The 131,508-nt window shown below is 43.9% G+C and overlaps 2 protein-coding genes and 2 pseudogenes across 2 annotated transcripts; 2 read left to right on the top strand and 2 right to left on the bottom strand.

The window, feature by feature from the left end:
- Positions 1 to 17,393: 17,393 nt before the first annotated feature.
- On the top strand, positions 17,394 to 56,006 carry LOC129528459 (immunoglobulin superfamily member 3-like). Its single transcript, XM_055368856.1, is given in 10 exon segments — positions 17,394 to 17,799; positions 19,678 to 20,088; positions 25,530 to 25,643; positions 25,646 to 25,918; positions 32,852 to 33,253; positions 36,531 to 36,935; positions 47,732 to 48,142; positions 53,528 to 53,597; positions 55,538 to 55,609; positions 55,934 to 56,006. Coding segments are annotated over 10 exon segments (2,637 nt in total).
- Positions 27,000 to 29,720, bottom strand: LOC129528208 (N-lysine methyltransferase KMT5A-like; annotated as a pseudogene).
- A 239-nt stretch (positions 56,007 to 56,245) lies between the features above and the next one.
- On the top strand, positions 56,246 to 74,212 carry LOC129528209 (glutathione hydrolase 1 proenzyme-like; annotated as a pseudogene).
- A 16,227-nt stretch (positions 74,213 to 90,439) lies between these two features.
- On the bottom strand, positions 90,440 to 92,427 carry LOC129528458 (putative uncharacterized protein ENSP00000383309). Its single transcript, XM_055368855.1, has 5 exons — positions 92,045 to 92,427; positions 91,390 to 91,966; positions 90,962 to 91,306; positions 90,665 to 90,928; positions 90,440 to 90,577 (listed from the first exon to the last, which is right to left on the bottom strand). Exons 1-5 carry the CDS (start codon positions 92,425 to 92,427, stop codon positions 90,440 to 90,442), a joined length of 1,707 nt encoding a protein of 568 aa, XP_055224830.1.
- Positions 92,428 to 131,508: the final 39,081 nt, after the last annotated feature.

Raw genomic sequence — 131,508 nt, 5'->3', positions numbered from 1 at the left:
AAGTCTCTTTTGAAACTTCTCACTTGTCTAAGATGCTATTGTTCCTGCTCATCTTTTTTTTTTTTTTTTTAATAGCATAGTCTCTCTCCCTCGTTGCCATGCTGAAAAGGCTTCTGACTTGCTGTTCTTGCCAGGAAACATTTCTGCAGGGCGTATTGGAGTGGAACTACTTACAGAGTGTCAGGGCAAGTCCTTACATTTGTTTATGCTTAGGACACAACACAGAAGATAATTTTCTAAGTTAAAGATTGTATGATTTTATCTTGACTTCAGAAACTGGTCATACTTTTTTACTTTAGTTTCTAAGAACCTCAGAGCTGAACTTGAAACAACTTTAATAATTCCAATGAGACATTTGTTATTTATCCTTTTTAAAAAAGACTTTTCTAATTTAAATCATTTTATTATTGCTCTAAATTTGCCAGGTTCATTTTAGAATTTTATAAACTGTTTTAAAACTAATTTACATTAAGTTGGAATAAAGTTAACCAAATTAATACAAACATATTTTATTGCACTTCTCTTTATTGTGCTTCACAGATAGGAACATTTTTTCTTTTATTTACAAATGAGATGTTTGTGACAATCCTGGTGAAGCAAGTCTATTGGTGCCATTTAACAAACAGCCTGTGCTCACTTTGTGTCTTGGTTTCACACTTTGGTAATCTTCACAATTTTTAAAATATTTCCTTATTATTATATTCATTACAGTGATCTGTGATCAGTGATCATTAATGTTATGGGAGGCGGAGTTTGCAGTGAGCAGAGATCATGCCAGTGCACTCCAACCTGGGCAACAGAGTGAGACTCTATCCCAAAAAAAAAAAAAAAGGAGTTTTTATATGTAGGGTACAAAATACTATCTGACCTTAAGGTGTGTGCAAATTTTTCTGAATTAATTAAGACTTAAATATCAACAGGAGTGATTGTTTTTGTTACAATCACCAGGTGGGTGATCTGACACTTTCCCCTGAAAAATGCATATACAAAATTTTCACATAATTTAAAAACATCCACAGATACATAGCTATGGATTCAGTTTATGGATCAATAATTCAACTCCTCAGAAGTAAAAGATTACATGAGAAAGTATCTGATATTGAGGTGACAAGGAATAATGTTGAAATGTATCTCATTAAAAAGTGCAGACAGTTGTGGCTAAGACATTGGGTATTACAGAGGTGCATCCATGTGTCCAGTGAGAAGACTTTAAGAATCTGTTTGGGAATAATGAGAACATGAGCATTCCCCTCCCTACCTCTAGCACTCCCCTCCTGCTATTTGGATATTGTGAATTTACCAAACACAGTGATTTAGGTCACTTTTATTATTTCAGAAATTCCAGATACCTTACTACTTATATAAAATAGCCCTTGAAAGGATGCTTACCATTAAATAATGTCTAATACAAAGAAAAGACAAATGTATGTGATCTGTAGTGCATAGTTATAATACAATCTGAATACTACATTTAAATTTTTTACTCCACTTTCCAAGAAATAAAGCATTGATTCTAAATATATTCTCTATTTGTCAAAACAAATAGAAACTATCTAGTGTTTCATTTATAAAAGAAATTAATTAATGGTGTCTCTAAGTTAATTTTTTACTTCTTTTCCCCATATCATTTTTATATTATATAAGAGAGCATAGTCTTCTACTCTACCCTGGGATTAATAAACAAAAAATAAGGTATGATATTTAACCCAGGGCTACCAGATTTTTTTCAGTGTATTTAGTAGGTTCTCCTAAATCTGGAAAATAAAACTTCAAATATAAACATAACCAAATTAAAATAACACCTTTTTTCTTCTATTTACTTTATTTCTTGAACTCAGTGATGTAATATGTCTTCATCTGCCTCTGAGAATACACTTAAAACTACAGAAGCAAATTAACATTTTCCCAATTCACATGTAGTGCAATATTTAATATTTCATCTAATTGAACACGTGTTGGATCAAATTTATAATACTAAAAGCACTCTTCTACATACTGCAATGTCTAGATGGAAGACAAGCTAGTCAGGTGGCAGAGTGAACATCATTCTGGTAGGCTTTTTCAAGCTGTCACTTGCAAGATGTTTGGACTGCTGAGAATGTTAGCCATAATTAATTGCAGAGATAGGAGGCTGCAAATGGGTGAGGTAATGTTCAAATGCATGGAATGATGACTAGTCATAGTAAAAGATAATAGATGTGGCCACATTGCTTTGAGAAAATTTAGAGAATATTTTGGGTCACAATGATACATTTCTGCGTTATTTGTGGAATGTTTTCAATGTAATTACATCACACAGGTAGACTTCCAGATCCTGTGTCTAACTTACTTTCCTTGGCTCTGTGGAAGAAAACATATTCTAATGAAGTTCATTTTAAGGCAAATATTTCTTGAAAATACAAAACTGATAGATATATGTATGTAGGTTTCCTTCTTATACGTCTTTTATAAACAATGAAGTTGTATTTCTCCTTTAGTGTTTAATGTGTTTCATCAGATAATGTCCTAGAAGTTTTATCAAATTTTTCTGTCCACCATTTGAAGGTGTATGAGAGGGAAAAAATGCAGTCTGCCTGCTTCACTAACAAAAGTAGGACAAAGGCCATCACAACTGAAATATGTGAAACACTTGGTTTTATGAATTTCAAGCATTTTATATCTCTACATTTGGACTCGAGTAAAGACATTTCATAGAAAAACAGAAATATTTTTATTTGTTTATTTTTTAATCTTGATAACCTGCAATAGTTTACAGCCAGAATGGCAGCTTTTATATATGTACACTCATTTAAATACAGTTTCATACCGTAAATAGCCATGGGGCAAAATATCTGCCTCTAGGCACAAAAAAAAATCTTTGCCGCTAAATAAACACCTTTAAGTGATACTGCAAAGAATAGATGTGAGGTAATTTTTTACCTAAATGACTCTGGCCTGTATTAAGACATATTCACTGTAACAATTCAAGTTTTAAAATCCTTGTTTTGTAACTCAAAAATATATCTTTTTTACAAAACACATCTTTACATTTATTGCTATTGTACATTTATTTGGCGGGAAACAGGGATGTTTGATGTCTTGCAATGATAAAGCAATCGTATTCAATAGAAAATTGTCTCACATTCTGCATGACTTTTGAACATTCTATAAGACAATTACATAAGTGAAAAACAAATTTGTAGATATTTGAGTACAACCATTTAATATATGAATAAAAGCAGTTCAGAACATTTTAATGTACACTGCATTTTCTGATAGTAAGATTTTAGGTTAAAATAAGATTACACTTCAAAAAGCGTACCATTTTGAAAAAAAATCATATCACTGCTGCCAATGCCGTTTTCATACTAGTCCAACATATTGCTTATCCATCTGTGTTTGTTTGATTTTACTGTTATTACATTCATGGTAATGCTAAAGTACATACATACACACACACACACACACACACACACCCCTAAGGTGTGCAGGCTTTCATCCAAGCTTACTGGTATTAATTAAAAATCAACCAGAGGTAGGGAAAAATAAAACTTATTCAAAAATACTATTGCAATAGGGAGAATATTCCAAACTCAATCTACAGGTGTCTCAGGATCAAACAGGAAAAGGCTTTCCTTTTCTAGGGAAGGACAAGCAGGGCTGGCAGAAGCCTCCTTGGAGAGAAGGACAGGCAGTGGGGTGAGCAGGTGGCAAAACCAGGATGCTCCAATAAAAATAGTTTCTCTGGGAGTCCCGCTCATTTTTGGAGTGAGCTGTTAGCGGGCTGGTCTGTCCTTTAGTGCTTGTTCAGTCTTAGGTGGTGAGCGAAGGTCCAGGGGCCTGAGGAGAGGAGACAAGACTGTCTGAAGTTTGATAAAATCAAGTCAATGGGTAGTTATGAGTAATTGTGAGCAATCGGTCAGCTTTGGGCTCAGCACACACCCCACCTTATGTTGTTTACCACAAACAAAACTTGTCCCTAAAAATTTTTAGGAATGGCATCAGACATAGCGAAGGTTTGCAAACTGATTTTCAGGGTTGGGCTGGTCTTCATGTGTTTGTTAACCTTGAGGACTACGTATATCATTTGTTAAGTGTGTTATTGGACTGACAGCTGCTCTCTATGAAAAGTAGATAATCATTGAATATAATAAAAAGAATAATTATTGAAGGTTGGATAAAGAGGTCCGCGATGGGCGAGTACGCGGGTGCCACACGCTCCTCGCCTTCTGCTGCCTGCAACTGGTGGCAGCGCTGGAGCAGCAGATCTTTGACTTCCAGGGCCACCTACCAGTGAGCTCCCACCCTAGCCAATTTCCTGCGCCTCGTGGCGCTCACCCTGGGCATCGTGGGCACCGCAGTGTGGCTGACGCTCCGGGCTGGCCTGACTGCGTTTATCACCTGCTTCTACCCGAAGGCTGGACCCAATATCCCCAGACCGCGACTTCCCCACAGCGTCCAAATGCCCCTGTACCGATCCAGGGATGGAGAATCGCCGGGCGGCGGGCGACTCTGGTTCTGAACTTCCCCTGGCCATGGGGGGCTGCCGTGCAGTCTTGTCCCTGGCTGCCTGCTGCACTGTCCCTGCAAAGAAGCCCTCAGCAGCGCCCGCAGATCCTCCTGGCGCTGCTCCGCTTCCTGTTCGCCAGCTGTGGGAGCAAAGTCTTCCCGAAGGAGGAGGCAGCTTTGACTTCATCAGCGGCTTCCACTCCTAGGGATGCCAGGCGCCCCAGAAGACGTCACGTTGACACCAGCAGCCTCTATGAGCTTCGGGTAGCCCTGCCCTGCCTGCCCTGGCCCTGTGCCCTTGGCGCTGGACTGACCTCGGCAGCCGCGATCTTGGTCAGGACCAGTGGGCACAGCCCTGGGGACTCGGGACCCACTGCAGCCTGTGAAGGCCCCATAGCTCTGCACACAGAGAGGCGGAGCAGCAGACTTTGGGACTTGGCCCTTCACAAGCAGGACTTCAGAGAGGAATGGGGCGGGTAAGGGAGGGGCCACGGAGTCCGCATTTTAAAAAATTTCAGACTTAGTGTGAGCTGGAGCTTTTCTCCCTTCTCCAGCCTCTTCCTTTCACCCTTCACCCAGCATCCCGCCCCTGTCCAGAGAGAAACAGCAGGAGGGCTTGCCCTTTCTATTCACCGCACTCGCTCCCCAGCCTGAGGAAAGCCGGGGGAACTAGGGGCAGGAGTTCTGGTTTCTCATCGCAGGTCCATCAGACTCTGGGTGACAGCTAGAAGAGCCCTAGCCCTCTCGGTGCCTCAGTTTCCCCACCTTGCCATTAAAAGAGTCCCTTGATAGGTGAGCTCTTCTAGCCTTCTCATATAACTCTGAATTCTGTGGGCTGGGGTAGGATTATAAATCCCATTTTGCAGATGTAGAAACTGAGGCCAAGAGAAGTGAAATGGTTTGCTTGAGGCCACACTGCTAGATTTTGGTGGAAGCAGGCCTTGAACGCAGCGGACTTTCTGTAGTTTCAGCCTCTAAAACCCAGTGTCCTCTCTGAGTTCCGTTTTCAGGCCCCTCACTACATTCACACATCACCGCTTGCCAAGACCTCTCCTCAACCACCATCTTATCAAAGGTGACAAGAGTCACCTTTGCTCCAGTTCCCAGCAAGTTCCTCATCTCCATCAGAGACTGCCTCAGCATGGATTTCGTTGTCCATATCATTATCAGCATTTTGGTCAAAGCCATTCAACAAGTCTCTTGGATTTTCAAACTTTCCCACATTTTCCTGTCTTCTGAGACCTGCAAATTGTTCAACCTCTGCCAGTTACCCAGCTCCAAAGTAGCTGGGATTACAGGCACACACCACCACACCCGGCTAATTTTTGTATTTTTAGTTTCATCATATTGGCCAGGCTGGTCTTGAACTCTCGACCTCAGGTGATCCTCCCCCCTTGGCCTCTCAAAGTGCTGGGATTACAGGTGTGAGCCACTGGGCCTGGCTGCTGCTCCTTTTTTTGTAATGGACCTGGGAGATCTTTAGGAATGAGGGAAATGATCATTTCTTTGAATAAGGCAGAATACTGAAGACTAGCCAGCCCTCAGGCTCATGGTGGTTGCTGCTATTCTGTTGAACGTGAACAATAGCCTTTAGAAAGGAGCAAGTCTTTGTGGAATACCCAGGATCTGAAGTGCAACAAAGGGGTGGAAACGCAGCTGACCATGATACCTTCAAGTGAGTTTTTCCACTGAATTTGATTATTTTCTCATTTGGCACTTCTTTCTGGGTTTTTTAAGCAGCCCAAAAACTCTAGGTGATTTTACTTTTGTAATTGTATTCTCTTGGGAATGCTCATTCCTGATTCCTCGTTTCACCAAATAGGTGTGTAACCTTCTTGTTTCTGCCTATAATAATTCTGGAGTCTTTAAACAAAACGACTGTGACTTTTCATGATGAGTAGAAGATAGGTTTTACTCATGCTACAATCAATATTAATTCCTTGCAGTTCAAAAACACTGAGGCCCTGTCTAATAATATAGAAGTGGAACTTGGACTTGGGAGATGACTCCTGCCTGTCATCCTCTCTGTGGCTCTGCTTTCTATTATTTTACTCATGAGCTTGTTTTGTCTCCTTGCTGAGAATTGTCAGACATGAAATGTAATTTCAGGCTATAGTGAAGAAAGATGACGTAGGCAGAAGAAATTGGCAATCATTTGGCCTGTACATGTTGCTTTTTGTTTTTTTTTCTGGACTTAGGATATAGACCACACCTTGACATTTCTGGCCTTTGAGTCTTTCACAACTGTGATTATAATACGTTAGCTCTTCTAGAAGTTAGAAGTGACTTTGGATTAAGTCTTTCATAAGGTGGCTAAATGAATTTATATGGCTCATCACAATTCACTAGATTGGTTAAGCAGGAAGTTTACAGAGATTTTTTTCTTTGCTGTAAATGTTTTTCTAAATTGAAAAACTTCTATTACTGTCTTCTGGAGTACTAGAAATAAGTGCAAGTGATTGTTTTTGGCAGGAGGCCACATAAACATTTCTGCTTCTCTGTGCCTTATGGGTAGCATTGATATAAATTGTTAAAAATAAAGATTGTAGATAGATAATGTATCAGAGTTTGGGCTCAGCCATGGTAGCTGCTGTTGACCCAGAGGGACCACTGGGATCCTCACATCTCAGGGCAGCACATCGTTTGCAGCAATGGTTGGTTCTACACAACCTTTTATGAAATTAGGTGAGGCCCTTGCTTAGAATTTTTTAAAAGCTTAATATGAGTTTATATCTCTTTAAATATCAGTTTCTAATATTTTTTTAAAGGCCTATGTTTACAACAAATTTGGGAGATACCTATATGCACTACTAACTAGTGTTCTTTTGTGGTGCTTTAGAAATTCTGGCTTACTTGTATTTTTGCTGGCCTTCTAATGATTTCACTCATCAATCAGAAGATATTTGTGTCCACCTCCCTGCTTCCTCTCCGGTGATCTTGTCTATTCTTGGCCGTTTTAGAGTTGACTTAGCAGCCTTCACAAAACTGATTGGAATTTCCACTGGGATTAAATTGATAGGTCATTTTTGGGAGACCTTTGCAATACTGAACTTTCCAATCCATGAACTTTACTTATCTGCCCATTTATTATGTTTGTTTTTGGTAGATTACAAAATTATATGATCACTCCAAAAATTACCTTGCCTTTTATAGTAAAACCTTCCATTGTAAACTTCTTGAAATCACTGATCTGTGTTCCTCTAGCATTGCTTTTTTTTTCAGAATTTTATACAAATGGAATCGTTCAGGATGTAGGCTTTTGAGTCTGGCTACTTTCATGTACTGTATCAACAGTTATTCCTTTTTATTGCCAAATAGTAATCCATTGTATAAATACTACATGGTTTGCTTATTGGTTTGTCATTGGAGGAATATGGACTATTTTCACTTTTTGGTAAATTATAAGTGGATTGGAATTCACAAAGTGCTTTTTTGTCTGAGCATAGGTTTTCATTTCACTTGTGCAAATGCCTAAGGGTAGGATTGCCGAGTCACATGGTCTATGTACGTTTGACTTTATCAGAACCTGCCAAATTGTCTTCCAAAGTGCTGTGCCACTTCTGTTTCTTTAATAAATACAGGGGTATTCAAGATGTCTGTTTCTTCTTGAGTTTTGGTAGTCTGTCTTTCAAGGAATTGATCTATTTCAACTAATTTGTAGAATTTAGAAGCATATAGTTGTTTGTTTTGTTTTTGTAGTATCCATTGTAGCCTTCTAGTGTCTACAGGATTTGGAATAATATTCCTTTCATTTCTGGTATTGGCAATTTGTGTTTTCTCTTCTTCCTTTGTCAGTCTGCTAGAGGCTTCCTCATTTGATTGATTTCCACCTCCCACCACCCCTGCAAAGAACCAACTTTGGATTTCGTTGAATTTTTTTCCTTTACTGTCTTTGTTTAAATATTACTGATTTTCTCTGTTTTTCTTATGCCTGATTTGAGTTTATTTGGTTCTTTTTTTACTTAAAGTAAATGCTTACATTATTGATTTGATGCTTCATTTCTCATAATTTAGTGCTACAAATTGCCCTGTAAGCACATATTTTGATAAGATGATGTCATATTTATTAAGTTCAAACTGTTTTCCAGTTTGTCTTAAGATATTCTCTTTGACCTATGGGCCATTTAGAAGTACGCCATTTAACTTCTCATATTTGGGGATGTTCTAGAAATGTTCTAGATTCCTAGTTTAATTCTGTCATCAGAGAAAATAATTCACTGAATTTTAATTGTTTAACTATAGGGTTTGTTTTATGACCCAGAATATGATCTCTCACCACCGCCATCCAGATAATTCTTCAGGTTTTGACGTTTCCCAACCTGTCTGCTGGTTACTTTTCAGAGTACTTGGGTCATTGCTATTTATATTTTGTCCAGAGTTTCAAATTGCGATCAGTGGAAATGACAGGCCGTAGCATGCATACGCCATCCTGGCCAGCATCACAGGCAGTCAGCATATCTTTCTGTTGTTGTTTTGAGACAGGGTCTCACTCTGTTGCCCAGGCTGGAGCACAGTGGCATGATCAGGGATCACTGCATTCTCAACCTGCTAGGCTCAAGTGATCCTCCCACCTCAGCCTCCCAAACAGATGGGTCTATAGGTGTGCTGCCATGCCCAGCTAATTTTTGTATTTTTTATAAAGACGGGATTTTGCCTTGTTGCCCAGGCTGGTCTCAAACTCCTGAGCTCTGGCCATCCTCTCACTCGGGCCTCCCAAAATACTAGGATTATAGGCATGACCACCACACCTGGCCAGTACATCTTAAAAATAATTGCTGATCCATGTTGAATAATGATGGCCTGTAAATATTTTTTCTTGCACTTGCCTTGTTGGGTTTTGATATCAAGGTTATTTTTATTTTAACCTTGTAAAATGAACTGGGGAGTCTTCTTTTTTTATTTGTTTGTGTTGGTGGCAGTTTTTTTTTTGTTTGGTTGGTTGGTTTGTTTCTCTTGTATGTTTCATGGAACTTTTTGGTGAAGGCACTTGGGCCTGGAAATTTCTTTATGGGAAGTTTTTTCATTACTGATTCAATATAGTTAATCTATGTAAGTTTCTTTTCTACTTTTTGAGTCAATTTTGATTTTTTTCCCTAGAAATTCATATCTCACCAAGTATGGTGGATTATGCTTGTAATCCCAGCACTTTGGGAGGCTCAGGTGGGAGGACCACTTGACTACAGTAGTTCAAGACCAGCCTGGGCAATATAGTGAGACTCCATCTCTACAAAAAAAAAAAATTAGCTTGGTGTTGTGGTGGGTGCCTGTAGTGTGAGCTATTTGGAATGCTGAGGTGGGAGGATCATTTGAGCCTGGAAGGTCGAGACTGCAGTGAGCTGTGATTGTGCCACTGCACTCCAGCCTGAGTGACAGAATGAGACCTTGTCTCAAAAAAAAAAAAAAAAGATTTTTCATCTATGCTTTAAAGTCTGTTGGCGTAAAGGTATTCATAATTTTACATTATGAATTTGTTTATTTGAGACAGGGTCTCACTCTGTTGCCCAGGCTGGAGTACAGTGGTGCAATCATGGCTCACTGCAGCCTCCACCTCCCAGGCTCAAGCCACCATCTTGATTCAGCCTCCCAAGCAGCTGGGACCACAGGCACGTGCCACCATGCCCAGCTAATTTTTGTATTTTTGGTAGAGACGGGGTTTTGCCATATTGCCCAGGCTGGTCTCATACTCCTGAATTTGAGCATTCCTTCCACTTTGGTCTCCCAAAGTGCTGGGATTACAGGTGCGAGCCATCGTTCTTGGCCTGCAAGTTATGACTTCCTTTCAGAGTCTTTCTATCTGTAGTACAGTCCTCCTGTGCAAGATTGTTTTTTGAATGTTTTTTCTTGACAAATCTTGCTAAAGGTCTGTGAATTTTATAATGTATTTTTAAAGAACCAGGTTTTAGTAGGGCATGGTGGCTCATACCTGTAATCCCAGCACTTTGAGAGGCAAAGGTGGGAGGATCGCTTGAGCCTGTAATGGGGAGGCTGTACCAAGCTGTGATTGAGCCACTGCACTCCAGCCTGGGCAACAGAATGAGACCCTATCTGAAAACCAAAAAAACCACAAGTTTTAGCTTGGCTGATTCTATTGTGTGTTTCTTTTGTATTTCATTTGTTTGTTATGTTTTTCCTTTTTCTTTCTTTGAATTTAACTTGTTCTTTGTCTGATTTATTGACTGATGCTTAGTTTTTTTTTGTTTTTGTTTTTGTTTTTGTTTTTTTTTTTGAGACGTAGTCTCACTCTTTCACCAGGCTGGAGTGCAGTGGCACAATCTCGGCTCACTGCAACCTCCAGCTCCCGGGTTCAAGCGATTCTCCTGCCTCAGCCTCCCGAGTAGCTGGGACTACAGGTGTGTGCCACCACACCCAGCTAATTTTTGTATTTTTAGTAGAGCTGGGGATTCATCATGTTGGCCAGCACAAAGTGCTGGGATTACAGGCATGAGCCACTGTGCCTGGCCAGTGCAAGTGTCTTTAGCCAGCTTCATTTACTCCCTAACTCCTTGCCTCAGGTTCTGCATCCGTAAAGTGAGGTCACTAGGAGTATTTACCTCAGAGGGCTGTTGCCACGGAATAAGAAAACTCTTAGTCACATTCTGTGTCATGAGAAGGTTACTTAACCTTGAAAACCATTTCGTTGTCTGGTAAATGCGGCTGTAATGAAATCGACCCCATTCACTGTTGTGAGGATTAAATGAGATGATGTATGCAGAGCAACTAGGACAGTGCCTGGGAAAGTGCTACTCATGATCATTTATCTTCAGTTTAGAACAATATATACTTGCTTATTTAAAAAAGGAGGTAATAGAGAAAAGGTATTGAGAAAAATAGGATAGGAGAAAATCACTCATATTCTCACCATTCAGTGATTCAGCCCAGTATCATCAATGTTTTGTTTGGTTGTTTTTGTAGGTGTAGGATTTTTTTTTAAAGGTAATTTTCCTGCATATGCAGTTTTGCATTTTTAACCCAAACTTAATGTTCTTTTTAATGTTCTTGTACTTACAAAGATTTATCCTGTTTTTAGATTGATATCTCACCTTGACAGAAATGAGATAAAATTTTAAAATATTCATTTGGTGGCTTTCACAGTATTATTTGATCTCTAGGGTCTCCTGTGAGTTTGCTACATGGTGCATTGTATTACTTTCATCTTATAGATGAAGAAAGATACTAGTGTGGCTGAGTCGTATGCAGAATTTGGAGGAGCATGGTGCTGAATGGGCTTTGATGATTGTAGGGGCCACAACTGGAAAAGTAGATGTAAAATGGTGAGGTTGATCCATCTGACACTTTCACGTGCTCAGTCACGCATCTTGAACATGTAAGTTGGATCCTGTGCCTAGAGAGGTAGGTTTCTGAGCCAAGGCATATTCCAAAAATTGCATGAGAAGCTGGCTTTCCCAGGCACAGTGAGCCCTCCCGGCTCACTAACTCCTGAATCATACCTCCTGCCCCTAGCCAGGTTTATCTAGGACTTGAGCACAAAGAAAAAGTGGGAGCATCTTTGAACAAGAAATATCTTGAAAAACTAGTTAAGCGGTATCATATATTTGTGGGATGGGTGATTTCAAAACCCAGTCTAAAAGGACAGGACCTTGCTCATTGACAATTTATTGTCTGATGCAATGTTTCTTAATCTTTTTGGGTCTTGGCCTTTGAGAATCTTTTGAAGTTTATGGACTCTTTTCCCAGAAGAACACTCTCATGTGTATGTAACACGATTTTGCATCCAATCTTAGGGATATTAGTTATATATTGGTGTAAAAAAAAAGTCCCAAACTTAAGGCTTAAAGGAACAATAGATGTTTATTATCTCACAGTTTCTGTGGTTCAGAAAGTCAGTAACATCTTAACTGGATACTTCTGACTCAGAGTCTCCCAGGAGGTTGCAATCAAGATGTTGTTGGGGGGAAAGGGGCAGGTTCAGTGGCTCATGCCTGTAATCTCTACACTCTGGGAAGCAAAGCCAGGAGGATTACTTGAGCCCAGGAGTTTGAGACCAGCCTGGGCAACACAGTGAGACCCTATGTATTAGTCAGTTCTCACATTGCTATAAATACATGAGACTGGAGAATTTATAAAGAAAAGAGGTTTAATTGTCTCACAGTTCCACATGCTGTTCAGGGAGCATAATGCTGGCATCTGCTCGGCTTCTGGGGCAACCACAGGAAACTTTCAATCATGGTGGAAGGTGAAGGGGAAGCAGGCACGCCTTACATGGCCAAAGCAGGAGCAAGAGAGAGAGGGGGGAGGTGCCACACACTTTTAAACAATTAGATACTTTGAGAACTCTAATGAGCACAGCACCAAAAGGGTGATGCTAAATCCTTCATGAAAGATCCATTCCTGTGATCCAGTCACCTCCCACCAGGCCCCACCTCTAACATTGGGGATTATAATTGAACCTGAGATTTAGGTGGGTACACAGACCCCAACCATATCATCCCGTCTCTATAAGAAATAAAAAAGTTAGCCAGGCATGGTGGTGTGTGCTGGTGGTCCCAGATACTCAGGAGGCTGATGTGGGAGGATCACTTGAGCCTCGGAGGTCAAGGCTGCAGTGAGCTATGATTGCACCACTGCACTCCAGCCTGGGTGACAGAGTGAGACCCTGTCTCAACAACAACAAAAAGATGCCTGGGGTTGACATTATCTGAAGGCTTGACTGAGTTGACTGAGGCTGGAGAATCTACTTCCAGTCACATGCTAGCAAGTTAGTGCTAGCTGTTGGCAGGAGGCCTCATGTGGTCCTCCCCATATGGCTGCTTTGATGTCCTCATAACATCGTGCTTGTCTTTTTATGACCTAGCCCTGGAAGTCACATTCTACCATTTGTGCATTTCCTATTGGTCACATAGGTCAGTCCTATTTAGTGCATAGGGCAAGGTCTGAGAGGGGAGTAGTGCTGACTGCCCATGCCCTCTCCTGGTGCACGCCGCTTCCAGCACCCAGAAGCTCTCCTAACTCCGTTATTTAGGGTTTTCATATGGGATTTCATTACATGGGTATGACTGATCAAATCACTGACCAATGCTGATTGGATCAATCTGCGGTCCCCCTCTTGTCCTTGGAGGTCTAAGGCTGGGGCTGAAAACTCCACAACTCTAAGCGTGGCCAGCTCTTTCCTTGAAACTGCCTCCGTGCTCACCTTCAGTCACCTCATTAGCATAAACTCTGGGATGGCCAAAAGGGGCTTCTTATAAATAACAAAAGGTATTCCCATTGCTTAGGAAGTTCCAAGGGGTTTAGGAGCTCAGTGCCAGGAACTGGGGACAAAGACCAAATATGTATATATATATATATAAATACTACAGTAGTGAATTTTATATAGCAAACATGCATTATTTTTCTTTTTGGCTAAAATTTTTTTCTAGTTATAAAACTGGTACACACTCATTGCAGAGGACTGGGGGAAGGAGTAAAATATTAAGAAAAAAATAAAAATCACTTGCCATCCTGTCACCTAGTATTTTCTTTCTAGTTCTTTTCATGCAGTTATATATAACATTTTGATCTTTCTTTTTATGTTACAGAAGTCATATTTGCTTATTGCAGAGTAATCCAAAGAGTACAGAATGTCTAAAGTTAAAAAAGTTATTTAAAAAAAAATGATCCTTGCCTGGGAGGAACTTTCTATTGTAGGTTGAGAGGGGAGATAGAGGGGCTGTGGGTCAGAGGATGCCCTGGTCAGGGTTGGGTGCCTGTGTCTCTTTGGAGGCAGCAGAGGTCTGCACAGCAGTGTATTACCATTATAGGGAAATGGGGGGTGGGGTGGGATGTGTGGAAGGGGAATTAAACTGCCAAGAAGAAAACAATTATTTTTATGTTGAGAAGCATTATTTTCAGGGGTCAGAAGCCCTTTGTGGGGCAGAGGGAAATTAAGGAGGTATTTGATAAACAGGTGCAGCTGAATGTGTGTGGTTAAAGTGCAATCCAGTAGTTATTTATTTGTCCGGATTGTTTATAACCTGCTTCCAGCCTAGACAAGTAGATTTGACCCTTCTGTCCTGGCTCATTCAGGCCACTTAACACTGTTTACCTTTGGGTGGGGAGGACATGCATGATCCGCTGGCCGAGTGCCTTTGTAAGGTCTGTAAATAGGATGCATTCTGGTTAAACTCATTATTGCATCACAAAAGCCAGTATCTGATGGGTCTCGGCTCTTTTCTTTTGCACTGGGGAAGACTGGAGGAGAATGAAACTTCCTTGAACCAGTGATTGGGTCTCTACCAAAGACAGAAACTTAAAGCTAGTGAGAGCCTTAAGATATTTCATTTGAGCACTTGGCTGGCACCATGTAGGTAGAGACACTTTAAAGTAACAGCGCTTTGCTACACCTGATTTGAATCATCTGTGGAGCTCCAAAAAAAATCCTAATTAATCCTAAGACCAGTTATGTCAGGTGGGGTCCAGGCACTGTTATTTTTTTAAAGCTCCCCAGGTGATTCCAGTGTAGGTCCAGGACTGAGAAGCAGTCCTTGAAGATACTGGTGTACCCTGACCTGCCTCCAGCCTTCTTTGCAAGAGATGGATGGGGGTTGGTTGTAGTTGCTCTGTCATAGAACACTGCAATTCAAAGGATACCTAATGTTATGAATGTAGGTAAATTGTTTGCAAAATGTTCTGTGTTTCAGGAATACTGCAATCACTTGATTCAAATGTCACCATATGTGTGTGTATATACAGTCATGGGTCACTTAATGATGGGGACATGTTTTAAGAAATGTGTCGTTAGGCAATTTCATTCTTGAGTGAACATCATAGGGAGTATTTCAACAAACCTAGATGGGATATATATTTTTTCATTTATATATTTTATTATGGAAAATCAAATGTCCCAGCACTGTTACTAAATAGCAGTCATTTCCCCTACTTGATCTGCCACGCCAACATTAAGTGCCATATATTAGATCTCTATATATGCTCCATTATAATCATACAGGATCACTGTTGCACATGTGTTTCCTCATTGACTGAAATGTTATTCAGTGCATGACTGTACATATAGTAAAAATGTTATGCAGCATATTTTAACATACTGATATTACTAATGAGTTGTCCTCATGGTGACTTTAAGTATCATAATTAATGCCATCAACCAGAATATATCAAATAAATTCAGATACCACTTGTTCTGTTTATTTCCTTCCCCTGCCAATTTTTTATTTTTCCTGATTCTGCTGAAGCCAAGATGGGGTTCTGTGTAAGATTTTGTTTGTGAGGAAAGGTTCTGCATGAATTAAAGTTTTGCAAGCCATGGGCATTTCATTGTATGGGCCGTTTTGAGGTCTGTCATCTTGCAGATTAGATTAGCTTACACTGAGGCACAGTCACCTGCTGGGCTAGGCAGAGAGCTGCACTCCACTAGTATTTGAGCTGTCCCGGCTGTTCACCAGCTGGATCCACTTCAGATAGGCATAGCCAGGGCAGCCGCCATTCCCATTTGTGGGGGAAAAGGGAAGCTATCACAAGAATGGGCTGCAGCTGTGGGATGAGGTGGGCAGCCCAGCGATGGTGTCATTGTCAAGGGGCCATTGAAATGTCCTTAAGCAGTCATTGGCCAAATCCTATCCTCTATGGATCCAGAGCCACAGAATATTCCAGCAGAAATATGTCTTAGCCAGCAGCTCTTTATTGAGGACTGATTGTGGGCTAGGCTCTGTGCTAGGGTCTTTACAGATGTTACTAAATCTTCTCAATAACCCTATGAGACAGGCATTATTATCCCCATCTTACTGATGAGAAAACTGAGGCTTAGAGAGGTTAAGCAGCTTATCCAAGACCACAATTAATAAGTGACAAAGCCAGCATCGGAACCCATGCTAGTCCTCTCTAAAGCCTTCTTAGAAATCATGTGATAGATGAGAAGATCAAGGTCTGGAGAAGAAAAGCAAGTTGTCTGAGATGACACAACCAGCTCTAATTGGTGGCAAAGCTGCGCCTATAACTCACCTGCGCTTTTCACAACCTGCAGTACGTGACCACTGCCGAAATGAAGAGGCAGCGGTGTGCGCCTCCCACCTTCTGAGTGGCTCAGGCACAATCAGTGTTGAGTTGGCATGAAATGAGAACTTAAACTCACCATGCCACTTTAAGAAGAACATGGAGAAGGCAGGCAGAAGTGACCTTGGAGAACAGTATCTGAGCCAGAAGGCAGGAGGTCAGCAAGGGAGTCTTGAGTGGGAAACTCAAGGGTAGCCTGACTGTCCTTGTCACAGGTTTAGCTGGGCACTGTTAGTTCCCCCCTTTGTCAGTTTGTGGGAATCTGGGCATCAGGGATCTGTTTCAGCCCTTCACATTTGTATTTGGGTGTGCTCAGCTTAAAACGATAGCAGCCTGCAGGAGCTCAGCTCTGCCTCCATTTATGGAGGGAAGAGAAACTAAGGAATGCTCTTTGGGGTGGTGTTGGGGAGCAGCTACATGGGAAAATGAAGGGTGCAGCACCAGTAAAAAGGTGCTCCCAGGACTCCCTCCCAACAGCACTCGGACCAAGGAAGAAGCATTTAATTTCAGCCAGATTTCTAGATGGTTGCTTTTATTTGTTTTCATCTGAATTTGTGCCAAGGATTCAACTTTTCCTGCTTATTTTATTAAAAACTTTATACACAGCATTAATAAATAGATATAAACTGCCATATACATGACAAACAGAGGGGCTAAATGAAATTCCCAAGGGTCAGCTGTTGAGTAAGTAACAAAAGCACATCTTGGCATGATCAAATTCCCATATATGCAAATTAGGGACAGTGCTTTACCACAGAGTGTTTTAATTAATATTTATAAATCACAGAGTGCCTTTGAAAGGGCCAGTAAGCTGTTTATATTATTATCATATCACACAAATAACAAAACCTTTGGAGATTGCTGCCTACTTTGCATTTTGGTCTGAGAAGTAAGTCAGCATGTTGCGTGTGTTTCTCTCCCTCGTAGGTGTGGTGTCAGCACAGCGGCAGGTCACCGTTCAGGAAGGACCCTTGTACAGCACGGAGGGCTCCCACATCACTATCTGGTGCAATGTGAGTGGCTACCAGGGACCTTCTGAGCAGAATTTCCAGTGGTCCATTTACCTGCCTTCGTCACCAGAGCGAGAGATGCAGATCGTCAGCACCATGGACTCTTCCTTCCCCTATGCCATCTACACCCAGCGCATCCGCGAAGGGAAGATCTTCATAGAAAGAGTCCAGGGGAACCCAACCCTATTGCACATCACAGATCTTCAGGCCCGGGATGCCGGAGAATATGAATGCCACACACCCAGCACCGATAAGCAATACTTTGGGATTTACAGTGCAAAGATGAACCTAGTGGGTAAGGAGAAGCTGTCTTCACGTTGCCAGCGTCTGGCCTGACTCAGTTCTTTAGTAGTGTAATTTTGCTTTATGCCATGCATTTGACTTTAAAAAAAATCCCAAAACTCCCAACATATTTTAGGGGTCAACAGATAGCACAAGGAAACTAAATTTCTGTGTTCACTTCTAAATAATAGGTGGTTGAGGGTGAAACTTTAAAAAGGTCTAATGCAGAGGTTAAGAATTTCATAACTTAACTAACCCTGTAACTGGTGAAAAGGGATATGAAAACATAAGGCAAGGACGTTTGTGGTTGATGATCTGAATGACAACGAAGGTGAGACTTATGACATCAGTTGGAAGAGAGGAGAAACCTCTCGGAAGGATAGGCCTTTGGGTAGCTCTGAGACCCACGGGGCACTGCTGAAGCAGGAAGCACATGCGGCTGCGGGTCCCTGCTCAGACCTTGTACATTGAAGGTCCTTTGGCTCCATGCGTAAGGAACTATGAACTGGCTGTCTCCCTTGTTGCTCCTTAATGCTGAAGGAAACATGAGGAAGAGGGATGCAGGAGCTTCCGGTGTGGGCAGCACTGGTCACAGTGTTTGCCAGTGTCAAAGGGTTAACCGTATCAAGGCTGTTCTGTTTTTCTGCCTATCTTAATGTCCAGTTTTTATTATCACAACTAAGCAGTGGGTGTTGCTAGTTCTTTTATTAATACACATACTATCATTTGTTTATTTTTCCTTTCTCTAACTAGTCTGTGTCCCAGCAGGAGACCTTTTATTTTTCATGTGTGTGTGTGTGTGTGACAGAGTTTCGCTCTTGTTGCCCAGGCTGGAGTGCAATGGGGCTCACTGCAACCTCCACCTCCCTGGTTCAAGCAGTTCTCCTGCCTCAGCTTCCCAAGTAGCTGGGATTAGAGGCATGCACTACCATGCCTGGCTAATTTTGTATTTTTAGTAGAGACGGGGTTTCTCCATGTTGGTCAGGCTGGTCTCGAACTCCCGACCTCAGGTGATCCGCCTCCCTCAGCCTCCCAAAGTATTAGGATTATAGGTGTGAGCCACTGCACTTGGCCGTTCCCAGCAGGAGACCTATAAGACCCAATCCTTGGGTGAGAACAGGGAGAAAACACATACTAGTTGTGACTAGGGTACTCTCATCATACAGAGAGGTGGTGCTATTTAATCTCCAGAAAGGTGCAAGCAAGGATCAGGGTATGATTCTGACCAAGGGATCACGGAGAAAATCTCTTCTCTTGCCTGAATCTCTCCAGACTGTGGCTTCCTTCCAGTGAGGACCCCTTTGATCGATGAATTACGTGAAAATTAAACCCACTAAAAATAGGGTATGATGATTATTGTTTCTACCAAAAATGTTTTTTTAAAAAAATCATCTTCCTAGGGCTGCCTTGCTGAAGTAAGTTACAGGATGGGGATGTGGGAAGGAAAGAAAGGATGTTGTATAGAAATGTAAAACTAAAAGTTCCAGGAGGTATTTCCATTAGAGGATCAGTCAGAAGTGAAGTTAAAGTATCTCAAAGCAGTGCCAGAATCAACAACAAATGTTATTTGACCTATAAGACAATTGTTTAAAGACAGTATTTTCAGGGAGTTCATTTATTATGTAATATGCAATACACCCCATGTTTTATCCAAGTGTTATTAGAATTCGAGACAGGTAAGTGTAAGCACCAAAATAATGCATTTCCAAATCTGAACAGAAAACTTTCTGTTTATGTGCATTTGGGGCTGTCTGTGGCCTTGAATCGATGGTTCAAGGATGACTGTTAGGGACGCAGTGCAGTGACACCTGCGTGGAATGGGAGCTTAGCCCCGGGAGTCTCAGATTCTGTGGCTTTGTGACTGCAGTCTCAGGACATTTCTGTGTTGCAGTGATCCCAGACTCCCTGCAGACCACTGCCATGCCCCAGACTCTGCACAGAGTGGAGCAGGACCCACTGGAGCTCACTTGTGAGGTGGCCTCGGAGACCGTTCAGCACAGCCACCTGTCTGTGGCCTGGCTCTGGCAGAAAGTTGGCGAGAAGCCCGTGGAGGTCATCTCCCTGAGCCGAGATTTCATGCTTCACTCCAGCAGCGAATATGCCCAGAGGCAGAGCCTGGGGGAGGTGCTGCTGGACAAGCTGGGGAGGACCACCTTCCGCCTCACCATCTTCCACCTGCAGCCTTCTGACCAGGGCGAGTTCTACTGCGAGGCCGCCGAGTGGATCCAGGATCCGGATGGGTCATGGTATGCTATGACCCGAAAGCGTTCCGAGGGAGCCATGGTCAACGTCCAGCCAACTGGTCAGTCCCTCTGAGCCTCTTGTCCTGTCCTTTACTTGGTGGTGAAAGCTGTCAGATACTGGGAGAATGTGGAGACTCCTTCTTTGGGCACCTCTACCAGGACAGCAGGTTTTCATGTGAAGTTAAAGCCTGTCTTGTGTGCGGCCGGAGGGAGCTGAGGGATGTGCGGGACATAGGTATCCTAAGACCTGAGTCACAGGCAGGTGCCACACAGACTGAATCCTGCTTAGAGACATGCTTTCTTCCACCTATGTGGTGTTTACACTTTTTTGAATTAGAAACTCATTTTAAAAATTGGGAGATTTCTGAGAAACCATTTGTATCTTAAAACTCTGGGCTTTCATTCCCATTAGCCACAGTTGCTGCCCCGCTTAATGATGTTGCCTTCCTTGGGTACCCATCTGGTTTCATTTGCAGAAGCCATTTGAGATAATGAGACTTCCATCCAAGGTCTAACATTATGAACTAGAGAAATTTTGGCTTAAATTATTATTTTTTATCTAATAATTGTCTTTGGTGATATTTTGTAGTTTCCAAAATGCTTTATCACATATTACTTCACCATCCCCCAGATGTTTTGTGAGGTGAGTAGGTGGTAGTACTCCTATTTTGCAGGTGAGGATGCTGAATGCAGATTACTTTATGTTGGGGCTCAAGAGGAGTCATAGGGCATGTTGATGAGGCCAGTCTGAGAGTACCAAGTTCCACTGTAGATGTTTTCTTAAGTGAAGGCCTGGAAGCGGTCCTTAGGAGGTTGCATGATGTCTTTAGACACCATCATTTGTCTTGAGGCAAAATGATGGTGGCACAGCCAGCTGAAACCCTCCCTGACTTCTCTTGGTATCTCCTGTGGCCCCAGACTCTACTCCCCAGTCTCATGAGCCCACCAGGCTCCAGGCCAGAGCTGACAGCTGTTGCTGGCTGCCTCTGCTGGGCTGAGGGCAGGTTCTCACATGGGCCTTCAGTTCCCCCAGCTTTGATTGGAGCGTGGTTGTTGTGCCATCACTAAGTTGGTGATGAGTGGCCTGAAAGCCTTTCCTTGTGCGGATGCTCACTTCCAGTGAGGACTGTGGTGGTTCTGGTGAGTGAGTGTGGCTTTGTGGGAAATGAGCTGGTGAGTTGCAGTACAGGTGGGGTCCTTCTTCAGGACCTGTCTCTTGGGCTCCCTGTCCCATTTGCTGCAGTTAGTTGTCTGGGTCTTTGCATACTTTCTCTGCCATTCTAGAGTAATGCCTCAGACTCAGCTAACAGTACACATTTTGGGGCTTCTTCCCAGAAGTCTTCAATTGGAGGCTCCTGGGATGGGACCTGGGAAGCTGGATTTCTGGCATGCTTCCCAGGTGATTCTTCTGCTATCTACATTTTTTTCAAGCAAAGCTTCTAGGGCAGAAGCAATTCTCTGGACATCACTTTAATAAGTCATCTAATGGATGTGAAATCTTTTACCATAGGGGTTGGTAGGGATAGGGAGCACTTTATCTGCTCTGTAGGACATTTAGCAGCTTCTGGATTTTTCAGTATTAAAAAATCTATCCAAGGGGCTTTATTTTATATTTATCCTTTCCCTTCCTGGATAGTTTTAAGATCAACTTCAAAAATTTGGGCCAAATTTTGAGTCTTAATGCTTTTAAATTAGGTTGCATCAGTTAATCTTCTTTATTTTAATCTTACCAATTTGGAATTAGAACTTTTTGAATTTACCCTGAAAATGTATCTAGACTAAGCCATCAAAAGGAAAACTAAGTGAAAAAAAAGTTGATGACTTCACTCTGCATTCCTGTGCTGTTTAGGTTCAGCAGTTGCATCTCCAACTCTACCCTTCTCAGTTTATTTCAGTAAACATGTAGCCAGTCTCCACAGCATTGAAGGTGTGATGGTGATAGGCATTAAGGGCTTCAAAGATGACTAGCACTGGTCCCTGCACTTAGGCAGACCTGAGAACCAATGGACAAGTAAAATGTGCTAAGTGCATTGATAGCATTTGTATAGAGTGCTCTGGGAATACCGGAAATAGGAAGTGTTCTTGCAACGATAGTTTTCTCTGAATGGGATGGTTGATAAGACAAATCCAGGAACACCAATAAGTTTCTTGACTTGAACTGAGTCTGGAAGCTTGAGGAGTCAGCAGTAGAAGAAGCATAAAAGTGCAAAAGTGTTTGATATGTTTGGCAAGCAGAAAGGAGTCAAGTATGACTAGTTCCAGATGTTGAGTTCCAGATGTGTGTGATGAGAGGAAAGGGAGCCCAAAGCCCCAAATGCAGTGATATAGAGCCGGGGCTTGACTCTGTGGGCCAAGAGTTTTCAAGCTGTTCTTGGAACCCTGGAAGCCCCTCAAAGGTGCCTAGGAGGTTAGACATGGGTGTGTGTTGGTGTTCATGTGCACGTGTACATACCCAGGAGTGCAGGGAGAAGGCATGCGAGGGCCTGGGTGGTCCCCCCTTGCTTCAACTATGTTTGGCAGCAGAAGATTTTATATGAATAAAAAGTCCCCTTCCTTTGTCCTCTTCTTCATAAAGTTTGAAGACCTCTGCTGCAGACAGCTGGAGAGGAGGTAGAGATTTTTAAGCAGGGAGTAAGACAATCAGATCAGGGTTTCAGAAAGAAAAACCTATGGAGGCCACCTGGAGGTTGATTAAATCCGTTGCATCTGAAGCCAAGAGACCAGGTAGAAAAGAACTAATAAGAGCCAAGGCTAGGTCAGTGGGTGCCAGAGGTGAAAGAATAAAGAGCACAATGGAAGGAGGGGTCCAACTGTCTAGAAGCCCAGGGGCTGGGGCTGTGGCTCTGGGGGTTCCTTGAACTGTGGGAGGGAAGGAACAATAATGAGGACATGCGGGACCTTTGCATTTGTGGCAGCATTGGCTGCCTTTTCTTTTTGTAAATTCCACTGAAAGAGCCCATCCATCAGATAGACTCTGATAGAGATGCTCAGTATGCGAAACACCCAGTGGGTCCTCAGACATAGGGGTCTGGGGCTCAGAGACCGAGCCTGAGAGTGATCAGGGCCCTGGAAGAGCCCATGGGGTTAAAATGGGAAAGGGCCTGGGAGAACAGCAGCAGTAAGAGGTGACCAGAGAAACAGGTGAGAGAGTGGAACAGAGTGGGCAGGCCAGCAAGAAGAAGAGCAGGAGAGAAGGGATCATAGAGCAGGCTCAGAGGCCTCAACCTGCTTGAGGAAAGCCTTTGATTAGGATGGGGGTAGGGGTAGGGGTAGGGTGGATCATTCGTGACATTTGCTAAGTCAGTGAAGCCTAATTTCAGTGAGATGAAGTGGAAGGGGTATTGGAAAAAGCACAGGTCAGTTTCTAGAGAGGTAATTGACTGGGCATAACCAAGGGCAGAAACGGGGGTGATGCGGGTAAATCTTGTGTCTTCAACCTGGGAACATGAAGGTGTCACCAAGGCATGGGGGGATTCCCCTGAGATAAGCAGAGTCTTTGGCCGCTGAAAGAAGAAAGCCAGAGTTACAGCCAGGCTAACCTGGAGCAATGGAAAGGTCTGAGGTCTAGGGTACCCCTTGCACAGCTCCAGTGGTGTTTATGTGGAAGGAGTGCTTTTCTGCCATTGATGTCGGGTTATAAATGACTAATTGGGTTGACGTGAGAGATAATATCCAGCAGATAACACGGGGACTGTCCCATATGGGTGTGTTCATCCAGGCAGATGGTGGCAGAGTGAAATGTGCTTCCTTCAATCCATGCCTCTTAAGACTGGTCTCTTGGGAGCTGGAAGCTGTGATGGCAGCTACTTCATTGGAGGGGAGGCCCTGGAGTTGATGACGTGGTTTTCCCTGTCAGGAAGTTTGGCTGCTAGAGGAAGTAGTTAGGTCACTGGAAAGGGGTGTTTGCAGCAGGACACTGGCCTATATCGGGGGGAGGGGCTGGAGAGCCTGAGGAGCGGGAGGGGTAAAGCTGAGCTGGGGCTGGAAAAGAGGAATGTGGATGCTGCTCATGCGTGACTCTTATGTTTTCTCGGGGAAACAGAAACCTCGTCTGCTTGAAGAGTGCCTAGGACGGGATGAATGGGCAAGATCTTGAAGATAGTGGGAAAGACTAGACATGCCAGTCTAGGGAAGGCAGACAAGGTCAGAGCTAATGAATCTACATGGAATTCAAACATCTCTGCCATGAGATTTTTTCCACCTCAGTGTTCTTTTTAGAGGAACAGAGCTAGAACTGGGCAGTGGTCACAGCTCCAGTCTCTAACCCTTAACTCCGTTTTCTTCCCCCTGACTTCTGCCCTGGGTGCCTATGAGATACGATAGCTGTCTAATGGGATTAATAGCCACTGTACACTGGTACATAGGTTGTGGTGATGCTGTTAGTGGTGATGAGGCCCTCTTTGGTCACCCCCTCACGCCTGGTTAAACACCCAACTCAACAAAAATTAGCCAGATATGGTGGCTACTCTGGAGGCTGAGGTGGGAGCATGGCTGGAGCCTGGGAAGTCGAGGCTGCAGTGAGCCATGATCATGCCACTACACTCCAGCCTGGGCAACAGAGCGAGACCCTGTCACAATAAATAACTAAATAAATAAAAATTTAAAAAACACCTAGCTCTTTGGAGGCTGCTTGGGTTTAGTAATCATTTCAGAGGCTGTCTGGCTTTCAGCAGAAGTAGGTACTTTCCTACTAAAGTACCTACTAAGTACTTCCTAAGTGGGAAAGTACCTACTAAGGTTTAACCAGGCATGAGTACTTTGTAGGTACTTTCCCACTAAAGTAGGTACTTTCCTACTAACGTTAAGTACTTAGTAGGTACTTCAGTGGGAAAGTACCTACTTCCATTGAAATCTGCCTAAAGATTTGATCTGACAGGTGGTAAACTAGTGAACAGACATTAGTTTTTATTTTTTCTATGTAATTCTGTTAGGGTTTTGTCATAGCTACATCTTATTTCTAGTATTCACATGGCGGGGGGTAGAGAGGGAATTTTAATCTTTGAGCATTTGTTAGGATTGGGCCAGCACCTAGGCCACTCTGTAATTTTTTCCCACAGACCTCAGTGGGGTAAGTCTTACAATATCTGCTGAAAATGTTTATAATGCTGTTGCTTAAATAGAGTTCTGGGTGCATATATCAAGGCTAGATATTTGTAATCCACCATTTGAGTGATATTAGTAGCTTCTCACTGAACTGGGGGTCTCTTGCAAGACATCTAAAGCTTCAGACTGAGCCCCATTGGTTTAACTGGGGTAACAGTTTGCTTAGACCGTCTGGGCTGAAGTAGTTTTGAATTCTGTCTGTGATATTCAGGCGTTTCTCTGGACCTCAGATAACCTGGGTCTGAGTTGGATTTTACTCTCAAGCCAAGTGCTGTGGTCTTCCCCGCAATTAGTATTGTAAAGAAGAGGAAGGATAGTGGGAATGTGCTAATGTGGTTTAGTTGGCTGGGGCCCTCATTCACCCAGAATGCGTCTCTTTTCTTAATTGTTCTCTCAGACAAAGAATTCACTGTTCGGCTGGAAACAGAGAAGCGGCTGCACACGGTGGGCGAGCCGGTGGAGTTCAGATGCATCCTGGAGGCTCAGAATGTTCCCGACCGTTACTTTGCTGTCCCTGGGCCTTCAACAGCTCGCTCATCGCCACCATAGGCCCTAACGCTGTGCCTGTCCTCATCAGCGAATTTGCTCACCGGGAAGCCAGGGGACAGCTTAACGTGGCCAAAGAGAGCGACAGTGTCTTTATGCTGAAGATCTACCACCTCCGCCAGGAAGATAGAGGGAAATACAACTGCCGGGTGACTGAGCGAGAGAAAACCGTGACGGGGGAATTCATTGATAAGGAGAGCAAGCGTCCTAAGAACATCCCCATCATAGTCCTCCCCCTCGGTAAGTAGAGAGATGTGCTGCTTTCTTCTCCTTTGGCTCAGCATCATTTAGGAGAGGTAGGGGGAGAGAGAATAGTGTGGTGAGGGTGAGGGGAGACAGATGGAACCCTCGAGGTTAATGCAGAGCTGGGGGAAAAACCGTTGAGCCTCTCTTCCCTGTTGTAGCCCACCTGCCTACATTTAGCAGTCTCCCCATAGCAGAGGATCAGGATCAGGGGTGTCCAGGATCAGGGTGTCCAGATAGGGCTGGGCATAGGCCTATCTGATTGCTAGCAGCCCTGTGCATACACAAGCAGTGCCAGCTCAGCTTGGAGGGAAACCAGGAATCCCAGAAAGCTGTTTGCTCTTGTGTGGGAATCAAGTCCCAGAAGAAGTGGGTAGATAGATGCCTGCCTTGAAATCTCACTTAAGGAGAGCTGGTCTTTTATGGGAGGATTTTAAATCATAAAGTGCATTATTAAGGATTTGCCATCTGGGTTTTTCAGGTATAAAGGCTGGCATTTCCCTAAATGGCTTTTCCCTGTTGAAATTGTGTTTCTAAAAGTCAGTGGATGGGACCTCTCACATCTTCCTGGAGCATAGCCTTTTAAGCTTAGCTGATTTCTGAGGCTGCCTCAGTGGGCTCCCAGCCTTCATGTAGACTGGCCTTGTGTGGGTGGGTAGTGGCCATTGCTAGGGATTCCAGAAACTACCGGTGTTTGCTTGTGTTGTGTTTAAACATTCATAGTATCAAGATATTCTTATTAATCTCATTCTCCCATAGTTCTGTTTTTAGTAAAGAGAATAAAAACCTATGATGCTCTGATTTTAAACAAGTGGTAAAGATTTAAGACTAACCTTTAACCTTTTCTCAGCTGCTAAAACTATTCTTTCTCTGAGCCTTGTAATAATTTCCTTTACTTTTTATATATGTTTTAATATTTAAAATATTTCTCTTCAAGTGTGAAGTAAAAAGTAGCCATAGGGGTCCTCTTGTCAGTCTTTTCTTCTTTTCTCATCAACTGGATTATTTTCTTTTATGCTTATTATTATTTTGTTAAAAACCATGCACACACATACCTAATTATCTTTTTTTTCCTGGCAATACATATTTTAATTTGTTTCATTTTTATGATGACAAATAATTTTCAAGTTTATTTCCTTGTTTAAATACAAAGCTAAACCACAAACAGGTATAATCAAGACATTGTGTCTCACATTTATACTCCCGTCGGATCCTCTTCCAATTTGCTGACCACTGACCAGGCTAGCATGGGGGAGGGGGTGGGAGGGAAGACTTTCTTAGGTAACACCGTCGTAAGGCCCGAGGTGGGGTTGGGGGGAAAATCAAAGATGAGAACAGGCTCTCATACCTGTCTCCATTCACATTTACCTGGGACCAGGGTGGGCAGGAGACACCAGGTCATGGCTCCTGAGCCCCGGCCCCCTGGACTGAAGGGACAGTGTGTGAGAATCAGTTCTGTGAAGGGCGGGAGGAAGCAGCCACCTATTCCTCCTGCCTTCACTGTTAAGGTGAAAACCTTAGCCCTATCCTTGATTCCTGGGGGCTGCCGGGCCCTGTGTGCTCCCCTGCACACCTGGGTGCCTTTCTGAGGCTGGCAGCAGCGGCTGGGGTCAGGGGTCCTGGGCTCCTAGGCTCACACCTCAGCTCAGTTGCATCCTTGCAGGAGGACACTGGGTATCTGACAAACACAAGGCCTCGACAGCAGGTCTGGAACTTTCAACCCCAGCAGGATGAGGGGGAATGGGGGTGGATGTCAGATAAGTAATCTCTGGTTCCACTACAAAACTTTATTTTTGATTAGAGTACCATTCTCAATCTCTTCTACAAAAAGCCAAAGAAAGCAAAAAAAAAAAAAAAAAAAAAAAAAAAAAAAAAAAAAAAGCAGCCACTTCACTCACTTCAAGACCTGTATACATGTAAGTTGTTTTCTGTGGTTTTTTTAAAAATTATTTTTAATTTTTATTATTATTTTTAAAATAAATTCAGTGTTCACATTTCTATAAAGAATTAACCTAGTTTCAGGAAACCCTGCCCCAGCAGGGCAGGTAAGCAACACTCTCCCTGCCCACATCTAGTTTGATTTCACGCCCTGATGCTTCAAGGTGCCCAGAAAAGCGGCAGCTTGTGGAAGAGGAAATCTATGCCCGGCCCGTGCTTGGGGCCAAGGGCTCAGTAAGCTTTCGAGAAAACAGAGGGGAAGACTAGCTTACTGCAAAAACCTTTTTAAAAAATATTCATACACTTCAGTGAGCGCCTGTCGAGACGTTAGGAGAACAAGAGCTTGGAAACATCCCGTCCAGGCCATTGGGAGGCAGCGTCTTCCTCACACCCCGTCCCTGGATGTCGGGGGTGCAGGGGGAAGGTCCTGGCTCTTCCACTGGAGAAAGGAGACTCACCTAGCTTCCTAGTTCATGTTTGACTATTTCCTCTAAAACCTGTGCTGAGTCTTTGACTGCATGCACGGGAAGCACAAACGTTCGGCTTGTATGCAAAAGAAAGTACAAAAACAACTAGAATATAAAAGTTTTGGTAATATAAGGCCATCTGTTCAAGTCCACCTTGGAAACCTGTAACAGATATTTAAATACTACAGTGAAAAGGCATCTTAATATACTTTTTAAAAACATCTGAAGTAATCCGCTAAGATTAAGTGTGTAAAAAAAAATTCAATTCCCTTTGAGGGCACTTTGTCCTTTGAAGAAGGGAAAGTGGGGCGGGGAGGGCGCGGGGCCCACCGGTTAATGCTTCAGCCACGGGTGGGCTTCAATGGAAGCCTTGCTGCGGTCCCCATAGTCATACAGGAGCTCCTCCCCAGCCGCCATGTCTTGGGAGGCGATGAGGGTGAGGTGAGGTACGCCGTCGATGTCGTGCAGTTTGGTTTGGCAGTTCCCACATTTGCTGTGATTGATCGGTCTTCCTAGGCAATTTGTCTCTCTAGTTGCATCCACGCAGTAGGTTTTGCTCAGATACTGAAAATAGTACATGTAGCAGCCCATGGAAGGGTCCTGTGCGTACAGAGCCTCCCGTTTCTTGGCGTCGGTGATCTCGATGAGGTCCCCGTGGTATTCCACCACAAAGTCACCCCGGGAGAACTGCTTGGTGGCAATCACACCCCTGCCTTTGCCATCGATGAGGTCAATCTTCATTCCTTCTTCCTTCCCACTTTCAATCAATTCATCTATTCTTTTCCTTTCTTCAGACTGCAGCTCGGCTTTGCTCTTCCTGGAGCTCCTTCGGACAGGGTAGAAATCCGTAAGTTTGCGATTCTGTTGCGTTTTTCCTTGAGCTTTTTTTTGGGGGGCCTGTTTGCCCTTGATGGGCTTTTTCAGGGCTTGCTTGGCGATGGCTGCATTGGTGGAATCACAAGATGAGGGTGGAGTTTTTGGAGGTTCTGCTGCTTCAGATTTTTGGTTTGGAAAAGGTACCAGGGGACCTCTCCTGGCGTCTTTGATCTTCTGTTCCTCGGACTTCATGGCGCTCCGTACTGCGTTCCCAGCATTTCTTTTCTCTTCTCGTTTCCTGTAGATTCCGGCTAATGGTTTCCCCTGGCATTTGACTTGGTGGTGTGTAACTGAGTTCTCTTCCTGAAGGGGGAAACGCATTCCAGAGCATTTGTTCGGGCTCATGTAGGAATAGATCTTTGACTGCCCGGTAAATACGTTATCCCGTCGGTGCGGGACCTCCCCGGGCCCCTCCGCTCCACCATCTCCGGGCCCGGAGCCGTCGCTGCCGCCGCCACCGCCGCCGCCGCCGCCGCCGCCTCCACCGCGCGGGGCTTGGACATCTTCCTGCCTGCAGCCCGGCCAGGCCCATGGCAGCGCGCCCCGCGCCCTAGCCGCCGCCGCTACCGGGCCACCACCGCTGCCGCTGCCACTGCTGCTGCTGCTGCCGCCGCCACCAGCGCTGCCGCGGCGCCCCGGGGAAGGGCCGGCAGCGCCCCATGGCGCCCCCTTCCCCCGTGGCCGGCAAGGCAGGGCCCGGCACCCTCGCACCGCGGCAGCCCCGGGCCGCCCGGGGTGAGGCACGCAGGGAGGGAGGCGCAGGCGGTGCGTCCTCAGCAGCCCGCCCGCTCCACCTAATTATCTTGAAATTCTTTTGTTTCTTAGCCTTTTCCGCCCTGCAATGCCTAGCATGGTGCTTTGCATAGAGTAGGTGCTCGCTGAATACCGTACAACTGAAATTATTGAATTGAATGCCCACTGTCTTTACTATTTTCCTGTCAGTCTGTGCTTGCCTTAACCACGGACTCTCTACTTTTAAATCTGCAACTAATTCCTCATTGTTTTCTAAGGATCAAGTGAAGGGCAGCCACGCTGTTTACTTCCTATATTTTTTGTGCTAAGATTTCCCCCAACCCCTTCTGAGAACTGGTTTGATTATCTGTGGCCTGCTATATTGCTTTTCCAGCAGATAACTGGGTAGTTAAAATCCCCCAGCACCACCAGATCCTGTCCCAAGGCCACTTGTGTAAGTCGGCTGAAGAACAACAACAATCACATCGATAATGGTGATAATGCCTTGGATTTTAATGGCGCTTTTCCTCCTAAGAGACCAAAGTGCTTCTGCATATATCATCTTCTCCGCTCCCACCTCTCAAATCCTCGTAGAGGCCAATATGATATCCATCGAATGAATGAAGAAATCAGAGCACCACACAGGAAGTGACAGAGCTGATTGTTCAGTTAGTGGTTGAGCTTGCATTGCATTAGGAAATATTTGCTTCTAACTCCACACCCACCGCCCTGCGCTTAGCCTGTGCTACACCATCAACTTCCTGATTTGAAATTTCATTTGCGAATGTGTACTCAGATTTTTATTAGTTCTGTCCTAGTTTTCACTTAATCCAGAGAGTTTAAAATTGTCGGCTGCCTTTTCTCAGGCCTGGAGATTCTTGTAAATAGTGTTAGTGGGCAGTGAGGCACCAGGTCTGTAGTTGCCTTTGCCTCAGCTGCTGTAATAAAATAGCATTTCTTCTTGTAGCCCCACATTCTAACTATGTGGGTTTCCAGGCTTGCTCAAGCAACAGAGCACCACCAAACAGTAGCCCTTTCAATAAATGAGCTAGGACTTGCGTAAGAGTCCACTGGGATGACAGTAGGGGATGAGAGTAAGGTCCTGCAAGTCATTCTCCTACTTAAGACAAGTGAAAGGATTTTCTTCCTTGATGCTGCAGTTGCCCTTTTAATCCCTTATTTTGAATTGGTAACAGTGGGGATGAGTCTTTAATCTAAAGAGGAATATTGTTGTTATTAATGATGATGAAAAATAATTACCTCATCTAATCCTGTCAATGTCATGCCCTAAGAAGTAGGCACTATTAGTATCTCCATTTTTCACATGAGAAATTGGAGCTTTGGTAGGTTAAGGAAGAACCACAGGATTACAGAGTTAGGAAGTCTCCAAATGCATCCCCTTAACCATTAGTGCTATAGATGGTGACTGTTCAGGAGCCTGATTATCTCTATGAATCATCCTGGTATGACTCCTGGGGGAGGTTGCCCTCCTGGGAAAATTGCTATTCCCTGCCCCATCCAGACCTTTTATTTTTCACATAAAACAAGCACATCCAGAATGGCTAGCAGGCATCCTCACTATAATAAGAGCTACATTTTGAGGCTCAGTGCTCGTCTTTGTTTCTGCTTGTTGGGGAAATAAAGGAGAGAAAAGATTTGATTCAAATGCATTGTTATGTGTATGTGTGTGTTTTCTCTTGGTAATTGGGTGTGCGTCTTAAAATCTGGGATTTGATTTAATTAATTGGTTTAAATTATTGCATGTATTTAATGTGGGTGGTACCCCAAAATTGGAGCCAAATTAGTTACTTTGTGTTCTTTAATACTTACAGACCTTCTGAACTCAATATAGATAATTATACAAAATACTACAGGCATAATTAAAACATATTAGGCTATCTGTGATGTTTATAAAAACAAAGAGTTATGTGGAATAGTAAAATTAATCATGATCATGATGACCAGTTTTTGAAAACCTACTATGTGTTAGGTGAATCTATACGCATCATCTCATTTACTTTTTAATATTTAAAGAATTCTACAATTAAAGGTGGCTCTCTACCTGTCTTACAGAAGAAGAGGCTGAGGCATGTCGAGTTTAAATAATTTGATTGAGTGAATTCAGATAGTTAAGTGAGCAGCAGAGGCTAGATGAGACAGAGAAGGGAGTGGAATCCTTATCCCAAACTTTTGATTGGCCGAATGTTTCTAGAAAGAGAGCAAAGGAGCCCCAGGGCTGACTGGACAGGCGGGAGAGTGGTGGATGACGAGCTGCTGGCTTTGTTTTCTTCCTGTGTGTTAATGAAAGAATGAAAGCCTGCTCCTCATGCACTCTGCGAAACTAGACCATCTGTGCTCCCTTATTACCCACACTTAAGCACACGTTATCATCCAAATACTTACTGTCAGTTTTTTTTTTCATATTTCCTAAATTGTCCTGAAGGACTCAAATGGCACATTATGGATGTTCAGCTTTTATTTGACTGCTGTAGTATCGAATGGTAGGAAGAGGGAAGTGAAGTAGGATTTTGGAGTTACTCTTCTTGCTGAAAATTCAACTTGAAAAACCCTGAACTCCAGCTGAATAGATTACCCAATAAATTGTTTTATGCCCTAATCATCATGCCACTATGTTGTATTTCTTAGGTTCTTATTCAGGCTCAGGTCTTAGAACCTCGTTATCACAGTTCTCTGCACACAGCAAAGAACATCCTAGATTATCAGATCTAAAACCACAGGGAGCAATGCCCAGAACCAGCCAGGGCTTACATCAGCTAGGGTCAGAGTGTTTTTGACCCTCTGAGGCTCACCGTACCTGAATATGATTCCATTTGCACCCCTCCTCCTGTTTCCTCTGTGGGGAGGGCGCTGTGGAGACCATAAAGCCTCCAGGGTGTTTCTCTCTCCCTCTTCCTAGAGAGCAGCATCTCCGTGGAGGTGGCCAGAAATGCCAGCGTCATCCTTGAGGGCAAGGACCTGCGCTTCTCCTGCAGCATCCGCATGGCAGGCAGGCTGCAGGGTCGCTTCTCTGTCATCTGGCAGCTTGTGGACAGGCAGAACCGCCGCAGCAATATCATGTGGCTAGACCGGGATGGCACCGTGCAGCCAGGCTCGTCCTACTGGGAGCGCAGCAGCTTTGGGAGCGTCCAGATGGAGCAGGTGCAGCCCAACTCATTCAGCCTGGGCATCTTCAACAGCAGGAAGGAGGACAAGGGCCAGTATGAATGCCATGTGACTGAATGGGTGCGGGTGGTGGATGGCGAGTGGCAGATTGTTGGGGAGCGCCGGGCCAGCACTCCCATCTCCATCATAGCTCTTGGTGAGTGAGCGGTGGGACTGGCAGAGGGTCTGGTATGGAGACAGCTTCAGTGTCAAACACCTTATCCTGACTTTTGTCTGTCAGAGTTCTAGCAGGAAACTATGGCCAGTCTTTTACCTATACAGTTTGAAGTACTTTCCTTTATATCTATTTTGTTTCTTATAAGGGTTTAATTAATTAAGATAGTGCTAGCAAGGACTAAGGGACCCACAGTGGATGATGGGGCTCCTGAGGGATAGCAATAGCTGGAAGCTGTGACTACTCCTCGTCTGGCTGGGAGAGAGTGATGTTATCAGAACTCCATCCAGGTTAGTGAAGCCACCCAGCCATAGTGGTGGCCCCAGGTGGAGGAGCATGGCCACTGCCAGCCTGGCCTTAAAGAGAGCAGAGTGGCTGAGCACTGTGTGGCATGTCTTTCCTGCCCTGCTCCTCAGGGGCCAGCCTTCCTGAAAGAGAGCAGAGAAGGGTATAAAATTATCTGTTGTCATTTATTTAGCATTTACTATGTTCCTGGCTAATCCTTAACACTTAAGCTTAGTTGTCCCATTGAATCCCCACCTAGCCAAGTGACAGACACTTTCATTTTATGGAGGAAACTGAGACTGAGACACATTAAATACTTTGCCTAAGGCTAGAAGTTTCTACTACCTGATGGGGCCCATACCTAACAAAGCTATTCCCTCATTAGCATGGAATGAAAAGATACCTTGAGATTTGCTAAAACCAAGGAAGATTAGATTTGCTTCTCACTGGGGTAAAGAGGCTTCTATCAACATTTATCTGCCTGGATATAAACAGTATATTAGATTTTAAATGACCAGTCTGTGACTTTGCTGGGAAAGAAATTTGTTATGTCAGGTCTTCCTGTTTATCAGGAGACATCGGTTGTCCTCAGCAACTTTATGTCCCACTCCCTGGGACTGTGTCACCACCTTCCTTGCAGGTCGGGATGGTGGTGCTTTTGGATACTTCCAGTAAAGACGGCAGCCCCGAGTGGTTTTTGTCCTTGACAGAGTCCTCCATTTTCTTACCCCTTTGAGATTAGAATTACATTTGTTTTCTAAAGCTTAATCCTAAAGATTGACCTGCTTTTTGCAGTAATTATATGGCTCAGATTTCTGTCTTAGAAACTTCCTCCAGTGATTGCGTTTCCTGATAAGCTCAGTTCCTGTGTCCATACTCAGCAACTATGTGGACCCAGTGAGATGGAACTTGGGGGACAACTTTTGAATGTCCAGTACTGGTTTTTTTTTTTTTTTTTAACCATCCTGGAAGGTTAGGAATGTCCAATGAGTGATTAGAGTTAGTGAGGATTGTTTCTCTAGAAGTAATTTATGGTATCAGGTTATCCCCTGAGTTTTTTCTTACTCACCATATGTCTGGTGGTTCTCACAGCCAGGGGCACTGAGGGGCTCTGCCCTGGGATCTGGAGGCCAGCACTGTTCACCTGATCTCCACCACTGAGATACCTCTGGTTACAGCCATAATCAGGTGGCCCAAAGGACTAAACAAGGAAGAATGGGAGGGCACTCTAGATTAATTGAGGTTGTCTTTTCAGTCTAAAGTTAACAATGACACACATGAATTTTCATATCAGTATAATTAGATGCGGGTCCCAAATGTACAATGGGCCATTATAGCTGTTCAGTTAGAGCAGCTTGGGTGCTCTGTGACTGTGGCATGTGTCTGTGTCAGGACTAGACAAAGTCATTTGCTTGGGGAAGCTCTCTCCCCTTCAGGTGTGAGGCCAGGAGCACCTGGTGTGGGTCCTGTCCCTGAGGTTCTGTCCTACACCACCCTCATGCAACACCTACTACACACAGATGCACAGTGACTGTCAGAGATGCTTCATGTTTAAGGATGGGCCTCCGTGTCATAAACTTTTTTAAAGGGTATATAGAGATAGCCCATGAAATCCAAATCAAAGGTCCAGAGTTTTCAGCAAATTGTACCTACCTATTTGCCAACTTAACCTCCCCATAGAAAGCCAAAAGATTCATCCTGTGTCCAGTCTTTCACATTACAGTGTTTAAAGTACTTTTTTTAAATTTCTATTTCATTTTTTAACAAAATATTTAACAAAATATAGTATATCTCATGTGCCAGGTACTATTTGTAATGTTTATAAACACTGATTTATTTAATCTTCACAGAGACTCATTTTACAGATTGGAAAACAGAGGCAGAGAGAAGTTAAGTAACTTTAATGTCACTTAGCTGGGAAGTATCAAAGGCTTGGCTGCTGGCTCCAGAGTCTGGACCTTTAACCACCGTGTTATGCTTTCCATGGGTAAAGTAACCTAAAAAGGCCCCTGGAATCAGTTACATGTGGTTGGAGACTAACTCTGTCATTGACTTACCAAATGCTTGATATTGAGCAATTTATCTAACCTCTCTCTGCATCAGTTTCTACATCTGCAGGAAGAGATGACAAGCCTGCCTGTTCTACAAGGTTGTTTTGGGGATTCAGTGGAGCATGATGAGAGCAAAGCAGTTGGCACCATGCTTGCACCTAGATAGTGCTCAATAAATACTGGCTACTGTTAGCTTTATGATTGTGATCAATGTATGAATATTAAACAGTATTTCCCGGCTGAAGGAACTCTGAGGTACTCATATTGAGGAGTCAGTATTAGAGCTTAGCAGTGCTGCCCATTCAATAAGGAATATTGAGAGACCCACAGCCACTGAGACTGCAGAACCCTGCATTTAGGACAATTGTCCCACCCCACTGGAGGTCCCCACCTGCTCTGTTCTTGGATTTCATGAGGGCCGTGAGAAAGAGACTGGAGGCCGACTCCATCTGCTTCCCTTCTCGGCACCAGTGCACTAAGGGACCAGGAAAAGAGGTGTTGGGGCTGTGTGGTTGTGTTTTCCTCCTGTGCAATGGAGGAAATTGGCTTTGGGGTTTTCTTTTCCTGTTTTCTCATGGAATCTCAATATTTCTAGGAGCAACCCTGCCTACATGCAATCAGTCCCTGAGAGGATTGTGATGTCTAATTCCAGGGGAGGAGCAAATGCACGAGGATCTCATTGGGAAGGGTTAGGCTAGTGCTGTTCAGGGGGAATTGTGGTGGGCCTTTCTTTGGAGTCTTGGAAACTCTTGGACTGGGCTTCAGCAGGATAGTAAAAGCAACACTAGCCTGAGAACCCAAAAGGGGCCCCGAGAGCCTCTGCTCCACACTGCTTGCTTTGCCAGCTGCCCCATTGCTGATGTCATACTGCCCTGAGAAAGCCACATGCCTCCTCTGGTTGAATCTCTCTGCTCTCTCTCCAGAAATGGGCTTCGCAGTCACAGCCATCTCCCGGGCACCGGGGGTGACCTACAGCGACTCCTTTGACTTGCAGTGTATCATCAAACCCCACTACCCTGCCCAGGTCCCCGTGTCAGTGACATGGTGGTTCCAGCCGGTGGGCACGGTGGAGTTCCATGACTTGGTGACCTTCACCCGGGACGGAGGGGTCCAGTGGGGGAACAGGTCCTCCAGCTTCCAAACCCGAACTGCCACCGAGAAGGCTGAGCCCAGCAACAACGTCCGCCTAAGCATCAGCCGAGCCAGTGACACGGAAGCAGGCAAGTACCAGTGTGTGGCAGAGCTGTGGCGGAAGAACTACAACAACACCTGGACACAACTGGCAGAGAGGACCTCCAGCCTGCTGGTGATCAGGCTGCTGCAGCCAGGTGAGTGCTGAGGACCTGTGGGCAATGTGCCCATGCTGCCTGAGCAGACGTGAGGGAAAAAGAAAAGTGTGCATGGAGCCCTTAGCATCACTTCCCCCTTTCCCAGCTCTTCATTTAGAGACATTGCAAATCAATAGGAAGTTTTAAGAATCATGCAGTGGACACTTGTATTTCCTTTCCTTGATAGCCAGTTGTTGTCTGACGGCATTTGTTTTCTTCCTCTGTGTGTATGTTTGTTGTTGTTTTTGAGCCATTGGAGGCAAAGCTGTGGACATTGGGACACTTCTCCCTAAGTACTTCAGCATGTAACTCCTAAGAACCTACCCACCCACTGCACCATTATCACACCCTTGGGGTTTTACGTTAGTGTAGTTCTATCACCTACATTTCCCCAGTTGTCCCAATCATGCCCTTTATTTTTCCCTTTCAGATTAGGATCCAACCAGGGATCACACATCACATTTGTTACCCTGTCTCTTTAGACTCCTTTAATCTAGAACAATTCCCTAACCTGTGTGTTTGCGTGTGTGTGTGTGTGTGTGTGTATGTGTGTGTCTGTAGACATGGACATTTGTGAAATGCACAGGCCAATTGTTTTAAAGAAAGCCCTTTTCTTTACTTAACCTCATCTCCTGTAATCCTCATACAATTATGGGGAAGTGATATCATTGTCTCCTGTTCATAGACAAGGAAATTCTGAGTAAAGAGGGAGGGTAATAGGCACCTATTGAGCATCTTCTTTGCATGAGGTGCTGAAGGTCAGTTATTCTATTAGAATTGCACAACAACCCCAGGAAAGATTTAAGTGACTAGCTTAAGGTCATGTACCTAGTGAATGGTGGAGACAGGATTTGAACTCCGGTTGTCTTTCTCCCACAATGTTGCCTGCACCCAGGCCCTGTCCAGTTGTATGGGCCCTGAATTTGAGCTCCTTTCTCTATGGAGGCTGAGTCTGTCTCAAAGCGGATCATCAGGATGGATTAATTTGGAGAGCATTAGTCAGTAGGGCTTTCTGCAAACACTCTCACCTTCATCAGGCTCTTCCGCTGACATGCGGGAGGAGTTAAGTACATGCAGCTCTTATGGTTTTCCTCCATCTGTCCTTGTCTCCTGCCAGGTTAGAAGCTGGTGGAGGGTGGAGCCCAGGCGGTAGGCTCCTGTGTTCCTTCCCTCACCCAGCCTATGCCTCGGCTAGGACAGATACCTGTGCAGGCAAGGGCAAGGGTTTGACTTTGCAAAGATGGTTGGAACGTCTTGCCAAAGGGATTTTTCTGTCCACTAACAGCCATGGTTAGGGCCTGACCTGGTCTTCCCGACTACTTTAGGTGGCCACAGTGTTGTTTTCATCAACATGAGGTTAAATAATGGTAACCTTTGGGTTTCTCCTTCACCTCTTCCAACCCCATAACAGAGTTCTGTTCTGTACCAGATTTGGAACAAGTGAGTTGTATAAATGATGAGACTGTTCCCTTGGCCAACGAGAGCCTAAACTTTGACTGACAAGAGGCCCAGAGAAGAGGCTGTTTTACTTAAGTGGATTTTCAGGTTAGTGGAAGGTTAAGCAGAGACCCCATTTTATGTGAACCCTTGTTGTGGAAAATGTCGACGTACCTACTTGCCTGCGTTATTGAGTGGGACATTAGGATTGTAATTGCACCTTTTTTGGCCCCCTCTGGCTCTCAAAGTCAGTTTTCTGAGCAGCATTGCCCATCACATGGTTCTGCAGCTGTAGAAGGTAGAGGAGATGCTGACCTCAAGACCTTGTCTGACATTGCCTTTTTGAATCCATCCCTAGTATTTGCCTGTTTCTGGTACTACTTGGAATCTAAGACTGGAGTGCCTAAGGGAAGAATACAGAATGAGTTCATTGAAGGTTCTAATTATTTGGATTAATTTATGGTGTTACTAAAGGCAGACAGGGAAAAATATGTATGAAGTACCTCTTGGATGCCAGGTTTGTGCTTAGTGCTTTACTCATGTTTTCTTTTTTAAATTTATCCAACAACCTAATAATGTAGGTGTTTGTATCCCTATTTTGCTAATGAGGAAACCAAGGCTCAAAGTGGTCAGGAATCTTGATGGAGGCAAGCCAGCTGGTTAAGGGGCAAAACTGAGATTTGAACTGAGATTGGAGCCCAGGTATCTCTGACTTCCATAGAGCAAACATTTTCCTTTATACCATAATTGCCTCCTGGGTAAAGTAGCTGGAGGGTTGGGAGACCCCAGATCTGCTCTGAGGTTGTCTTTGTGTCTTGGGTGTCTCGAGTTGGTTTCTGTTGTGTTTTCACTGTAAAATGAGAATGAACAGTGGTTGGCAGAGGAGACTTATGAGTATCACTGTACTTGGGCTGTTATGAGGCCTCTACTTAAAGGTGCACAGTAATATACTTTTATGGCCCTTTGGAGGCTAGGAAGAGCAAAGGTGGGTGCTTGAGGCCATGCAGGACTCCCAGAGGACAGCTGAGGCACCAGGAGAGTGCATCCCCTTAAGTGTTACTGTCTCTCCTCTATTAAATATTTATGCATTTAGCACTTAATATTTTCCAGAGAGCTTCATAAGAGTTTTTACTCTTTCCTGTATACTTTGGTGCTGGTGCATTGATTTTGGGGAAATAGAAGTGGAAAAATACATGAGAGCTGACTGTGTGCTGGAGACTGTTGGACACTTGGTGTATATTATCTCACTTAATCTTCACTGCAACCCTGGGAGGAACATATTGCTTTCCCATTTTATAAATGAAGTAACAGAGGCTCTGAGAGGTTCTCAGTTCCTCAAATTAAACACCTAGTGAGTGGGGGAAGTTGGGATTTGAATCCAGGTGTGCCTTGTTTAAAAGTAATTGCGGTAGGGAGACTTTGACCTTTTTAAAGGCTATGCAATCAGAGATTCTTCTTTCTGCATTCAGTTAATGCTGTCCTTTACAGAAGAATTTTCTCCTTGTAGATTGATGATGTGGAGGAGTTATGGCACTAGCGTTACTGGTAGTAACAACAATAGCAGCTGATATTCACTGAGCATTTCTTGTAAACCACTGGGAATGCTTTACACATAATAACTTAGTTCCTTGTTTCTTAATCCATGCAGTGCTGTGAGGGGGACCGTTTTACCCAACTTCACAGATGAGGACACTGACACAGAAGTTACATAAATTGCCCAGTGTGCCATAGTAAGTGGCAGAGCCAGGATTCAAGTCCAGACAGGCAGTTTGGCTCCAGAGTCCAAGTCCCTAATTTTATTATTATATGTTCTAGACAAGTGCTTTTCTTCTCAGGAATCTTCTTTGGTACCGTATGCTTGTATTTAAAGTTTCCTCTCTCTGGTTAACCACTCCTGATTTCCTAATCCCCTTTAGCAAATCCTTAAATTTGTTTTTTGGAAGTTGGGGTCATAAGACACTGGTAGAGGTTCCTCAAGACACAGTTTGCTGATGGTGTAGAAGTTTTATCTTGTGCCTCTTTTAACTCCTGATTCTTCCAGCTTCTGCCACAAGGTGGCTCTAAGACCTGGGGATACCAGCGCTATCCTCTCTTCTTTTGCTCTCCCTGCGTACCTTGCCCCTCAAAACATAGATTCTTAGCCCTGCTCTGGTGTCTTCCATAGAAGTGTCCCCTGCTACCCCCGTTTTAAAGAATATTGTGTTAAATATTCGTATTCCATCAGAATCAAATAGGAACCCAGGGACTGTTGACTCACTCATGCTGGTCCATTTACCATCAGCCTTCCACTGCTGTGATATCATTTATCACAGCAAGCTTCTTTGTGGTCTGTGCCCCAGACTCGTCCCTGCTGATCCTGCCCCCATATCAGTATTCATCAGAATCTCTGGTTGGATGGCACAGTTGACTTGTGGATCTGTTATTTGACCATGCCCTGTGTGTGCTTCCTGTTGTGTATGCACATCCCCAACAGAATCTTCAAGGAATGCCATCACTGTCATATTGCCATTGATCTAGCTTCGTCTGATCCCCATTGATCACATAGTGTGACCCCTCAAGGGGTGCTTAGGCAAGACTTTCAGCCAGTTCACATATTTGATTGTTAGCTCTTGATCAGTTTTCTCTTTTAATTGTAAAGCATAATTGCCTTGCTTCCTTCTGATTTTCTTTAGCTCAAAACGCCCTCCAATTACACATCCCTAAATACAGAAGCAGTAAGGGAAATGTCAGCACTCATTTTTCAAATGTTTACGACAATATCTTGGTTTGGCTATTAAAATTGACAAAGCCATAAACAAGCTCCCATGAGGACAGCCTCCAGTGGTGGAAAGCTGACTTGTCAGAGGGTGTATTCTGCTGGGATTTTACTGATGGGCACTCAGGATGAATATTTAATACCCTCTGGATGTTGCCAAATCGGTTTTCTTCTATTTCTTATTGCTGACCTGGCAGATTGGGATAGCAGAGGGCTTTTCTTTGACTTCCATGAGTCCAGAGCATGTGAACACTGGCTCTCCTTTCACATTCTGAGGGATGACTGCCCCATCCCTCAGAGGACTGGCCTCTGCCTTCTTTCAGGGGAGTCTGGGGTTCTCCTTCTTCCATCCCAGGTGGCTTCTGCCTGTTGTCTGTGCCAAGATAGAATGGGCATGAGTGCAAGAGCCCTAAGATGAGAGCCCAGCCCCTCCCAGATGCCTCAGGCCTGTTGTCATGGTAACACCGGGGCACTTGCTATTGGCATCAACGAGCCAGGGTCACTGCCCTGCCTGCAGACAGGTAAGGCAGGGTAGGGCACATCTGGGTAACCTTCATTAGCTATTTCCACCTGCAGACTCTTGCTGCTTTCCCCTTGCCCCTCCCTCCCTGTCTCTCTGCATGCATTGAGCACCTACTAAGTGCCAGGTTGCCATGCTGGTGAGGCTGCTGAGATGGGTGTGTCACATTCCTGCCTTGCGGGCTCTGTGGGAGGCAGGAGGCCTAGGGACAGAGGAGAGCAGAAAAGCATTACAGGTGTGGAGGCAGAGCCAGCACAGGGCATGAACACGGGGCAGGGGGCAGGGGGCGTGAGGACAGAATGGGGTAGGGGTGAGGGTGGGAGGTTGGGAAGGAGAAGTGGAGCATTTCAGGCTCAGAGAAGAGTGTGAATAAAGATAGTCATGGAGGGTGGGAGCAGCATGCTTATCTTGAGATGACTAAAGCATGGGGTCTGGGAGGGGTTCACCCCCAGGCAAGCTGGCAGGGATCAAGAAGTCCCTTTTGTACATGGGAGCATGGGGTGAGGATGGGCATATGTAATAGCTAAAAGCAAGGACAGACCAGACGGCCTCGGTTTGAATCCCAGCTCTACCACTAAGCCAGCTGTGTGACCTTGGGCAAGTGTCTTTATAAAATTGGGAATAATATTTATTTCATAGGATTGGTGAGGACCAAATAGTTAATATCTATAAAGTGCTTAGAATAGTGCTGAGCACATAGGACCAGATGAAAGTTTGCTAAATAAATAAGAACATCCTAAACTCAGAAATTAGGACTTTAGCTCATACCCAGATCATATACTCCATTTTTGTAATAATTTATAATATTCCCTTTACCCAGAAATGAAATTCATATACAATATAACATTCCTAATCATATCTTTAAAATTTGCTATACTGTCCTAGTTGTGGGATAAAGAAAGTATTTTTTTTTATAAAGTAGTTCATAGTAAAATAATGTGTTTCAATGTGTAAATGCTCAGGACAGCTATGCTAGGAGGCACAGTCACAGTCAACGCTGTCCCTAAATGCACACTAACAGTCACCGTATCAGACTTGGCACCATAAGCAGGACTGCCATCCTGACAGGGTTTCTGAAGTCCTGAGTAACTCTTGCTACAATTCTGAACAAAACAAAGGAAAATCCTCTCTTGACTGACCTGGCATATATTAAAACCATGCAAAATAAAAGTATTGTGATTATAGTAAAATGAAAGTAGGTTCTAGGCTCAGAGGCATAATTTTTGCCCACATGAATGTCATTTGAAAGTCACACAGGACACGAGGCAGAGTTTTGTTGCATGGAGTTGTCCCATATATGATTTTACATCTTTAATGGCTTTATTCTATTGAATATATACCCCTCCCCAAATCAATATGGCAACCAGAGACCTGCTTGCAATTAGCTGCCTTATTGAGAACTGCTGTCATGGACTGTGGGGTGGGCAGCTGTGGGCAGTAGCATGCCCCATTTGCCATTTAGGGAAATCCCCTGGCTGTGGCTAGGCCGAGAGGGAGGGAGTGTCATATGCAGGCCAATTATAAGAGCCTGAGAAGGAGATCATTGAGGGCCCAAATAGGGAATGGTCATGTGGAGAGAGCAGGGAGCCAAGGGGTGTTAAGGACAGAGGGACTCAGGGGTAGTAACAGTTTGACTGGCAGGCACCTGTGCCACTGGCTTCCCATGCAGCTCACCCTGCATTCTTTCCTTGTCTCTCATCTGACTTGCTTCTCTCCACTTGAAACATCTCTCCTGCCGCAGACACTGGCCGCCTCTATCTCTAGCATTACTGTCTGTTGTCTTTAATAAAGAGCAGTGTCTTCCTCCCTCAGTGCCCATCTCTTTGCACCTGCCACTCTGGCTGCTGCTCACACCACTGCACAGAAACCGCTTTCTCCAGACTTACCGGCAACCACCTCAGCAGCACAGCTGTTGCTTCTCAAACTTGAATGTGCATCAGAATCAATTGGAGGGCTCATGAGCCTGCAGGTTGCTGAGCCTTACTCGCAGTTTTTCTGACTTAACAGGTGCTGGCAAATTCCCAGGTGATGCTGATCTGCAGATCCATGGCATGCACCCTGAGGGCCACAGGTGGTCAGGATCAAGTACAAGTTGCAGGCCCCTTCTAGTGTGGCTGAAGCTTACCTTTCTAACCTCATCCACTACACCTGAGCACTTGCTCCTCCTTGAATAGAGTGCACAGGGTAGTTGTCATCTTTCTTCACTTGTCCCCTCTCTCTGGCGTGCCCTTTCACTCTCCTTCTCCACTTGTTTCTCAGGGCCTAGCTCAGAGGCCACATACCTTTTGAAATGTTCTCTTTTCTATCAAAATCAGAATTGCCCCTCCTTTTAAAAAGTAACCACATTTATTCAACTATTCATTGATTAGTTTAACAATGATTGGGTCAGAGTCCCTGCCCTGCATATGCTTAGAATTTTGTAAGAAAGAGAAGACTTTAAAAATTACCTTCGTTGTAAGGCAGCAGTAACAGCTATAGTGGAGCATAAGGGAATCCTTTATTGAAGAAATAAATGAGTTTTGAGTGAGAAGAGCACGCACAGAGTGGAATCTGAAGGGAGGGTAGGCTGGCTGAGAAAGCTGCTGCTGGTCTCTGCTGTGGAGTTCTTCCCTCTTCCTGTTGTCTCACCTTGAAACCACCCTACCCTGGCTTGTAACAAACGCAACAGCCTCTCCTACCATACAAAACACAGATCTTCCAAGTTTTAATCACAAGCCTGGGAAGGAAACTCTCCAGCTGCAGAAAGAAAGGGCCACTCCCTCAAAGCAGGGCCTGGCCCCTGGGGGCTGCTGTGAAGGCAGCTGCTGGCGTGAGCAGGAGCAGCTCTCGGACCCTCTTCCTGTCTCTTGCTGGATTCTTTCTTCCTCCTGCCAATTCACTGTTGGGGGTTAACCAAGCCTCACTCTTTTCTTTCACGTCTGCATTTATGGCCTCTCAAAGCCCGTTCACTCACACGCCAAGTCCAGGGTTTCTCAGGCTTGAAGCTACTTGTGAATCACCTGGGGATCTTGTTAAAGTGCAGATTCTGACTTACTGGGTCTGGGGTGGGGCCTAAGAGTCTGCATTTCTAACAAGCTCCCAGTGCTGCTGGTCTGAGAACAGCACTTTGAGCAGGAAGATTACCACTTATGCTTGACAACTCCCAATCTAAGTGTTGAACTTTGAACTTGGGACAAGGCACAGAAACCAAAAAGGAATGAAAATAGCTAAAATTCACTGGGTGTTTGTTATATACCAGGTTCTGTGCTAAACTCTTTTTATAGACAATTGCTTTTAGTCTGCACAAAACTCCTAATGGAGATAGAGACATTGTTCTTATTTTGCAGATGAAAACACCTGTGGTCTCTAAGTGGGCAGGGCTCTCCTAGCTCTGTGGAGGAAGGTGGTGCACGCAAGCTGTACACCACCCAGGGCAGGGCTCTGGCAGGACATGGGAGGGCTCCCTAATTATATGGGGAGATTCCAGTCTCCCCTGTGCCTCAGGAAAGGTCCTACCTGCCCTGGAGATGTGGGAGGAAATCCAGAGCATAGAATAAGAGCTGACCCCTTGCCCACCTGTCAGACATGCACCAAATTTAAAAAATGCCTCTCTTTCAAGCTTCTCAACACTTCACAATATTTTGACACGGGAAGGAAAAAAAATGGAAATGCTTTGGAACATTTCTCTTCCTTGAATTCTTGTTCTCAGACCATGTGACTGAATAGAAGTTTACTCACAGGATTCCAGTTTAACATATGCAGTTACTGTAGCAATTGAGGTTTCCTTAGTAACAGTTGCAAAAATAATCCAGTCCCAATTAATAATACATTTTAAACCTCATTCTACTCCATGCTGAACAACCCAGTTTTTTTGGCCAAGTACCAGATAATTCAGGTGGTGTCATTTGCACTGATATAGATATCATTTGCATGCGGTGAATTGGGTTGGAAAAGAATGAAAAGGGAGCCGGTTGTTTCAAGTATTATAGGAATCCAATCTGAAAAGTCGACTGGCAAGTGAACGCAAATCTAACTTCCAGAGCTTGGGAGCTTAATGGTAAACCCTGTCCTGGATTCCTAGTGTGCCCTAGAGGACTTTCTGCATTTGAAGAAGGGAGAAGGCAGAAGATTGGACTTGCTAACAAAAAAGATGAACCCGGGAGGGTGGGGCCGTGGCACACAGGATTTCTCTCTAAGTGGTGCCTGGTGTGTTCTTGATGGCGTGAGAAGGTCTGTGGGTTTGTGAATTCAACAAGTCTTCCTGGAGAGAATGTCTGATTCACCGCCGGGAGATGCTCCGCAGTGTTGCTCAGTCATGGCATTGGGAATTGGACTTTGCCACACCTTGGCTTGCTAAATCCTTCCATCCATTCAGAACATTTGTCTGTGTGTTACAGGGAGACCAAGTGGCAGTCTGTGGCTTTCACAAGTTTTGGTTCTGTGATGCATGGGACTCAATCAACCCTTGATGCTGCCAAACCAAGCTTAAGCCAGCTGGCAGACCAGGGTCATGACCAGTGGGCTGGGTCCTGGGTCTGGATGCAGTTCCTGGGGTTGAGCTGGACTAAAGAGACAAGAGTCTGACCAGCAGAGTGCTGGAGCCTGGCCAGGCATCCCTGCCCTGCCCCTGCCCCTGCCCTCCACACAAGCTCGGTTGGAGGAGGCCTAGGTTGCTGTCCCTAGGTGGAATCTGCACCTTGCCCCTGCTTTCTTTCTCAGCTGGGAAGTGGTTTGGTCCCTGTGGCGGAAAAACTAAGTGTGAAGAGAGTGGTGGAGGTGGAACAATGCTTGTGCTATTAGTTCCCTAAGAGGAACTTAGAATTGTTTTTTTTTTTTTTCATTTTTAGTAGCATCAGAGGCATGGGTGGGGGAATGCAGAGCCAAGGTTAATGATGATAGGGTGGGTGAGATCTCAAATCACCTTCCTAAGATGGATTTCATTAGACCTTGGCTTCTTGCCACTGGCAAGGTGAACATCGTCATTAATTAGCTGCTGGGGAGGCGCTCCACAGGCTGCCCTCTTGTCTGTTTTTGGAGCGGGACAGTGAGGAGAAGGGAGGATTGCAGTTGGCTTTGCCTTGTCCCGTGGTTTACTGTCTTCTCAGCCTTCTCTCTCACTCCCCTAGAAGAAGCCGCCTCTCCCCGCCCCCGCAGCATCCTCTAATTACCTGTTGCCGTGTTTCTCCAATGTGCTCTCATTCGCTCACCCACTCATTCACCTATTTCAGCAAACACTGATCAAATGCTTTCCTGGCCCAGGTGTTGTGCTAGGCTCTGGGGGTGCAGCGATAAGAATGTCTGCTAGGCCTTCCGCCCCATGAGGGCTGGGGCTCTGGCTTACTCTTCAGGGCATCCCCAGCACTTAGCATCCTGTGGGAAACTGAGTGGGCACTCTGTAAATACTGGTTGATTGAGTGGAAAGAGCTTGATCCCTGCCCTGGGGGAGCTCACCATCTAGGATATGGGAGAGAGATGTGAGGACACACAGCCCAAAGATATATAGAGGGTGCTGAGGAAGGGTATGGAGCCCAGGGGGATGGGAATGAGGGATAAGTGGAGAGAAGGGTGAGGGTGGGAGGTGGCAGAAGGAGACTGGCAGAGAGGACAGCAAGGGCAAAGGCCAGCACTCAGGGAAACTGCACCAGGGGCGTGCGCCTGTGGAGGGTGCCTGAGGGTGAGTCGTGAGAGATGAGTCAGGACACTTGGGTGAAGGCCAGATCCTGAAGGGACTTTGTGCTGTGAAAGGGAATTGTTTCTCTCTAGCCCGTAAGTAGTTCAGAGCCATTAAACTTTTCAAGCAGAGACCTGATATAGCTAGATTTGTACTTCAGCAGGATCACCCTCAGAGGCCCTGTGATGGTGGGCTGTGCAAGCAGTGGATAGGGGAGAGATGGTGAAGGCCTAAGCCAGGCACATGGCAAGGAGGAGACAGGGAAGGGTATTTAGCGGTGGCCTGGGCTCCGTGCTGCCTTCCTCACACTGAAGGCAGTCGGTGTTAAATCCCCCAGGAACTGCGCTGGAGGAAAACTGACTCAGAACCTCAAGGTGGATGGGCCACGTTTCTGGGAGTCTGTGGTGATTCCTGTGTTCCCCTTTCCTTTGCAGTGACAAAGCTGCAGGTGAGCAAATCGAAGAGGACCCTCACCCTGGTGGAAAACAAGCCCATTCAGCTGAACTGCTCAGTCAAGTCTCAGACCAGCCAGAACTCCCACTTTGCGGTGCTCTGGTACGTCCACAAGCCCTCAGATGCCAACGGCAAGCTTATCCTGAAGACTACCCACAACTCCGCCTTCGAATACGGTACTTACGCGGAGGAGGAGGGCCTGAGAGCCAGGCTCCAGTTTGAGAGGCATGTGTCGGGGGGCCTGTTCAGCCTCACCGTCCAGAGAGCCGAGGTCAGCGACAGCGGCAGCTACTACTGCCACTTGGAGAAGTGGCTGCTGAGCCCCAACTACGCCTGGTACAAGCTGGCAGAGGAGGTTTCTGGGCGCACAGAAGTCACTGTGAAACAGCCAGGTAAGGCCGCAGGGCAGGGCTGTCCTGGGTCAGTGGGTTTAGTGCAGAGACTGCCTGGGGGTGGGTGGGGCTCTGTGGGGCTGGTGTGGAGAGACTGTCTGCAAGGTGCATGCTGAGTGTGGGTGCAGGTACACAGACCATCACCCTAGCACACTGCAATCCCATCCATTTTACCTGCAGTGGGTCCTGATGCTGACGGCAGACTCATGGAAGCATCCTTGACCCTGCTTCTGTGGATAGCATCTTCACCAAGGAGCAGGGCAGCTGTGGTTAGCAAAATGTGGCAAGGCAGGGTTCATGGCAGCTCCTGAATCTTCTTCTGGATTTGCAGTTTGCACCCTGAATCTTGGGCTGACACCAGCTCCACACCCAGAGTTCCTACCTAGAAGGCATTTTCTGGTCTTATGCATCTGCATCCCCCTTCTTCCTTAGCTCCCAGCCCAGCCCAGACAAGCCTTTCCTGCCTCCAAACTGAATCATTCCTCTTCTGGCCCTTCCTCGACCCCATGGTGTAGCCCTTATTCCTCTCCCTCACAGGTGGCACTCAACCTCTGCCAGAATGCTTCCAGGGAGGGAGAGCTACTCACTCTGCAAGCCTCAGTTCCACTTTTGGGCAGCTCTGATTGTTGAAAAGTTCACTTTCCTGTAATTTCCCTTTTGAGATCTGCCCATGGAAAAAACAAAGAGAAGTCTGCGTCATTTCCTTTCAAATACATGAAATGTATGCCCCTTCTCTGTTAAAAATCTCTAGTTCTTTCAACTTCTCACATAGTGTAGCCTTAAGTGCCTCTCCATCCCTTATTCTCACATCCCTACAATTCGTTGTTGTCTCTGCCTGTCCTTCCTGATGGGCCATGGAGGGTGCTGTGTTGCCACTCTTAGCCTTGCTAAGAGTGACAATTCTGGCAGGCTGCAGACCATGTGTGGACCTTGATCTGAGGGCTTAGAGGCTTCGACCTGCCAGCCCTGTGGGGGCACCCACCCTATCTCATCTCATTGAACGGGGCAGAGCAGGTGAGGGCATGATGGACGGATGGGCCTCATCCCCCTGCTTCCGTTGCCTGGGGTCCTCGGTCAGCCTGTCTGCTCAGACCCCTGAAACTGGGGGTTGAGGAAGGACCCTCCTGGATCACGTGACTCTGTTCAGTCCAGGTGACTAGGGTCCTTGGATTAACAGCTCCTAGAGCCCAGCCTATAGCCCTGAAAGTTGGGGAGAGGGCCTGTTAGGAGAAGCATCCCCTGCCTTGGGGTTGTAGAGGTGATCTAGGCTCCTCAGACCTTGTGGGGCCTCAGATGCTTACATCTCCAGCTCCTCCTGGCATGGGCATCTGGCTGCAGCCCAGCTCTGTGGCCCCATCTCCCAGGGAACCTTTGGTCTAATCTGCCTCCCGCTGAAACCCAGCCTCATTCAGCCCCACCGAGGCTTTCAGAGTTCAGGTCTCTCATTCAGGGTTTGAGACCCCACCGGGCTCAGAGAGACCTGCAGCCTGCAGCGATCCCAGATCACACAGCCCCAGGGATGGGACCAGGAGCCAGCCCACATCCCACCTGCAGCAGTTCCTGTGCCTTTAAAGCCTCCCCTCCCCCTGCCCCGCCCCCAGTCCACTGGGGGAGGGAAGGAGGAGCTGGGTCACAGCAGGGAATCTTAGCTTGGTTTTAGTGTGCTGCTGGACGACCAGACCGGGCGTCGAGTGAGCCCAGAAGTGAGAGCAGTTGGTTGCGCCCCAGTGCTGTGTGACCCAGAGGCGCCACTCACCCTCTCTGAGCTGGTGGACATCATAGGTGGGGAAGCTCAGGTCAGGGCACTCCCATGAGTGTCTGGAGTCCTGAGTCCCATTCTCAGCTCTGCCATATGCTTGCTGCACTCTAGAGGAGTTCCTCTTCCTCTCCGAGCCTCGGTTTGTGTACCCGTGCCGTGGGAGTGAGTTGCACTTTGGGGTGAAGGGGGCAAGACTTGTGTGGGCGCATCCTGCAGAGGGATCCCACAGAAGGGGAGAGCCCTGGGTTCTTTATCCGACTGGGTCTGGGCTGGGGGGGGGGCTCTGTTTCTTGGCTGATGAGTTTACGTGAGTTTGAGTGAGGTATGCGGGTGGGTGAAGGAGGGCTGGGGGGAGTCACCTGACTTGTGCAAAGAAGCTCTTGAGAGAGCCGTGGCTTCTTGGAATTAAGAGGAAAGAGTGCAGCATGAACAAACAGGCCCTGGAGGATCTGGCAGCCCTGAGTGGGGGTGGGGGGTCAGCTCTGGAGTAGAGCCAGAGCTGTGATGGGGTTGGGGGGACCCTGTGTCCTTGGGCCATGCTTGCCTCGCTCCTGGGTTCTGTTTGTGCCTGTGGATTGGGGTGGGGCAGGGCCGGTTGTGCGAGGGGTCATTGCCCAACTCCAGGGAGCACCTGCCACCTCTCAGCTATATATATAGGGATATATATAGTTCTTTCTACAGGTTTCCAGCAGGTAGTGGTTATTAAATCTTACTGAAGGGGTGTTTTTTCTGATTCTCAACTCTGTGCCGCAAGGGTGGAAACTGTGAGAGACAGATTCCATCTCCACATCTGGGTAGTAAGAATCCAGTCCAGGGGTGTAGACGGTCCTGGGGAAGCAGCCAGAGATCTGTACATTCTGATATCCAGGGATAGCGACTCCAGGCTGGGGGCTGGCAGGGTAAGGGGTGGGTGTGTCCTGGGCTCAACCGCAGGTCTGCAGACTTCCTGGAGCCAGCTGACCTTGGTAAATCCCTTTTGTCTAAGCTTCAGTTTCCTGCCTGTGAATGGGGTTGGGGCTGTGCTCTGGTTTCACCTTTGTGGCTCTGGGGTTGTGGTGACAAAGCCATCAAGCTGGGTTGAAGGATTAACCAGGAAACCTCAGACTGGCTGCCGTGTCTACCTCTTCCTGGTACTGCTCTCTCTGCTGCATCCTGGGAAGCTGCTCTGCCCAGCCTAGATGAGGCTCAGTTGTGTGTGTGTGCACGTGCTTGCACGTGTGTTGGAAGTGGGTGGTATTGATACCAGAGTCAGTGTCTCCGGGTGAGTGAGGCTTGCACATTTCTCGGGACAGGGAACTCACTACCTTATGTGCCCAGGACAAGAGCTGTGGGGTCTGGAGAAGACTTCTAGGCCAGCCCCTGCAGTCTTTCCTCAGGTGACATGGCTTCCCTGGACCCACTTCCCCCTAGGTGCCCTCTCTGCATTCAGGGGGTAGAGGGCTGACTGGGACAGAATGTGACACACTCAGCATGTGAGGAAAAGCCTCCTTCATTCTGTAGGCCCTACCTCTATTAACATGTCCTTTGATAAAGTGACTCCCCTCCTGTCTCCCCTCTCTGGAATCCTCAGCTGCTGCCAGGCTTCAGCTGTGCCCTACTGAAGGCAGCTCTGTCTCCCTACTTTCCCCAGCCCAGGGTTTTCCTTTTGGGGTCAGCTGCAGGGATCTGGGCCATCCTTTACTCACTCAGATTTTCTTCCTGCCCACCTGCTGCTGTGAATCCTGTATGTCATATACATGTGTGTGTGTATATATATATATATAATTATTATATTTATGTAATTTATATAATATATTATAATATATAAATATATATAGTATTATATATAAAATTATACTTTAAGTTCTAGGGTACATGTGCACAACGTACAGGTTTGTTACATATGTATACATGTGCCATGTTGGTGTGCTGCACCCATTAACTTGTCATTTACATTAGGTATATCTCCTAATGCTATCCCTCCCCCTTCCCCTCACCCCACGACAGGCCCCAGTGTGTGATGTTCCCCTTCCTGTGTCCAAGTGTTCTCATTGTTCAATTCCAACCTATGAGTGAGAACATGCATGTCTTATATGCTCTCAGGCAGAGAGGAAACTGCTGAGCTGGGCAGGGGACAGAGCCCTGTGGCTCTCCACTTCAGACCCCTCCCGGCTGACTGCCATGGAATGCAGCCACTCAGCAGGGCCAAATCCCGTGATGTTCCTGTTGGCTGTCTAGCCTTCAGGGACAGGTCATGGGGCCTTGGTTCCTGCCCTGTCATCTTCCCAGTCACCCTGATCTTCAGGGGGAGGAATAGCCTGAGAAAGGGCTTGGTCATAGCACCTCCATCCTAGGGCTATTGAGGATCTCACAGTTGTGTGTCTGGTGGGTTCTGTCCAGAGCCCGTTTGAGAGCAGTGGATGACAGGACAGGCGTATGTGACCCAGGCAGGAAGCAATATTGGGTCAGCCTTCATGTCCCCTTCTGTCAGGTTGGGGCAGCCTGGAAGGATGATTGTGGGGTAGGTGTTATGGGCACGAAATAGACCTCAGGTGGAGGCTGCAGGGGCTCTCCGGCACTGTAGACACAGCAGGCCAGGATCAGGGGAGAGAGCCATGACTCAGGGAGACTCTGGCCCATATCCCTGGCAGATGAGGGCCACAGGGGAATGGGCAGCACTGTCCAAAGTCCCCTGGGCTGGGTCCACAGCTGTTCCTGGCTCAGACTTCTTGGTGGGCTGGTCAGAAACATGCAGTAACTTGGGGCAGTTACCAGGTGGCCAAGTCTGCACTGCTGGGCTCTGTGAGCTTGGGCCAGCTCAGGCCCTCTCTGGGCCCTGCCTTTCTGGGCTGTTCAGGTGGTTCCTCGGGCCTGGGGTGCTAATGTTTCTGGATGGGCAGCAGAACCAGTCTGCACTCAGGGCCCCAGGCCATGTTCCCGGAACACACTTTTAGCATTGACAGCAGCGTGTGGTGAGGCCCCTTAGTCTGGGTTCTGGTCTAGTGCCAGGGGCACCACTACTCCACCACCTCCAGAGCCATCTCTGGGACACTGGCTGTGAGTTCAGATGTTCTGAACAGGGACAGGGCGAGCCAGAGGGACCCAGCCTGGGGCTCACTGGAGGGGCTCGTGGGCAGACAGTGCCCTTTGGAGGGAACTGAGTCTGAAAGGAAGGAAACCCTTTCCCCGGCTCATAGCACCTGCCATCCAGGGCCCTGCCAGGGCTGCGTGAACTTTAGTCATGTGGTGACAGGCCAAGTCACCGTGCCAAGTCACTGTGTGCCTCCTTGCTGCTGTGACGTCAGCTTCCCCATCCTCCCAGCCAGGCTGGATCTCTGTGAGAGGCCTGCCTGTCCAGCACCCTGTGTGGATGCCTCCCACTGTCCACCAGGGCTGCTGGGCACCCCCTGGCTGGTCTCTTGGACTAGGTAAGCTCATGGGTCCTCTGGCCGCTCCTGCTCTTTCCCTGCCTCTGCTCCTCCTCGGAGGTGGCCACCCCCAGATCCCACTCCCAATTCGGAGGCCCCCTGAGGAGTGCTGCAGGGGGCCGCAGGCATGGCTCTGAGCCACTCTGGAGAGTGGGGGGGCCCAGCCAGTTCTGTGGCTGGGATTTTCCCAGGCAGACAAGTCTGTCTCTTCCTCCCCAGCGGGTGCAGCCCAGAACTGTCTTCTGAGGAAGAGGTGCTCTCCTGGGCCCCCACTGTCCCCAGGCCTCAGGTAAGCCCATCAGGGTCACAAGGAAGGGGTTCTGGGTTTGAGGCCAACCATAGCAGCTGACCTACTTTCTAGCCTCAGTTTCCCCTAGTGTGTGCAGCTCTCACACTGTTTGGGTGAGAACCAGGCCTCTGAGCTTGGACATTCTTTCAGTGAGTTTTGAGGGTGGAGGGATGGGAAATGGAAGCCCAGGACCTCAGCAGGGTGTCTTCCTCCGAGCTGGGGACATCTGCCTATGGGAGGCTGGGCCCACCCTCCCTTGCTGACCTGCCCTGGGAGGAAGGGACAGGGCCCAGCACTGCCTACTCCCCTCCCTGTTCTTCCCAGCAGTCTAAGCCTGGCTGGGTGCCCCCTGCTCCTCCAGGTGCCTACTTGGGCCTTTGGGTAGACAGATTAACAGACAGGGGAGGCTGGGTCATGGTTTGACCACCCCAGGACCCTGACCGGGGGCTCAGCTCATGACCCTGAGCCTGGGAGAGATGAGGCCATGCCCTCCAGGGCACTCAGCATGACCCGGCCCAGTGGACGGGACTGGGTAGCTTCCTTGGTGCAGGGGGCTGTCATGCTAGGACAGGGTCACTCACCAGGCCAGGCCCCTGCCCCATGACTTGTGGTGGAAATGTCCTTTTGTTTTTGTTTTTTGCTTTTGTTTTTTTGAGACGGAGTTTTCCTCTTGTTGCCCAGGCTGCAGTGCAGTGGTGCAATCTTGCCTCACTGCAACCTCCACCTCCCGGGTTCAAGCAATTCTCCTGCCTCAGCTCCTGAGTAGCTGGGATTACAGGCACCTGCCACCATGCCTGGCTAACTTTTTGTATTTTTAGTGGAGATGGGGGTTTCACCATGTTGTCCAGGCTGGTCTCCAACTCTTCACCTCAGGTGATCCACCTGCCTCTACCTCCCACAGTGCTGGGATTATAGGCATGAGCCACTGCACCCGGCCATGTGATGGGAATGTTCTGTGTCCATAATAGATGCTGCATATTGCTGTCCCAGCTCCTGAGGCTCTTTGGACCTCCAGGAATCGGTGTCTCTATCAGGGACCCTTAATCCTGACCCGGACTCCCGGCTGGGACCCAGGGTGTTGGAGTGGCAAGAGCGCTGTCAGGCCTGGTGAAGGGTGTGAGCTGTCCAACGGGGCAAGGAGGAGGCAGGGCCTGTTCTGTAGTTGGACAGACAGAGCCCTCTAGCAGCTTTCTGGAAGACTGAAGGGCAGGCGATGTTGGAGAGAGGGAGTGCAGGCAGCGGCTGTGAGGGAGTTCAGGTCAGAAACAGGTGGCACCTGGATTCACGCTGTGGTGGTCACGGTGGGGATGAGGGGCTGCTTTGGATTGTGCTGGGGATGTGGGGTGGTGTGCTGCTGCATGACTACTGCCAGGTCTCTCTGCTCTTGGTGTCTGCATCCAGGGCTGGGAGGGGGTCAAATGTATCACACTATCGGCCCCAGGCCCACCAAGCCTGGGGAGGTGGCCACACTTCCACGATGGCATCTGGATGTTCCCTGTGTGTGGGGAGGGCACAGGGACTCCATTCATAGACCACCTCTTGGACAGTGTGTCTGCCTCTGAGGTCAGACGCTCTGCACTGGGACAGGGTGGAGTGGAGGGAAACCCAGCTTGGGGCTCATTGGAGGGGCTTGCTGGCAGACACCTCCCTTTGTGGGAAACTGACTGTGGGAGAGGGGAACTCCAACCTCTGTCACCACATCCCTCTTCCCTGTTGTCACACCTGTCACCTGCTGCCATATCCATGAGACTTCCCAAGGGTCACTGCTGCCACTCACTGCACAGCCTGGAAGGGAGTCCACAGGGGACATAGAGTGAGCAAGAGACCTGTGCCACTCAGGCCTCCTGGGGGTGTCCCCAGTGCAGCCATGATGATAATCACAGCTACCATTCACCAAGTCCTGCCCACAGTCTAACCTACTCTATTCACAAAACTCCCAGCAGCAAGGCAAGTGAGGTGCTGCCGTCATCCAGGCTGGACAGTTCAGTGATTTGCCTGAGGCCCCACAGCAGGTGAGTGGCAAGTCCAGCGTCAGAGCAGGGCAGGCTGGCAGTGCCCCCTGAGCCCCCTTTGCCATGCTTACCACATGCACATCCTGGGCTTCTGCAGGAATGCCCTGTCCCCTACCTGCCCTGCTCCATGCAAAACCCTCTTTGAGCTGTGCCTGGGAGACGTGCTGAGAGAATTCATGGAAACAAATGTGTTACTGACAGCCTCTTTGCCTCCAGAGTTCAACTGGAGACAGAGAAACCAGCCAGAGGCAGAGGGAGGTAACACGGAGTCCCCCAGAAAGGTCTGGGCTGCGCGTGCTTCAGGTAACCTCCCTTGACCTTCAGGAGAACGAGAAGGCTGCCTGATCAGAGAGTCTCTGAAGAAGATCCTGTGGCTGCAGGCTTCAGCAGAGTGTGAGGGAGACCCCAGTTATTTCCTCAGGTGTTTCCACCAAATCCTCCTGTCTTTTGTGGCCAACACCCCAGGCAAGGCTTGGGGTCCCCGTCTGCTGCTGGACGGTAAGTCCTGTCCCCGTGGCAGTGAATCTGTGGGGTGTTCTGATTGTGGGCACTATGGAAGCTAAACCCCATGCTCCAGGTGGGGTGGAGGGTCTTCAGAGGACTCCTGGACAGTGCCAGGCTCTAAGCTGAGGTGGGGGACACAGGAGAAACCAGGCCAGGCCCATCCCTACTGGAGCTTCTCCCTAAGCAGTGGAGGCTCAGCCACTGTGAGGAGGTAGGCAAGGCCCTGCAGAAAGAGGGGTGAGGAAATCTGGGGGCTCCCAGGAAGGTTCGCTGCTGGAGATGGGGTTCTTACCAGGATGGGCTCTGAAGATAAGCAGGGAGGATTTGGGAGGGCAGAGATGAGGCCCAGAGCTTCTGGCAGAGAGCATGGCCTGCGCAAAAGTCTGGGGGCCTGACAGCCTGTACGTATTCTGGGAAGCAGGAAGGAGACACAGGCCTTGTGTTTCTGAGCCCCGACTTTAGACTGTGCCCTGTTGGGGAGGGGCCAGGGAATGTCTGAGGCTGGGCCTGACCCTGCTCCTTACCCCGTGGGAGCAGCAGAGCCATGAAGAAGAAGTTAGTGGTGCTGGGCCTGCTGGCCGTGGTCCTGGTGCTGTTCATTGTCGTCCTCTGTCTCTGGCTGCCCTCAGCCTCCAAGGAACCTGACAACCATGTGTATACCAGGGCTGCCGTGGCTGCGGATGCCAAGCAGTGCTCGGAGATTGGGAGGTGAGTGGGGCAGGGCATGGGACATGGGCCCTGAAAACTGGGCAAGTGGACCAGAGCAATACCTTCACCCCTCTGAGACTCAGTTTTCCCACATGTAAGCTTTGCTTGGACTCTCTCAGTAGCCTTTGGGAAGGGGATGGTGACTCCGAGAGCAGGATGTGGGTCTCCTAGAGCCAAACAGGGCCCCTTTTCTCAGTTCTAAGAGTCTCTGTCTCTTTGGATAAACTCCACTGTTTTGTTGTTTGGTGGCTATTTTTACTTATTTCTTCCTATCTATCTATCTATCTATCTATCTATCTATCTATCTATCTATCTATCGATCGATCTATTTAGAGATGGAGTTTTGCTCTGTTGCCAGGCTGGAGTGCAGTGGTGCAATCTCAGTTAACTGCAACCTCCGCCTCCCAAGTTCAAGCGATTCTCATGCCTAAGCCTCCCAAGTAGCTGGGATTACAGGCGTGTGCCACCACGCTCAACAGATTTGTGTGTGTGTGTGTGTGTGTGTGTGTGTGTGTGTGTGTGTGTGTGTGTGTGTGTGTTTCCGAGACAGAGTATCACTCTGTTACCCAGGCTGGAGGGCAGTGGTGCAATCTTGGCTTACTGCAGCCTCCCCCTCCCAGGTTCAAGTGATTCTCCTGCCTCAGCCTCCACATTAGCTGAGACTACAGGCATGTGCCACCATGCCCAGCTAATTTTTGTATTTTTAGTAGAGACAGGGTTTTGCTATGTTGGCCAGGCTGGTCTTGAACTCCTGACCTTGTGATCCTCCCACCTCTGCCTCTCAAAGTGCTGGGATTACAGGTGTGAGCCACTGTGGCCTGGCCTAATTATGGTGTTTTTAGTAGAGATGGGGTTTCACCATGTTGGTCAGGCTGGTCTCGAACTCCTGACCTTAGGTAATCCACCCACCTGGGCCTCCCAAAGTGTTGGGATTGCAGGTGTGAGCCACCATGCCCGGCTTATTCTTTTCTGGTTTTTTTTTTTTTTTTGGATAGGAGACAATTTCTTTCTTTCTTTTTTTATTTTATTTTATTATTATTATACTTTAAGTTTTAGGGTACATGTGCACAATGTGCAGGTTTGTTACATATGTACACATGTGCCATGTTGGTGTGCTGCACCCACCAACTCGTCATTTAGCATTAGGTGTATCTCCCAATGCCATCCCTCCCCCCTCCCCCCAAGGAACGCTGTTGCCCAAACAGGGACATGAAGGGCTTATTCTTTTTTTAAGGTGGAGTCTTACTCTGTCACCCAGGCTGGAGTATAGGGGAGCGATCATAGCCCACTGCAGCCTCAAACTCTTGGGTTTAAGTGATCCTCCCGCCTCAGCTTCCTAAAGTGCTGGGATTACAGGTGTGAGCCATGGTGCCTGGCTTCTACTGTTTTATTCTATTTTAGACTCTTATCTCATGTTATATATAAAGATCAGTTCCCTTCTAAAGACTTAAACAGAAAAAATATTATGTTTTTCATATTTTGAGACAGGGTCTTGTTCTGTCACCCAGGCTGGAGTGCAGTGGCATGATCATAGCTCACTGCAGCCTTGAACTCTTGGGCTTAAGCGATCCTGCCACCTCAGCCCCCTGAGTAGCTAGGACTACAGGCATGCATCACACCTGACTAATTTAAAAAGACTGTTTTGTAGATATGGTCTCACTCTATTGCCCAGGCTGGTCTTGAACTCCCGGCCTCAAGTGATCCTCCACCTTGGCCTCCCAAAGTGCTGAGATTACAGGTGTAAGCCACCATCTCTAGCAGGGAAAAAAAGTGTTATTAATGAAGTATAGCAATTTCCCTTTTTGTCCCAATTATAAAAATCATGTACATTTGTTTGCTTCATAAAGAGGAAACTGTCTGGGCAAGGTGGTCTACACCTGTAATCCCAGCACTTTGGGGGATTGAGGCGGGCAGACCACCCGAGGTCAGGAGTTCGAGACCAGCCTGGCCAACATGGTGCACTCTGTCCCTACTAAAAATATAAAAAGTTAGCGGGGCTTGGTGGTGTGCGCCTATAATCCCAGCTACTCAGGAGGCTGAGGCAGGAGAATCGCTTGAACCCAGGAGGCAGAGGTTGCAGTGAGCTAAGATCATGCCACTGCACTCCAGTCTGGGCAACTGAGTGAAACTCTGTCTCAGAAAAAAAAAAAAAAGAAAAGAAAAAGAAGAAACTGTAATCCCAGCACTTTGGGAGGTTGAGGCGATAGGATTGCTTTAGACCATGAGTTCGAGACCAGCCTGGGCAACATAGAAAGACCCTATCTCTACAAAAAAGACAAAAAATTGCCCGGTGTGGTGGTTCTTACCTGTAGTCCCAGCTACTCAGGAGACTGAAGTGGGAGGATTGCTTGAGCCCAGGAGGTCAAAGCTGCATTGAGCCAAGACTGTGCCACTGCACTTCATCCTGGGTGACAAAGTGAGACCCTGTCTCATAAAACAAAGGCTGGGCACAGTGGCTCATGCCTGTAATACCAGCACTTTGGGAAGCCAAGGTGGGTGGATTACTTGAGCACAGGAGTTCTTGACCAGCCTGGGCAACATGATGAAACCCCATCTCTACAAAATACACAAACAAACAAAATTGGCTGGGCATGGTGACATGTGCCCATAGTCCCAGCTACTTGGGAGGCTGAGATGGGAGTGTCAATTGAGCCCAGGAGACTGAGGCTGCAGTGATCTGAGATCACACCACTGCACTCCAGCCTGAGCAACAAAGAGAGACTTTGTCTCCAAAAAAAAAAAAAAGAGGCCAAGGCAGGCGGATCATGAGGTCAAGAGATAGAGATCATCCTGGCCAACATGGTGAAACACGGTCTCTACTAAAAATACAAAAATTAGCTGGGCATGGTGGCATGCACCTGTAGTCCCAGCTACTCAGGAGGCTGAGGCAGGAGAATGGCTTGAACCCGGGAGGCAGAGGTTGCAGTGAGCTGAGATCGTGCCACTGCACTCCAGCCTGGCAATAGAGCAAGACTCCATCTCAAAACAAAAAAGAAAGAAACTAAAAACAAAAACCCCAAAACTCGAATGGACTTCTCTTCCATCCTCCTTTGGGCAGGTGGGCAGCAGGGTGTGTATGCGGGGCCAGGGTGGAAGCCTGCAGGTTCTCATGCCTTTATGTGCCACATGGCAGGGATGCACTGCGGGACGCTGGCTCTGCAGTGGATGCAGCCATTGCAGCCCTGTTGTGTGTGGGGCTCATGAATGCCCACAGCATGAGCATCGAGGGTGGCCTCTTCCTCACCATCTACAACAGCACCACCCATGAGTGCCTCGGAAGAGGAGAGGGAGAGGGGTAGGGGTTGTGGGTTGGGCCGAGGCACAGTTCGGTGGCCCCCAGGCTCACGTGGCATAAAGGGTTTGGGTGGGTGGGCCTGCCTACCTGCTTCTCCTTCTAGGAAAAGCTGAGGTCATCAATGCCCACGAGGTGGCCCCCAGGCTGGCCTTTGCCAGCATGTTCAACAGCTCGGAGCAGTCCCAGAAGGGTAAGCCATGCTGCAGACTTGGGGCATGGGTGCAGAGCTGGCTGAGCCACCGGGAAGGGGCCTTGCCCACAGAAGCCTGCTCCCGTCAGGGTTCAGGGGCAGTTCTAGTACCCCCCATCCCTTCCTGGCCCCATAGCACCGTCCCACAATGAGTGGTCAGGACCATCATCACCACGGTAAAGGGCCGAGAGCTTCTGTTATTTCTGCTAAGGCCTCCGGGGCCACTCTGTGCAGCACATGGAAAGAATAATTATTATGCTAGCAGACCTCATGGACCAGGGCTCACTGGGGCCCACGCTCTGCTCTGCGCTTTTCACCCACGAGCCTCTCACAACCCTCCCTGCTCCTTTGGGCTAGGGGATGCTGTGTGGATTCCCATTTTACAGGGTGAGGATGCTGAGTCTCAGACAGGTCATGCAAATCAGCTGAGGTCACACAGCTGGGAGGTGGTGAAGCTAAAATTGAACCCAGGCTGTCTATATCCTGCCTTTTCAACAGGCATCCCATTCACTCATTTGTTCATTTGTGGGGATGGCGCTCTAGAATGTGAGGTGGAGTCTCTCTTTTCTAATCTGGTCTTAAGTGGAGAGGAGGCCCCCAAATTCCCCAGGTACATGAAGGGAAGCCACTGTCCATCCAGGAAGCCACTGTCTGTCCCCAAAGGAGGCACAATAGATTGTGAGATAAAAGTTGGAGGATGGGAGGGTCTCAACAACTCAACGCCTCTAGTCCTAGCACTTTAGGAGGCCAAGTCAGGAGGAGCACATGAGCCCAGGAGACCTGCCTGGACAACATAGCAAGACTCCATCTCTACAAAAAATGGGAAAAAAAAATTAGCTAGGTATGGCGGTGTGTGCTTATGGTCCCAGCTACTCAGGAGTCTAAGGTGGGAGGATCACTTGAGCCCAGGAGGTTGAGGCTGCAGTGAGCCATGATTATACCACTACACTCTAGCTTGGGCAACAAAGTGAGACCCTGTCAAAAAAAAAAAGGCTGGGCCTTTTTTTCACAGGCTCACGCCTGTAATCCCAGCACTTTGGGAGGCTGAGGCAGATGGATCACCTAAGTCAGGAGTTCAAGACCTGCCTGGCCAACATAGTGAAACCCTTTCTCTATTAAAAGTACAATAAGTCGGGCATAGTGGCACAGGCCTGTAATATCCCAGCTACTCAGGAGGCTAAGGCAGGGGAATCGCTTGAACCCAGGAGGTGGAGATTGCAGTGAGCCGAGATCATGCCACTACACTCCAGCCTGGGCAACAAGAACGAAGCTCCGTCTCAAAAAAAAAAAAACAAGTTGGAGGATGGAGGGGCAGGACACACTCACCATAGCAGGCCTTAGACATCAGGTGGGGGTCCTGGGTGGCGCCCTTTGGAGTCTTCTGCAACATACTCAATCTTTGATTTTTTTTTTCTTTTTTTTTTTTTTCAGATGGAGTCTCACTCTGTCGCCCAGGTTGGAGTGCAGTGATGCGATCTCGGCTCACTGCAAGCTCTGCCTCCTGAGTTCACGCCATTCTCCTGCCTCAGCCTCCCGAGTAGCTGGGACTACAGGTGCCTGCCACCACACCCGGCTAATTTTTTGTATTTTTTAGTAGAGACGGGTTTTCACTATGTTGCCCAGGCTGGTCCCTCGATCTCCTGACCTCGTGATCCCCCTGCCTCGGCCTCCCAAGGTGCTGGAATTACAGGCGTGAGCCACTGTGCCCCGCCAATCTTTCATTTGTTTTTAATACTCATTGAGAAACTCAGCATCTGTAGACATGAAGTTGCTCAGGGTAAGAGAATGCGGTAATCATAGGCTTGGCACCTTGTGGATGCTTAGAATCATTTATTTAACTAGAATGTATTGAGCATTGTCTTAAAGAATCAGCTGTTGTTCCTGAAGCTGGGGTGAAAAACAAAGATGGCAGAGGAAATCTGTGACACTCCAGGTGGGAAAAGAAACTAGGCAGATGCGGGTGTGTTACGGGCTGTAGAAAAACAGACCTGGAGGGCCTCAAAATCTGGGACTCTATGGAGGGTGACCCAGTCAGGGAAGGAGACATCTGAGCAAAGACCCAGAGGCAGAGATGGGGTCAGGGGAGTTATCTCCTGGTCTGCTATCCAGGTGTGATGGCAGGGACAGAGCCCTGTGGGGAGCTAGGGAGGCTGCAGCAAGTGACCCAAGGGAAATGGCCCAGGTTGTGTGGGATCTCTTAGGTTATGGTGAAGCCTCTGCTTCCTGTCTGAGGGAAGTGGGGGCTCGTGGCGTGTGTGAGTGGAAGGGGATGGATCTGGCCTACGGATTGCTGTGTAAGGGGCAGGGAGCATGTGGGGACCTGTCCAGAGGTCACTGCAGTAATTCGTGGAGAGGGTGCTGGGAAGTGGCTGATGCTGGACAGACACACTTGGAAGTGGAGCCTGTGGATTTGAGGATGGGTTGGGTGTGATGCTTGTGTAGGGAGTCCCCGGGGACCCCTGATCTTTTGTCTGTACCTGGAAGGATGGGGTGACCCTAATGGAGACAGGCAGAGTTCTCAGGACGCAGGTTGAGCAGACACTCAGAGCTCGGTTTTGGGCACGGTGAAGTTTGAGATGTTTTCTTCAAGCAGGCAGGTAGACACTCAGGTCTGGTGATCAGAGGAGCAGTCCAGGCCAGCAGGTCAATTTGGGAGTTAGTGCATAAATGGAGGCTGAAGCTCAGATGTCAAGCAGACCACGAGGAGAGAGAGCAAAGACAGAGGGGAGAGTAGGAGCTAGGATGGCAGGCGGGGGAGACTCGGGTGGAGCCAGGTGCTGGGATGCAGGGGCGGCTCTCAGGGAGAGTGATGAGCCCAGTAAAGCTGAGAGGGGCACTGGGTCTGGCAGTGTGGGGGTCACCAGAGAACTTGGCAAGTGTGGCGGCATGAGAGTCTGATTGGCCTGAGGTCAGGAGAAGATTTTTTTCTGATATTGATACATGATATTTTCTATATTTATGGGTACATGTGAGTGCTTGTTACATGCATAGAGTGTATAATGATCAAGGCAGGGTATTTGGAGTCTCCGTCACCTTGAGTATTTTTCATTTCTGGGTGTTAGCACCATAGTCCTCTCTTCGTTACTTTGAAATATACAAAATACTGTTGCTAAGCATCATCACCCTGGTCTGCTATCAAAGATTAGAACTTCTCCTGTCTTGGCTGGGCACGGTGGCTCACGCCTGTCATCCCAGCACCTTGGAAGGCTGAGGTGGGTGGATGACCTGAGGTCAGGAGTTTGAAACCAGCCTGGCCAACATGGCAAAACCCCATCTGTACTAAAAATCCAAAAATTAGCCTGGTGTGCTGGCCTGTGCCTGTAAACCCAGCGACTCGGGAGGCTGAGGCAGGAGAATCGCTTGAACCTGGGAGGCGGAGGTTGTAGTGAGCTGAGATCATGCCACTGCACTGCAGTCTGGGAGACAGAGCAAGACTCCATCTCAAAAACAAACAAACAAAAAACAAAACAAAACAGAAAAGAACTTCTGTCTAACTACAAGGTGGAAGGAATCATGTGCTGGGTGTCAGACCTTCCGGGATGTATGTGCAGCTTCTAGGAATTGAAACCACCAGCTCTTGGAAACTTGTGCCAGGCTTCAGGGTGGGAGAGGCAGTTCTAGAGCAGCAGCCGCCAAGCCAAGCCAAATGGCCCCAACATCTCTCGCAAGAGCAGGAGAGTACCTGGGGGCAGAGGCCATAGTTGTACCTTTCTGGGCAAAGGGTCAGTGTCTGTAGTGTCCATATGGGCAGTGGGGCTCAGGGGGAAGCAGGCCCAGGGGTCTGTTTCCAATGACCTCCTCAAAAGTCAGAACTGGAAGGCAAAACCCCTTATAGACTGGGTGCACCTGTAATCCCAGCATGTTGGGAGGCTGAGGTGGGAGGATTGCTTGAGGCCAGAGTTTGAGACCAGTCTTGGCAACGTAGCAAGACCCCTGTCTCTACAACAAATAAAAATAAAAAATTAGGCTGGGAGTGGTGGCTCACGCCTGTAATCCCAAAACTCTGAGAGGCTGAGGAGGATGGATCACCTGATATTAGGAGTTCAAGACCAGCCTGACCAATCTGGTAAAACCCCGTCTCTACTAAAAATGCAAAAATTAGCAAGGCATGGTTGTACATGCCTGTAATCCCAGCTACTTGGGATGCTGAGGCAGGAGAATTACTTGAACTCGGGAGGTGGAGGTTGGAGTGAGCCAAGATTGTGCCATCGCACTCCAGCCTGGGCAACAAGAGTGAAACTCCATCTCAAAAAAAAAAAAAAAAAAAAAAAGCCACGTGTAGTGGGGTATGTCTGTAGTCTTAGGTACTTCAGAGGCTGAGGTGGGAGGATCGCTTGAGCCTGGGAAGCCAAGGCTGCAGTGAGCCATGATTGCACTACTGCACTCCAGCTGGGACAACAGAGTGAGACCCTGTCTCAAAACAGACAAACAAACAAAAACCCTTATAGTTGGATGGGGAAACTGAGGCTGCAAGAGGGGACAGGATGGAGGTTAAGGCTCAGTCTTGCCTCTCTGGGGCAGTAGAAAAGAGGAAGGGAGCCCTTTCTTGGGGCTGGCTGTGTCTTGAAGGTGGCCTGTGCTTGACCTGGGTCAGGGTGGGATCTGCTCTTGTTTTGGCACATTCTGGTGGAGCCCATGAGTCTTACAGGATAAGCCCTTGTGGTCAGCGAGATGGGAGGGGGTCTGGCCTGGCACAGGATTTTAGACATGCAGGCACCTGCACAGACAGACACCTCATCCTGGGACAGCAAAACCCAGCCGCATGCTACTGCTTCCCCTCCTGTGCCCTCCTCAGACATCCCTGGTCCATGTACACTCCTACCTGCTGAGCCCCTCTTAAAAAAAATTAAACATCCCCTCCTAAAAAAAAAATTAAAATTAAAAAATAAATAAAAAAATTAAAAATCCCCTTCTGCTGGGTGTGGTGTTCACACCTGTAATCTCAGCTACTCAGGAGGCTGAGGTGGGAGGATTGCTTGAATCCAGGAGTTCGAGATCAGGCTGGGCAAGATGGCAAGGCCCCAACTCAAAAAAGAAAAAAAAAACCTTTCCTCCTAAGCCTCATTGCCCCATCTGTAAAACGAGTCAGGGACTGTGCCTGGGATGCTGCCTGCGAGAGATCCCGATGTCCCCCACTCAGGGTCACTAACTGTGGCTCTCTCTCCCCAGGAGGGCTGTTGGTGGCGGTGCCTGGGGAGATCCGAGGCTATGAGCTGGCACACCAGCGGCATGGGTGGCTGCCCTGGGCTCGCCTCTTCCAGCCCAGCATCCAGCTGGCCCGCCAGGGCTTCCCCATGGGCAAGGGCTTGGCAGTAGCCCTGGAAAACAAGCGGACGGTCATCGAGCAGCAGCCTGTCTTGTGGTATGTCTGTGGGTGTGGCCCCCTGACACAGGCAGGGCAGGCACAGCCCAAGGACCTTGCAGGCTGTAGCAGCAGTGGAGCGGCCCTCTGCCTTCAGGACCCTGCGCTGATAATGGGATGAGGAGATACAGACCCTTCCCACCACGTGTGGGGACACATTCTGAGCGTGGGGTCCCAGTGGCCACTGTGGCTGGCCATGTGTCCTGAGTGGCAAGGGACACTAGGAGGTTCCCGGAAGGGACACTAGGAGGACGAGTGCTGAGTGACGGGGCCACCCACCTGTGACAGGCGCCGCCCCTGCTTTGTGCTGGTCTCCCGTGTGGGCAGGTGTGGGGGGTGGTGTAGCTAAGTCCACCCCACCTGCTGCCTCACATGAGCCCCCTCTGCCCCAGTGAGGTGTTCTGCCGGGATAGAAAGGTGCTTCGGGAGGGGGAGAGACTGACCCTGCCACGGCTGGCTGACACCTACGAGACGCTGGCCATTCAGGGTGCCCAGGCCTTCTACAATGGCAGCCTCACGGCCCAGATTGTGAAGGACATCCAGGCGGCCGGTGAGTGGGTAACCTCAAGGGCCCGGGTGAGGAACTCTGCAGTGGAAACCCTGAGCTGTAGCCCAGAGCCATGGGGTCCTCCTGTCTTGCCTGAGCCTGCAGGAAGTTCCTGGTGGAGGAGGGTCAGTGACTGGCCATGTGGGTCCACAGCTCCTGCTTATATCAAAACCAAGAGAGGCCACACAGTCCAGGAGAGCAAGTCCCTGTTGGGGTAAATGCAGGTGTAGGCAAGAGCCAGGGCTGGGGAAGCACTAGAATACAGCCTGAAGATCCAGGAGGACTTCTTGGAGGAGGTGGTGGCTGGGCTGCAGATTACTTCGTTAGGCAGAGAGAGGAAGGGATTCCTAGCAGAGGAACAGCTGGGCTAAGGCCCAGTAGAGGGGGCTTTGATTCACCAAGAGGGTTACAAGGGATGAGGGTCGCCTTGAGAGAGGCATGGGGAAGGGGATTTGTGGGGCAGGGGCCTGGAGCTTGGCTGTGGCTTTCTTCAGGTAATTTTTGTCACTGTTTCATGGAGGAGGGTGATTAGCTTGTCGACCTTTACCACTGAGGCTGGAAATTGGCATGCCAATACCCTGTCTGTTTGGAGCTGACTCCAGGAGAATTAAGAGCCTCCCTCCCTCCCTCTATCCATTCATCGTGAGGAGAAGAGGCTAAGCAGCAGGGACACCGGCAGGAATTCTCCAGTTAGAAAAGGCCCTCTGAGCCAGGTGCGTGGCTCACGTCTGTAATCCCAGCACTTTGGGAGGCCCAGGCGGGTGGATCACCTGAGGTCAGGAGTTCAAGACCAGCCTGGCCAACATGGTGAAACCCTTTCTCTACTAAAAATGCAAAATTAGTCAGGCATGGTGGGTTGTGCCTGTAATCCCAGCTACTTGGGAGGCTGTGGCAGGAGAATCGCTAGAACCTGGGGGGCTGAGGTTGCAGTGAGCCGAGATTGCACCACTGCACTCCACAGAGTGAGACTCCATCTCAAAAAAAAAAAAAGAAAGAAAAGGCCCTCTGAGGCCAAGCTTTGTGTCTCATGCCTGTAATCCCAACACTTTGGGAGGCTGAGGTAGAAGTTGAGGCCAGGAGGTCCAAGACAAGGCTGGGCAACATAGTGAGTCTACAAAAAAAATATTGAGAATCTACATAAATATAGTGGGGGTGGGGGTGGGGAACAAGAAAACAAAAAATTCAAAGCATAGTGAAAAGAAATATAGCAAAACCCGGCCGGGCATGGTGGCTCACGCCTGTAATCCCAGAACTTTGGGAGGCCGAGGCGTGTGGATACAGGGTCAGGAGATCGAGACCATCCTGGCTAACACAGTGAAACCTGTCTCTACTAAAAATACAAAAAAATTAGCCAGGTGTGGTGGTGGGTGCCTGCATTCCCAGCTACTTGGGAGGCTGAGGCAGGAGAATGGCGTGAACCTGGGAAGCGGAGCTTGCAGTGAGCCGATATCACGCCACTGCACTCCAGCCTGGGAGATAGAGTGAGACTCCATCTCAAAAAAAAAAAAAGAAATATAGCAAAACACAACAAAAAAAATTAAAATTTGCTGGGTGTAGTTGTGCCTTTAGTCTCAGCTACTGGGGAGGGTCTGCTGGAGGATCACTTGAGCCCAGGAGTTCAAGGCTGTGATTAAACCACTGCACTCCAGCCTGGGTGACAGAGCAAGATCCTATCTCTAAAAAAAAAAAAAAAAAACAGAAAACACTCTCTGGCCACAGATGAGAGAAGGCAGACAGGAAGCCACTAAGCCAAGCAGGCAGAGGGCAGGTGGCCCCAGACCGGCTGTCAGGTGGTGAGCAGTGTCAGGGAGACAGGAGTGCCAGAGCTGGTGAGGTTCCCAAGGAGGTGAGGTTGCCTGTGGCCCCCTCCCAGGGCACAGTCCCACCCCTCCAGTAGTGCACTCTGTCCTCCCTGGTAGGTACAGGCTTTTCCCCACCACCATGGTGCAGCCATGCCTGCCCCCAACCCCACTGGTGCAGCTCCATCCTCCACGCAGTGATGCAGCCCCATCCCAGTGCCCATTCGAGCTGCTGTCCCATTGCAGGGGGCATTGTGACAGCTGAGGGCCTGAATAACTACTGTGCTGAGCTGATCGAGCACCCGCTGAACATCAGTCTGGGAGACGCAGTGCTGTACATGCCCAGTGCGCCGCTCAGTGGGCCCGTGCTGGCCCTCATCCTCAACATCCTCAAAGCTGAGTGGTTGCACCACAGCTGTGTGGTAGGACCCATGACACTGCCTCTCTCTCCCCACTCCCCACTCCTGCTGCATCTCTGCTCGCCCCCCATGCCACATCTTTCCATCACTGAGCTCCCGAGGTGTGTCCCTGCATCACAGCTCACCATGTCCTGAAGGAGGCAGTGCAGAGCGACAGGGCTGAAGCGGGCAATGCTCAAGGGTTGGAGGAGGAACAGGAGTCATCAGGAGGGAGAGAGGTGCAGGAGCTCAGGGCTGCAGGGCCTGGTCCAGAGGGTACCCTGGTCCAGTGGGTGACCCTGCCACTTGGTCACTGAATGGCCAGAGCTGATGCGTGACGTGAGGCCCAGGCTCAGGAGCCCTCACCTTACTTCACTCTCACCACAGCCTTCTGAAGCAGCTGCTGCTATTGGTTATTAAACGCTCCTTGAGGTGGGCAAAGTGGCTCAGGCAGTTGTTAACCCTCTGAGCCCCTCAGAGTCTCTGGGGCTCAGCAACATGCACCTGGCTCTGATCAACCAGGGTACAGCTTCTCCCGGGAGAGCGTGGAGACCCCCGAGCAGAAGGGCCTGACGTACCACCGCATCATAGAGGCTTTCCGGTTTGCCTACGCCAAGAGGACCCTGCTTGGGAACCCCAAGTTTGTGGATGTGACTGAAGTAAGGGGCAGGGGCTGGCCCACTGTGGGTGTGGGGCCTGCTGTAGAGGCATCGGGTGGGCTCCCCAGGGTGGCTACAGCCTCACATATGCTTTCTGAATCCATTCCTGCCACAAACTTTGATTGCGGGCCTACTGTGTGCTCAGATGGACTGGTGGGTGACCCCCAGTCTTGGCTTCTGCCCCACAGAACTGACAGTGTGGGGAATTAGTGGCCACCCTCCTACCTCAGGTCCTTTGCACATGCTGTGGTTCTCGAGTGCTCAGTGCTGAGATGAGGAACACATGGGGGCATTGCAGCCCTCGGGCATGGTGAGATGGATGGGTGAAAGGGAGACGGCCAGGTGAACAGAGACCTCGGCCACCCACTCCCTGTCACTCCAAACTAATGCTTCCCAGATGCCACCCTCAGCCCTGCACCACCTGACCCACTCACTCAGTAGCTGCCCCAGCTCCACGCTGGGTCCCTATAAGACCCTGTCATATCCCTTCCCGCTGAGGATCCTCACATTCCTCCTTACCTACTTGGGTCCTTGGCATTCCTGGGTGGATCTGCAGAACCCCCACACTGACCAGTGACCTCCCAGGAGGGGCGTCAGCTGCCCGGGTGGTGTCTTCTCTTTCCCCGTGAGCATTCTGCACCTCTGACTCCCGCTGCAGCCAGTGACCTGGTGTCTTGTCTCTCTGAGGGGACAGAGCCACTGCAGCGTGTCCCTCTGCCCTCCCTTTTGGCTAAGGCCAGCTCTTTCATCTACTTGCTGGCTCGGGGTGCTGTTCCTACAATGCTCCTTTCTGCCTCTGACGATTTACTTCTTTATCACGGATTATTCCCGAAAGAAAGGCAGCTGTTGTTGCTCTAGAAATTTCTATCTGCTGCCTCCTTCTGTCCTTTGCTCCTCTTACAGCAAACATGGCTGGGCTATGTCCTCTCTCCCTTCAGGGTATCCTCTCCCCTGCTCTATCCCCATGCCACCAGATCTTCATGTCCAGCCTCAGTTTCCCCATCAGGCCCCACTCAGCAGCATCTCACACAGCTCACCACACTCTCCTCGAGTTTTCATTTTGCAAATTTTTCGCACCTACAAAAATGTAAAAAAATCCCAAAACTGCCCAAGCATCAATGTTCCCTTTTCCTGGAGTCTGCAGTGTGGACGTTTCTGCCAGATTTCCTAACTCTCTCCGTCTCCACCCACATCTATTGGGATTCGTGTTTTTCTGAAGGATTCCACAGTAGGTTACTGATGTCACACCTCAGGGTGTGTCTCAAAAGTGAGACTTGAACATAGCACAGCAGGATGTCGGGGTGACACAACCTGCTGTCCCTTCTCTTTGCCTACAGTAGGCTCCCTTGGCTGTTTGGTTTTTGTTGTGTTTTTGTTTAGACACAGAGTCTCTGTCATCCAGGTTGGAGTGCAGTGGTGTGATCTTGGCTCACTGCAGCCTCAACCTCCAGGGCTCAAGGAATCCTCCCACTTCAGCCCCCTGAGCAGCTGGGACCAGAGGCACGTGCCACCAAACCTGGATAATTTTTGTATTTTTTTTAGAGACAGGGTCTTGCCCAGACTGGTCTCAAACTCCTGGGGTCAAACTATCTTCCCACTTCAGCCTCCCAAATTGCTGGGATTACAGGTGTGTTTTTTTTGTTTGTTTTTGAGACAGAGTCTTGCTCTGTCACGGAGGCTGGAGTGCAGTGGCGCTATCTCAGCTCGCTGCAAGCTCCGCCTCCTGTGTTCACGCCATTCTCCTGCCTCAGCCTCGCGAGTAGCTGGGACTACAGGCGCCTGCCACTGCGCCCAGCTAATTTTTTGTATTTTTAGTAGAGACGGGGTTTCACCATGATTGCGATCTCCTGACCTCGTGATCCGCCTGCCTCGGCCTCCCAAAGTGCTGGGATTACAGGCATGAGCCACCGTGCCTGGCTTGTTTTGTTGATTTGTAAAGCCCAGGGCAGTAGTCTTGGAAAATGTCCCACATCGTGGATTTGCCTTTCTGTTTCCTTGAGGGCAGTTTCAGACAGAACACCTTTCCCTGGGATTGGTCAACTAATCTGTGGGGTGTTGCTGAAACTTTATTTTATTTTATTTTATTTTATTTTATTTTATTTTATTTTATTTTATTTTATATTTTATTTTTGAGACGGAGTCTCGCTCTGTCCCCCAGGCTGTCCCCCAGGCTGGAGTGCAGTGGCGGGATCTCGGCTCACTGCAAGCTCCGCCTCCCAGGTTCACGCCATTCTCCTGCCTCAGTCCCCCAAGTAGCTGGGACTACAGGTGCCCACCACTGCGCCCAGCTAACTTTTTGTATTTTTAGTAGAGACGGGGTTTCACTGTGTTAGCCAGGATGGTCTCGATCTCCTGACGTCATGATCCGCCCTCCCATAGTGCTGGGATTTCAGGCCTCGGCCTCCCAAAGTGCTGGGATTACAGGCATGAGCCACCGCGCCTGATGTTGAAACTCTCTTGAGGCATTTTCTTCGGCCTTTGGGTCCATCCTCTCTGTCTCCTCCTTGACCTCCTCATCTCCTCCTCGCCACTGCCTTGGGGACCTTGGCCAGGCTCATGGCATCCAGCAGCCACTCAATGTCAATACTTCCATGTTCATCTCTCAGCCTGCCCTTGCCTGTGAACCCATGCTTATTTATTTATTTTTTTTATACTTGCACCCATGCTCTTCAGGTCTGATGAAGTGTCCAATATCAAGCTTCTGACCATCCCCAAACCTGCCCCTTCTGCAGGGTTTATCTCGCTAGTCGGCACCATCCTTGATTCTTCTCTTTCTCCCACCCAGGCCATCATCTCTTGCCTGGTTGATACCCACAGCCTCCCCTTTGGGATTTATCCTTATCCCTGTCATAGCTGCCAGAGGGACCCTGTGAAAACACTCCCCAGCCTGCTCATTCCTCTGCCCTAAGCCTGCATGGCACAGAGCAAAAGCCAGTTTTTATGGGACCTAGGAGGTCCTGTGGGTTGGGCCCCAGCCTGCATCTTCATCCTCTTCTCCCCACCCCACTCCATTCACTCTCTGCCTATCGCTCACCAGCCTATACCACCTGCCTCAGGGCCTTTGCACTGACCATTTAGGCTGCATTCCAGGCTCTTTTCACACGTTGCCTCCTCTGAGAAGCCCTCCCTGACCACTCTGCCCATACCTCATGCCTCTTGATTCCCCTTACCTGGCTTGTGGTTTCAGCACTTTCCCTGTGTGTGTTTGTTTTTCTTGGCATGAGGGCAGGACGTAAGTGTCTGTTCCCTGTTGATTCCCCAGTGCCAGGCATGCAGTGCAAACTCTAGAAATATTTTTTGCATGAAGGAATGAGTGATTGAATGCGGCAAGGGTCTGGAGGCTCAGGACCAGGCAGACAGACATTCAGAGTTACTGAAACGCAACAAAGACAGGGAGTCAGACTGGTCGTGCAAGGTCCTGGGCCTGCCCTTGGGTCCTGGGGAGCCACGGAAGGTTGTGGGTGCTAGAAGGTTTTGGTCAGAGTCACAGTCAGGGGCCTTCTGAGACCTGTGCCCCCTCCCTACCCTCCCTCCCCACCTCATCAGGCCAGCTCTGGGGTCTCGGCAGGTGGTCCGCAACATGACCTCTGAGTTCTTCGCTGCCCAGCTCCGGGCCCAGATCTCTGACAACACCACTCACCCGATCTCCTACTACAAGCCCGAGTTCTACACGCCGGATGACAGGGGCACTGCTCACCTGTCTGTCATCACAGAGGACGGCAGTGCTGTGTCCGCCACCAGCACCATCAACCTCTAGTAGGGGTTGCTGGGACGCCTGGGTGGGAAAGTGCCAGAGGTGGGTGGCCCAGGGACCGCCCACTTATCCAGTAAGGTGGCTCCGTCACCTCTTTTCCTGGTGGGAAACTGAGGCCCAATCTTGGTAGCTTATCCTGGGCCTCTCAGTGAGTATGTTTCAGCCTCAGTGGGTGGATAGGGACCAGGCTGGGCCAGGCAAGGTCGGGCGCTGTCTGACCCGGCTGGGTGGTAGCTTTGGCTCCAAGGTCTGCTCCCTGGTCAGCGGGATCCTGTTCAATAATGAATGGACGACTTCAGCTCTCCCAGCATCACCAATGAGTTTGGGGTACCCCCCTCACCTGCCAATTTCATCCAGCCAGGTATGGGGTGGAAGTCCGGGGGTGGGGGGACTGGGGTGGAGAGGGGCGGGTGTCCTGGAAAGGCAGCTCATGGGCATCCCTGTCTTCTCCCATCAGCCGCAGGGAAGCAGCCACTCTCATCCATGTTCCCAACGATCATGGTGGGCCAGGACGGCCAGGTCCGGATGGTGGTGGGAGCTGCTGGGGGCACGCAGATCACCACAGCCACTGCACTGGTATGCGTCACCCCTTTTCTCCCTGGCCCTTCCCACTCCGCACAGCCCCCAAGCCATGCTGATCACACTCCCAATGCCCCAGACCATCATCTACAACCTCTGGTTCAGCTATGACGTGAAGCGGGCCGTGGAGGAGCCCCAGCTGCACAACCAGCTTCTGCCCAACATCACGACAGTGGAGAGAAACATTGACCAGGTGGGCCAGGGGTTGGAGAAACTGAGTCACGGTGTGGGGCCCCAGAGCATCCTGGGCTGGAGGCCTGGATCATCACAGAGTGGACAATGGTTGGTGTCCTCTCTCTAGTGTCTGGGCCATCTGGAGCCCCTGTGCCATGAGGGCCAAATCCCCTGCTCCAATGAGGCCCAGAATGCCCCAACCTGCTCTTCCTGATGACCTGGCCTGAAATGGCACCACCTGGGCTGAGGCCTGTGACCACACAGGCGTGGTTCAGGTGGCATCTGGAGCCCTGCTCAGGCTTCCCCTCTCCTCCCACCCCCAGGCAGTGACTGCAGCCCTGGAGACCCGGCACCATCACACCCAGATCGTGTCCACCTTCATCGCTGTGGTGCAAGCCATCGTCCGCACGGCTGGTGGCTGGGCAGCTGCCTCGGACTCCAGGAAAGGCGGGGAACCTGCTGGCTACTGGTTGCTCCAGGCAGACAAGGCTGACAAGCAACCCAGGGACAAGATACTCACGAGGATAAGGAAGAGGACTTTGGGGGACGGGCTTCCCCTGTGAGCAGCAGAGCAGCATAATAAATGAGGCCACTGTGCCAGGCTCCAGGTGGCCTCCCTGGCCTGTCTCCCCACTCTCTGGGCCTCAGTGTATTTTGTGTGAAATGGAGCCATCTGGCTGGGGAGGAACAGAGGGGTGGGATTCGGAGATCTTCACAATGCGGGCACTGGAACTAGCCTCAGCATCTTCAGCATGGGGAGAGTGGGGCACATGGCTGGGGGCCAGGGGAAGGTTCACACCAAGCCCTGCCCCTTTCCACCCTGATCCCTCGGACTTTGGGGCCAGGCCCTCCCTTACTGGGGCTGGGCAGTGACACTACCTAGAAGCAGCCACCAGGGGGTGTCACGACCCTGGCGCTTTCTTAGGCAGAGGGTGGCCAGCTGATGCTGGGAACCCGGGCGCCTTCTCAGACCCGTAGGCCTCCAGCTCAACCTGCCGATGACACTGGCGGTGAAGCTGAGGTCCGAGGAATGGGGACTGGGCAACAGGCTGGAGGAAAACATCTCGGTCAGAGCCACGCCCCTGGGGGGGTTCCCAAGAGCAAACCCAGAGTGAAACCCAAGCTTGTGATCCTCTCCAGAGGGAGGCCTGGTTCTCAGGGAACAGCAAACGGGAAGATGTCCCCAGATCCCAGGGATCAGGGCTTGGTCCAGCCGGGGACGCAGCCCAGAGGGAGTGGGTCCAGAAGGAAACAGCTAGACACAGCAGCCTTCACCATTGGCAGCCCCTCCAGGCCTCCCTCGGGGCCTGCTCCCTCCTCTGTGCACAGTTCCAACACCTGGAGCAGGGTTCTGGGAAGGGCTGGTGGAGGTGGGCTGGTGGGAGGCGGTGATCACAGCCCAGCACCTGGATATCACCAGGGGCACTGGGGCCAGGGGCCAGGTGAGGCCAGGTCAGGGCTATCCTTCAGGAGCCCCGAAAACCTGGTGATTCCAAAGGGCCCATAGACAAACAGGGTTTTATGCCTGTGGAGTCAAGTCCCACTGGGTCTGAGCTCTGGAGGGCTGTGTCTCTGGGGCTCTGCAAGGGTGAGGTGGAGGTAGGCTCAACTGGTGTACAAGTCACTCTTCAATCCTTATTTTATTTATTTAATTTTTTTTAAAAATTAAACCAATAGAGATGGGGTCTCACTATGTTGACCAGGCTGGTCTTAACTCCTGACTTCAAGCAGTCCCCCCATCTCAGTCTCCCAAAGTGCTAGGATTACAGGGGTGAGCCACTGCACCCGGCCTCAACCCTTATTTTGGCCTGAGAGGAAAGGCTGTGACCCCATTTGCAGGGGAGAAGACTGAAGCTGAAGGGGCAGGCCTTGCTCTGGGTTGCACAGCAGCAAGAGAAGTGGGAGCTGGCCATGAGACTTCCTGGACCCGACACGCTGGTGGGGTACAGCCTGGTTCTCCAGGTCCCATGGGGCTCAGCCCAGGACTACCTCGGGGGGTGAGGGACTTAAATCCTCTCCTTCATTCTCATCACCCTTTCCCCCATCATTTCCTGAGGAAGGACATTCAGGGACCTGAAGGGGTGGCCTGCCCCTCCACACCTGTGGGTGTTTCTCATCAGGTGGGACAAGAGACTGAGAAAAGAAAGAGACACAGAGACAAAGTATAGAGAAAGAAAAGTGGGCCCAGGGGACCTGCACTCAGCATATGGAGGACCCACGCTGGCACCAGTCTCTGAGTTCCCTAGTATTTATTGATCATTGTCTCTACCATCTCAGAGAGGGGGATGTGGCAGGACAATAGGGTAATAGTGGGGAGAGGGTCAGCAGGAAAACACGTGAACAAATGTCTGTGTCATAAACAAGGTTAAGAAAAAGGTGCTGTGCTTTGATGTGCGTATACATAAACATCTCAATACATTAAAGAGCAGTATTGCCACCAGCATGTCCCACCTCCAGCCCTAAGGCAGTTTTCTCCTATCTCAGTAGATGGAATATACAATCGGGTTTTACACCGAGACATTCCTTTGCCCAGGGACAATCAGGAGAGAGATGCCTTCCTCTTATCTCAACTGCAAAGAGGCCTTCCTCTTTTACTAATCCTCCTCAGCACAGACCCTTTACGGGTGTCGGGCTGTGGGATGATCAGGTCTTTCCCTTCCCAGGAGGCCATATTTCAGACTGTCACATGGGGAGAAACCTTGGACAATACCCGGCTTTCCTAGGCAGAGGTCCCTGCAGCCTTCTGCAGTGTTTTGTGTCCCTGCTTACTTGAGATTAGGGAGTGGTGATGACTCTTAACAAGCATGCTGCCTTCAAGCATTTGTTTAACAAAGCACATCCTGCATAGCCCTAAATCCATTAAACCTTGAGTCCACACAGTACATGTTTCTGTGAGCACAGGGTTGGGGCTACGGTTACAGATTAACAGCATCTCAAGGCAAAATAATTTTTCTTACTACACAACAAAATGGAGCCTCTTATGTCTACTTCTTTCTACAAAGACACAGTAACAGTCTGATATCTCTTTCTTTTCCCCACAGGGACCTTCCTGGCTGTGCCTCGGGTCAGGACTAGAATGACACCCATTCATTTCCCTGGGCCTTTGCTCGGGTGGTCCCTGCGCCCTGGCCTCTGCCTGACGAGGATGGTGGGGAGAGGAGGGGGGACATCCCCCACACTGCTGTCTCCACTGTTCCTGCTGCCCAGGCCTCTGGGCTTCCAGGACTGCAGCGGGTCGATGGGTGGGCTGGCCTGAGCCCAGGAATGCACTTCAGCTCCTGGTTGAGCAATGTCACTGAGGCTTGGGAGTCGGGTAGCGGCGGGAGGAGGCGTCCACAGGCCCCCATACCGTGAGAGGCAGCCGTGGGAACAGCCTACCTCTAAACAATCACTGCGGCCCAGGCTGACCAGGGGCTCTGGCCAGACATAGGGGCCTGGCAGGCTGTGTGGCCTGTAAGGACACAGTCTGTCTCTGTGCCTCAGTTTCTCTGCTGCCCAGATGGAGGCGCCCGGACTCCAGGTGTAGACATCTGGAGCAGGCAGTGTTCAGCTGGGGAGGAAGCGGGGAGGACTGTGGGGGCCATGTGGGAAGGATTCCACCCCACATCACCTGCACCCCTGCTGAGCCTGGTCAACGGAGCCCCTCGGTGGGTCTTCACTCCCCTGGCTGCCTCCCATTTAGGCACCCTGAGGCCTGGGGAGAACAGAGCCAGCCCAGTTTTAGGCACCCTGAGGCCTGGGGAGAACAGAGCCAGGCCAGTGTCCCCAGAGAGGCTGCACTGCCAGCACAGTAGTAGCGGATTTGGATTCAGGGAAGCAGAACTGCAGCCAGGGTGGGAAAGAGCTGCAGGTGGGGTGGGGCCCCCACATGGCACAGCCCCCCTCCCTGGAGGTCCATGCTGCATTTCCAGGACAGCAAGTCCCAGGGATGGATGGTGCCGGGTACCAAGGGCTAGAGGCATGGTCTGTCTGCATTTCCCACGTAAGTGTCTCGTAGTCACCAGCATTTGATGCGGTCAAGTCCCGCTGTCCTCTGTGCAGACTGGGAAGCCCTTGGTCACCCTGGGGGTGTTGGGGGACCCAGGCCAGGCTGCAGAAGCATAAGGACTTGAACCCGGGTCCTGAGTGACACCACCTTGGGTCCTCCTCCTTCTGCGTCTGTTCAGCTCCACCTTGATGCTGACTAGGCTGGGCCATGCGGAGAGGGTTAGGGGATAGAGATGGGAGCTGGGGAGCAGGGCTCCACTCTGGGAGGGGGGCAGCCTTGCCGGATCCAGGGCAGAGTTAAGCGGCCCCAGCTCTGCTTTCCCAGAGCTGCTGAGAACCTGGGGAATGGTGTGGAGGTTCCAGGGAGCCCTGCCCCTACCTGGCAACAGCAGTGCAGCAGGCACCAAGTTCTCCTGCACATTGCGACAGTGTGACCATGGGCTCTGGCAGGCGGTAGGTGGGGCCTTTGGACCTACCAGCAGTGAGGGAGTTAACACAGCAGCTGACTTCTCTAGGCAAAGAAAACTCCCCTCAGACGCTTTGCTGCCTGGCCTCCTGCCAGGAACAAGCAGGAGCTGAAAACTAGAAGTTGAGGCGTGAGTTTGGCCACTCCGTAGTGTGCACTTGGTGAGGGCAGCAGCTCAACACAGCTGCCAGCCATCTGTCCATTCACCCATCTGTCCATCTGGCAGCCCGCTGTTCAGACCTGTCTGTCTGTCCGCCCATCTGTAAGCCCATCTCTGTCCCATTGTCTATCTGACCATCTTTCTCTTACTGTCCTCTTTTTCTAGCTATCTGGCCTGTCTGTCGATCCATCTTCGTGTCTGTCTTAAGCCCCCACCTGTTTGTCCATCTGTCCAATTACCTGTGAGTCTATCTATGCATCTTCTTGTCCATTCATCTGCCCAACCATCTGTCCCTCCGTCTGCCCACCGGCCTCCCCTCTCCTTCTGGGCCGCAGAGCCATGGCCCAGGACTGCGGAGCCATGGTTGACCTGGTCCTGCTGGGGCTGGGGCTGGGGCTGGCGCTGGCTGTGATTGTGCTGGCTGTGTTCCTCTCTCGACACCTGGCCCCAAGTGGCCCCCAGGCCTTTGTCCATGCTGCTGTTGCTGCTGACTCCAAGGTCTGCTCAAATGTTGTACGGTGAGTGAGACGTGGGAGGAAGCTGGGTGGCCCTTGGCAGCCAGCCCCTCCTGGAGAAGGCGTGTGTGTGTGAGCATGTGTGTGTGTGTGTGTGATTATGTGTGAGTGTGAGTGTGTGTGGGTATATGTGTGAGTGTGTTTGTGGGGTGTGGGTGGGTGTGAATGTGTGTGATTGTGTTTGTGTATGTGTGAGTGTGTGGGTGTGTGTGGGTGTGAGTATATGTGAGTGTGAGTGTGTGGGGGTGTGGGTGGGTGTGAATATGTGTGATTGTGTTTTGCTGTGGGAGGGTGTGTGTGACTGTGAGTGTGTGAGTGTGAGTGTGTGGGTGTGTGGGTGTGTGTAAATGTGTGTGATTGTGTGTGTGAGTGTATGTGTGGGTGTTTGTGGGGGTGTGTGTGTGAGTGTGAGTATGGGGCTTGTGGGTATGTGTGAATGTCTGTGATTGTGTGTGGGTATGCGTATGTGTGGGTGTGTGTGCATGTGTGTGTGTGCACGTGCACTGGCCCAGGAAGCAGGAGCTGTGTGTGTGGGCTTCAGCACCTGCAGGATTGAGCGCAAGGAGACAGCCTCAGGGCCCTTGCACAGAACAGGTGGCAGGGTGTGCCCGTGGGGCAGATGGGGACGTTGGGACAATGGTGGTGTGTGAGTCCATACCTGGCTCCAGGATTCAGGAGGCCCATTTGCATATCCCAGGTGGGAACCTGTCTGGCCCCGCCTGACCCTGCTGGCTGGTGCAGGCCCCTTCAGTGAGGCCAATTCTCCAAGGCTGGGGTCTTCTCCCAGGGTCATGGGTGAAGGGGTTTGGAGGCTCCCTGCGTGCTGCTGGCCTGCTGGGGTACACACAATGCTGCCATAGCCAGTCTGCCCCAACACCCAGCCCGGGGCCACATCTCAGGTCTCTCAGTCCTGAGGAGCCCGGTGCCCCACCCCTCACATCCTCTCTTCCTGAGTCAGGGCCTGGGTCTCGTGAGCTGAGTGACTGATACTTGGTGTCCTGGATGAGGTCGTGATGGAGAGGGGCCACAGTGGGTGTTTCCTGATCCTCTTCCAGGACGGTGCTGCTGCCACTGCAGGGAGGACACATACAGGATGCCCCTTCCTGCCCCCTGCCTCCCATTGGGCCCACAAAAGCCAGGGCAAGCCTCCCCTCCCTGCTAGCCACCTGGTCTGCTTCCCAGAAATTCTGTCTTGCAGGCTGTTGGGAGGATCCCAGTACTTTGTAAACTAAAGCAAGGGAGGAGTGGTCATTCTCTCTCTTTGTTCATTTATTCACCTTTTCATTCATTACTTCTTCCCTCCATTCCCCCATCTGTCCATCCTTCCCTGTCCTGATTGCTCACGCCACCCCCCTAGCCCCTCCTGACCTGATCCTTTGGTTTCTCTTCAGGGCTTTCTGTCTCCTCCCACAGGGCTGAGAATGGCAGCTCAGGGGCAAGTGGGGGCTGCGGACTGCTTAGTCTCCCCAGTGGCTCTCAGGGGATTTGAGGGTTTGACGCCAGCTGCCACCCCGGGCTGTGCCCCTCCTCTGCTCAGGAGGACATACAGGGATGCGACACCCACTTAAACTCGAAGTTGCAAAGATGCAAATGAGACTGGGGTCTCAGGCACCAGAGACCACCCGTGGGCACGTGGCTTTTGGGAGTGGGGACCTGCTGCCACAGATCTCTGAAGAGTCTGGACCTGCTGGGTCTCACCGAGTGACTGTCTGGGGGTCTCCATAGCATGCCCTGCTGTGTGCCTGACGGTCACTGGTTGGGTAGGGGTCTCTACTCTAAAGCTCCCTCTGCCGGCATCCCCTCGAACTCTCCCTTGGTGAAGAGAGGATGTGGTTTGCCCCAGTGTTTTATCAAACAACTCTCTCCACTTCCAGTTTTAAGAAGCTGAGAGTGGAAGAGAGCCTGGGGCTGGCCCCAGCTGCTGCTGTGAAACAGGGGTCACTGGATGCTGGGACCCTGGCCGGGCTGGCTGGAGGCCTCAGGAAGAGGCCTGCTACAGCGTCATCCTGGCCAAGATTCCTCCCTGCAGAGGACCCTGGCCACACTGCCACAGGGTCTGCTGGGGCCACCAGAAGCCCATGCTCCTGCCTCCATCTCTCCCCTCTGTGCTCACCTCTCACCAGGAGGCCCTCCCAGAGTTCAGTGTCCTGCTTTTTTTTTTTTTTTTTTGAGACGGTGTCTCACTCTGTCACCAGGCTGGAGTGCAGTGGCGTGATCTCAGCTCACTGAAACCTCTGATTCCTCAGTTCAAATGATTCTCCTGCCTCAGCCTCTTGAGTAGCTGGGACTACAGGTGCCAGCCACCATGCCCAGCTAATTTTTGTATTTTTAGTAGAGACGGGGTTTCACCATGTTGGCCAGATGTTCTCTATCTCTTGATTAGCCCGCCTTGGCCTCCCAAAGTGCTGGCATTACAGGAGTGAGTCATGGCGCCCGGCCTCATCTCCTACTCTTTCAGCACCAGGTTTTATTCTTAGGATTCTGCTACAGCCGGAGCCCCTGGGTGCGAGCTCCTAAGCTTTCTGTGAGTGTGGACCCAGCACCGTGCCTAGTAGACATACAAAAGGAGCATGGTGACAGTGAGGTCTGTCATCTCCAGCATAATGACTGCTTTGATCCTTGTGAAAAAGGTGATTTTTGGCTGGGTGTGGTGGCTCACACCTGTAATCCCAGCACTTTGGGAGGCCGAGGGGGTGGCTCACTTGAGGTCAGGAGTTGGAGACCAGCATGGGCAACATGGTGAAAACACGTCTCTACTAAAAATACAAAAATTAGCTGGGCATGGTAGCGGGTGCCTGTAATCCCAGCTACTTGGGAGGCTGAGACAGGAGAATCACTTGAACCCAGGAGGCAAAGTTTGCAGTAAGCCAAGATTGCACCACTGCACTCCAGCCTGGATGACAGAGCAAGACTTGGTCTCAAAAAAAAAAAAAAAGAAAGAAAAGTTTATATTTTTGTTCTAATGGTTATCTTAATATCTTCATTCTATAATTATATGTTTTATATAATTATAATAGCTATATAAGATATAATACCCCTAGTATGTTGTTTTTTGGATATTCTACTCGTTCCTGACGGTTAATTTATGTGTCAACTTGGCTAAGCTATGGTGCCCCGTTGTTTGGTCAAATACTTGTCAATATCTTGCTGGGAGGTTATTTCATAGATGTGGTTAATACTGACAGTCAATTGACTTTAAGTAAAACAGATTACCCACCATAATATGGGTGGGCCACCTCCAATCAGTTGAAGGCCTTAAGAACAAAAACAGGTTTCCCAGAGAAGCAGGAATTCTGCTTCAAGACTGTAACACACAAACCCTGCCTGAGTTTCTGGCCTCCTGACTGCTCTACAGATGTGAGGTTCCAGACTTCGAGATCAACTCTTACCTGAATTTATAGCCTGCTGGCTTGCCCTACAGATTTTAAACTTGCTAGTCCCCACAATCATGTGAGCCAATTCCTAAATAAATCTCTCTCTATGTATAATCTATTGGTTTAGTTTCTCTGAAAAGCTTTCACATCCAGTTTCCTGGATGTTAAGAATTACTGAAACTAGCTAGTAACTTTTTTTTTTTTTTGAGACAGAGTTTTGCTCTTGTTGCCCAGGCTGGAATGCAATGGCACAATCTCAGCTCACCGCAACCTCCACTTCCTGGGTCCAAGCAATTCTCCTCCCTCAGCCTCCTGAGTAGCTGGGATTACAGGCATGTGCCACCATGCTTGGCTAATTTTTGTATTTTTAGTAGAGACAGGGCTTCTCCATGTTGGTCAGGCTGGTCTTGAACTCCCAACCTCAGGTGATCCACCGCCTTGGCCTCACAAAGTGCTGGAATTACAGGCATGAGCCACTGCTCCTGGCTTCCAGTAAATTCTTCTTTTCCGTGATGTGTCTCTTACCTCTAATAATACTTTTCTTCTTAAAGTCTACTTCATTAAAAATAGTTATGCTGGGCATGGTGGCTCATGGCTGTAATCTTGGCACTTTGTTGGAGTTCGAGGTGGGTGGATCACTGAAGCCCAGGAGTTCAAGACCAACCTGAGCAACATGGCGAGACCCTGCCTCTACAAAAAAATATGAAAATTAGCTGGGTGTGGCTAATATAATTCTAAGTTGGCACACTTGTAGTCCCAGCTACTTGGGATGCTGAGGTGGGAGAATCGCTTGAGCCTAGAAGGGAGAGATTGCTGTAAGCCAAGATCACATCACTGCACTCCAGCCTGGGAGACAGAGTGAGGCGCTATCTCCAAAAAAAAAAAAAAGTTATACAGCTTTCTTGGTTAGTGCATGCATGACATATTTTTCATTATTTTCCACCTCTCTGTATCCTTATATAAAAGGCATTAGTTGGGTTTTACTTTATTTTCAATTATTTTAATTTTTATTGTCCTTTTAAATGTAACTAATGATTTATTTGAGTTGAAACCCACCACCAATTTGTTTTCCATGCCTATTCTATTTCTTCTTATCTCCTCTCACATCTTGTTTTGGATTTATTATTTTTATTATTTAATTTCCTCCTTCTCTATTAGTTTCATAACTGTGCAGTCTTAGAGTTATTTTAAAAGATGACTGGATTATTTTAGAGCTTACAACATGCATCCTTCACTTATCGAAGTCTAACATGAGCTAGTACTTTTTGTTGTTGTTGTTGAGATAGAGAGAGTCTTCCTCTGCTGCCCAGGCTGGAGTGCAGTGAAGCAATCTTGGTTCACTGCAACCTCCACTTCTTGGGTTCAAGCAATTCTCCTGCCTTAGTCACCTGAGTAGCTGGGACCACAGGTGTGCACCACTATGCCCGGCCAATTTTTGTATTCTTTTTTAGTAGAGACAGGGTTTCACCATGTTGGCCAGGCTGGTCTTGAACTCTTGACCTTAAGAGATCTGCCTACCTCGGCATCCTAAAGTGTTGGGATTACAGGCATGAGCCACCGCGCCCAGCCTATGAGTTAGTACTTCTATCCTCTTCCTAGTCAGTACAAGAACCTTGGAACAGGAACTAAATTTACCCCCAGTGACTTATATGCTAATATTTTTGTGTATTTTAAATATGTGTGTGTGCATAGATGTACCTGTGTGTTTTTTGTGTTTTTATTCTTATTTGTGTTGAGAGTGTAGAGCTATGTAAGAGTAAAGAGAATTGTGTAATGAAGCCCCACGTATCCATTCAATTTCAACAACAATCTTATGGCCAAGCTAATTTCATGTATACTCTTTCCTGCTTCCCTCTACCCCACATTATTTCAGTGCAAATCCCAGATATATAACTGTACGCATACATATTTCAGTATGTTTTATTTATTTTAAACCCCACAAGATATCATTTTCTATACTACTGTCATTTTATACCAATAACATTCATTTAGATTTACCCACACGTTTACCCTACCCTCCGGGTCCTGTTTCAAAATCAAACCCATGCTCACAGGCCAATTTCTTTTTCTTTTAGAGACAGGGTCTCACTTTGTCACCCAAGCTGGAGTGCAGTGGTGTGATTATAGCTCAATGCAGCCTCCAATTCCTGGACTCAAGGGACCCTCCTGCCTCAGCCTGCCAAGTAGCTTGGACTATAGCTGTGTGTTTTATTATTATTTTGTAGACATGGGGTCGGGCTATGTTGTCCAGGCTACTCTCAAAATTCCCGGTCTTGAGCAATCCTCCTGCCTCAGTCTCTCAAAGGTTGGGATTACAGGTGTGAGGCAAGGCACCCAGCTCAGCCACAGAGCCCTGTTGCATCTCTCTTACTAGGAGCAAGAGCTGACTGCCCCCTCATCCCCATTCCAGAGTGTTGGGGCTGTGTTCAGCTGAGGCCAGGTCACTGGCATGGCCCAGGGAGTGGGATCATTCACTGCTGCCCCAAATGTGAGATCGTTCCACCTTGACAAGACTTCCTCATCCAATCCCTTTACTTGACAGCTGGGGAAACCAAAGCGCACAGAGCACCCCCAGCTCACTCGGGGTCTCAGAGCTGATCCATGAGCAGAGGCCGAGATCCTGGGATCTTGTCCCCCAGCCACCCCGCAAGCTTACTCCCTTTCTGCTGGAAGAGATGGGGCTGGACCTCGACCAGCAGCCCTGGCCTGGACATGACTGTGCTCACGCAGGTATTGAGGCCGAGATGCCCCGGCATCATATTTCTTTCTCTTTTTTTCTTTTTTTTTTTTTTTTTTGAGACAGTGTCTCTGTCACTCAAGCTGGAGTGCAGTGGCATGATATTGGCTCACTGCAACCTCTGCCTCCTGGTTAAAGTGATTCTCCTGCCTCAGTCTTCCAAGTAGCTGGGCCTACAGGCTTGTACCACCACGCCTGACTAATTTTTGTATTTTTACTAGAGACGGGGTTTCCCCACGTTGGCCAGGCTCATGTCGAACTCCTGACCTCAGGTGATCCACCTGCCTTGGCCTCCCAAAGTGCTAGGATTACAGGCATGAGCCATGGCGTCACTTAAATGTAGTGAGAGGCCGGGCAAGGGGCTCATGCCTGTAACTCCAGTACTTAGAGAGAACGAGGCTTTCCGATCACCTAAGGTCAGGAGTTTGAGACCAGCCTGGCCAACATGGTGAAACCGTGTCTCTACAAAAAAATAGAAAAAACAAATACCTGCGTGGTGGTGAGTATCTGTAGTCCTAGTTACTCAGGAGGCTGAGGCATGAGAATCGCTTAAACCTCGGAGGTGGAAGCTGCAGTGAGCTGAGATGGCGCCACTGCACTCCAGCCTTGGTGACAGAACAAGACTTTGTCTCTAAATAATTAAATAAATAAATATGGCTGAGCATGGTGCCTTAGGCCTGTAATCCCAACACTTTAGGAGGCTGAGGCAGGTGGTTCATGAGGTCAGGAGCCCGAGACCAGCCTGGCCAAGATGGTGAAACACCAGGGGATCCTGTGCGAAGCACCATGGCTTCAGCTGGGGTGGGAGGAATGGGTGGGCCTCTCTCTAATGACTTATCCTGGTGTTTGTGTTTCTAAAGATTTGATTGTGGAGAGCATATCCGATGATGGGGATTTGTAGGTAGGTAACTACTTTCCACGTAAGATCCAATGGGAGAGAGTTCCCAGGGGCCTTCGGGGTATCCATGCTGCTTGGGAGGTTAAGGGAGGGGGCATGAAATCAAAACGAAACAGGAAATAGGTGTCATACTGTATTTGGTCTTTTCCAGGTTTATTGGCATAATAGTTAGAACTGTCTCTCTGGGCCATGAGGGTGATGTGTTATTTGAAGGTGGTCTTTCCCAGAACACCTGGCCTTTTCTTTTCTGCCTCTGCCAAACATCACAGCCTTTGGGTTGGATTAGTCAGCACCCCTTGGGATTGTGCACAAAAGGTTTGGGGTTGCATCGAGTGTCACCTGTGGTGAACAGAATCTGAGGGACACAACTCTCTCACAGGCACTTCCTTCAACCTGGAGACAGAGTTCTCCTGGTGTGTGCCCAGGGGTAGAGGAGAAATTGACAGTCGGCCTCTGAACTTTCAGGACTTTAAAAAGCACTCATGTTTCCATCCTCACTGTTGACTCCCGGCTTAAAGGGATCTCCTGGGGTGAGTGAGGAGGCGGGATCGGACCCTGGCAGTCTGACGGCAGCACCTGTGTTCCTCTGCACTGGGCCGTGGATGACATTGCACACCTTCGTGAGAATCAGGAATTGAGGCTAACCACATCTGAAATTGAGATGGGCCTTGAGTCATATAAATAGTTTGGAAAAGATGCATTTTACTACGCTGTTGAAAGAAACCACTTATTTCTCACGCCAGCAGGATAAATGGTTTTCAGTATCCACTTAACTGCTCATTGACTCTTACTGTAGATGAGGAGGTGGCCAGCAGCCCCTGCCCTCCCCCAGTTGTAGGCCCAAGGTAACCAGCAATTGACTGGATATAATGGAAGAGTGGTGCATTCGGAGGTATCTGTATTAATGGGACCCACATGATATGGATGAGAGCTATTAGGGTGAGAAAAAGCCTGGGAGCACAATGAAATATTTAAATATTAAACAAAACATTGTTGAAATCTCCATTGTACTTTAGTACTTGAAGTCATTCTTGTGGTCATCACTGCCTTTCCCAAGCATAACAAGCTACTTCATATCACATAGACCCGTGCCATGAGGAATGATGATGTTTGTAAAATGCCAATAAAACAATTGCCTATATAAGCCACAATGTTTCATCCATATATTTCAATTTCCATGTGTAAGTATAGTTCAAATTTCAGAAATTTATTATTATCTAATAGAATATGCATGGTATATCAATGAGCAATTATCATACTGTTTCTATTAACAATTATTTGTATGATGAAAAAAGCAGACTCCCATTCTTGGATTTTTCTGTTTGCACACATTAGCATGACAGCCCCATTTCCACCTGACACGTGCCAGCAAGAGGCCAGGAACAGAGGCTTTTCTTATTAACTAAGATTTCTAAATGTATTACGTATTCACATTTAGAAACTCTAAATATCATAAAAGGTTAGCAAGGAAGTTTCCCTTCCACTCTGAACTTCCAAACACCAAGTCAACATTTTTGTTTGCCTATCATCCCTGCAATCTATGTGCAAATAGAAACATGCACCTGGAATGCATGCTGATGTGTGATCGTGTTTACACGAAGTCCTCTGCGCCTCTGCATATATCACTGGGCAATGCACCTTAGTTATCATTCCACATTTCAAATGTAAATCCATTGTATTGTTTCAGAGCTATAAATTACTGCACCCTATGACTATTCCCGAAATTACTTAAGCACCCCGCTATGGGTATCCATTCGTTCTGTTTCCAGTCTTGCTCTTATAACCAATGCTGTAGTGAACAGCACTGTGTTAAGAAGTGGTGAACGTGGGCATCTTTGTCTTGTTCCCGTCCTCAGGGGGAATGCTTTCAACTCTCCCCCATTCAGGAAAATGTTGGCTGTGGGTTTGTCATAGATAGCTTTTATTATGTCCATTCTATGCTGATATTGATGAACAGTTTTAATCATAAAGAAATGCTGGATTTTGTCAAAGGCTTTTTCTGCATCTATTCAGATTATCATGTGATTTTTGTTTTTAGTTTTATTTATGTGACGTATCACATTTATTGACTTGCCTATGTTAAACCATTCCTGCATCCCTAGTATGAAACCCACTTGAATCATGGTGGATTATCTTTTTGATATGCTGTTGGATTCAGTTAGCTTGGTTGTAGCATTTCTTATTATTCCATCTGTGGAATGTATTGGTTTAAATAATGAAAACATGTTCTATCCCCACTGCTTAGCACTTTGTGTTTAATAGCCTTCCCAACAGAGTAACATAAAAGCAGGAGCCCTGCTAGTCTCCCCTTAACCCGGAATCCCCCCTTCTCCACAGCTCGCTCATTGGACAGGATAGACTGGGAGCCCAGGCCTCAAGGTAAGGACGTGCTCTGTCACCTAGAGGTGCAGTGCTTGGGAAGGCCAACCTTGGAGGGTTGCCTGCCAGCTTTACAGTGACAGAGGTGTTGGGAGGGACTGATCACCAATGCATAAGGCTGTGCTTTGTTGGTGACATAAAGGATTGTTTCACAGATTGTTGGGGAGGGACAATCCCAAGGCCTCCCCCGGCCCTGGTGCTGGCTGTGCACAAAGGCAATAAGAGAGGGATGCTGGTAAGGGCTGACCTGTTGCTGTGCTGGGGAGGAAGGTGCTGGGCTGAAATTCAGGAGGCTGAGGATGCAGCAGTCCCATAGGAGGTACATGACCTTCAGGATACATTTTCTTCATTGATGATCAATGGAAATGAGAAATCACTGACTATTTTTTCTATCATTGGAATCTACTCTCTACTGCTCATGCTGTTCCTGTCTTTTGGGGAAGATGGAGGATTAATCAGTGTGCGCAGCACTGAGTGGAAGGAAGGAGAACTGTGACAAAAGTTAAGGAAGGATGAGAGATGGGAGGGCCCTTCACCCAGCTGCTTGCAGAGTCCTCCTGAGGAGGAAAGCCCCATGGCTCCCTGGTGAAGGAGCAGTGAGGGATGCGTGACTCCCACAGTGAAGTTTGCAGTATATCTGAGGACACCCAGGCTGGTCCATGAGGAGCCAGTGGCAGAGTGAGAAGCAGAAAGGCCAGGAGGGTGGCTGGAGGCCAGACTCTGAGTCATTCTCCATGTGATGGAAACAGCCAGAGCCCAGTGGGCTTGGAGGTACAGGATGCGGTGGCTGATGACAGAACAATGTGGAGAGAGGCGTCATTTGTCAAATCCTTACTTTGTTCTGGGCATTGTGCTAAAAATTCTGATGGCTCATCCCATTTACGGGCTGAAAGTTGCAGAGGTTTAGGAAGCTCGCCCACGATACTGGAGCCCCCATCTCCTACCCTAGTGCTGTCCACCTTCTCACCCAGCCACCACTTGTTTCAGGGGAACACACAGAAGTGGTAACCTCTTATGGATAGGCAAGTAAATTCTGATGTTTTTGTTATTCACAGAAAACCACTGGCTTGTGTGAGGTGGGAAGGTGAAATACCAGAAGTATTTCATCTAGTTATTTCTACCTACGCAACTCCTATAGTATTGAAATGCATAGGTTAGCATTTTTGGCCAATTTACTCTGCATTCTGGGTTAAAGGCTTTTATTTATTTATTTATTTATTTATTTATTTATTTATTTATTTATTTATTTATTTTTGAGATGGAGTTTCGCTCTTGTTGCCCAAGCTGGAGTGCAATGGTGCAATCCTGGTTCACTGCAACCTCCGCCTCCAAGGTTCAAACGATTCTCCTGTCTCAGCCTCCCAAGTAGCTGAGATTATAGGCATGTGCCACCACACTGGGCTTTTTTTTTGTATTTTTAGTAGAAATGAGATTTCACCATGTTGGTCAGGCTGGTTTCGAACTCCTGACCTCAGGTGATCTGCCCTCCTCGGCCTCCCAATGTGTTGGGATTACAGGTGTGAGCCACCACGCCCGCCCTAAAGTCTTTTAAAATTCACTTGTATAAGTTGACTTAGTTTTCTTTAACCTTGTAGAAAAATACAAAAATGGCAAACTCTTTTATCACACAAATAATGTCTTTTTAATGGAGTGATTTTTTTCTAATCGAGGTATTATGTACTTTTCATTTACTAATTATTGTTTACATTTGAAGTGCTTTATGAATTAATATTTAATTGCACAGATGAAGATTACTAGTTATAGGCATTTTACTAACCAATACTCATTAAGCATAGCGTGGATTCATATGACATCAAGGAGCTATTTTATTTGGTAAAATGAAAAAGCACAAGAATGAACGAATGCAAGAACTGAAACAGTGGAGACACCTAGAATGACTTGTCTAAGATCTAAATCATTTTGTCGTCTTCCCAGCATACTTATTATCCTGATCATTGTCATCAGCATTGTTTGGGTCCTTTTAGCACAGATTTCTCAAAAGGGGTAACTCCATAACTGTTGGAAGCTTACGAATTCATATAATTTTTAAGAGGTCAATTTGGAAGTACCTATCTATTTTAAAATTCCAGTAACCTGGGAATTTCATCCCATGTCTAGAGTCTTTTATGTAAAATATTTCCACAATTAGGAGAAATATGTGCATGGGGATTTTCTATGTAGTGGTGTTTTGATAGAATAGAAAATTGGGATAAACCAAATTTCCATCATGAAGGAAATAGTAATATGCTGAATAATAATACAGCGAATATTATGCAGGCTTTAAACATCAAAAAAGAATTCAACTTCTGACTTCCGATGATGGTGTTGAAGCAGGTCACTGCTGGTTAACATTTGATTTTCTCGTTAGCGACGCCGTGGAGGGCGTCCTCATTAGCGATGCCGTGGACGGCGTCCTCGTTAGCGATGCCGTGGACGGCAACCTCGTTGCCCATGCCCTTGGTGGCGTCCCCGTCGGCGATGCCCTGGGCGGCGTCCCCGTCGGCGATGCCCTGGGCGGCGACCCCGTCGGCGATGCCCTGGGCGGCGTCCTCATTGGCGATGCCCTGGACGGCATCCTCGTTATCGATGCCGTGGAATCCATCTTCATTAGTGATGTCCTGGACAGCATCCCAGTTGGCGATGCCCTGGGCGGCGTCCTCGTTAGCGATGCCGTGGACGGCATCATCGAGAGCAATGCCCTGGATGGCGTCCCCGTCGGCGATGCCCTGGACGGCAACCCCGTCGGCGATGCCCTGGACAGTGTCCCCGTCGGTGATGCCGTGGAAGGTGACCTCGTCGGCGAAGCCGTGGACGGCGTCCCAGTTGGCGATGCCCTGGACGGCGTCCCAGGTGGCGATGCCCTGGACGGCGTCCTCATTGTCGATGCCCTGGACGGCTTCCTCGTTATTGATGCCGTGGAATCCATCTTCATTAGCGATGTCCTGGACAGCATCCCAGTTGGCGATGCCCTGGGCGGCGTCCCCGTCGGCGATGCCGTGGAAGACGACCTTGTCGGCAAAGCCGTGGACGGCGTCCCAGTTGGCGATGCCCTGGACGGCGTCCTCGTTATCGATGCTGTGGAATCCATCTTCGTTAGCGACGCCCTGGACGGCATCGTTGTTAGCGACGCCCTGGACGGCGTCCTCGTTAGTAATGCCCTGAATGGCGGCATCGTTAGGGATGCCGTGGACGGCCTCCTCGTTAGCGATGCCCTGGGCGGCACCCTCGTTAGCAATGCCCTGGGCGGCGTCCTTGTTTGCGAAGCCCTGGGCGGCATCCTCTTTAGTGATGCCACGGATGGGGTCCTCGTCAGCGATGAGCTGGACTGCATCCTCGTCAGCGATGCCCTGGACGTTGTCCTCGTCAGCGATGCCCTGGACAGTGACACCGTCAGCGATGCCATGGATGACGTCCCCTTCAGCGATGCCCTGGGTGGCATCCCCGTCAGCGATGCCCTTGATGGCGTCCCCGTCAGCGAAGCCGTGGACGGCGTCCCAGTCAGCGAGGCCCTGTACGGTGTCCCAGTCATCGAGGCCCTGGACGGCGTCCCAGTCAGTGAATCCCTGGATGGCGTCCCAGTCAGTGATGACGTGGATGGCGTCCTCGTCAGCGATGCCCTGGACAGTGACACCATCAGCGATGCCATGGACGACGTCCCCTTCAGCGATGCCCTGGGCGGCGTCCCCATCAGCGATGCCCTTGATGGCGTCCCCGTCAGCAAAGCCATGGACGGCGTCCCAGTCAGCGAGGCCCTGGACGGCGTCCCAGTCAGCGAGGCCCTGGACGGCGTCCCAGTCAGCGAGGCCCTGGACGGCGTCCCAGTCAGTGAATCCCTGGATGGCATCCCAGTCAGTGATGACGTGGATGGCTTCCTCGTCGGCGATGCCCTGGATGGCGTCCTCGTCAGCGATGCCCTGGACAGTGACACCATCAGCGATGCCATGGACGACGTCCCCTTCAGCGATGCCCTGGGCGGCGTCCCCATCAGCGATGCCCTTGATGGCGTCCCAGTCAGCGAGGCCTTGGACGGCTTCCCAGTCAGCGAGGCCCTGGACGGCGTCCCAGTCAGTGAATCCCTGGATGGCGTCCCAGTCAGTGATGCCGTGGATGGCGTCCTGGTTGGCGATGCCCTGGACGGTGTCCTCATCGGTGATGCCGTGGACGGCGTCGTTGGGGGTGCCCTGGACGGCATCCTCGTCAGCGGTGCCATGGACGGTGTCCTTGTCAGCGGTGCCGTGGATGGCGACCTCGTCGGCGGTGCCGTGGAAGGTGTCCTCGTTGGCGGTGTCGTGGACGGCGTCCTCGTTCGTGATGTCGTGGATGGTGTCCCCATGGGGAGCTTGAAGAACACAGAATAAAGGTCAGTTCCCTGGTGGTGGAGACTGTGAATCACCCAGGGGGTTGCTTGGTGTGGTGCATGGAGTTGGCTTATCACAGCATGGGCCAAGCTGATGCTGGGACATACTCCCAGGTGGACCTGCACTAGTGAAGCTAAGGGATATGTCTCAGAACACTTTCTGCAGTCGGAATCAGTTTCCAGGTTCAGGTATGCATTATCCGGTGAAGTGGGGAAATATAAAAACTAGAAATTGACAAATTCATGAAAAGCCTTCCATGAGTGCAAGTGTGATTTTTTTATCCACTTTACATTCAGTATGCATTCACACATACAAAATATTTTTACAAGAAATCAGAAATTTTAATTTTTGTCAGTTATGTTAAATCTAACTTAGCTGCCGACATAAAGATTCTCATTTACTTGGTCTCGAGAAAATGTAGCACATAGTAAGTAGACCAAAATGTTTATTAAATGAAAACACAGAGCAGAGATAGGGGGGCTGCTAGGCAGACTGGGTTGCACCTGATTACCTGGATGATAATAAACTGCACAAAACCTCGGTCAAATTAATATTGAAACTGCCTTTTGCTTGGGCTCGTTTCCCTTGCGGAAGAAGGATGACCAAGAAGATGAACAGGAAAGAAATGAGAAACCGAGGCCTTTGCTTAGTAGCTAAAGGCCACCTTCTGTAACACGAAATAGTCTACAAGTGGCCTTGAACTCTGCCGTGATTCAGTGACAGAGTTCCCTCATGTCTTCTACCCAGGTTGAAGTCCAGCAAAATTGCGACTGTCCTCTTTACAACTTGTGAGACCACACTGCTTCTGCATTTGCCTGTTGTATGAGATTTACACTTGTTTTAAGGCAACATTTTGTTTCAGTTGGGCTGGTGGCCATACCCAGCACTAGCCAGTCAATAGTGAGATGGCTCCTCATGGAGGAGGCTTGGCTTGATGCTGAGGGTCTTTAACCCACATATACAAGAGAGTTGCCACTAAGGGATGGAAGCCAGGCTAATAATCAAGTGCTACACAGAGTTTCTATCTGTCCCTCCTCACCATTTTTGGCTGGCAGGATTTGAGCATTTTAGGGCTTGGGAAGATAGTATTACTAAATCTACTAAAATACATCACCCATCCTTATAGACTTTGGCCAGTTGCTGAGCAAATTAACTTCACAACTGAAGTGGGCCACACTGGCCTTTGTGGTCCCCCACTCCTCTTAGAATTTGTGTGCGTGGGGCCTACTGGAGGGTGGGAGGTGGGAGGAGGGGGAGGATCAGGAAAAATAACTGATATTAGGCCAATGTATGGGTGATGCAATAATCTGTACAACAAACTCTCATGACACACATTTCTATATGTAGCAAACCTGCACATCCTGCACATGTACTCCTGAACTTAAAAGTTAAAAAAAAAAAAAAAAAGATCTGTGAGCTGAGCCAAACACCTGGGGATCTTTGTGCTTTTGACACACTGATGACTATGCCTGTCCGTGGGGAGATGAGCCTATAACTGCCCTGGGTTGTGTGACCACGGAGGCCACTTTATGATGATGGGCAGTGTCTGGGGCCTTTTGGGCTCGTTGCTTTTGGGTTTATACATGAATGCTGGACTCCCTGTGTGGTGGTGAACACCCCATGACTAAGTGCATGTCAGTGTCAGCACTGGCCCACACTCCTGGGTTCGTGTTTTCACTTTTTCATTCAGGACCTCAGGAGCTGGGGCCACTCCCTTGGCCCTTCAGGTTCTCCACCTGAGCAGTCGGGATAATAAGGCAGACCCGGGGATGGCTCTGGTGAGGGTGGAGGAGTCACTGTACAGAGAGAGTAGAGCGGGGGTGGATTTTATTGTTAGAAGTGGACACTGGTGATTGGGTTGTATAAGTGGGAAATCTCTCCTGAGAAAACACACAGCCTCACCTGTACAGAAACACACACATTCACACCACACGAGGCAGCCTCACACAAGACACCACCAATCCTCAAGCACCCAACTCAGCACCACCCAAAAGGGAGCACAGCTGCTTCCTCAAAATTTGGCCATAATTTTTCCCTGGGGAATTCATGTTTTAAAAAAACACTTCCCCTATACTTATTCCTATCACAATCCCAGGATCAGGGTGGCTCTTCACATTGAAACCAGGCAAGGATGCCACACGTTTCTTGGCATCCAGATTGTTTTCTTGGCAAGTGATCCCAGAATACTTACTAGATTCACGCCTCAGAGGGGCCACCTGCACCACCTGCACCACCTGCAATACAGAAACAGAACTTTTTGAGGGGTATGTCATGTTGTGCATTATTTGCACAAGGCTCTGTTTCTCTCAATGAATACTGAAAACTTGATCAGAAAGTGTAGTCAACTTCAAGGCCTCCAAGACAAGGGTAGGATACACACTGGAAAAGACATCAGCTTCTGGATGGTGTATCTCTCAGGTCCACGTAGGTTGGCAAGTGCAAAATACTGAATCCAAGGAGTAGACATTGCTTCCAAGGACAAGGATCCCAAGGATACAGTCTACAACCTGAAGCCGTCATAGCTAAATGCCATTTTGGATTACATATCAGTTGCTAAGAGTCACTTCTTCCTCCCCCTCAGAAAACTGCATTGAATACCTGTCATGGACATTGTCATTTTCTCACATGTAAAGTCAGTTGAAAAAGAAAGACACCAAGAAAGGAACATTTCTATTTCAGAGAAAGCAAGGCAACCTTACCCTCGCATTGACTGGCCTCTCTCCATCTCCTCTGTCCTTGTGAACTAGAGACTCCTCAGAGGCTAGGAGGACACACAGCAACAGTTAGTCATAGATGCTTTTGTTCATGAGTTATTCAGGGAGCTCTGCTTAATGTGGACAACAGGACAGTGTGTGTGGATGTGTTTCATTAAAAGCACAGCTTGAGCTCCTGCCAGAAAATCTTCCCTCGTGGAAAGACAGGCAGGAACGAGGAGCTAAGGAGCAAGAAATAGAGTCCCTGGCATTTTGCTGATGGCAACTTAAGGCAATGGGAATGAGTCAGTCTACAAATGGTACTGAAGCACATGCTATAGTTTGATGAGAGTCCCACTGCTTACACTGTGAGGTTTGAAACCCAGTTAAATGGTTTTCTAAACCCTGTAAAAACAATATTAGCTTGCAGGATTTATGTCCCAAGACTAATTTTACCTCTGAGGATCCACAGTGGCTGTCACTGTAGTTATTATGTGTTTTAGCATTTTGCACTTGAATAAAAGCAAAGTTTAATAGACAGATTGGATTCAATTCTAGGCAAAACAGTCTATGGTATTTATTCACTAATCCTTTGTTATAACTGCTGATGGGAGAATTAGAAGTACTGAAATTATATCCTTTAAAATTAATTAAAGCATAATTATTAATCACACAATATTTTTTCATCCAGGCCTCCTTTTCTTTGTCATGCATGCATATTAATTGAGGATGGAGAATATCTACACTTGTTCAGGCCAGCCAACATACGACAGTTTACTTCAAGAGAGGAGACATGGGTTGAATGCTGGTATCTTTTAATTCTTCAGCACAAACAGTTGCAACAAGTGTGGTGAACTAATCACCAGATGGCCCTTTGCTGCCTTATTTGTCATTGTGCCTTACATGTAGCTTGCAGGATTTGATTACGCTTATGTTTTGTGGTGATCATACTTTCAACTATTCCTAAAATACTGCTTCAGTCTTATCTGTTTGGGGTCAACTGCTGAGGATTTCTTACAAATTAATGAAGTTTGTGAATCTAAAGTTCTACACAAAGGGGGAAATATTTGCAAATCATTTATCTTGTAAGAGACTAAAATTTAGAATATATTTTAAATATATTTAAGATATATTCAAACATCTACAACAACAAACTAACTAAATAAAAATCAGACAACTTTTTAAAAATGGGCAAAAGACTTCAACACTTTATGTACAGTATATGATACATATTTGCTGTACTTTTGTATTTTATGTACAGTATACGATACATATTTGGTGTACTTTGATATTTTATGTACACAATAAAATATATATCTTGTGTACTGTGGTATTTTAGGTATGGCATATAATATATATATGGTGAACACTGATATTTTATGTACAGTACATAATATACGTTTGGTGTACTTTGACATTTTATGTACAGAATATAATATATATTTTGTGTACTTTAATAGTTTATGTACAGTATATAATAAATATTTGGTGTACTTTGATATTTTATGTACAGTATATAATATATAATTGGTGTACTTTGATATTTTATGTTCAGTATATAATATATATTTGCTGTACTTTGATATTTTTTGTAGCGTATATAATGTCTGTTTGGTATACTTTGATATTTTATGTACAGTATATAATACATATTTGGGGTACTTTGATATTTTATTTAGAGTATATAACATAAGTTTTTTGTACTTTGATATATTAGGAACAGTATATAATACATATTTGGTGTACTTTGATATTTTATATACAGTACATGATTGATATCTGGTGTAATTTGATATTTTAGGTATAGTATATGATACATATCATGTGTAATTTGATATTACATATTCAGTGTATGATATATATTTTGAGTACTTTGATAATTTATGTGCAGTATATAATATATGTTTTGTGTACTTTGATATTTTATGTACAGTATATGATACATCTTTTGTGCATTTTGATATTTTATCTACAGCTTATCGTACATATTGCGTGTACTTTCATATTTTATGTATAGAATATAATATATATTTTGTGTGCTTTGATATTTTATGTAGAGTATATAACATATATTTGGTGTGCTTTCATGTTTTATGAACAGTATATGATATATATTTGGTGTGCTTTGATATTTTTTGTAGAATACATGATATATATTTGCTGTGCTTTGATATTTTATGTACAGTATATGAGATATATTTGGTGTGTTTTTATATTTTATGTACTGTATATGATACATATTTGGTTTGCTTTGATATTTTATATACAGTATATGATACACGTTAGGTGTGCTTTGAAATTTTATATACCGTATATGATACATTTGGTTGTACCTTGATATTTTATGCACAGTACATGATAAATATTTTGTGTACTTTGATATTTTTTGTACAGTAAATGATACATATTTGGTGTACTTTGCTATTTTATGTACAGTGTACGTTTCATATTTGGTGTACTTTGAGGTTGTATGCAGAGAAAATGATACATATTTTGTGTAATTTTATATTTTATGTAAAGTATATGATACAAGTTTGGTGTACTTTGATATTTTATGTACAGTATATGATACAAACTTGGTGTACTTTGGTATTTTATCTACAGTATAAAATATATATTTGGTGTATTTTGATATTTTATGTCCAGTATATGATACATATCTGGTGTACTTTGATATTTTATGTACAGTATATAATACATATTTGGGGTACTTTGATATTTTATGTACGAAAGGTAATACATATTTGGGATAGTTTGATATTTTTTGTATAGTATATAATACAAATTTTGGTGTACTTTGATATTTATTGTATTGTATATGATACATATTTGGTGGAATTTGGTATTTTATATACAGTATATGATACATATTTGGTGTACATTGATATTTTATGTACGGAATGTAATACATATTTGGTGTAATTTCATATTTTATGTACAGTATATAATACATATTCGGTGTATTTTGATATCTTATGTACAGTATATAATACATATTCAGTGTACTTTGATATTTAATGTACAGTATAAAATACATATTCGGTGTACTTTGGTATTTTATGTTCAGTATATTATATATAATCCGTCTACTTTGATATTTTATATACGGTTGATATTTTATATACATTGTAGAACATACCTTTGGTGTACTTTGATATTTTTTGTACAGTATATTATTCATATTTGGTGTACTTTGATATTTTATGTACATTATATGACACATATCTGGTGTACTTTGCTATATTATGTACAGTATATGATTCATATCTGGTGTACTTTGATATTTTATGCACAGTATATGATACACATTTTGTGTACTTTAATACTTTATGTACAGTATATAATATATATTTTGTGTATTTTGATATTTTATATACAGCATATTATATATATGGTGTACTTTGATATTTTATATATGGTATATAATACGTATTCGGTGTACCTTGATATTTTATGTATGGTATGCAATACATACTCGGTGTACTTTGATATTTTATGTACCGTATATAATAAGTCTTCTGTGTACTTTGATATTTTATGTACTGTATATAATTTATATTTGGTGTACTTTGGTTTTTTATGTAAAGTAGGTAATGCACATATGGTGTACTTTGATTTTTTATGTACGGTATATAATACATGTTCGGAGTATTTTGATATTTTGTGTACTGTATATAATATGTATTCGGTGTAATTTGATATTTTATGTACAGTATATTATACATATTTGGGGTAATTTGATATTTAATGTACAGTATATAATACACATTTAGGTACCCTTATATTTTATACAGTATATAGTACATATTTGGGATACTTTGATATTATTTCTATGGTATATAATACATATTTCAGGTACTTTGATATTTTATGTACAGTATGTCATACGTATTCGGGGAAATTTGATATTTTATGTACCGTATATAATATGCATTCGGTGTACTTTGATATTTTATGTACAGTATATAATACGTATTTGGTGTAGTTTGATATTTAATGTACAGTATACAATATGTATTCGGTTTACTTTGATATTTTATGTATGTTATATAATATGTATTCGGTTTACTTTGATATTTTACATATGGTATATAAGAAGTTTTCGGTGTAATTTGATATTTTATATATGGTATATAATACGTATTCGGTGTAGATGATACATGATGTATGGTATATACTACGTATTCATTGTACTTTGATATTTTTAGTACGGTATGTAATACGTATTTGCTGTACTTTCATATTTTACATACGGTACATAATACGTATTCGGTGTAGTTTGATATTTTAGGTTCGGTATATAATACGTATTCAGTGTACTATGATATTTTAGGTATGGTATATAATACATATTCGGTTTAGTTTGATATTTTACGTATGGTATGTAACACGTATTCGGTGTAATTTGATATTTTACGTGCGGTATATAATACTTATTCGGTGTACTTTCATATTTTATGTAAGGTATATACTATGTATATGGTGTACTTTGATATATTATGTGCTGTATATAAAACGTACTCGGTGTACTTTGATATTTTATGTACAGTATATAAAACGTATTCGGTGTACTTTCATATTTTATGTACAGTTTATAATATATATTCTGTGTATTTTGACATTTTATGTACAGTCTATTACATATTCGGTGTACTTTCATATTTTATGTACTTTATATAATACATATTCGGTGCATTCTGATATTTTATGTAAGGTATATAATACATATTCGATGTAGCTTGATATTTTATGTACGCCATATAATGTGTATTTTGTGTATTTTGAAATAGAATGTATGGTATATAATACACATTCGGTGTACTTTAATAATTTATGTATGGTATATAATATGTATTTGGTGTATTTTGATATTTTATGTACAGTATATAATATGTATTTGGTGTAATTCCATATTTTACGTACGGTATATAATACTTATTCGGTGTACTTTGATATTTTATCTACAGTATATAATACATATTTGGTGAACTTTGATATTTTATGTACCATATATAATATACATTTGGTGTACTTTGATATTTTATGTACATTATGTAATATATATTTGGTGTACTTTGATATTTTATGCACAGTATATAATATATATGTGTTGCAGTTTGATATTTCATGTACGGTATATAATACGTATTCAGTGTACTTTGATATTTTATGTACAGCATATAATAGGTATTCGTTGTACTTTAATTGTTTATGTACAGTATATAATACGTATTTGGTGTTCTTTGACATTTTATTTACAGAATATAATACTTATTCAGTGTTCTTTGAAATTTTATGTACGGTATATAATACGTATTCCATGTACTTTGATATTTTATGTACCGTGTATAATATGTGTTCCGTGTAGTTTGATATTTTATGTACGGTATATAATACGTGTTCAGTGTAGTTTGATATTTTATATACGCTATATGATACGTATGCAGTGTTCTTTGATATTTTATATACGGTATATAATGCATATTCAGTGAATTTTGATATTTTATATACGGTATATAACAAGTATTCAGTGTACTTTGATATTTTATGTACAGCATATAATAGGCATTCGTTGTACTTTAATAGTTTATGTAGAGTATATAATACGTGTTCGGAGTACTTTGATATTTTATGTACAGTATATAATACGTATTCGGTATACTTAGAAATTTTATGTAAGGTATATAATACGTATTTTGTGAACTTAGATATTTAATGTACGATATATAATATGTGTTACGTGTATTTTGATATTTTATGTATGGTATATAATACGTGTTCAGTGTAGTTTGATATTTTATGTACTGTATATGATATGTATGCAGTGTTGTTTGATATTTTATGTATGGTATATAATACGTATTCGGTGTATTTTGATATTTTATGTATGGTATATAATACGTATTCGGTGTATTTTGATATTTTATGTATGTATATATTACGTTTTCAGTGTATTTTCATATTTTATATACGTAATATAATACATATTCGGTGTTATTTGATATTTAATGTACGGTATATAATACGTATTCTGTGTTCTTTGATATTTTATGGACGGTATGTAATACGTATTTTGTGTACTTTGATATTTTATGTACGGTATATAATACATATTCGGTGTACTTTGGTATTTTATGAACGGTATATAATACATATTTGGGGTACTTTCATATTTTATGTACAGTATATAATACATATTTGGGGTACATTGTTATTTTAAGTACTGTACATAATACATATTTGGGGTACTTTGATATTTTATGTACAGTATATAATATATTTATGGTGTACTTTGCTATTTTATGTACAGTATATAAAATATATTTGGTGTACTTTGATACATTATGTAGAGTATATAACATATAATTGGTGTACTTTGATATTTTATGTACAGTATATAATATATTTATGGTGTACTTTGCTATTTTATGTACGTTATGTAATATAAATTTTGTGTACTTTGTTATTTTAGGTGCAGTATATAATATATGTTTAGTGTACTCTGACATATGCACAGTATAAAAAATATGTTTGGTGTACTTTGATAATTTATGTACACTATATATATTTGGTTTAATTTCATATTTTATGTACAGTATATTATACATATTGGGTGTTCTTTGATATTTTATCTACAGTATATAATATGTAGTTGGTGTACTTTGATATTTAACTACGGTATATAATATATATTTGGTGTACTTTGATATTATATGTACATTATTAAATAAATATTAGTTGTAAATTGATATTTTATTTACAGTATATAATATATATTTGGTGTACTTTGATATTTTACGTGTAGTATGCAATAAATATTTGGGGAGGTTCCATAGTACATGTACAGTATATAAGATATATTTGGTGTACTTTCATATTTTAAGTACAGTATATAATACATATTTGGTGTACTTTGATATTTTATGTACAGTATATAATATATATTTGGAGTACTTTGATATTTTATGTACAGTATGTAATACATATTAGTGGTACTTTGATATTTTATGTACAGTATATATTACATATTTGTGGTTCTTTGATATTTTATGTAAAGTATATAATACATATTTGGGGTATTTTGATATTCTATGTACAGTATATAATATATATTTGCTGTACTTTGATATTTTATATACAGTATAGAATATATATTTGGTGTACTTTGATATTTTGTGTACAATATAGAATATATATTTGGTGTACTTTGAAGTTTTATGTACAGTATAGAATATATATTTGGTGTACTTTGATATTTTATATACAGTATAGAATATATATTTGGAGTAAACTGATATTTTATGTACAGTATGGAATATATATTTGTTGTACTTTGATATTTTTTGCACGGTATAGAATATATATTTGGTGTCGTTTGATATTTAATGTACAGTGTGGAATATATATTTGGTGTACTTTGATTTTTTATGTACAGTATAGAGTATATATTTGGTGTACTTTGATATTTTATGTACCATATACAATATATAGTTTGGATACTCTGATGTTTTACATACAGTATAGAATATGTAGTTTGTGCACTTTGATATTTTATGTACAGTATAGGATACATAGATTGTGTACTTTGATATTTTATATCCAGTACATAGTATATAGTTTGTGTACTTTGATATTTTATGTACAGTACATAATATATTGTTTGCATACTTTGATATTTTATGTACAGTACGTAACATATAGTGTGGGTACTTTGATATTTTATGTACAGTACATAATATATAGATTGGGTAATTTGATGTTTTATGTACAGTACATAATATATATTTTGGGAACTTTGATTTATTATGTACAGTATAGTATACATATTTTGAATACTTTGATATTTTATGTACAGTATACTATATATATTTTGAGTACTTTGATATTTTATGTACAGCATTCAATATATATTTTGGGTACTTTGATATTTTATGTACAGTAATGAATATATATTTAGGGTACTTCGATATTTTATGTACAGTATAGAATACATATTTTGGGTACTTTGATATTTTATGTAAAATATGGAATATATATTTTTTGTACTTTGATATTGTATGTACAGTATAGAATATATATTTGGTGTACTTTGATATTTTATGTACCTTATAGAATATATATTAGCTGTAATTTGATATTTTATGTACAGTATATGATATATATTTGTTGTATATTGATATTTTATTTACAGTGTAGTATATATATTTGGTGTAGTTTGATATTTTATGTTCAGTGTGGAATACATATTTGGTATACTTTGATATCTTTTGTAGAGTATAGAATACATATTTGGTGTACTTTGGTATTTTATGTACAGCATAGAATATATATTTTGTGTACTTTGATATTTAATATTCAGTACATAATATATAGTTTGCATACTTTGATATTTTATGTACAGTATACAATATATAGTGTTGGTACTTTGATATTTTATGTAGACTATGGGATATATAGTATGGGTACTTTGATATATTATGTAAAGTATAGAATATATAGTTTGTGCGCTTTGATATTTTATGTACATTACATAATATGTATTTTGGGTACTTTGATATTTTATGTTCATTACATAATATATAATTTGTGTACTTTGATATTTTATGTTCAGTACATAGTATAGAGTTTCTGTACTTTGATGTTTTATGTACACTTCATAATATATAGTTTGGGTACTTTGATATTTTATGTATAGTACATAACATATAGAGTGGGTACTTTGGTATATTATGTACAGTACATAATATATAATTAGGGTACTTTGAAATTTTACGTACAGTACACAATATATATTTTGGGAACTTTGATATATTATGTACAGTATAGTATATGTATTTTGAGTACTTTGAAATTTTATGTACAGTATAGTATATATATTTAGGGTACTTTGATATTTAATGTACAGTATACAATATAAATTTTGAGTACTTTGATATTTTATGTACAGTATAGTATATATATATTGGGCACTTTGATGTTTAATGTACAGTATACAATATATATTTGGGTACTTTATACTTTATGTACAGTAAAGAACATATATTTTGGGTACTTTGGTATTTTATGTACACTATAGAATACATTTATTAGTACTTTGATAATTTATGTATAATATAGAATATACATTTTTGGTACTTTGATATTTTATGTACAGTATAGAATATATATTTTTGGTACTTTGATATTTTATTCACAGTATAGAATATATATTTGGGGTAATTTTATATTTAATACACAGTATAGACTATATATTTGGTGTACTTTGATATTTTATGTACAATATATAAGATATAGTTTGTGTACTTTCACATATTATGTACAATATATAAGATATAGTTTGTGGACTTTGATATTTTATGTACAATATATAAGATATAGTTTGTTTACTTTCATATTTTATATACAATATATTAGATATGGTTGGTGTACTTTCATGTTTTATGTACAATATATAAGAAATGTTTGGTGTACTTGGATATTTTATGTACTATATATATAATATAGTTCGTGTACTTTGATATTTTATGTAAACTATATAAGATAAAGTTTGTGTACTTTCATATTTTATGTAAAATAAGTAAAATATATTTTTCGTACTTTGGTATTTTATGTACAATATAATATTTATTTTGTGTACTTTGATATTTTATGTACAATATATAACATATATTATTTATAATTTGATATGTTATGTACAATATATAATATATGTTTTGTGTACTTTGATATTTTATGTGCAACATATAATAAATATTTTCTGTATTTGATATTTTATGTATAATATATAATATATATTTGTTGTACTTTGAAATTTTCTGTACAGTATATAATATATTTTGTGTACTTTAATATTTTATGTACATTATATGATATATATGGTGTAATTTGCTATTTTATGTACTGTATATAATATATATTTGGTGTACTTTGATATATTATGTACAGTATATAATATATATTTGGTGTACTTTGATATTTTATATGCAGTATATAATTTACATTTGGTGTACTTTGATATTTTATGTACAGTATATAATATACATATGGTGTACTTTGATATTTTATGTACAGTATATAATACATATTTTTCATTCTTTGATATTTTATGTACAGTATATAATACATATTTGGTGTACTTTAATATTTTAGGTACAGAATAGTACACAAATTTGGTGTACTTTTTGATATTTTATGAACCGTATATAATATATATTCCGTTTAGTTTGACATTTTATGTACCGTATATAATATATATTTTGTGTACTTTTGTATTTTATGTATGGTATATAATACGTGTTTTTTGTACTTTGATATTTTATGTTCGGTATATAACACGTATTCGGTGTACTTTGATATTTTAAGTATGGTATATAATACATATTCGGTGTACTTTGATATTTTATGTGTGGTGTTTAATACGTATTTGGTGTACTTTGATATTTTATTTACGGTATATAATACGTATTCGGTGTACTTTGATATTTTATATACAGTATATAATACGTATTTGGTGTACTTTGATATTTTATGACCGGTAGATAATACTTATTCATTGTAGATTTATATTTTATGTATGTATATAATACGAATACGGTGAACTTTGATATTTTATATACGGTATGTAATACGTATTTGGTGTACTTTGATATTTTATGTACTGTATTCACCACGTATTCTGTGTACTTTCATATTTAATGTACGTTATATAATACGTAATCGGTGTACTTTGATATTTTATGTATGGTATATAATACGTATTCAGTGTACTTTGATATTTTATGTACAGTATATAATAGATGTTCTGTGCACTTTGATGTTTTATGTACAGTATATTACATATTCGGTGGGCTTTGTTATTTTATGTACGGTATATAATACATATTCTGTGTACTTTGAAATTTTAAGTACGGTATATAATACATATTCAGTGTACTTTGATCTTTTGTGTACCGTATATAATACGTATATGGTGCACTTTGATATTTTATGTACGGTATATAATACGTATTCGGTGTACTTTGATATTTTATGTATGGTATATAATACGTGTTTGGTGTACTTTGGTATTTTATGAACAGTATATAATACATTTTCGGTGTACTGTGACATTTTATGTACAGTCTATTACATATTTGGTGTACTTTGATATTTTATATATGGTATATACTACATATTTGGTGTACTTTGATATTTTATGTATGGTATATAATACATATTAGGTGTACTTTGATATTTTATGTACAGTATATAACAGATATTGGGGTACTTTGATATTTTATGTACAGTATGTACTAAATATTTGTGGGACTTTGACATATTATGTACAGAATATAATACATATTTGTGGTACATTGATATATTATGTACAGTATATACTACATATTTGTGGTACTTTGATATTTTACGTATGGTATGAAATACGTATTCAGTGTACTTTGACATTTTATGTACAGTATATAATACGTATACGGTGCACTTTGATATTTTTTGTATGGTATATAATACGTATTAGGTGTAATTTTATATTTTAAGTATGGCATATAATACATATTTGGTGTATTTTGATATTTTATGTGTGGTGTTTAATACGTATTTGGTGTACTTTGATATTTTATTTACGGTATATAATACGTATTCGGTGTACTTTGATATTTTATATACAGTATATAATACGTATTTGGTGTACTTTGATATTTTATGACCGGTAGATAATACTTATTCATTGTAGATTGATATTTTATGCATGTATATAATACGTATACGGTGAACTTTGATATTTTATATACGGTATGTAATACGTATTTGGTGTACTTTGATATTTTATGTACTGTATTCAACACGTATTCTGTGTACTTTCATATTTAATGTACGTTATATAATGCGTAATCGGTGTACTTTGATATTTTATGTATGGTATATAATACGTATTCAGTGTACTTTGATATTTTATGTACAGTATATAATAGATGTTCTGTGCACTTTGATGTTTTATGTACAGTATATTACATATTCGGTGGGCTTTGTTATTTTATGTACGGTATATAATACATATTCTGTGTACTTTGATATTTTAAGTACGGTATATAATACATATTCAGTGTACTTTGATCTTTTGTGTACTGTATATAATACGTATATGGTGCACTTTGATATTTTATGTATGGTATATAATACGTGTTTGGTGTACTTTGGTATTTTATGAACAGTATATAATACATTTTTGGTGTACTGTGACATTTTATGTACAGTATATTACATATTTGGTGTACTTTGATATTTTATATATGGTATATACTACATATTTGGTGTACTTTGATATTTTATGTATGGTATATAATACATATTAGGTGTACTTTGACATTTTATGTACAGTACATAATATATATTTTGTGTACTTTGATATTTTATGTACAGTATATAATGTTTATTTGGTGTACTTTGAAAATATATGTACAGTATATAATATATATTGTTGCAGTTTTATATTTTATGCACAGTTTACAATATATATTTGGTGTACTTTACTATTTTATGTACAGTATATTATATATTTGTTTTAATTTGATATTTTTGTACAGTATATAATATATATTTGGTGTAAATTTAAATTTTATGTACAGTGTATAATATATTTGGTGTACTTTGATATTTTATATACAGTATATAATATATACAGAGTATTTTATTATTTTATGTACAGTATAAATTAGTTTGCTGTATTTTTATATTTTATGTACAGTATATAATATACATTTGTTTTATTTTGATATTTTATGTAGAGTAAATAATGTATATTTTGTGTACTTTGATATTTTATGTACAGTATGAAATGTACATTTGGTGCAATTTGATATTTTATGTACAGTATATAATGTATATTTGGTGTAGTTTGATATTTTATTTACAGTGTATAATATATATTTGGTGTACTGGATGTTTCATATACAGTATACAATATGTATTTGGTGTAATTTGATATTTTATGTACAGAATATAATATATATTTGGTGTAATTTGATATTTTATGTACAGTATATTAAAATATGTATTTGGTGTACTTTGATATTTTGTGTACTGTATGTAATATATATCTTGTGTATTTTCACATTTTATGTACAGTATATAATATATATTTGGTGTACTTCTATATTTTATGTACAGTATATAATATATATTTGGTGTGCTTTGATATTTTATGTACAATATATAATATATATTTGGTTTACTTTTATACTTTACGCTCAGTTTATAATATATAATTTGTGTATTTACAGATTTTATGTACAGTATATAATATATATTTGGTGTAATGTGATATTTTGTGTACAGTATAAAATGTATATTTGGTGTACTATGATATTTTATGTATGGTATATAATATGAATTTGGTGTACAGTGATATTTTGTGTACATTGTATAATGTATATTTGTTGTACTTTGATATTTTATGTACGGCATATAATATGTATTTGGTGTACTGTGATATTTTATGTACAGTGTATAAGACATATTTGGTGAACTGTGATATTTTATGTACAGTATATAATATATATTTGGTGTGCTTTTATATTTTATATACAGTATATAATATATATTTTGTGTATTTTCATATTTTATGTACAGTATATAATATATATTTGCTGCAGTTTTATATTTCAAGTACACTATATAATATGAATTTAGTGTAATTTGATATTTTATGTAGAGTCTATAATATATATTCTGTGTGCTTCTACATTTTATGTACGGTATATAATATATATTTTGTGTATTTTCACATTTTATGTACAGCATATAATATATATTTGGTGTTCTTTTATATTTTATGTAAAGTACATAATATATATTTAGTGTAATTTGATATTTTATGTACGGTGTATAATATATATTTGGAGAATTTTAACATTTTATGCACAGTGTATAATATAGATTTGTTGTCCTTTGATATTTTAAGTGTAGTATATAATAAATATTAGGTGTCCTTTGATATTTTATGTACCATAGATAATATATATTTCGAGTACTTTGATATTTTATGTACAGTATATAATATATATTTGGTGTACTGTGATAATTTATGTAGAGTATAACATGTATATTTGGTGTACTTTGATATTTTATGTGCAGTATATAATATATATTTCGTGTTCTTTGATATTTTATGTAAGGTATATAATATATATTTGGTGTACTTTGATATTTTATGTACTGTATATAATACATATTTTGTGTATTTTCATATTTTATGTACAGTATATAATATGTTTATGGGGTACTTTTATATTTTATGTACAGTATATAATACGTATTTAATGTAATTTGATATTTCATGTACAGTATATAATATATATTTGCTGTGCTTTTATATTTTTTGTACAGTATATAATATATATTTGGTGTAATTTGATGTTTTATTTACAGTATATATTTTGTGTATTTTCACATTTTATGTACTGTATATAATACATTTTTGGTGTCCTTTTATATTTTGTGTACAGTATATAATATGTATTTAGTGAAATTTAATATTTTATGTACAGTATATAATATATATTTAGTTTAATTTGATATTTTAGGTACAGTATATAATACATATTTGTTGAACTTTGACATTTTATGTACAGTATGTAATATATGTTTGGTGTCTTTTGATATTTTATGTACAGTATATAATACATATTTTGAGTATTTTTATATTTTATATATGGTATATCATATGTATATGGTGACCTGTGATATTTTATTTACAGTATATAATATATATTTATTGTACTGTCATATTTTGTATACAGTATGTAATATATATTTGGTGAATTTTGACATTTTATGTACAGTGTATAATATACAATTGGTTTCCTTTGATATTTTATCTACAGTATATAACATATATTTGGGATATTTTGATATTTTATGTACAGTATATAATATATATTTGGTGTGCTTTGATATTTTATGTACAGTATATTATTTACATTTTGTATATTTTCACATTTTATGCACAGTGTATAATATATATTTGGTGTATTTTATATTTTATGTACAGTATATAATATGTATTTAGTGTAATTTGTTATTATATGTGCAGTATATAATATATATTTGTTTTGCTTTTGTATTTTATGTACAGTACATAATATATATTTGGTGTACTTTGATATTTTATATACAGTATATAATATCTATTGTAGTTCTTTGATATTTTTTGTAAAATATAAAATATTTATTTTGTCTACTTTGATAATTTATGTACAATATATAATATATATATAGTGTACTTTGATATTTTATGTACAATATATAAATCATATAGTGTGTACTTTGATATTTTGTGTACAATATATAATATATATTTTATGTACTTTAATATTGTATGAACAATATATTATTTATTTTTTCTATGCATTCGTATTTTATGTACAATATAAAACATACATATTGTGTAGTCTGATATTTTATGTACAATATATAATATATGTTTTGTGTACTTTGATATTTTATGTACAATATATAATATACTTTTTGTGTACTTTGATATTTTATGTACAATATATAATATATCTTTCATGTACTTTGATATTTTATGTACAATATAAAATGTATGTTTTGTGTAGTTTCATATCTTATGTACAATAAATAATATATGTTTTGTGTACTTTGATATTTTATATACAATATATAATAAATGTTTTGTATACTTTTATATTTTATGTACAATTCATAAAATGTTGTGTACCTTGATATTTTATGTATGATATACAAATATCATATATTATATATAATATGTATCATACATTACCTATATCACACATTTTATTTTATACATATTGTATATGATAAGTTATATATCATAAATATGTTTTCTATGTTATATATGATATGTATCATATATATTGTGTAGTTTGATATTTTATGTACAATATATAAGATACATTTTGTGTAGTTTGATATTTTATGTACAATATATACGATATAATTTGTGTACTTTGGTATTTTAGGTAGAATATATAAGATATATATTGTGTACTTTGATTTTTTTATACAATATATAAGATATATTTTGTGTACTTTTTTATTTTATTCACAATATATAAGATATATTTTGTGTACTTTGCTATTTTATGTACAGTATATGAGATATACTTGGTGTACTTTGATGTTTTATGTACAATACAGTAATTATAGTTTTGTACTTTGATATTTTATGTACAATATATCAGATATAGCTTGTGTGCTTTGAAATTTTATGTACAACATATAAGATATGGTTTGTGTACTGTCATATTTTATGTACACTATAAAAGATACAGTTTGTTTACTTTGATATTTTATGCACAACATGTAAGATATAGTTTGCCTAATTTGATATTTTATGTACAATATATAAGATATAGTTTGTGTACTTTGATATTTCATTTACTATATATAAGATATGGTTTGTGTACTTTCATATTTTGTGTACAATGTATCAGAAATATTGTGTGTACTTCGGTATTTTATGTACTGTATATTAGATATAGTTTGTGTACTTTGAAATTTTATGTAAAATATATAAGATATAGTTTGTGTACTTTGATATTTTATGTAAAATATATAACATATAGTTTGTGTACTTTCATATTTTATGTACAACATATAATATATATTTTTTCTTTGATATTTTATGTACAATATAATACCTATTTTGTGTACTTTGATATTTTATGTACACTATATAACATATATTTTCTTTAATTTGATATGTTATGTACAATATACAATATATGTTTTGTGTACATTGATATTTTTTGTAAGATATATAAATATCATGTAATATATAATATATATAATATATTACATATATCACACATTTTATGTAATATCTGTCATATATATTATATGTCATATGTTATCAATAATATATATCATATGTTCAAGGTAAAATATATCATACATCATATAATATATAGCATATGGTATAATATATATATAATATATTCTATGATATATAGCATATATTACATAATATATATCATATATCACATAATATATATCATACTATATACCATATATCATATAATAGACATCATACATTATATTATATATATCTTATGTTATATAGTACATGTCACATATTATATTTTTTATAGTCAGTATATATTACCTATTATATATTATTTACTCATCATATAATCTATAATTGAAATATTATATAATATATTATATATTTTGTTATACATATAAAATATATAATGTATATTTTATATATTTTATATATGATATATTTAATATATAATACTTATAATCTATTATATACAATATATATATAATATATATAATATATATATCTTATAAATATGAAATATATAATAATATATATAATATAATATATATATTAAAATATACATGACATAAAATATAATATACTTTATAGATCATTATACCATACACATATTATATATTAGATAAAATATAAAATATATATTATATGTTATATATTATATAAATAATATATAATATGTAATATAAAATGTCATACTATATATTATATATTATATGTAATATATAATATATATAATATATAATATATGTAATATGACATGATATTTTTATGTGTATTATGAGATATTATATATTATATATTATATATTACAGATATAATATATTATACAATACGTAATGCATATATATAATATATATTATATATATAATTGTTTTTAGACAGAGTCTTGTTCTGTTGCACAGTCTGGGATGCATTGGCACCATCTTCGCTCACTGCAATCTCTGACTCACGGGTTCAAGCGATTGTCCTGCCTCAGCCTCCCAGGTAGCTGGGACTACACCATACTGGGACTACTCCAGCTGCCACCATACGTGGCTGAATTTTTAGTTTTAGTAGAGACAGGATTTCACTGTATTGGCCAGGATGGTCTTGATCTCCTCACGTTGTGATCCTCTTGCCTTGGCCTCCCAAAGAGCTGGGATTAGAGGCCTGAACCAAGATACATCTTTTTTAAATGAAGAAAAATTTCAAAGGTACTCTGCTTGGTACAATAATCAAGTATATAAATTGAGGAATAAAACATAACCATGAAACATATTGATAACTGCATATGGAAAATACAGAGGATAGTGTTTTGAAAAACATATTTGGAAAGCACTAACTAATAATTTGAAGAGTTTGCATTTGACAGGCCAGTATGAACATACCTTGAATGCAGCACCACAGGTTCCACATGAGAAAAATCAAAATCAGGGAAAATGAAACCACAAAGGTTCAATCCGCTCTGAGCTTTGAAAAACTCAGCACAGACAGTGGCACTTAGGACCAAGGGCGGGAGATCCCTAATCCCATCACCACGGCAATAGGGCATAAACATTCCAGGGTGAAGGCACAATCCACATTGTGAGGTCCAACTGCTGCCAGGCAGTCAGGAGTGCTTTCACATGTACAGAAAGGTCATTGAGGGCTCAGTATTTCTTTCAAAAACTGAATCCCAATCCCACACATTACTATGATGTACTTCTTAAAATAAGTTATGAGATGGGAAACAGGGCACCCCCAAATATATATATATATATATGTCTGTATATATATATAATTTATATAATGTAATATATATAACTTATATAGTATGTATGACATATATATAATTTTCTTTTACATCCTGCATGCTTATATTATATACAATATCTTATGTATAATATAAAATATAATCATATGTTATTATTATATAAAATATAACACATGTAATAATATATAATTGTTATATATAATATAATACATAATTATATACAAAATTATACAGTTATATACATAATTATACATAATATAATAACATATAGTATATATAATATATAATATCTAATATATAATATGTTATATAATATAGAATATCATATGTATAACACAGTATATAATATATAATATTTGCTATATGATATAATGTATAATGTATTATATATTACATATAAAATGTAACATATCATACATAATATGTAATATATAAGATATTATATAACATAAAATGTATTATATATTAGATGCGATATATTATTTACCATATTATATATTGTATCGCCTTATAATATATAATATTACATATGACATATATGAGATTAAATGTTATATAATATATTACATTACATATAATAATGTAACATAATATATAATATATTGTGATATATTACATATGCTATATTATGATACAATATATATTATATATTAAGATATATTATATATAATATGTAATATAACATATATAATATATATCATATACCATATATAATATATATCATGTGTTATATATCATATATTATGTAAAATATGTGTCATATGTTATATATATCATACATTATATGTAATATATATCATATGTTATTTGATATATGTCATATACTATATGTTATATATCATATATTATCAATACTATATATCATATATTCAATGTAATAAATATCATTCATTACATAATATATGGCATATGATATTAATATACATAATATATTACATAATTTATAGCACATATCATATAATATATATGTCATACTATATACCATACAACTCATATATAACAGTATTTTATATATTATATATAATATATGACATATAGAATATATTTCATAAAACATATATAGTATATATCATGTATTATATATCTTATATTATACATAACATGCATCATATATTACATTTATCATACATTATATGCAATACGTATAATATATTATGTTATATATCATATATCATATATAGTATATCATGTATTATCAATAATATATATGAAATGTTCAATGAAATATATATCATACATTACATAATATATAGCATATGTTACAAAATATATATAATATATTATATAATATATTAGCATATATTATATAATGTATATCATATATCATATTATATACTATATATGATATAATATACAACATACATTATATTATATATATCATGTGCTATATAATATATGTCATATATTATATTTATCAGAGTTTATATATTACCTGTAATACATTATTTACGTAGCATATAGTATATAATTTAAATATTATATAATATATTTTATATTTTGTTTAACATATAATATGTATAATGTATAATTTATGTATTTTATATATGATATATTTAATATATCATATATAATCCATTATATATAATATATAAGAGATTATATATATTACATACATGTCATAAAATATAATATAAATTATTGATCATTATGTAATACACATATTATATATTAGATAAAATATATACTATATAGATTATGTATATTACTTATAGTATAAATAATATATATTATATGTAATATATAGTGACATATAATATATATTACATATTATATATTATATGTAATATATAATAAATATAACACATATTATATATAATATGACATTATATTTTTATGTATTTTATGAGATATGATATATTATATATTATACATTACAGATATAATATATTATATAATATATAATGCATATATATAATACATATTATATATGTAATTGTTTTTAGACAGAGTCTTGTTCTGTTGCACAGACTGTTGTGCAATGGCACTGTCTGGATTCACTGCAATCTCTGCCTCACGGGTTCAAGCGATTGTCCTGCCTCAGCCTCCCAGGTCGCTCGGACTACACCATACTGGGACTACTCCAGCTGCCACCATGCCTGGCTAATTTTTTTAGTGTTAGTAGAGACAGGATTTCCCTGTATTGGCCAGGATGGTCTTGATCTCCTCACCTTGTGATCCTCTTGCCTTCGCCTCCCAAAGTGCTGGGATTAGAGGCCTGAGCCAAGATACATATTTTTTAAATGAAGAAAAATTTCAAAGGTATTCTGCTTGGTACAATAATCAAATATATAAATTGAGGAATAAAACATAACCATGAAACCTATTGATAACTGCATATGGAAAATACAGAGGATAAGGTTTTAAAAAACATATTTGGAAAGCACTAACTAATAATTTGAAGAGTTTGCATTTGACAGGCCAGTATGAACATACCTTGAATGCAGCACCACAGGTTCCACATGAGAAAAATCAAAATCAGGGAAAATGAAACCACAAAGTTTCAATCTGCTCTGAGCTTTGAAAAACTCAGCACAGACAGTGGCACTTAGGACCAAGGGCGGGAGATCCCTAATCCCATCACCATGGAGATAGGGCATAAACATTCCAGGGTGAAGGCACAATCCACATTGTGAGGTCCAACTGCTGCCAGGCAGTCAGGAGTGCTTTCACATGTACAGGAAGGTCATTGAAGGCTCAGTGTTTTATTTCAAAAACTGAATCCCAAGCCCACAATTTACTATGCTGTAGTTCTTAAAATAAGTTATGAGATGGGAAATAGGGCACCCCAAAAACATATATATATATGTCTGTATATATATATAATTTATATAATGTAATATATATAACTTATATAATATATAACATATATATAATTTTCTTTGACATCCTGCATCCTTACATTATATACGATATCTTACGTATAATATAAAATATAATGATATGTTATTATTATATACAATATAATGCATGTAATAATATCTAATTTTTACACATAACAAAATATATAATTATATACATAATTATACAGTTGTATATATTTATATAGAATATAAGAATATACAGTATATATAATATATAATATATCATATGTTATATAATATAGCATATCATATGTAACACAGTATATAATATATAATATTTAATATATGATATAATATATAATGTATTATATATTACATATAATATGTAACATATTATATATAATACGTAATATATTAGATATTATATAACATATAATGTATTACGTATTAGATGTTATATATTATATAACATATTATACATTATATCATGGAAATAGGGAAAAAACAAATATATATATATGTGTGTGAATATATATATAAATATATATAATGTAATATATATAGCTTATATAATATGTATAACATATATATAATTTCCTTTTACATCCTGCATCCTTATATTATATACAATATATTACATATAATATAATATATAATGATACATTTTTATTATACACAATATAATTCATGTAAAATATATAATTATTATATATAACATAATATGAAATTATATATTGCATATAATTATATAATTATATATCATATATTTATATATATTATATATAATATATATTATATAATATAAATTATATAACATATATAATATATATTATATAATATAAATTATATAACATATACAATACAGAATATCATATGTATAACATATGATATATTATGTAATATGCAATATATAATATAATATATAATGTATTATATATTACATATAATTTATAATGTATTATGTATTACATATAATATATAATGTATTATATATTATATGTAATATATAATATATTATTCATAATAGATACTATATTAGATATTATAAATTATACAGTATATTGTATATTATATATTATGTGTTATATAACATATCATATATTATATAGGAATATATTATATATTATATTATATACATGACACATATTACATTAAATATTATATAATATATTACGTTATGTACAGTAATACAATAAAATATATAATAAATTATGATATGTTATATATAATATATTAAGATATATTATATATAATATAGTATGGTAAAATATATATTATATATTAAGTTATATTATATAATATACAGTATAATCATATGTTATAGAATATTATATAATTATATATAATATATAACATATGTAATATATGTCATACATCATATATAGTAGATATTTTATGTACAGTATAGAATATATATTTACCCTATATTGATATTTTATGTACAGTATAGAATATATATTTGGTGGACTTTGATATTTTCTGTACAGTATTGCATATACATTTGGTGTAATTTGATATTTTATTTACATCATACTGAATATATTTGTTGTACTTTGATATTTTAGGTACAGCATAGAATATATATTTGGGGTATTTTGATATTTATTGTGCAGTATAAAATACATATTTGGGGTACTGTGATATTTTGTGTACAGGATAGAATATATACTTTCTGTGCTTTTATATTTTATGTATAGTATAGAATATATATTTGGTGTAATTTGATATTTTACGTACAGTATAGAACATATATTTGGAGTACATTGATATTTTATGTACAGTATAGAATATATATGTCTTGTACTTTGATATTTTATGTACAGCATAGAATATATATTTGTTGTACTTTGACATTTTATGTACAGTATAGAATACATATTTGGTGAACTTTGATATTTTATGTACAGTATAAAATATATATTTGGTGTACTTTGACACTTTATGTACAGTATAGAATATACATTAGGTATAGTTTGATATTTTATGTACAGTATTGAATATATAGTTTGGGTACTTTGATGTTTTATGTACAGTTCATGACATATAGTTTGGTTACTTTGATATTTTATATAAAGTACACAATATATACATTGTGTACTTCGAAATTTTATGTACAGTACATAATATATATTTTGGGTACTTTGATATTTATGTACAGTGCAAAATATATAGTTTGGGAACTTTGATTTTTTATGTAGAGTACATAATATATAGGATGGGTACTTTGATGTTTTATGTACAGTATAGTATATATATTTTGTGTACTTTGATATTTTATGTACAGTATAGTATGTATATTTTGGGTACATTGATATTTTATGTACAGTATAGAATATATACTTTGTGTAATTTGATATTATATGTACAGTATGTAATATATATGTGGTGTACTTTGATATTTTAAGTACAGTATAGACTATATATTTGATGTAGTTTGATATATTATGTACTGTATAGAATATATATTTGGTGTACTTTGATATTTTATGTGCAGTATTTGATACACATTTGGTGTACTTTGATATTTTTGTACAGTATATGATACATGTTTGCTGTACTTTGATATTTTATGTACAGTATATGATACGTATGTGGTGTATTTTGATATTTTATCTGCAGTATGTGATACATATTTGTTGTACTTTGATATTTTATGTACAGTATATGATACATATTTGGTGTACCTTTATATTTTATGTACACTATATGATGCATATTTGGTGTCCTTTGACATTTTTTGTACAGTATATGATACATATTTGCTGTACTTTGATATTTTATGTACAGTACATGATACATATTTGGTGAAATTTGATATTTTATGTATGGTATATGATACATATTTGGTGCACTTTGATATTTTATGTAAAGTATGACACATATGTGGTGTACTTTCATATTTTAGGTTCAGTGTACAATAAGTATTTGGTGTGCTTTGATATTTTATGTAAAGAATATGATACATATTTTTTGTACTTTGATATTTTATGTACAATATATGATTCATCTTTGGTGTAGTTTGATATTTTATGTATAATATATGATACAAATTTTGTGTACTTTGATATTTTCTGTACAGTATATAAAATATATTTGGTGCACTTTGATATTTTATGTTCTCTATAAAATATACGTTTGTTGTTATTTGATATTTTATGTACAGTATATTATATATGTTTGGTGTACTTTGATATTTTATGTACAGTCTATCATATATATTTGGTGTACTTTGACATTTTACGTACAGTGTATAATACATATTTGGTGTACTTTGAAATTTTATGTACAGTATATGATATATTTGCTATACTTTGATATTTTATGTACAGTATATATTATATATGGTGTACTTTGACATTTTATGTACAGTATATAATATATATTTGGTGTACTTAGATATTTTATGTACAGTATAAAATATATATTAGGTATACTTTGATATTTTATGGACAGTATATAATATATGTTTGGTGTACTTAGATATCTTCTATGCAGTATAAAATATATATTCTTTTGTAGTTTGATATTTTCTGTACACTACATATGTTTCGTGTACACACACACACACACACACACACACTCCTTCATTCTGCTGGTTAGGAACTTAGTAGGGGTCTCAGGGAGCTGCGGGTTTCCTAATCATGTCTGCACCTAAGAACACTAGGGTCTTGTCTGGCTCTTCTTATGAACGGTCCCCCAGCCCGGACTCCCCAAGATCCATGCTAGCCTCACCCAGCTTCTCCCTCTTCCCTCCCAGAAACTCAGACTTAAGAGGAAGCTCCTCACCAGGGATCCGGAGCTACCATTCACCATCCCCTAGGGCTCCACCACACTCAAGTCTGTCATCGCCAGGATCCCACAAACTCCCATTTCCCTGTCCTCTCCGTGACGGGCAATCAATGAAGCTATTGGGCTCTCCCGTGTCCTCCTCTGAGGATTCTTCAGAGTCACCACGTTCATCAGTAATATACCACATGTTCCTACTGCCATCACCCAGCAGCTCACCCCCAGCTCTCGGGGAGTCTCCTGGGTCTCCCAGCTACTCTCCAAACAACCCCAGATTTCAGCTGGAGTCAGCCCCCCACACCCAGGAATCACCTACAAACTCACGAGTCTCACGGTGCTCCTCCCCTGTGTCTTTCATCTCTTAACCCCCAGGCCTCAGGGACTCTCCTGTGGCTCCCAGTTACTCTCAAGCCATCCCCAGGTTCCTGCGGGAGTCAGCCCCATGCACCCAGGAGTCCCACAGAGACTCACAGGTCTCGGGAGAATATGAGCGGTCCCCCAGCCCTGACTCCTCAAGATTCATGCCTGCCTCACCCAGCATCTACCTCTCCCCTACCAGGAACTCAGACCCAAGCAGCAGCTCCTCACAAGGGATGTGGAAGTACTCTCCATCATCCCGCAGGGCTTCACCACTCTCACATCCGTCATCGACAGAATTCCACAACTTTACATTTCCCTCTCCTGACCAAGCAGAACAATCACTCATGTCATTGTGTTCTCCCGTGTCCTCCTCGGGAGATTCCTCACAGTCACCCCATTCATCAATAATATACCATATGTTCTTACTGCCATCATCCAGCAGCTCACCCCCAGCCACCAATGACTCTCCTGTCTGTCCCAGCTACTCTCCAACTACGCCCAGATTTCAGCGGGCGTCGGTATCCCACACCCCAGAAACACCTACAAACTCACAGACCTCAGTGAGATCCTCGCCAGTCTCTCTCACGTCTTCACCCCCAGCCCTTATGGACCCTCCAGGCTGTCCCAGCTACTCTCCAACCACGCCCACATTTCAGCGCGGGTCAGTTCCTGGCACCCCGGAGTCACCACCAAACACACCAGTTTCACTGCGTTACTCCCCGGTCTGTCTCATGTCTTCACCTCCAACCCTCAGGGATTCTCCTGTCTGTCCCAGCTACTCTCCAACCACGCCCACATTTCAGCGGGAGTCCATTGCAGACAAACAGAAATCAACACCAAACACACCAATTTCACTGCGTTACTCCCCAGTCTCTCTCATGTCTTCACCAGCCCTCAGGGACTCTCCGGTCTGTCCCAGCTACTCTCCAACCACGCCCACATTTCAGCGTGGGTCAGATCCAGGAACCCAGGGATCACCACCAAGCTCACCACTTTTAATGTGTTACTCCCCAGTCTCTAGCACGTCTTTATCTCCAACCCTCAGGGATTCTCCTGTCTGTCCCAGCTACTCTCCAACCATGCCCACATTTCAGCGGGAGTCCGTTGCAGGCACCCAGAAATCACCACCAAACTCACCAATTTCACTGCGTTACTCCCCAGTCTCTCTCATGTCTTCACCAGCCCTCAGGGACTCTCCGGTCTGTCCCAGCTACTCTCCAACCACGCCCACATTTCAGCTGGAAGCAGTTCCTTGCACCCCGGAATCAACACCAAACTCACCAATTTCACTCAGTTACTCTCCAGTCTCTCTCATGTCTTCACCAGCCATCAGGGACTCTCCCGTCTGTCCCAGCTACTCTCCAACCACGCCCACATTTCAGCTGGAGTCAGTTCCAGGTACCCCGGAGTCACCACCAAACTCACCAATTTCACTCAATTACTCTCCAGTCTCTCTCATGTCTTCAGCAGCCCTCAGGAACTCTACTGTCTGTCGCAGCTACTCTACAGCTACGCCCAGATTTCAGCTCGAAGCAGTTCCTTCCACACCGGAGTCACCACCAAACTCACCAATTTCACTCAATTACTCTCCAGTCTCTCTCATGTCTTCAGCAGCCCTCAGGGACTCTCCTGTCTGTCCCAGCTACTCTCCAACCACCCCCACATTTCAGCTGGAGTCAGTTCCTGGCACCCCGGAGTCACCACCAAACTCACCAGTTTCACTGAGTTACTCCCCGGTCTGTCTCATGTCTTCACCTCCAGCCCTCAGGGACTCTCCTGTGTGTCCCAGCTACTCTCCAACCACGCCCACATTTCAGCAGGAGTCCGTTCCAGGCACCCAGGAATTACATACAAACTCAGCAGTTTCACTGTGTTACTCCCCAGTCTCTCTCATGTCTTCACCCCCAGCCCCCTGGGACTCTCATGTCTGTCCCAGCTACTCTACCACCACGCCCAGATTTCAGAGGGAGTCAGCCTCCCACACTCTGGAATCACCTACAGACTCACAGACTTCACGGAGGTCCTCCCTGGTCTCTCTCAGGTCTTTGCCCTCAGCCCACAGGGACTCTTGTGTCTCTTTCAGCTACTCTCAAAACTTCTCTAGATTCCAGCTTTCCAGCTGGACTCAGTTCCAGGCACCCACGACACACCACCGAACTCACGAATTTCACTGACTTACTCCCCAGTCTCTCTCATGTTCTCACCCCCAGCCCTCAGGGACTCTTCTGTCTCTCTCAGTTACTCTCCAACCATCTCCACATTACACCTGGGGTCAGCTTCCCACACCCAGGTATCACCTACAAACTCACGGACCTTACTGCAACCCTCCCCCATTTCTTTCACCTCTTCACCGCCTGCCTTCAGGGACTCTCCTGTGTCTCCCAGCTTCTCTCCAGCCTTCCCCAGATTTCTGCCACAGTCAGCCCAGGCACACAGGGGAACCCTGGACACTCACAGGCCTCACCAGGCTACCTCCCAATGACCTGTATCTATACAGGGATGGCTCCCACGCTTTCCTCAGGGACCCCAAACCCATCTCCACTTACACTCAGACACTCCCAGGGCCTGACAGCTACTCCCCGTTATTCTCCTTCAGTTCGAAGCCCTGGCCAATCTACTAGCCAACATGATGCAGCTACCTGGCCATGTCTCCACATTTCTGGGGAGGGCCCCACACCCAGCCGCAGAAGAGCCCCTCCTGCATTCCGTCCTCACACACAGACCTTTCCATCCACTTGCTACTGTCACACTCTTGCCAGCAGAAGAGGCCCCTGTAATGGCCGATATCACCGCCCAGTCTATCCTCACCCCACAGCTGTGCAGCGGGACCCTCCTGCAGGCCCACGTGGCTGCCAGAGCCCATGCTGGCACGACGCTCCAGCATGTCGGCGTCCCTGCGGGCCACGCTACCGGTGACATGGCTCGCATGACCCTCCTTCCTGGCAGTGACACTGCTGATGTGAACCCCAGTTTCACAGCTGTCATTTGTAGATAGGACCATTTTCCCTTTTCTCTCTACCTTCCATTCACAGGGCTTCTCATTCTCTCTGTTTCTGCCTCCGTTTCAGAGATTTACTCACCTTTTTCTCTCTCACTATGTCTGCCGTGGTCTCCAGAAGAGTGTGCCACATAAAATTGCCCCATTAAAAGTCATGAATTGAGTGGATTTTAGTATATTTGTGCTTGTGCACATTCAATTTTAATTCGCAATCCATTTTAGAAGGTTTTACCACCCCCGACCAGAGAAAAACCCTGTGGACATTAGTCACTCCTCATTCTGTCTCAAACCCTCTCCCTGACCCTCAGCCCTAGGTAACAACTGCATAGAGCGATCAACCCCATATGCATAGATTTCCATATTGTGGACATTTCCTATAAACGGAATTGCACAATACGTGAGCTTTTATGACTGACATAACACTTTTAGCACAATATTTTCAAGATTAATCCACATTGCAGCCCTACCCACAGGGGGAAACCGCATTTTGTGGTTTCAGTAACACCGGGTGTTTTCTCCTTCCTTCCGTCTTTCCTTCCTTCCTTCCTTCCTTCCTTCGTTCCTTCCTTCCTTCCTTCCTTCCTTCCTTCCTCCTATTTCTCTCTTATTCCTTCTGCCCTCTCTCTTCCATATGCCTTAGGTGCATCCTACGTCCTGCGTCCTTTTGGGGAATCCTCAACAGGTGCTGGAAAATTGTGTTATTGTGATTATTTACCGCTATCTCTCTTTCATGGTTCTCCATCAGTTGTAAGCATCTATTGGTTTATCCCAGGTCACTAAGTATATTTTAATTAGGTACACCTGTTTTTCTTTATACACCTGTTTCTGGAGTATCGGGTCGAATACTCATAAACACAGTGTATCTCAGAAACGCATCTAATATTCCAATAAACCCAGCATAACGTTGAAAAATCATAAATCAAACCAACATAAGTCACGGTTTGTCGGTGGATATGGGCTCCATCAATTCCATTGTCTTCAATAATGCTGTACACCATTAACAATGGCAGACTGATTGGGCGTGGATGTGGATAACATTATAAAAATCGGTTATTAGAGGGATACTTCTTTAACCTGACTGAAGAGCTGATCTAATGGTATTAGTACAGTGCATGCTTATGTGAGATGTTTTGAGACAGAGTAGTACATTTGTGTATGAAATTCTGTGGCTTTTTTCACTTAGTAGGAACCTTTGTGTGTGGAAAACTGAGAAAATTGCTTTCTGCTGTAGAGTCTGGCATTCACGGTAGATTAAAGCTTATTTTTCTGGAAGTAAATCTTATTCAATAAAATACTACTCTTTATAATAAAAAACAAAGACACTGGTGATGTGAAGTCATTATCCTCAGCAAACTAATCCAGGAACAGAAAACCAAACGCCACATTCTCACTTATAATGGGAGCCGAAAAATGGGATCACATGGACACAGGAAGGGGAACAACACACACTGGGGCCTTTCGGGAGGCAGAGCGTTAAGAAAAACAGCTACTGCATGCTGGGCTTAATACCTAGGTGATGGGTTGACAGGTGCAGCAAACCACCATGGCACACGTTTACCTTAGTAACAAATCTGCACACCCTGCCCATGTATCCCAGAACTTAGAAACAAAACGAAAGCAAAGAGAACGAGAAAGCAATAGCAAACCGCTAACGGCAAAACAAAGTTTCAAACTCCGAAAGTGACAGACCAATTTTTGGTTCAAATCATGGTTCTCGACCCAGGTGCCATAAGGTCAGGATAAAGAATTTGATTACGTATTGTAAAGAAGACATGCAGCGGATGACCAGAAAAATTGTTCTCAACATACATGTGGCTTCGAGTTCAACGGTGACGCTATCTACCGGGACATAGCATTAGATTCCAAAGGGCCGAGTCCCGCAAGACTGGCCTCCCACACTAATAACAATGGGAAGCCCTACGTTGTTTTACCTGTGCTTCTCAGCAGCTGGCTGTAAATCAGGTTTCCACCACTCCCAGTTTTAGTTGCATTCATTTGCTGGAAGAGCTCACAGCACGCAGGGAAACACTGACATTTCCCATTTTCTGTATTTTAGCGGATATTGCAAAAACTTCAGAAAAAACTTTTGGGCCCGGCATGTGGGGAGGGGCGCACTGCCTTCCAGGAAGTGTTATCCAGAAGCTCTCTAAACCCAGTCCTTTTGGGTTTTTATGGAGACCTCATTCTATAGGCATGATGGGTTAAACCACAGGCTATTGGTCATCAACTCCACCTGAGGCTCTCAACCCTCCCTGGAAATTGGGGTTGAGGCTTTGCCATTCTCAGTCTGAGTAAAAGAATTTACACAAACGGAATTTTAAAACAGATTAGCATAACTGGAAACTTAACTAGATGATGGAATTATCTGGAGCCACACCTTGATATTCCTAACCCGAGCACCCTCATCCAACGAATGCTCCACCCAACTGGCTCCCAAGCCTCTACGGGGTTCCAGAGCAAAAGGATGTTTCTACAACGCCTATCTCCACCTCTTCTTCAAAGTCTTTCCGCTTACACGGGTAATTCTTCAACTGCCATGCATCAGGGTCAGGGGGAGGGCTTGTTACCACACAGATCTGTGGATCTCCGGGGTTTGAGGGTGACAAGGATGCTGCTGGTGTCAAAACCACAACGTGGGAACCACAGAACCCCTAGTTGGTTTTCAGTGTTTCCGTGCATTTAATTCATCATACCTTTGGTCAAGAAAACTTGTAAGCTCTCAGATTGTCCCAAAGGTGGCGCATGAAATCAAATCAGGAGAACAGTTTCCTACGAGGTGTAGCCTGGGAAAGTTGGGGGTGACTGATGGAAAGGAGGAGTGAAGCTCCGCCCTTTCCGCTGCGAGGTTGTGCCCGAGGCTATTTAAACCCACCCTGGCTGGCCTGTACTCAGATCTTCGCAGAGCGGAGCAGCGGCCGGAGCGTTTGGCGGACTCTGCGTGGACTTGGAGCTCACAGCGTCTGGTGACTTGGAAGCGGATTCAGAGGACAGGACAGAACACTTGGGCAAGTGAATCTCTGTCTGTCTGTCTGTCTGTCTGTCTGTCTCATTGGTTGGTTTATTTCCATTTTCTTAAGGAGCACATACCTCACACCCCACACACACAAGCACACACACACACACACACACACACACACACACACACACACACACACACACTCCTTCATTCTGCGGGTTTGGAAATTAGTAGGGGTCTCTGGGAGCTGCAGGTTTCCTAATAATGTCTGCACCTAAGAACACTAGGGTCTTGTCTGGCTCTTCTTATGAACGGTCCCCCAGCCCGGACTCCCCAAGATCCATGCTAGCCTCACCCAGCTTCTCCCTCTCCCCTCTCAGAAACTCAGACTTAAGAGGAAGCTCCTCACCAGGGATCCGGAGCTACCATTCACCATCCCCTAGGGCTTCACCACACTCACCTCTGTCATCACCAGTATCCCACAATCTCCCATGTCCCTGTCCTCTCTGTGATGGGCAATCAATGAAGCCATTGGGCTCTCCCATGTCCTCCTCTGAGGATTCTTCAGAGTCACCACGTTCATCAGTAATATACCACATGTTCCTACTGCCATCACCCAGCAGCTCACCCCCAGCTCTCGGGGAGTCTCCTGGGTCTCCCAGCTACTCTCCAAACAACCCCAGATTTCAGCTGGAGTCAGCCCCCCACACCCAGGAATCACCTACAAACTCACGAGCCTCACGGTGCTCCTCCCCTGTGTCTTTCATCTCTTCACCCCCAGGCCTCAGGGACTCTCCTGTGGCTCCCAGTTACTCTCAAGCCATCCCCAGGTTCCTGCGGGAGTCAGCCCCATGCACCCAGGAGTCCCACAGAGACTCACAGGTCTCGGGAGAATATGAGCGGTCCCCCAGCCCTGACTCCTCAAGATTCATGCCTGCCTCACCCAGCATCTACCTCTCCCCTACCAGGAACTCAGACCCAAGGGGCAGCTCCTCACAAGGGATGTGGAAGTACTCTACATCATCCCGCAGGGCTTCACCACTCTCACCAATCCGTCATTGACAGAATTCCACAACTTTACATTTCCCTCTCCTGACCAAGCAGGACAATCACTCATGTCATTGTGTTCTCCCGTGTCCTCCTCCGGAGATTCCTCACAGTCACCCCGTTCATCAATAATATACCATATGTTCTTACTGCTATCATCCAGCAGCTCACCCCAAGCCACCAATGACTCTCCTGTCTGTCCCAGCTACTCTCCAACTACGCCCAGATTTCAGCGGGCGTCGGTATCCCACACCCCAGAAACACCTACAAACTCACAGACCTCAGTGAGATCCTCGCCAGTCTCTCTCACGTCTTCACCCCCAGCCCTTACGGACCCTCCAGTCTGTCCCAGCTACTCTCCAACCACGCCCACATTTCAGCGTGGGTCAGATCCAGGAACCCAGGGATCACCACCAAGCTCACCACTTTTACTGTGTTACTCCCCAGTCTCTAGCACGTCTTTATCTCCAACCCTCAGGGATTCTCCTGTCTGTCCCAGCTACTCTCCAACCACGCCCACATTTCAGCGGGAGTCCGTTGCAGGCACCCAGAAATCACCACCAAACTCACCAATTTCACTGCGTTACTCCCCAGTCTCTCTCATGTCTTCACCAGCCCTCAGGGACTCTCCGGTCTGTCCCAGCTACTCTCCAACCACGCCCACATTTCAGCTGGAAGCAGTTCCTTGCACCCCGGCATCAACACCAAACTCACCAATTTCACTCAATTACTCTCCAGTCTCTCTCATGTCTTCACCAGCCATCAGGGACTCTCCCGTCTGTCCCAGCTACTCTCCAACCACGCCCACATTTCAGCTGGAGTCAGTTCCAGGCACCCCGGAGTCACCACCAAACTCACCAATTTCACTCAATTACTCTCCAGTCTCTCTCATGTCTTCAGCAGCCCTCAGGGACTCTACTGTCTGTCGCAGCTACTCTCCAACTACGTCCAGATTTCAGCTCGAAGCAGTTCCTTCCACACCGGAGTCACCACCAAACTCACCAATTTCACTCAATTACTCTCCAGTCTCTCTCATGTCTTCAGCAGCCCTCAGGGACTCTCCTGTCTGTCCCAGCTACTCTCCAACCACCCCCACATTTCAGCTGGAGTCAGTTCCTGGCACCCCGGAGTCACCACCAAACTCACCAGTTTCACTGAGTTACTCCCCGGTCTGTCTCATGTCTTCACCTCCAGCCCTCAGGGACTCTCCTGTGTGTCCCAGCTACTCTCCAACCACGCCCACATTTCAGCAGGAGTCCGTTCCAGGCACCCAGGAATTACATACAAACTCAGCAGTTTCACTGTGTTACTCCCCAGTCTCTCTCATGTCTTCACCCCCAGCCCCCTGGGACTCTCATGTCTGTCCCAGCTACTCTACCACCACGCCCAGATTTCAGAGGGAGTCAGCCTCCCACACTCTGGAATCACCTACAGACTCACAGACTTCACGGAGGTCCTCCCTGGTCTCTCTCAGGTCTTTGCCCTCAGCCCACAGGGACTCTTGTGTCTCTTTCAGCTACTCTCAAAACTTCTCTAGATTCCAGCTTTCCAGCTGGACTCAGTTCCAGGCACCCACGACACACCACCGAACTCACGAATTTCACTGACTTACTCCCCAGTCTCTCTCATGTTCTCACCCCCAGCCCTCAGGGACTCTTCTGTCTCTCTCAGTTACTCTCCAACCATCTCCACATTACACCTGGGGTCAGCTTCCCACACCCAGGTATCACCTACAAACTCACGGACCTTACTGCAACCCTCCCCCATTTCTTTCACCTCTTCACCGCCTGCCTTCAGGGACTCTCGTGTGTCTCCCAGCTTCTCTCCAGCCTTCCCCAGATTTCTGCCACAGTCAGCCCCAGGCACCCAAGGGAACCCTGGACACTCACAGGCCTCACCAGGCTACCTCCCAATGACCTGTATCTATACAGGGACGGCTCCCACGCTTTCCTCAGGGACCCCAAACCCATCTCCACTTACACTCAGACACTCCCAGGGCCTGACAGCTACTCCCCGTTATTGTCCTTCAGTTCGAAGCCCTGGCCAATCTACTAGCCAACATGATGCAGCTACCTGGCCATGTCTCCACATTTCTGGGGAGGGCCCCACACCCAGCCGCAGAAGAGCCCCTCCTGCATTCCGTCCTCACACACAGGCCTGTCCATCCACTTGCTACTGTCACACTCTTGCCAGCAGAAGAGGCCCCTGTAATGGCCGATATCACCGCCCAGTCTATCCTCACCCCACAGCTGTGCAGCGGGACCCTCCTGCTGGCCCACGTGGCTGCCAGAGCCCATGCTGGCACGACGCTCCAGCATGTCGGCGTCCCTGCGGGCCACGCTACCGGTGACATGGCTCGCATGACCCTCCTTCCTGGCAGTGACACTGCTGATGTGAACCCCAGTTTCACAGCTGTCATTTGTAGATAGGACCATTTTCCCTTTTCTCTCTACCTTCCATTCACAGGGCTTCTCATTCTCTCTGTTTCTGCCTCCGTTTCAAAGATTTACTCACCTTTTTCTCTCTCACTATGTCTGCCGTGGTCTCCAGAAGAGTGTGCCACATAAAATTGCCCCATTAAAAGTCATGAATTGAGTGGATTTTAGTATATTTGTGCTTGTGCACATTCAATTTTAATTCGCAATCCATTTTAGAAGGTTTTACCACCCCCGACCAGAGAAAAACCCTGTGGACATTAGTCACTCCTCATTCTGTCTCAAACCCTCTCCCTGACCCTCAGCCCTAGGTAACAACTGCATAGAGCGATCAACCCCATATGCATAGATTTCCATATTGTGGACATTTCCTATAAACGGAATTGCACAATACGTGAGCTTTTATGACTGACATAACACTTTTAGCACAATATTTTCAAGATTAATCCACATTGCAGCCCTACCCACAGGGGGAAACCGCATTTTGTGGTTTCAGTAACACCGGGTGTTTTCTCCTTCCTTCCGTCTTTCCTTCCTTCCTTCCTTCCTTCCTTCGTTCCTTCCTTCCTTCCTTCCTTCCTTCCTTCCTCCTATTTCTCTCTTATTCCTTCTGCCCTCTCTCTTCCATATGCCTTAGGTGCATCCTACGTCCTGCGTCCTTTTGGGGAATCCTCAACAGGTGCTGGAAAATTGTGTTATTGTGATTATTTACCGCTATCTCTCTTTCATGGTTCTCCATCAGTTGTAAGCATCTATTGGTTTATCCCAGGTCACTAAGTATATTTTAATTAGGTACACCTGTTTTTCTTTATACACCTGTTTCTGGAGTATCGGGTCGAATACTCATAAACACAGTGTATCTCAGAAACGCATCTAATATTCCAATAAACCCAGCATAACGTTGAAAAATCATAAATCAAACCAACATAAGTCACGGTTTGTCGGAGGATATGGGCTCCATCAATTCCATTGTCTTCAATAATGCTGTACACCATTAACAATGGCAGACTGATTGGGCGTGGATGTGGATAACATTATAAAAATCGGTTATTAGAGGGATACTTCTTTAACCTGATGAAGAGCTGATCTAATGGTATTAGTACAGTGCATGCTTATGTGAGATGTTTTGAGACAGAGTAGTACATTTGTGTATGAAATTCTGTGGCTTTTTTCACTTGATAGGAACCTTTGTGTGTGGAAAGCTGAGAAAATTGCTTTCTGCTGTAGAGTCTGGCATTCACGGTAGATTAAAGCTTATTTTTCTGGAAGTAAATCTTATTCAATAAAATACTACTCTTTATAATAAAAAACAAAGACACTGGTGATGTGAAGTCATTATCCTCAGCAAACTAATCCAGGAACAGAAAACCAAACGCCACATTCTCACTTATAATGGGAGCCGAAAAATGGGATCACATGGACACAGGAA

The sequence above is a fragment of the Gorilla gorilla genome, chromosome 17 (genome assembly GCF_029281585.2).
Source record: "Gorilla gorilla gorilla isolate KB3781 chromosome 17, NHGRI_mGorGor1-v2.1_pri, whole genome shotgun sequence".
Taxonomy (NCBI): Eukaryota; Metazoa; Chordata; class Mammalia; order Primates; family Hominidae; genus Gorilla; species Gorilla gorilla.
This window is presented reverse-complemented; position numbering and strand designations above follow the sequence as displayed.

Bases quoted from the DNA above. Each gene is read 5' to 3' on its own strand.
- LOC129528458 (XM_055368855.1), bottom strand. From the start codon at position 92,427: ATGGGGACACCATCCACGACATCACGAACGAGGACGCCGTCCACGACA. The intron at 91,967-92,044 runs GTCGTCCATGGC...ATCGCCGACGAG, and splicing joins AGGGCATCGCTGAAGGGGAC to GAAGCCATCCACGTCATCAC. The intron at 90,578-90,664 runs GTCCAGGGCATC...GACGCCGCCCAG, and splicing joins GCATCGATAACGAGGATGCC to GGCATCGCCGACGGGGACGC.